Raw genomic sequence first — 104906 nt, forward strand, 5'->3', positions numbered from 1 at the left:
AAACCAGAGCGGCAAGGTTCTTTATTGCAAACTTATTGATACTGTCAGAGACATAAACACTAAATATATATAAGAACTCTGGTACTGATTAATATTGTTTTTGAGACATCCGACACTGAATTCACTTCAAGTACGTTATCGCTTTCCTTTTTGGTCATTAGCGAAATTCTGTGTTTGGAGGGGAAATTATTATTTTGGCGGGAACTACATCTGAAAGAGCTCAGCAGACATAACAGATTCCTGAGAGAGTGTGCAGCTGTCCTGAAATTGATAAATCCCTATGAAACAATTTTTTAGAGGTAGAATTAAACAAAGGTTTTATGATTTAATTTGCCTGTTATTTGTCCTGCCACACATAAAACAACATTTGAAACATTCGGCATGCCATGACTATTTTCCAAGTCCTCAAGTCATACAAAGTGACCAGACCTCGAGACTAAGAAATTAATAATAAGTACCAACCTAGAAAGTCCGGTTTTGTAGTGGCGGACCCAGAAATAACATAATTGGGGACCCCTGACTGCGGCGCCTATCTCTTAAGAGGGGGCCTGCTCCAGTCATGCTTCAATGAATCCCTTCAATGGCTTCATGCCTTATTGACAAAATTAATCCCCCATCATATATCTCACTTTGTGATCACCAAAATTTTGCAAAGGACAAAATTTATCCAACAAAAAGTGGGAGGGCCAATCAACCCCCCCCCCCCCCCCCCCCCCCTGGCTGTTTGAGGGGGGGTCGGAGGGGTCTTAATCCCAAAATTCAGAGGTCCTGATTTTAAAGAAATTTAAATCCCAACATCAGAAATTCGAAAAAAAGAATACCAAGATCCCAAAAAGATCAATCCAGAAATCCTGAGCTTATAACACCTGATCTGGCAGTCCTGACAAAGGTCTGATCCTCCCTCCAATTTGCATATATTTTTTGAGAGCTCATCAGATAAGTAATTTGAAAAAGGCAGATCAAGAGTTTATAGTAAAAAGCAAATGCAGGATTAAAAAAAATGGGATAAACTTAATTAAAAAAGGCAGGACAGAGATAACAACTATAAAAAAAGATATTTTCTTCCTACATGCATACATGTAGCTAATCTCCACCCCACTCCCTTCATAATATTTGCTCCCTTTGAAGCGGGTCTCATTGTGGTCTAAGTGTTAAGCGGGATTGCCAATTTTTTGTAAGCGTGACTACAAGTGAAAGTTAAATTATTGTGTCGTGAAAACAGGAAATGAAGTCTAGCAGGACACAGGATTATTCAATGTGAAGAGTCAAAAATTAATTTTATGGGTCAATAAATTCAAAATAAATAGCCATTCATTAAGTGTTTTAATAACAATTTGTCATTTTGAATGCAAGAATCAGGCAGATCTGTAAATACTTTCCTCATTAGGTAAATGAAAAAAAATGATAAGATCCTTACCCCTCACCTATATATACAAAAATTCAAAAGAGAATTGAAACAAATGATTACAGATTCCAGAGTTTCAATGAGTTGTAACTAAAAGTATGTAGCTGTTTATTTCAGTAGAGTAACTATAAAAATACACACACAATCAAATTTGTTATTGTTTTCTAATGAGCCATTAAATTACCATCTCTATTGATGTAATTTATATAAAAGATGTTCATAAGAAAAGCAGGTGTTTGACCTAAAGAAAAAAAAAAAGTTAAATTTATGATTTTTACAAATGTGCTGAAACCATTTTCAAAATTAATTTAAACTATGGCATTCCAGAGATGCTTATATTTTTGCAAAGTTTGGGAAAATTTAGACACAATTCAGATTTTTCTTGAACTTAATTTGGCATTTTTTGAAAGAAAATGATGAAGGATTACTATTTCCTGCCTTAAAAAAATAAAAAAATCCACAAAGTTTTAATACATAATGATAAATCTATAATGGCAAGCAGTGTGTGTTTAGTTCAAATTTCATTTCATTTGTGTTACATGACTTATAAGATCATATATATATTACATTTGTACTTGTGACAAAGTGATTTGTATAAATGTCATTGACTAGTGTCCAGCTGTACCCGAGATCCACTTATTAATCACATTGTCACAATTTATTTGTCAATTTTAACATCTTGAATGAACACTGTATATAAGATGTATATCAAGTGACTTTATTTGAGCTAATTGGCTCCTAGTGTGTCCTTGTATTTTTACATAAATGGCTATTTTCATGGCCCACCTTGGAGCATTATGCAGGGCTTTCCATTGAAATTTAAGTAGAAGGCTAAATTAAAATTATAGGCGGCTGTAACATACGTTCGGCAAAGCCGATCGCCCAACAAGCTGTAAGCTTACGGCAGGGGGTCTGGGGGCCGCTCAAGGCCCCCAGAAGCTTTGGCATAAATAGAGCAAAATCCTGCATTCTCGCAATCTCCTGGCACCTAATTTCATCTTTCAAATGACCATGTTTTATGTATGAAATTAAAGAAAGAAAAAAAAATCTCAAAAGAAATTTCATTTTTTTTTATGTTATAGTTTGTTTTTTTATTTTCATTTCCTTATGCTCAAAATTCATTTACTTTTAAAGGAGTTTTATTTATATAATAATCCGGTTTGTTAGAAATCTTGATCAATTTATTTTGCATAACTACATGCAATTTGTAAACAAATGAACCCCCCCCCTTTTTTTTCTCCAAAGACTGTTACGTGTATTTAAATCATACAATTATTTTTCAAGCATTGACAGAAAATTGATGTATCCTCTTATTTTCTCTTTTTTGGTAAACTGTTCAATAAGTCGGATACATAAATCATTTGATATGTTACTTATTTGAGGTCGTGTCGACAATGTTCTACTTTCATTTTTGACCTTGATTCTCTGAACACCATGTGGGCTTTGAAAAATGAACTTCAAAAGATCTACTACACTTTCTTTAATTTGACTGATATTATTCCATAACATAAGATTGTCATCCTATCTGATTGTCTTCACGTTTTAAAAGCCCCAAAAAAAGCGACCATCAGAACGTCTCTATTGTTATCGTTCAATGACCACCGGAACGTCTCTCTTGTTATCTTAGAAAAGAAACGATGCATTCTGACTTTTAAAAAATAGACAACCAATCAGTGACCTGAATTCATGTGAACTATATTTAGCCGAAGGTAAACACTGACTTTTCATCCCGCGACTTTGCGACAATACGTCTCGGCTGCCTGTAAACATGGTAAACATTTGAAAAAGATATTTTTTCTTTTTGAATTTTTTTTGTCAGTGAAGTAGCCGGCACTTGTGCATTCAAAGACCGTCTGTCTATTCATCAGTCTGTTCCACGTCAGGTTAAAGGTTATAGTCAAGGTAGTTTTTGATGAAGTTGAAGTTCAATCAACTTGAAATTAAGTAAACATGTTCCTTTAGACATGACATTTTTTAAATTTTAATGCCAATAACAGTGTTGACCTTAATTTCAGGGTCCACTGATCATAGATAATGGAAGTGGTCACCGTGGGTTGGGCATCTATGTACTATGAACTTATTCTTGCTATATAAATAGAAGCTCTTACAAGCAATTCAGAGGTGCTAATCATTTAAACAAAACAAAAAACTTTACGACAAAAGAGATGATTTCAGCTTTCCAATTGTGAACTTTCCATTTCTAAGTAGCAACATTCCAGCAGCACCTGCATACGGGGTATATATCTCCCAATTAATACGATATTCCCGTGCTTGCATTTCCTATCATGATTTTCTTGATAGAGGGTTGCTGCTCACAAGGAAGCTATTAAACCAAGAGTTCCAAATGGTGAAGTTGAAATCATCCCTTCGTAAATTTTACGGACGCCATCACGAGTTGGTTGACCGTTATGGAATAACCGTTTCACAAATGATATCGGATATGTTCCTTACGTCGTAACTACAATCCCCTTCCCTTTCATGAATGTGACCTACCGAATTAGACTATTTACCGGATTTGTAATCACATAAGCAACACGACGGGTGCCACATGTGGAGCAGGATCTGCTTACCCTTTCAGAGCACCTGAGATCACCCCTTGTTTTTGGTGGGGTTCGTGTTGTTTATTCTTTAGTTTTCTATGTTGTGTCATGTGTACTATTGTTTTTCTGTTTGTCTTTTTCATTTTTAGCCATGGCGTTGTCAGTTTGTTTTAGATTTATGAGTTTGACTGTCCCTTTGGTATCTTTCGTCCCTCTTTTAAAATAACATTGAAAGATAATTAGTATGGGTCTGAAGTCTGTGACCTGTCTTCCTCTGGACTGGAACCTTTGTGTTTCAAAAGTTTATGATCTCCTTTCCTTTGCCATTGGTCAACATTACAGTTTTGTTCAATTTATAAAAAAAGAAGATGTTGTATGATTGTCAATGGGACAAATTTCCACAAGAGACCAAATGTTAGAAATTAACAGCTGTAGGTCACTGTACAGCCTTCAACAATGAGCAAATCCCATTGTCCACAACAAGTGGACGTATAGCCATTAGACAAGTAGAATTAACATATATAGTTGTCCAGTTAGTTGTCCAGTTGGACAAGAGAAAATTTCATGCTGTAAAAGATGAGACTTACACATAAGGGAGCAGAAATCAATATCAATGATAAAACATGCTGACTGAAGGGAACTTTCAAAGGAGATAAATCCAGCCCCTTCATTAGAATATTTAAATGGTTTACTTTTATAAATTGTTATTTGGATGGAGAGTTGTCTCATTGGAACTCACACCATATCTTCCTGTATGAGGGTTTGGATGGGGTTAAATGATTAAAGAATAATGGCCTTAAAAAATTAAGATTAGAGAATAATGGGCAAAAAAAAAATGAAGATGAGAGAAATGCAGGGTCTATTTTTTGAAGATTAGGGGTGAAAATTTAATGTTTACAGAATAACAGACCCCCCCCCCCCCCCCCCCCCCATCCAGACCCTCCTATATCTATTTGATCGACCTATCATTCATCAAAAGTAAACTTGACAACCTGTTTTATAGAATAAAGATTAAAACTTCCTGTCTGACCATTATTGAAAAAATATAAAATGGTCTTAGACGATTAAAATTTATTTTGAAAATGGTTTAATTTGAGTCTTTGTAGAATGAATTCTAAGCTATCCCGTATAAACTCGATACCAAATATAATAAAAGTATAGTTAAGTACATTAAGTCAAAAGTAAATACAAAGATAGTATTACTGACATATATAAGGCCAGCATAAGGTCAAGTGTTGTACATTGACATTAAGATTTATGGTCAAGTTTTTAAATGACCACTGGTCTGAGAAATATTTGCGAATATTTTATCTGTCAAGAAATTTGAGTTTTATTTAGGTGGAAGGATGAATAAAGTATTTGGGCCTATTAGTCTTATTCAAACATAAAAAACAAAAATGATAGCGAGATATTTTTCAAGGAGATAAACTGTATTTGTCCAAATTTTAACTTTCAAATGAGGCAAAATTTGTTTGGTTATTCAGTAATGAAAATTTGTCTGTACTTAAATATTTAGGGAGCTATATTATTACATGTCTAGATGTTAGACGAAATGTTAATTAATGTATGTAATAACAATGATAATTGTAATGGTGTTATGGTTCTGATCCTGCCTGGAATTAAATATATATGATTTTTATAGAATGAAGATAATAACATCTGTCTAAACTTTTTTTTTAATGTTTCATTTTAGTTTATAAAATTGTTTTTCTGTTACAAATCATAATGTATTGTTTTATGTGTACATGTTATGCTGCCCATCAAGGGCCCTTGATTGGAATAATAAATATTCTTATTCAAACATAAAAATCTTGATTATGGGAGTGGTACTTGGTATGCATCATCCAGTATTTTTGTTGTTTTCATCAAATTTCACAACATGAAGAGTTCTGTTCATGGAAATAATGATTTATTTTATGATCAGTGTAGAGTTTTAACTTTAAATTTTGTTAAATTCTTATAATTTAACACTTACTATACAACTTACAAGAAAAACAACTAACAATCAACCAATCAATTATAGTATTTTGTCATAAATATGTAATTTATGTGAGTGTTTATTCTAAATAAATCTTTGTACAAATTGTATTAGTTTATAAGCATGATAAAGCAGTTTTCAGTCTTCCTTATTTTTCAGATGATTTCAAGTGGCCACAATTTCCTGCATGCCCTAAAGAAACATCAGCTAAGATTCTGAAAAGTTGCTGAAAAAGACAAGTTGATAGCTAGGTCATCATTTATCGGAGGGACAATAATTCTGTTGTTTAAAGGAAAGGTATTAAATTAAATTACACACAGGTGTTATATTATTATATCAACTACCTGTCTCCATGTGAAGTATTTACAAATTACATGTGTTTAGATACATTCAAGTTTAAATATTGAGCACAGGAAAACATCGTATTAATAGTGAATTTAAAACATTTTTTTTTAAATTGAGCTAGCATTTTAAAAAGTCTAATGCTATCAAGATTCTATAGTTTTCTGAATCAACCTGTTGTTTTAATTTACAGATGAAGACAGTTATACTTTTGATTCTTTTATTTTTGTTCATCCAAATTTTTTGGATTGAAGAAAATTTTATATTTCTTGGTGCTGCATACAAGCCTTCAAAATTGGTACTGTATGAATACATGTGTTTATAAATGACCCATTCGAAAGTTGAAAATTTACAATGATATCGTATATATTCTTTGTTCATTTAATTATACTACTCTGACTCAACGTTTTAAAAAACAAATCAAATCGCAATTTGAAAGTCTGCTCTTGTCACCTGTTCTATACCTGTAATTTCATTCCTATTTAATTATTAATGCATATTTTTTACAGCATGCCTAGCTACACAGATATTTTTACAGCATGCCTTAAAGATGTTAAGCCAATCATAATATGATATTATCCTTTGGTTTAATATACAAATTAAAGAGAGAAAACTTTACAGGTAAGATGCATGGAGTATTCTTTTGATTAATTGTTATTTGTTTGTAAATATTTGTTTTTATGTAATGAGGCGTAATCAAGCCGTGTAATTATTTATAAGCACCTGATTAATTGTTATAAAAAATGTACTTTGTCTGGGTTTGTGTATTCTTTTGCAAAGAGGAAGGGGGAGGGAAACATGTTATAAATAATGAATTTTGCCTGTGATTGACCACTTTTGCAGAGGCAGATTTTTTTTTGGGGGGGGGGGGGGGGGGGGAGAGGAAGGAGGGTAGGTTGTCATGCATAAGGCTACATTATGGTATGGCATTAACTTAACATGTCTCACTCAAAACATTGCCTTGTTTGGGTCCCCCTCCCCCTTTTTCAAAATCCTTGATCCACAAATGTATATTAGCCTCTTTTGGTTTTATAAACTCAGCTTTTCAAGTCACATTTGCAATACTGCCAATAGGCTTTAGATTTTCAAAAAAATGTCTGTGTCAATGTCACTGCAGAGAGAACTGCCTGATAAATGCCCATCTCGTAATATTAAAATAATTTGAAATCCAACTTGTTTCGGAAAAAATTATTATTTATTATCTGTTATATAGAGACTGTAAATTTTAAAGATGTCAAGAAGACATGTATGAAAAAGTCAATTTAAAAGATTAATCGTCTGACTGAAGAAGATTTCAAATAGGTGAATCTTTTTATTGTCAAATTACAAATTCATATCAGTCTATAAAAACAGGTGCAAATTACATGTTTTATAAGTGTATAAAGTCTATACAAATGATAGTGTGAAATTATAGACCTTTAACAGGTTTTTTATTCAAGTGCATTTAACTATAAAATAAAAGTGCACTATAAAATGCAGTCTCTATGTTGGGCCACATGGGGCCTGTAAGAATTTCGTTTACAGACCAATAGAATCTTGAACAATTTTTTTCTTAAAACAAATCAGCATCAAGTTTAACCTACAAAAAGTTATTGTGAAGACTTGGAATGAAGATAATATTTTTAACCTTAACATGCATGAAATATTTGCCACTGGACTTTAAGCAACCAACACTCAAATAATCATGTAATATTTTCCACTGGAATTGAAAATTATTATTGTGTTCATTGTAAATCAATTATCCTTTATTAAAAGTCCTAATTTTTCCCAATGAACTGTATGACATTTTTATTTTGGCCAAATCTAGTTAATTATAAAGAAACATAAATCTAATTGTATTTCTTGACAAGAGAGACAAGTTACTACCTTGTCAAACAAGCAGGTATTAAACGCCTGTCCCCTACAGACCTTTAACAATATATGATGAAGAGGATGGAAGCTTTTTTGTTCTGCTTTGTAAATCTGTCTTTAGTTCAAGGAGAATAGCCAGTGGTCAGTGTCTGAAGTGGTCAATTAAGTTGAAGGTTGTCTAGATTTTGTACAGTAAACACAGCTGTATAGATCTACTGTTAATTCTATTCTGTTAATTGGTTTACAGAGATGATGGCCAGTCTTTAGGGATGTCTTGCATTTATAAATTATTTTGTTTATCTTTCTATTTTGTCATATATATCTTGATTTAGTAAAACTAAACATTTTATAGAAAACAGAAGCAGAAGGAATATACCATCTTAAATACCGTGGATTCATTATTATTTGTTTGATACCAATTTTTATGAATTTCCTGAATACAGGGGAACCACAATTTCAAGTGTTCAACGAATTACAAATGTTTTTATATAGATTTATGCTGACTTGAGGAAACCCACGAAATTAAATATTAACAAAAATGCATTGCTTATGGAATCCAGGCCCGTAGCCAGGAATTTCCAAGGGGGGGGGGGGGGTTCGTTGGACTCATAAACTCGACTTTAACAGTCACAATTCGAACAGAACATTGACTTTAACAGTGCTTATTTGTTTTCAAGGGGGGGAGGGGCGGAGGGGGTGGGGGTTCGTCCCCCCTGGCTACGGGTATGGAATCAACCAAAATTGATACCCACAAAAATAAAAGAATTCACAGTATGAGTGTTTTGTTTTTAAACCTATGGTATGATCAATTGGATAAAGAACCACAGACTACATATACCCATATTTAAGTAATTGGTTTAGATTATAAAGCTTATTACATTTGTTTAACCATATAACCATATAAGCAGATAATGGTTAAGATTTTAGTAGCTTTGATGTAATAAACTGTAAACTAAATACTTCTTTTAGGAATGTTAGATGGGATATAGATTAAAAGTTTCTAGAAATAAAATCAGATATAAGAATTGAACTTGACACATAAGAAACAGGATAGGGACAAGTGAAACAGGAACCCTGAAATTTTCTAGAAATAAAATCAGTTATAAGAATTGAACTTGCTAGAACTAATAAAAAAGGAACAGGCTTTTGATTTTATCCCTTGTTTTTGATGGTAGGATTGTTAGATCTTAATTTCCTTGATAATGTTTAGTGAACTTTTTACCTTCCTCATTTTTGTCGAGCCTGCAACTTTTGTTGCAGAAAGCTCGACATAGGGATAGTGATCCGGCGGCGGCGGCGGCGGCGGCGGCAGCGGCGGCGGTGTTAGCTAACTTTTTAAAAGCTTTACATTTTAGAAGGTGGAAGACCTGGATGCTTCATACTTTGTATATAGATGCCTCATGTTACGAAGTTTCCTTCAGTCACATGTCCAATGTCCTTGACCTCATTTTCATGGTTCAGTGACCACTTGAAAAAAAAGTTCAGATTTTTTGTAATGTTGAATTCTCTCTTATTATAAGTAATAGGATAACTATATTTGTTATGTGCGTACCTTGCAAGGTCCTCATGTCTGTCAGACAGTTTTCACTTGACCTCAACCTCATTTCATGGATTAGTGAACAAGGTTAAGTTTTGGTGGTCAAGTCCATATCTCAGATACTATAAGCAATAGGGCTTGTATATTCAGTGTATGGAAGGACTGTAAGGTGTACATGTCCAACTGGCAGGTGTCATCTGACCTTGACCTCATTTTCATGGTTCAGTGGTTATAGTTAAATTTTTGTGTTTTGGTCTGTTTTTTTCATACTATATGCAATAGATCTACTGTATTTGTTGTATGGAATGATTGTAAGGTGTACATGTCTAGCGGGCAGATGTCATGTGACCTTGACCTCATTTTCATGGTTCAGTGGTTATAGTTAAATTTTTGTGTTTTGGTCTGTTTTTTTCATACTATATGCAATAGGTCTACTATATTTGTTGTATGGAATGATTGTAAGGTGTACATGTCTAGCGGGCAGATATCATGTGACCTTGACCTCATTTTCATGGTTCAGTGGTCAAAGTTAAGTTTTTGAGTTTTGGTCTATTTATCTAATACTATATGCCATAGGTCAACTATATTTGGTGTATGGAAATATTTTATGATCTTTATGTCAGTAGCGCAGGTTTCTTTTGACCATGACCTCATTTTCACGGTTCATTGCACAGTGTTAATTTTTTGTGTTTTGGTCTATTTTTCTTAAACTATAAGTAATAGGTCGACTATATATGTTGTATAGAAGCATTGTTAGCTGTACATGTCTGCCTGGCATGGTTCATCTGACCTTGACCTCATTTTCATGGTTCATTGGTCTTTGTTTAGTTATCTTGGTTAATGTTAAGTTTATGAGACAGTTGTAATAAAGCTTTATACTTAGGACTATCAACATAATATCAGAGACATATATAGCAAAATTTATGATTAGTATAGAAGGCGAGACATTTCAGCATGTGCACTCTTGTTCTCTTGTCCTAGCTGTTGTCTGATCTTTTACTTCTGGTAAGCTCTTCAAAGGTCAAGTGGTCCAAGAAGTTTAACTTCTGGGAAGCTCTTCAAAGGTCAAGTGGTCCAAGAAGTTTAACTTCTGGGAAGCACTTCAGTGGTCCAATTAGTTTGTCTACATCCAAGTAATTTGTCTTTTGTGTCACTAGTTGTCACAAAGAGACTGTGATTTAGACCCCCCTAAATCCAATGTGGCTGGTGCATTCTACTCCAATTTAAGTAAGCTTGTTAGATTAAACTTTGCAGATAGATAGAAATTTAAACCCTGTGTAATTAAAATATTTCACAGAATAAAAGAGGGAAAGATACCAAAGGGACATTCAAAAATGATATGTAATAATAAAAGAAATAGAAATATTAAAAAAATTGTAAATAATTGCAACGCTCCATCCAAGTCACAATATGTAAAAGGTATAAACAATTGTAGGTCAAAGTATGGCTAGAATGGTTTTCACAACACAAATATAACAAAAGATGGTCTTGCCGTGTTGTAGGAATAACAAACGAAAAGTTAGAAAAATCTCCCCATAACAACAACACCCCCCCCTTTTTCATAGTTAATTCCTGACAGTATGACTGTATCCAGCTGTTACCTGTAGTCTATAATAAATGTTGCATCTTGCATAATTAATTGTGTATTGGCTTTGTTCTTTGACAATGTTAATTAATTATAATGAATTATGAAGAAACATCAGAATAAACATGTTAAATGTCACTTTAACTCTATGTAATTCTTGGTAACTGTTAGCTGGATAATTTATCTCATATTGTTCACTGGAAATTCAGAATTTACTATGTGCACATAAATATGATTGCTATTTTTGAACATAGACTAAAGTAGGTCTGGAGATTAATTATTCTTATTTGAGGAAATTTTGCATAGAAATAATGCTATCAAAATTTTGAACTCAACTTTTTAATTTAGCAAAACCAAACCAGTTGCAATTTTGGCAAAGATGACTGAATTTACTGTATTCAAGTATAATACCTAAACAAATCTAGTTGCTTGAAAAAGGTGTGATTTTTTTCTTTTATCGTAGTGTAGATTGAGGATATTGGTCTTTAATGTGCATGAAATACATGCCACTGGACATTTGACAACAAAAATTACCAAATATCAAAAAGTGTAGTTTTCTATTAAGTTAATGCTAGCTAGAGGCTGTCATTATACATATATAGATGCTTTAAACTACCACATTTAAATCTTAACGTTGACCTTCCAGCTGCTGTCACGATCAAAACGGACCATTAAAAAAGGAGTATTTCATTGTTATATCCTGAAACTGCTTATTTACTTTGTCATGGAAATATTATTAATGTCATTTACATATATAAACTTTTGGTCCATCATCATTTGGGGGGGGTTAAATTTTCCGTTTATTTTTTACAATTTAGACAATACCCTCCTTGACTCCAATCTTAATTAACTAGGATTATCAGTTTTCTCATAGACAGTTAGTGGTTTCTTCAGCCACTCCCAACTTCCTTCACCAATAAAAAAAATGGTCGCCAAAAAAGTGGCGTTAAAACACCTACAATCAAATCAATCAATAATTTCATGGATATTGTTTTAATTAGAAAAAATGTATCCATGAAAATTTTGAAAATATAGAAAGAACTTTAGGTTAAAAGGTAAGAAGGCCTGACTTTAAAAAAAACATGGAAAAATAGCATGGTTAAACTGAGGGTTAAATTGCTGAATTGATAGTGCTTTTAATTAGAATTTCACTGCTTTATTTCATTCCTGTTGTGGAGTAAAATTACAATAAATTAAAAAAAGATTACTATTTTATAATGTTACTGCTCTACAAGGCTATCGCCAATACCGTAACAACATTGAATTAGAAAGTATTTTGTTCGACAAAGCATATTTCATCTCTATTGAAATCGGTGAGATACCTTTACTGATAAAAAGTTAAAATTAACATTTGATGTACATTTGGAGAGTGACTTTGAATACTTTGAATAAAATGCATGATTTAATTTATTATCCATGACTTATAAACTCAATTGGTTAATAAAATGGATGGATTCATGTGACGTCTGCCAAAAAATTTATCCTTCAAATTTTGTTTTTTAACTAAAGGTGACTTTTTACATGTCAAATCTTGGTTTGAATTAATTGATATTCAACAACAATTTTATCATTTTCTTGTTGTTTAAATTTATTAAGTGGGCTGAAATATTGAAATATCTTTCAAACAAGTTGTCAGCTCCTTTTATATAAATTTTGGATAATCAGAAAGGCGATAGAACATCTGTACAGAACATTTTCAGTTCTAAGCTAAAAAAAATCTTGGTAGAAAAAAAAGGCACCAAAAAAAAAAAATTCTTTGATAATAGATGAGTTATTTTTGTTGGAAATTGACTTTATTCACATGAATATCAATACATCTGGCCTTGCGATCATAAAACTTTTGAGCACGATTTTTGTGCTCAGACTCAAGAATTGACCAATCATTATACTGGATTTTGTGTTTCGAGCACTTATTTTGTGCTCGGAGTACTGAGAAAAGTTTTATGACCGAGACCCCTGTTCATTTAAAATATATATAAAAGAAAATAACAAACATATTATATATGTAAGTTCTTGGTTATTTTATTTTTAAATGAAAATATAAAAATTTAGATTTCAAAAGCTAATTTATTACTTGCTTCCATTTAGTCTGTTTAACTTTGGTATTTGATAAAATATAAAGTAAATTAGAGGCCGTTATCAATATTTAGTATGTATCTATTAAGATAATATTTTAATTATTGATAAGTTATATTTTTAGTGTCAAGGGATCAGCTAGCTTAATAATTGATCAAAAGAGTTTTGAAAATGTTAAGATTCATAATTTACTTAATTAAGGCCAAATAAAATAAGATGTGTGGTTCTAGTTACATCTAAAAAAAGTAAGGGTAGGTAGGTAGGGATTTTTTTTTATTTTATGTTTTATTTTTACATTCAGTCTATGGGAGCAACATTCTGACTTTAACAGTGCTTAATTAAAAAAGACAAAAAAATCTTTAGGGTACGCTATTTTTAAAAAGTTACGGGTAGGTAGGGTAACTGGAACCACACATATATTTTTATTTGGTCTAAGAGGACTATTAGGTTCTGGTTTATTGGTTTGCCAAATCAGGTTTTAGCTTTTATTAGTATAATATCTCCTATATCTGTGGAGCCGTTGATATGATGAATTCTGTTCAAATCTCTTGGCATTAAAGTATTTATTCTGGATAAACCATATATTTATATCAAAATTTGGTTTTGATACCGCCGTATGAGTTAACAAAGACCTGTATCTTTATGGGTGTAAGGTCATAGTCAAGGTCACAGCAGCTATTTATAGACTTTCTTATTAACCATCAGGGCATTGTCAGTTTATTTTTCGATTGATGATGTCTGTATGGTATCTTTTCCATCTCTATTAATTTGAGGAAGAATTTGGTTTCTGGATGTATCTTTTTAAATTGTATGTATAGCTCTTCGTAATTAGTATTCTTGCATACAGGCTTTCAATTTTATGCCCCTGCCGTAGCAGAAATGCCTATTAACACAAATGAATATTGGTGGCAGTCACTTTTATAGGGCACAAACTCAATCAAATTGATAAATGTTAGAATATGCTGCTGTTTTCTATATTACCACTTAAATTTTGTTATCACTGGTCAGAAAAACTATGCTGTTGGTCAAGTGACCATATCATACTTCAGCAGTTTGTTGATAGGGATCTGTAACCAAGAAATCCACAGTCTAATATCTAGGAGACTGATATGAGGATTCGGTCACAACTAAATGTTAAACCTAAATAACCATGCACCATAACCTAGCAGTAATACACAGAAGATGAATTCCACTTAGTATATAATTTATTTCCAAGACTGGAACTTGTCACCATCGCTGTGACTTCCAAACTTATGTCTTTCACAAAATAGTACAATATATATATATGAGAATTAAACAATAAGCTAAGATCAATTATTACATAATGTGTTGACAAATATAAACAAGTTATTATCCAGATAAAGAAAATATATAATTAAAACAACAATAAAGCAATAGTAATGATCTCTATCAAAACAAGCAAGCATTTAAATAAGCGAATATAAGTGTCTTCTGTACACATATTCAATATAGACAATTAATGTTCAACAGTACAATCTTCACATTTTTCACCATTGGTAGTCAAATAAAAGTTACTAGTTTTCAACGATATTGTTTATACATCATGATACATTTCCACCTGTTTTCTTCTTTTGTTTGATCGTCATAGTAATTTTCCAGATATTATTATAAAATTACATATCACATTGTCTTTTACTCTTCGTCAAATATTCATGTTAGGTTAATAAAATGTCACTTCAGGTCACAAATCTCTGCTAATATTAAAATGTCACTTCAGGTCACAAATCTCTGCTAATATTAAAATGTAGATAAATAAATAAAAATTCCCCAATTCAAATGAATTAATTATGATAAGAGATAAATTAGGGTTAATCGGTGTCATGTATGATTATAATATTGGTTGCACTTACATTGATGAAGTAAAGGACCAATGGTGGACCCATAAAATGCAGAAATGGTGGACACACAGATAAAGAATTGGTGGACCCATAGATGTATGGTGGACCCATAGATGTGACCTACCAATGGTGAACCCACAAAATGAAGAAATGGTGGACTCTAGAAGTGACCAAATCGTGCATTTAAACTTAATGAAAGACAATTTATTTGAAATTATAAAACTTATTAGCAGAGATTTGTGACCCGAAGTGACATTTTAATATTAGCAGAGATTTGTGACCTGAAGTGACATTTTAATATTAGCAGAGATTTGTGACCTGAAGTGACATTTTATTAACCTAACATGAATATTTGACGAAGAGTAAAAGACAATGTGATATGTAATTTTATAATAATATCTGGAAAATTACTATGACGATCAAACAAAAGAAGAAAACAGGTGGAAATGTATCATGATGTATAAACAATATCGTTGAAAACTAGTAACTTTTATTTGACTACCAATGGTGAAAAATGTGAAGATTGTACTGTTGAACATTAATTGTCTATATTGAATATGTGTACAGAAGACACTTATATTCGCTTATTTAAATGCTTGCTTGTTTTGATAGAGATCATTACTATTGCTTTATTGTTGTTTTAATTATATATTTTCTTTCCAGATTATTCACAGATTAATCATATAAAAATGTATATGTCTAAATATGTTTTATGTTCATTATATAAGAAGATGATATGATTTGAATAATTATGTGTTTAACTTGCAGATGATGACCGATATGGATAATATATTAATAATCTTATATTTCAGCTATATATTGCTATTGTTATGCCCCTTTATGCACCTAGAAATACTTCATGAAGTATGCAATGAGCTCATTGTAGTTAATTATGTAAGAGTTGGACTTGTCAATATTAGTGAACTTCAGAGAACTTCCCTGATATGGACAATCTAAACTTGACCATTCCCCAAACCAAGAACATGTATATATAGTTATATTTTATTTACAGGAATCAGTCGTGTAATTCTTGCTATATAATATATGTGTAAAATATTGTATTTTTTTATTATGCATTTAGTATTTTAATTGAAGATTGCAGGAGCAATCTTGGCGACGAAGGGAAGGGTATAACCAGTATATTTTAGGTACAAGAATGTTAAAATGTGGAATTCAAAGATTTGTATAATTTAGTATTAGTTAAGATATTTAGCACTAGCTTAAGAAATAATTTACTTGATAAATAGTTAATATAAATCTTCACAATTTTAGATAAGTGTAAAGCAAATTATTATGTAATCCTCTGAGGGCTAAATTGACAATAGAGAATTAAGGATTAAAGAAGTGTTATATATACAAAAAGGATTTCTTACTTTTTAAGATGATTTAGGTTATGTCACAAAGACTTGATATTTGGGAAATAGATAAACTAGTATTATTATGTAAATTAGCTATTTGAGTATTAATGTTATGTTAATTAAATAATGAAAAACAATATATATTAGTTGACCATGTAGTAGTAAGGGACAGTCATGTATTAGACTTGTATTCTGAGACTTGCTTTATAGTCACGTATTGGACACTTGTGTTATAGACTTGGATTTATATTAGACATACTGTTTTATTATGTCTCATGAACTTATGTGATTATTGTGATTATTGTGATTGATAAACTATCATACTGAATGCTGATTTAATAAACATTATATATTGAACTTTGAATCTGTGTTACGTTAACATGTATTCATATGAAAGCTACCAGCTAGTTCCCCCAACCTAGCAAGATGAATAACCAGGTCAGGAACGTGCAATGTACTGGCCTTGGTTATAGATCAACAGATGGTCAGCAACATATCAAATTGGTTTAATTATCCTATTAAAGATAAGTTATAACAGCAGAAATGGGTTTGTTTAAGGTGTACTGAATATTTTTGAAGTGATTTATAATACTGTTGTTGTATTATGATTTGCCAAAGCAAAAATTCATATATGAAAAATATATATTGTCATTAGTTTCCATGGTTATGTCAAAACCATTATATTTTTTTTATGAAATGGTTTTCCAAACAGTTTTTCAATACTTTCCAGTGCTTAGATTAAGAGATGGTTCAAATTACATGATACATTGTTGGGCCATAGCACATCCTCTGAGGATATCATAAAAAGGGTTAAAACGGTACCACCTGCAAATGTCAGCCTTCCAACATAGTGTCATAAAACTGTTATCTGATTTTATTTTATTTATTTTTTTGGGGGGGGGGGGAGGGTAAATCCTGAAAATAGGGGAATTCTAGACTACTTTTCATTGATTTTTCATATTGAAAATATCAAGTAATGTTATCAATATCATGTACATGGTTCTTAAGAGTTATATAATATCTCCTAAAGGTAGAGTTCACAGTGAAAAATGTAAAGATTCAAATAGACAAATGTATGCATGTGGAACATTGAATTTTTATTAAAGATTTCAATAAATTTGCAAATGATCCACGCCTTAAGTAAACATTTGAAATATGAATGATCACAAAATCCAATTCAAATTAATAAAAGGCTTAATTAAATAGTTTACATTGATATCTCCTCGTAATTTGAATGAAATCAAAATGTTGACTAATTCTTTTTGAGTTGCTGCTTTGAAAATATTGAAATAACATGCAAACAAGTATAGGCCTTCACGGTTTGAATTTAAATAAAGTTGAGTGGTGATTGAATGGAAATTAAATAGCATTTTGTTTGATACTTTGATTCATAACAGTATTGGTACTTTTACTTTGTACTAAACATTGTTAAATTATTAAGTTTTTGCTCAAACATGGTGGGTCTATTTTTTGTAGATTATGTAATTTTAAAACTTATTTTAAATTTTCTTTCCTCGCAATTATGATCATATAGATAACTTTTTCCATGTTGTTGTACCTTGTATAAGGCTGGAAACATTATCTATCTAGAACAGACCAAACCATCATCAATATTAAACGGATAGTAGCTACGATTTTCATTAAAATTACTTTTTTAATCTATATGCCGGATTTTGTACAAAAAGTAAAATAATTATGATTAGAACAATTACTGGTTACGTTCCATTAAGCGTTTAGAAGCTTTTTAACGTTTAACACCTACATTTATTTATTGTCTATAGATAATAATTCGATGTTAAGCCCAACCCTTATTCATATGACCTTTACTCTTCAGTTCCTAATGCGCAATCGCACATTGTGCCTCGAAGGGAAAATGGTCGAACAGGGGAATGTTATCGCGGAAATAGTATGTGAATTTACAGTTTCAGCGAGAAAAGAAATAAAAAAGAGGTGCAGACAAGTTATTGTAAATTAAAAATAAAAAACGTCGACGGGATCGGTCATTAAAATCACTCAAAACACCAGCGACGCAGGCAAAGTCAAACAGAAGTAGCTGATGGTTTGCGTAATGTTTACATTTCTTCAATTTTCCAGATCACATGAACAAAAATCTCAACGTGTTCATAATTGTTAAAAATATGTTTATATAAATAAATTTACGGGCAGTAATCTCCCACCTTAGAAGAAATTATAAATCAACTTCCTAAACCTTAGTATTATTTTTCAAGTGTATCCTTCATGGAGGCCCCAATTTAACACACAAACACGTGTATACATTATCGGCATGGTTAAGTCATACAAATGTAATAACAAGTGTATAATATCGCCATTGTTGGAGAATCTTGGGTTGGAATAATATGCCGGTATTGTTATATTTTTTATTTACATAATTTGATAAATGGCGTCAAATATGTACGTTTAATATAGAGTAATTATCAAATATGTAAGAAAACAAAAAGCACGTGTTCGTATCTATATATATCTTGGTTAGCTCACTCGCTGTGTCGGCAAAGTTCGGGAAGTAAACCCGATGCATAATTAATGAGATGAATAGGCACACAACATGATATGAATTATCAATTATTAACACTTCTGTAGTTTATGAAAACATTCTAGCGATCTTATTGCTTATATTTAGTACATATCTTTGATTTTAGCAGCTTTAAAACTTGTTCATATTTTTGTCAAAATCGTAGCTACTATCCCTTTAAAGAAGATATACATATATGCACTATTTCAGCTAAATTAAGGTACCCTGGCAGCTGCTAGAGCCAAGCAGAGGTCGATTTGAGGGAAGGGGAGGATGTCTTTTATTGGAAAATTTGGTTGATTATATAGAGAATCACTGACACATTACTAGAGCAGGCAACCTTTTGAGCAGTCAGTGGGCCCCACTTATGGAAATTTCTTAATCTGCCAATGTCTGCATTTCACAAAAAACTTAATATTAAAATTGATAATAAGTATTTTTGTGAAACGCAAGCCTGCATGCTAATCTTTCCTCTTGTATAAGGCCATAAAAAAGAATAGGTTTGTTTGCCCAAACGCTACCTACCCAGAAAAAAGCTGCCTACTCAAATTCTTTTACTGTCCTGATTTGAAGAAGTTTTTTTTAATCAAATAGGCATGAAGACTAATAAACATCTGATACTTCAATTTCTCTTTTTGAAAAAAAAGAAGAAAATGCATACCTACCTACCCACTGTCTCAACCTTTGGGTAGGGTTTGGGAAAACCAAAGTATTTTAATTGTGGCCTAATGATTAAAAGGATAGATCAAGGATTTATATGCAAATAAGACAATAACCCTAAATAAATGATAAATGAAGAAATGTCTTCATCAATGTACAAGGATCTATACAATGTCAAGCTCAGAGGCGGATTTAGAGGGGGGCCAGGGGGCCCGGGCCCCCCCTTTTTGGGAAAAAATTTGGTTGCTTATATAGGGAATCGTTGAAGCGTGACTGGAGCGGGCCCCCTCTTAGGTCAGTCAGTGGGCCCCCACTTATGAAAAATTCTGGATCCGCCACTGAAGCTCTAAATTGTTGCATTCAGATTGTGAATAAAGATATAAAGAATAATTTAGAGAAGAGAACCCACATTGAACCCTCCAATTTGATGAATTGTAAATTATATCATGAAGAACTGGTCATTTACTATGACAAATTGAAATATTTTAAGTCCATGAGCTAATATTTTATTTTGTTTTATTTGGTGCCTTTGATGTAAGGCCAACTAAAATTAATTAGTAGATTTTCATCCAAAGTTTTGAAAAAAATGGGGCGGGTGGGAGGATTTTATTTTTTAAATTTTATTCAATTTGAAACCTTCTTGTGGCGTGAACTTCATATATATGCAAGTGTTATAATTACAAAATTTAGCTTATACCATGTAAATGTTTAAACATGTATAAAGAATCGTACATAATTCTTGAATAAACATCTCTGATTTGCAACGTGGACTGTTCTACATGCAATTGCCACTTTAGAAACATATTTTCAGCAAACAGTAAAACCATGGAGAAATTCTCTATTCATTTGACTACCAACTCCAAATTTATTTTGCTCTCTAAGCGATGGTTTGTAGTCCCCATAAACTTATGCAAATGCAATGGTATGCAGCACAAGTATTATGAATGAAATGAACACTCGAACAAGTGTTGCCAGGAATAGTAAAGTTGGCGCTTTTAAGATTCTCAAGTTATGCAAGAAGTGACGCATATATAATTACATTATAAATGCTATTTTGTGTTTTTAAACAAAAACAATAGCCATAGGTAAATCTAAGGGTTTTCTAGTACACAATGTGTATGTTTGCCGACTTTTTTAACTCTTTTTTTTCTACCAATTTGTTCCACGATTCTTGCACTTTGGAAATCATTCACAGCCCAAATTTGCTTACACAAAGTCAATGTATTATTAAATAAATCCACAATTTTCTGATGAAAATTTGTGACATACCGCGATTTGCGTTGGACACAGCGTATTTAATACTCGTAACCCGAATATTTCATGTCCTTCTGGTAATCTTTCTATATTCTCCGTAGATGATACTGTCATCGTTGAGCAGCAGATTTTGTACTCGAAACAAGAAATATGAAAACCGAAATTTTATAAACAGGAAGTTCGAATGAAACGAAATTATTGACGGTTACCGGTAACGGAAATGAACAAAATCCGGAAATCGTAAATTTTGCAAAATAAAAAAAACCGGGGCGGGACGATTTCAGAGGGGCAGGCGGGGATGAAAATCTATAAATTAATTTTAATTGGCCTAAGAGTAAAATTAAACACACCACAAAAAAAAATTGAAATATGGTCTTTTAAAAGATATGTCAAGGCACCCCTTTCCATCAAGGCACCCCTTTCCATCCTAAAATTTTTGTCAATACAATCATATGAATTTTGAAATTATTCCACTTTGAAATTTGTATAGGAACATTCCAGGTCAAGTCAATATTTTACAACATGCCAACAAGAAATTGCCTTGACCCATGAATATTTAATTTGTTTTCATCTGGAGTTGGCCACTTACATTTGTAGAATGACCATAAATTTAAGTGCTGGCCAGTAAGACGATTATTAATGTTTATTTGTTAACAAATTGTAAAAGCATGTAAAATTTATGGCATGTTTTGATGTTTGTGTCATAGCTGTCAGAAATGTGAACAAGATGGACATTTAGGTGAACTTGATTAGCTATTTGAAATGGCAATGTGTAACATGTTTGAATTAGAAACTGACTTTAGGTTGTTTTTGTAGTAAAAAAGTAGATTTCAATGTAGTTTATCAAAGAATTATTCAAGGAGTGCATCTGATTATTAGATGTTTTCTTTACTTTTGAATTCAGAGACTTACAACCAATGGTGCAGTGCCAATCTTGCTTGTCTCCTGCTATATAATGCTTGCCCTCATTGTCTTCTTGTGGACTACAGCCATATAAACTTACTATTCAATTTCAGACCAGCTTGTTTGTGATCTAGTGCATTAAACTGCCGCAATATAGCCTTTTTGTGCTCATGCGGCGTAAAGCAACCAACAATCAATCAATCATTAAACCAGATTCCTTGCATAATCATGCACTTTGATTTTTAAGTCTTTTGTTAACAATTATATCTAAAATTTATACGAAAAAATAAAATATAGTGGTCAGGTGGTCTTAGCTTGTTGTCAAAGGCTGTACTGTACAGTGACCTATAGTTGTTAACTTCTATGTCAATTGGTCTCTGGAGGAGAATTGTCTCATTGGTAATCATACCACATCTTCTTATTCTATTATATTTATCTCTGTATGATAATTTTTATGCCCCATTTTTGGGCATTATGTTTTCTGGTCTGTTTGTCCGTTCGTCCGTCTGTCCCGCTTCAGGTTTTTGATCGAGGTAGTTTTTGATAAAGTTGAAGTCCAATCAACTTGAAACATAGTAAACATGTTCCCCATGATATGATCTTTCTAATTGTAATGTCAAATTAGAGATTTTATCCCATTTTCATGGTCCACTGAACTTAGAAAATGATAGTGGGGATGGGGCATCCGTGTGCTTGGGACACATTCTTGTTTTGGCTGTAACAGAATGTCCAATGCATTTTATGTCAGTTATCTTGTTAAATATATTGACCAAGACACAGACAAAGTGCCATGTAATTTGTTAAGGGTGTCAGAACAGATGCATAGTATATCTATAGAATAACTGATAAGCTAATTAACTGCACAAGTCTGCAGTCAAGATTTATCTTAGGATCCTAAACATAGCACTAAATCAATGTCCCTTTAATAAAATGCATCTGTTTTTCCGCTCCTTTTATTATTCTGATATTGTGCACTAAGCCTAGAAAATCTGGTTTCTTGCTAAGATAACAATTTGTGTTTTCAATATGTATTTATAAAAAAAAACACAGAAAAAGTGTTTCGTAATGTTTTTGTTTCACATGTTTTTATTTATCTGGAGTAAAAAATTATGTTTTTTTGTTATTTTATTTCCAACGTTTCTGTTCATTGAATTACATTTTTTTTAATGAGAAAGTTAAAGTTCACTTATAGAGTAAAGTAGTTTGTCTTGTTCTTTATTTTGCATTTACAATGTACCGGTATTGAAATGTCAAGACGTTTACTATAATATCATTGTTATCAAAAAGAAATTGTAAAACTAATAGTTTAATAAATCACAATACCTTTATTATAAGCCAATTTCCCATAATACCTGTTCATTGTAACCTACACAAATAGTATTTGTCAATCATTTAATTTAATATCAAATGATTAAAAATTTACAAGTCCGTATTTACAGCATGCCACAGATAGGAGACTGACTTGCATGTTTTTAAAAAATCGTAAAACTGCCTTACTGACCACATGTTATGTTAATTTGATATGTAATGATTTTAGAGATAAGAGTTCACAAAATTCAACTCTAGAGCCAGGTAGGAAATCTTTTTTCCCTCTAAGAATAGTTTATTTTAAAATTGTCTTTGAAAATCAAACTTCTCAATGATTTGCCAATGAATTGGTTCCGTGAAATTTAAGTTATCTTCAATAAATCATATTTGATGAAGATGGTATATGTATATTAAATGTAAATATGTCTTTTTGCTAGATTTTTTTTTTTTTGGGGGGGGGGGTGTGTCCTCAGGATGCTGTTTTATTGATACATACCCACATGTTTAGTTGTATAATTGTATAAATATCATGCAGTCTTTTCACCCCCCCCCCCCTAAACATGTACCTAAATGTCAACTCATCTGCCATCTAACTACATATGAACTGAAAAATCCACAACCAAATGTATTTAGTTTAGATTTCATATTATAATTTAAAGTTGTTAAAACATGCTGTGTAATACAATATTTTTGTGTAAAGATTTTTTTGTTAGATTAAATGCATGCTGTTCTAATGACATGGTGGTGATAGGTGCACTCTGTTTGTTTAGAGAATATTTCATTACTTCTTATGTTTAGAGGATATTTATTACTTTTTAAAGGTGTGTGCCTTCAAAAGTATAGGTATCTCTTTTATACATTTTGTTAAATCTCATCTCATATCAAATTCATACCTAAACTGACTGAATTTGAATTTAATGAAAATATAAAGTGACCTGAAAATGAACTTCCTTTAAAACGACTATGCATGAATTTATCAATATGATACATACAAATTTTGTTATATCATTTCAGCATAATTTTGCAATTTTACGAATCATGCAATATTTCAATTGCATTTAAATATTTATAAGAACTTCGTGTACAAGAATGTTTCTGATGTAAAAATACTTGCATTCAGTAGTGAAGATTTATGTATAACTTAACCATGTTAACTGAAAGAGATTTTGTTTAACTCTAAGATATTTTTGGCCAAAAATGATTTGTTTTCTGTGCATTATTTTGCTATAAAACTGTTATTTGAGAGACAATACATGCAATATTTGTACTTAGATATAAAAGAGGGATTTGATTTTATACGAAATCCCGGGCTTAAAAACACGACATCCCGAAATCCCAGGCTAAAAAAACATGAAATCCCGAGGTCCCGAAATTCGAAATAAGAATTCCTGGATCCCAAAAGGGTCAATCCCGAAATCCCGAGCCTAAAAACACCCGATCCCGGAGTCCTGATAAAGGTCCTATCCCCCCTCATAAAAGGTACAATTGCAAATAAGTCAAATTATCCACCTGAGAGACTAAATGACATAGAGGTACGTTATGATTGCAAATAAGATGACTATATACATGATATACCAGCAAATAAGTGAAAGTAGATGTATGGCCAAAAATAAAACCAACCAACCAATATATATATTTGTTTCTTGTCATCTGGCAGAAAAATATAGGGTTGGTAGTTTTATAACTAATTTGATTTACATTGACTTGATAAAGAAAAGTTCTGGACTTGCAAGGTGCATTTATAAACATCAACAAAAATGTCTTGACTACTGCAATTACTTTTATACCAAAAATGTCCCAACTTTTACAGTGCTTATTAATAATTCTATACTTTTTATGCCCCACCAACAATAGTAGAGGGGCATTATGTTTTCTGGACTCTGCGTCCATTCGTTTCGTTCGTCCATCTGTCCCGCTTCCGGTTAAAGTTTATGGTCAAGATAGTTTTTGATGAAGTTGATGTCCAATCAACTTGAAACTTAGTACACATGTCCCCTTTGATATGATCTTTCTAATTTCAATGCCAAATAAGATTTTTAACCCCAATTTCACAGTCCACTAAACATAGAAAATGATAGTGCGAGTGGGGCATCCGTGTACTATGGACACATTCTTGTTAATGATCCTTTAAAAACATGAAAACGTCAAAAAGAATATGATAGGGTAGCCGGTAGGCATGAACAAATATTATAATAAGTGAGGCTGCAATGCAAGAATGCAGAACTAGATCTGTTCATAGGTCTAAGCAACTATAAGTCGCTGCTCAGCCTTCAATAATGAGTGAAACCATACCACACTATTGTAAGTGATTAAAGGTTCCAAAATGTCTTGAAATGGGTAAAAATTTCAAGGAGAAAAACAAAGGCCTGATTTAAGTTAATGATCACTAAATGATTGATGTCAATTGGTTCATTGTATTTTCTTTATTCAAAGAGACATTTACAAATACTGCGAAGGGAGATAATCAGAGTTTAAGATCCTTAAAAGGTTATTTATTTGTTCAATATGCTTTGAAAGCAGTAAAATAGCCACCTCTAGTTGAAATTGAGAGGTAGAAACATTTTTATGTCCTTTAAAATAACATATCTTAAGTGTTACGATCACGGAATTTGAACACCTTTCAACGCCAAAATCTTGAAATCTGAATAGATTTTTAACTTTAATGTGAAATTAGTATAAAACTTTTCTACTGAAATCCAACAAAGAGCGTAGCTGTTAAAAAATTTTGAAACATATTGAATTTCAAAAACTTTTATGGGTGTGGGGTCTATAAAGTCAACTTAAATTACAAAAATAAGATTTGATGTTCAAGGTATTACATTGCAAAAGTGAGAGTGAACTTCCAGTGCACTATTTGAATAGTTGACAATTTGATGGTCTTTTTGAGACTAAATATGTGTTATCTTGTGGCCACAAACATCAAATGAGCAATAATTTATATTTGGTTACATGAGAAATATATATTTGAAGGTGTTCTAAGGGTAGTCGATTTTAATTAATAGCCAACACTTCAATGTCATTTTGGCACTTCAAACATGTAATTTTATGTAACCAACACAAGACTAATACTTCAAGATACTTTCATTGTGATTTACATCAGTGTTGAAGTTTACCTATGATAGGCTATTTGTGTAACTTGAACTGGTAATTATACGATTGAATTAATTAAACGAAATAATTACAGAGGATTACCTTTAATTTAGCAGGGTCTCTTATGTGTTTTGTAAGAAACAGAGATAATAAGATAGAATTATAAATCTTAACATAACGAGTGCTATTTATACCACCAGCGAAGTGTTGTCTTTTAAATGCAGATAATCACAGGCTTAAATTATAAAGGTAAACATGAGTTAGTGATCTGTGTATTTTATAGTCTTATATAATAAGGTAAGGTTTTCTTTCTTTTTGTAAAATTGTATGTTAAATTTATTTTGCTGGTATACAAATTTTTGTTTTTTTTTAAATGCAGATTGTCACATCATTTTTTTCAATATATGTAAAACAGTAAACAGGAGATAGGGTGATCAATGTATTTTAAAAGTTTTATATGATCAGGTTAGTCTAAATAATTATGATGTCTTGAAAGGCTGTTATATTTTTTTCTTTGACGACCCTTACATCTTACATACGCAGGAAGGCGTCAAAGCCAAAACTTGAAATAGCCTTCCAAGACGTCATAATTATTTGGACTAATGATCAGGTATGTTTTTCTCTCTTTCCTTTTTGTTTAATTGTTTTTTCTTGCTGAAAACTGAGGCAGTTGGTAGTTTAAAATTTAAAAATAATTCCACATTATAGCGTTAAGCTTATCGTTTTGTATGTAAATTTTTATTTCTTTTTTTTTAAGGGGGGCGAGGGGATTTATTTTGAATTTAAGGTGGTCCATGTGTACCATAGTTGTATTACATACTAATAGTAAGGGTTTTGTTATGTTTATAAACAGATTGCAGTGATCTTGAGTTTAGGTGGTCCACATGTATTTTAATTGTTTTTCTACCATGATAAATTAGCAAAGACATTAACCACTTATTGTTGTGGTAATTTTTCATATATGCATTCAATTAAAACAGAATGCAATAGCCATTGAACACTTAAATTTTCTCCCCTTTGGTTTTCCATTGCCAGGGAAATGTAATTTTTTGCAGTTTACTGAATTATGAACCATCAATGATATATATGCAAAAAATCAAGGAAATTTTTTTTGTGCCATCATGACAAATAATGGAGTATCATACTAAAATAAAGTATGATAGCAGGATTCAAACTCCAATTCGTGATTTGATGTACATAAATTTAAAATTTGTGCAAGTTTGAGAGATCATACTATAATAACGTTTAATTAAGTTTTGAGTTTTGTTTGATCACCAAGAAATTTGCATACAATTAACTGGATGCATTAGATTTGAAAAGAATACAAATGAATTATATGAATATAAATGTTTACAATTTAGATAATAAGACCAGGTATTTCCGTTTAAGATCGTTAGATATGTTTGTTCTGTTCATATATATGTATTTAATGACGCTTGTCAAAATCAAATGATTTATAAATGTTATTGTTGCCAATACTTAAAAATGTATTTCAAATTTGAAATTGATTAATTAAACTGTACATTGGTTATAAGGCCAAATAAAATAGTATGTGTGGTTCCAGTAATATGTCAAAATGGTTAGGGTAGGATGGATTCTATTTTTAATTTTATGGTGGGTTTTTTTCATCGTCTTATCGGGGAACAACTTTCTGACTGTAACAGTGCTTAATGGAAAATGACCAAAAAATCTTTAATGTATAGGCTATTATTAAGACTAAAAAGTAGGGTAGGTAGTTATAGTGTAACTGGAACCACACATATATTTTAATTTGTCCTAAACATGATAAGTGTATTTTAATTATCCAAATAGTTTATAGCTTTTGACTTGCAGGTCTTGATTTAATTTTAAATGGATGATATCTTCACAGAAAATAGATAAGAGTTGTGTTACATGGTATAAATTAATGTTTAATCGCATTAGTTGATTAAATTTTACAATTATTTAACTCTAAACAGTGAATGTATTATGGCTGTAATGAAAATTTGGGTGGTATTTTAAATACTTTTTGATTGGTTATTGACACCATACTAAAAGAGGGACAAAAGATACCTGAGAAGGACAGTCAAACTCATTAATCGAAAATAAACTGACAACGCCATGGATAAAAATGAAAAAAAGCAAACTGACAAACAATAGTACCCATGACACAACATAGAAAACTAAAGAATAAACAACACGAACCCTACCAAAAACTAGGGATGATCTCAGGTGCTCCGGAAGGGTAAGCAGATCCTGCTCCACATGTGGCACCCGTCGTGTTGCTTATGTGATTACAAGTCTGGTAAATAGTCTAATTTGGTAGGTCACACTCATGAAAGGGAAGAGGATTGTAGTCATGACATAAGGAACATATCTGATATCATTTGTGAAACAGTTATTCCATAACGGTCAACCAACTCGTGATGGCATCTGTAAAATTTACGAAGTGATGATTTCAACTTCACCATTTGGAACTCTTGGTTTAAAAGCTTCCTTGTGAGCAGCAGCCCTCTATCAAGAAAATCATGATAGGAAATGCAAGCAAGGGAATATCATATCAATTGGGAGATATATACACCGTATGCAGCTGCTGCAGCAATGTTGCTACTTAGAAATGGAAAGTTCACAATTGGAAAGCTGAAATCATCTCTTATGTCGTAAAGTTTTGTATTCAACCGACCCTCATGGTCAATTTCATTTGTAAGTCAAGATATGAGGCCGGCTTAACTGTATCTGTTGTATCTTTTATCTCTAGTTCGATGGGATAGATGCGTTCAACAAACCTTTGAATACTTTTGTTGAAATATTTTAATAAGTTCTTGCAGTAATATATCCTTGTTTTTAGGTGGCATAAAGCAAACACCAAACAATCCATCAATCAAAATTTTCTTTGCATGTAGGTGATAAATAAATCTAGACTTGATTCTAGAGGATTTGTTTTTGAATACATTTCATTTGATGGGCTACTTGTGAGGGCAGTATGGATGCAAGGGGGAGGGAGACTTGTATATAAGAAGAGACATTTTTTTGATAAAACCCTATTGTTATTTATTGTGTTACTTTTGATAATGTGGGATTGTTCTTTCATTTTGTTAGTGGTTGCATATATGCTTCATAGTAAAAAGAACAAAAAAACAGTATCCCACTAACCTGAATAATCAGTCGTTATATTCCGCTGATCTACGAAGGCTACATTAACGCATGAACGTCTTCCCCGATCAAGACCGTCAACCGGAAAATTCACACCACTTTGCAATATGGGAATTTTGATTTAAATTGGCAGCTAAAGAAGGATCGAGGAGTTCCGGATGTTAATTGATGATAAATGATGTAAACTGATGTTAATTGATGTTAATTATTATTATCGGATTTGTGTTAATTGAACACACGTGTTTGGTAAGACAATTTCAAGAGAGTTGTGAAGACTCATATCCTGATCGCCGCTGATTGGCTCTCTCTCACAGAGAGCAGGCGACGCGGCCAATGATCATAAGGAGTTCAAGCCCTCGTGTGGGAGAAAATCGGACACGGAAAGGGCTTGAATTATTCGAGTTAGTATCCCACAAATATTTATGAATCTAGAGAGTATTAAAAGAATGACAATGGATTAGTATAGAATTTCTAACATGCTGAAGCAGGCCTCCTGGTGGGAGGTTTTCTCTCTTATGTTGAAGACCACATTGGTGGCTTTCAGCTGTTTTCTGCTCTTTGGTCTGGTTGTTGTCTCTTTGACACATCCTGTATAACTCTAATGGAAAATACTCCCATGCAGACTGGTTTGAAAGGAGTTGTCCTCCCAACTTTAAAATCTTAGGCCTAAAATAAATATGTTTTAACTAAAAATAGCTTTAATAGAAACAATTAAAGACCGCTGCATGACACAAACAATTTAATGCTTTATTTTGATATGAAAATACATTTGACTCTGAACTTAATGTATTTTCATGCAGGTTAACTATGTACTCTTTTTTTGTTAACAGTACATTTTAAATCAATTAAATTAGTTGGGGAAAAAATATGCTGATAGAGTGGATATTATATCAACAATCAAAAGACTTTAGCTATAAATTTTTGTTACTTTAATTCAAAAGAATGAGATTTATCAATGTTTTAGTTATAAAAAAACTTATAATGAAGATTTTTAATGGTGATTTAGATAGACGGTTGTCTATGTTTTATTGACTTAATGGTTTGGTTTTTAGATTATTCCAAGTCTGATAGTAGATTAGACTAATTTTGACATTTGCTATCAGAAAGTTTTATGCTTGCTTAACTTTTCCTTTGACTGGTACATACTGAATGGTTAAATAAATATGAAGCTGTGAGCAGCATTTTCAAAATGATGCTACCTGGTTTAAAAAGGGGTCAAAGAATGAGGTCAGTCATTTTTTGATTTTTTTTTTGTCTTTATTATTTATACTAAAATATTATATACAAAAATATGTTAATTTTAATACACTTAATTTTACTGATAAACCTGTGATTATACTAACTCCAAATGATGTAAAAGCAGTTGTTTCTTTTATGTAAAGATCATTAGTCTGATTAGAGCTGAGGAAATGGAGGAGACATAATTGTTTTTATCATATCTATTATAATATTGTTGAGTTTTCATTGATATGTATTGCCACTGGACGTTAAGCAACCAACAATCAATCAATCAATCATTGATATGTTTGTTTTGTCTAAAAAATTGTATTTGCCATTACTAAAACAATTTTTGTTTGTTTTGCAAATAAAGAAGTTATAATTCAGTTGGTTATCAGAAAAGAAATTTGAAAAATTTATAATTTAATTGAAACTTTGTACATGAAAATAAATGAATTTTGTCAGTGTTCAGTGAGATTTAAACTTTTTAAACTTTCAAAGGGTCATAAGAGTTATCTCCTCATTATTAGAAAACTTTTTAACATTTATTGATTATTTTGCCAGTAGGAAATAGCTTTATCATTCATGAAATCCTCTTACATAAGTTAATAAGCAAAATGATTAATTTAAAAAATCTGCCAATAGAAGATAGTAATTATGCATACAAATAAATTTTGTATATATGTTGATAAGGCAATATATAAAACTTTGTTTTGATATGAAGTTAAAAAACTATAAATCTATAAAGCGATAAAGATTTCTTTAGGTCTACGTATTCATATCAAACATGCATTCCTGTAAAGTAAGGATTTCATTATTTGTTTCTTGATCCTTAATTATTACATTTTCATCATGTATATTTAATTTCCAATATTAGTTATAATTAAATTTTGTGCCAAAACCCTGAGCCAAAACCTGCTGTCTGATATTTTTTTAAAAAGATTTTGTATATTCGTTGTAGATAGACAAGTTTATAGTTTTATTACAGTCACATAAATATACTTTTAATTTATTTTACATAGCTTTTATCAGCTCTCATAAGTCTGTTTTGAGTGGCTTTTGTATTTTATAGTTAAAAATGTTTATTGTACATATCTTTAAACAAAAGTTGAGATGTAAATGAAATTTTGAATGTTGACAAATTGGTGTTGAACCCTTTTTATTGACTTGACAATTAGTAAATGACTCCCCTTTGAACCCCTCTTATAGACTAGAATATTAGAAAATGACTCCCCTTTGAACCCCTCTTATAGACTAGAATATTTGAAAATGACTCCCCTTTGAACCCCTCTTATAGACGAGAATATTAGAAAATGACCTTTTTGAACCCCTCTTATAGACTAGAATATTAGAAAGTCTGATTTTCTTTTAAACCACTCTTATTGTTAGAATATAAGAATAAAAATAAGAAGATATAGTATCATGGCAAGTGAGACAACTCTTGTCTTGACAGAATAATAGAAAGTAAAGACTCCCTTTTAACCCCTCTTTGAGGTAATAAATATGTACAAAGCATGTACATTTGTGAAGGTGATACAAACAGAAGTCTTGTCTCTAATGTTTTATTAATTTTGACATAGAAATGCTTCATCATTTACCTATTATACATCTGATACTTACGTGAAACCAAGGATTTGTATAGTAATATACAAATCCTTGGTGAAACTTACATAACAGTATTACAATATGTTACGTGACTGACCAAGTTACATCAGAAAAAGCATTTGTACGAAAAATGACAGGAACATGTGTAGTTTCCTGTTATCGTAGATAAATGTGCAATTTGTAAATTCATTAATAAGACGAGGCTCTTAAAATCCCATTCAAGTTATTACAAACAAATTGATGGGATCAAAAGATCAAACGCACCTTAACATTAAAGTACTTAGAACATTTTTACATTGATAAAACTTGTAATAGAATACAAGGTGTTCAAGACCTTTACTACCCATGAGGATCTCACAGTAAGGGAGCTACCATTTGATTTTTAGTGGAAGAAGACGTCAAGTCTTCTGAAGACTTAAGGGGCCGACCATTGGCTTTGAGTCTCCGTATGCCGCATTCATTTCGTGTATTACAATTTCAAAACAACTTAGATTCCTGACACCGATTTTTACACATGATTGGGCATCTGAATCATTTAATTTGTAAATTATGATTGTAAAACAATCACTATCGTAAATATGACCCTTTTATTTATGTAAATTATTAGATTTCATCTCATCCACATGAACGCAATTTGTTTACTTGTAACAGGATGTTTTAACTGTAGATATTTGTATTACGCATGCGTGAATTTGGTATCGGTACAACTCGCCCTGTTTACAAGTTCGCCCTTGAAGTTACGAATTTGCAATCCTGCAGACAAGAAGATTTTATTTTTATATAAATAAAAAGGATATATAAAGTGTTATCTTTATTCATGGGTTTCCTTTGTCATGTGAATTAGATGCCCTTCGTAACATACATGTGAACCTCCCGTTTAGGAGAAAAAACTCCCGTGTATGAAATTTTTCAGACGCCATATTTTTATGGGGGGGGGGGGGGGGGGGGGGGGGGGGGGGGCTAGGATGAAATTTGAAAAAAATAGGCAGGACAGGAGTTTTGAGTAAAAAAAAAAGGCAGGATGTGACACTTGCAAAAAAAAAGTCAGGATAAACTAAAAAAAGAAGGCAGGACCGATTAGAGTGAAAATAAAAAGGCAGGACAGAGATTACAGCTAAAAAAAAAAGCAGGACAAAATTTTTCATCCTAGCCCCCCCATAAAAATCAAATGGTAGCTCCCTAAGTGAATTTTGATGAAGACCCTTATTTTTCTTTGATTGACCTTCATAGATATTTCTTAATCATTTGAATGTTTTAATCAGTTGTTTATAAAGTTTAGGTGATTAAAACTTGATTAGAATCAGATTTTTTGTCAAGGAATAGATATTTTGCCAATTTTTATGATATAAAGTGCTTGATTTGTATGATAAAACTGTAAAATAATTTGGTGAAGATAACTTAGATGATCCTCTAATAATTGTTTATTTTTTTTCACTTTTGTGTATTTCATTTTATCTGTACTTTAAAAAAAAAAAAGATATGATACATTTTATGCTGTAAATCAGATATTTTTGTGATGAAGGAATCTACATTGAAATTTTTTATTTTGCATTTTAGCCGGAAAAAACGTACAGTGACCCTATATTTTTTATTATTGAAAATTGGATTGGACAGGTATATCTTATCACAAAAAGTTCAAATCTAACATTTTGAATTTTGATAGCATTATATTCCTTAAGTTGCAATATTGTCTTGCATTTTTGTCCATCGTTCGGAACTATCAGAATCATATATATATATATGCATGCAACTAAGGGATCCTGAATTTACAGTTATAGCTAAGAGGTGTCTATCAATAACTGCATTCCCTATGCCAAAAATAACCAAAAATTCCTCTAAAATATAAAGTGCATAATGCATAATTTCAGCTCTTATTGTCCCAATCAGTGGCAGATCCAGAAATTTTCATAAGATGGGGCGTGGGCAGCTCTAGTCATTGCTTCAGTGATTCCCTATATAGTTGAACAAGTTTTCCTCGCAAAAGTGAGAGGCCTTGGAAAATAAGATGTGGTATGATTGTCAAATGAATGAGACAACTCACCACCTGAGACCAAAGGACGAGAACAGAAAACACAATAGGGCACTGACCAACATGTCCACCTTAATCAAAATAGTACCTACAGTATTATTTTCTGGTTCCGTTATTGGCAGACCACCAAGTGTTAGACCATTGAACAGCTGGATAAGAATATTTATTATCTATTAAAACTTCAGAAGGTAGACAAAATGTTTGCAAAAAACAGGTGAAAATTACATGTTTAGCATGCATTTGCAATTAACAGGTGTGGCTTATTACCACAATTAATAAGCCGTTAGCTATAAAATGTTCACACTTTTGGATTTTTATGGTTACAGACAATCTGTTATGGCTATTAATATTCAAAAACTGGTGCAAATATATTTTTATTTTTATTTTCATTACAGAAGGATGTGTTTTATCTAAATGGTTTAAAACTAATTGTTAGCCATTACTAGTATTTATTTCTTTTTCTTGAGAGAATTTACTTTAATAGTTATATGCAAATCTTGCAATATTAAGGGGGTTCGCGGGTCTAAATCATTTATATAGGATTTCTCTATATTTTTCTATAAATGAACTTTATCTTATACTTAATAGAAAAATAAAATAAAAAAGTGGGGTCACCGTTCATTTGCGCTCACAATCTGCCTTCGAAAGAAGCATACATTTTTGTAAAGGTGTTTTTTTTTCTGTTGAAGTAATAGGAGAAATAAAGGTTATATCGAAATAAAAAAAAGAAATTTATTACAGAAATCGCTAAAATTTTACAATAATTTAGTTTAAGTACCGCTTATATGGAAATTATATTAAAAAAGATAGGTCACCGATGATTTGAAAAAGATATTTCAATTTTAGAGCCAAAAAATGGCATTTTTCCACCAAAGGGAGATAATTTGGAACTTTTTCAATGATGTATACATTTTGAATGTCATCTGGGGCCAACACGAATTGATTGTTTTGAATGATTTTTGTACCATCTGATAAAGTAACAACTACAAAAGGAAATAAATAAAATTTGTAATGAAAAACAAATGTTTGATTTTTTTTCTGAAATTTTTATACCCTCCAGCCTCCTTAATAGCACCTTTAAAAGCAGTGCTTTTCAGTGCTGATCAAGAAACTTTTGTAAGTGAGGGCCAACTGACTGCTACACCCCCCCCCCCCCCCTTCCCCAATCTAAATCTGCCTATGTCTGAGCAGCTTAAATTTAGAGTAAATGCCACTTTTGCACTTTTCCAGCATAATAAACTGCATTTTGTGAAAGGCTACCACCTTTTTTATACAACTGCACAAACTTTGAATTGTTATAATTCTCAAATATAGGCTGGCAGCGGCTTGAACCCTTAGAACCCCTATTTAAAAATTTTGGGTCCAAGGAGGGGAAGAGGTTGTGGGGGGTTGAAACCTCCTTTTCTTGCTGATCAATGCATTTGAATAGGGATATAAAGTTGGAACCATCCATTTTATCCAGGGTTGGGTCCCCCTTTTAAAAATGGCTGGATCCTGCATGGTGTTTTTGATACCTATTCGATCTCTGATAAATGTCAATGTCTTTAAAATTAGCCATCAATTATTTAGAATTAAGAGTTACAAGATGGCGCAAACGACACTCATAGTTTGGTCAATGAGTAATGGTTCCCTGCTTATTCTGTGGAATATTTATCATTTAGCAATTATCCAGACTATTACATCATCAGGGAAACACATTATAACTGTCTATTCTCTCTTGTATTTTACAGATTCCAGGCAGATGTTTGGCTCGCTGTATAGCTGTAAAAGTCAAAATTTAGTTGCATAATTAGTGTGAAAAAGACGAATGAATCAGACAAAAAAATTGAAGAAGTTTTGACAAATTAAATGAAAACACAGCATGAGATTTGATCTTCCAAATATTACGTAATCCTGATATCAGCTGGACTTTGTGATTACCCTAATTTGTGAAAGAAACAGGATTTAATTCTAAAAAGCGAACTTTGGAAGTTGGATATACATGAGATATGATTTTTGCAGTTAAATTATAGAAATAGATGATTTTCCCAGAACCAAGGATTTGTAAATTTTATAGTAAAAATCCTTGCCAGAACTGAGTTTCATTCATGCGATATTACATTCAGATTTTCAATTAACGATCTGATTAGGATATAAAAAGTGATATTTGTTTTTCTTGTGATTAAATAAATCAGGAAGCATGGCTATATATTACTACTCCTTGAAATTTAATTAATGACTTGAACATAAGTACTCACACTTAAGAAAGGGAAAGTTGTAAATTTCCTGTTCTATTTAAAGTATCAATATCCGATCGACCGTAAATCAATAAACAATGACATTTGTAAACAATTCACACTCCACTGAAAACTCTCCCATGCTGAAAGAAGAAATTTTACCTGTGAAAAATGGAGAATACTATATGATACATTGCTCTGACGAAGAAATGGACCCTAAAGTCAATCCATTAGAACTTGAGGAAGAAAAAAAACCCTCTGATGAGGAAAGTGAACTCTGTGGTTGGAGGTCCTGCCAGCCTCAAATTTGTCAGGTGTTTAGAAGGCCTGGGTGGATGTTATTTTGGCTATGCTGGGCTGGAGCAATACAGGTAAATTATCTTTTTTAAATAAATCTTTTAATCTTGTTTACAACATGAACATGATGAATGAAACTTGAGATAAAAATCAATTCACAAATTTCTACTATTTTGTATAAGTAGTATTGATTTATTGATAGTGCAATATGATTAGGGTTGTAATTGATATAACTAATTTGTTATTTGTTATGAATGACATTTTCTTACACATGATTGCTCCATACATTTGTAAACATGTGTTACTAGTATAATGAGGTGATATTTCTTTACCTAAATTATAATAATGCCCTGTCATTGTGTTGACATCTACTCAGCTGTTAAAATGACAATGTTTTGATGTTCATTTCATTTTTATTTTTGAAACATACTGATTTGCATAATTTTAGTTTATTATTCACCATAATTTCTATATTTGATATATATAATAAAAAAAAAATTGTAATAGTTTTTGAAAAGAATATTTTTTAAAGTATTGACAGTTGAACTTGAATAAAATTTGGTTGGACTAGTGACTCACACTTTCTTTATCGAAATTGCTTTGTATTTAAAACATGATTCTTCAATGTACAAATATAACTTGATTACATGAAATAAGAAATTCTGCTCAAATTAGTGCAAGGACCTATCAGGTGATTTAGAATCTAGATTTTTTTTTTAAAGACTATGCGTTTTGTCAAATAGATTTTAGATTGTTTTACATTGTCATTTTGAGGCCTTTTATAGCTGACTATGTGGTATGGGCTTTGCTCATTGTTGAAGGCAATACAGTGATCTATAGTTGTTTAAATTCTGTGTCATTTGGTCTCTTGTATGCTTGTGGAGAGTTGTCTCATTGGCATTTTTCATTTTGATTGTTTATGCCCCTGCCAAAATTAGTTTCCGTCCTCTTTAGTTTTCCTCATCCAAATGATATGAAACACATTTATACATATATATATATGTACCACAAAACTTAACACAAGTTCGAAATTTGGGTGGCGTCACTGCAACAGTTCTCGAAATATGTACCTTTATAACATTAAACGCAAGTGGGGACTTCATCTGTGACCCATGTATACATTCTCCATTTGTTTATTAATATTCCTGGCAAGAAAATATATGAATGATTTTTCATATGCATGATATGATTAATCTATCTAAAACCTTTTCCTGTATGGAACACTATTAGTTGTTGTTTATTTAACACGGAATTGTGAAAAAGATTTGTTGATCTGTCATGTCTGTTATGACCTTGTAAATAATTGCTGTTTATTTACTACTGCATGCTTATTTTTGAAAAATTTAGAAACAAATACTAATTTGACATTGACAAAGTATCCAGTCAATTTAAAGGTTAATTTGCACTAGGTGTATTATTTGTATATAAAAAAAAGAAGATGTGGTATGATTGCCAATGAGACAACTATCCACAAAAGACCAAAATGACACAGACATTAACAACTATAGGTCACCGTACGGCCTTCAACAATGAGCAAAGCCCATACTGCATAGTCAGCTATAAAAGGCCCCGATAAGACAATGTAAAACAATTCAAATGAGAAATTTGTGCTTATTTTGTTTCGTCACTCATTGCAGAAGAAAAAATATGCAACAAACATGGTGCATCTTACCTGTACATTTTTTTTTTAAATAAAAAGATGAAAAAAATTATTATTATTCAATATTGAAATAATTAAACGACCCTTAAAGGACAGTTTAGGTGAACTAAGATAGATGTGTCATCCACCAAAGTCACCAGCCAATTAATAGATTTTTTTCAAATGCAGACACATTAGAAGTGGGACTGAATTTAAAAAATCATCAAAATGAGTCGAGTGGAAATTCAATTATCTGCATGATTTATGAAAAAGGAAAAAAAAAATGAAATTTTCTCCTTTAAAAAATGGTATAAATATAGTCAAGAGTTACAGATGACTTTTGTAATTTTTCTTTACAGACATTTTGTTATATAGGTTTCATTCTTTTCAATGGCTTTGCTTTGCAATACTGCTCATATACAACAATACTTCCACTTGTAATGCATCTAGTATAAAATTCTCTGCATGCCAGACTTCTAATAACTTGTAAATTTAGTTAACACCTTATAACTCTTATACCTGAATTTACATTAAAGTTTATTTTGAAAAGTGTTATACATGATCTTGATGATTGGATAAATGGGTAAAGTTATTAACAGTTTATCTTGGGAGTTTATATTGATTAATTATTTAACAAGTTTTGTAAGTGGAAAAGACATAAAATTCGAAATAAATCACTCATTAAGTAAGCAAAATTTCTACAGTAAGGTTATGGATAAACAGTTTATTTTTAGTTTTTGAAAGCATCACAATTTTTTAGTAATAAAAGTTGAGTTTATTGTCTTATTATCAAAGCACAACTGCAAATAAGATTTTGTTAGGTGTAATTAGCCCTCTAAAAGACCAATAACTTTACTCATTTTATAGGGGCACTAGCTACGAGATATATAAAAAATCTAAAGTTTGATTTTTTTCTGTTCTATCAATAATGAAAGTGAAATAGTGAAATAACAATTCGCTTTTTGCAGCCAAAAAGGTTCAATTTTGTCAAATTATGCTAAGAAACATTGATAATTAGTTTTTCACTTGCAAGTGAAAGAGTCAACCTCTTTAAATCCGTATTCATGTGAACTTCAATTTAACCCCTAGCTAGAGATTGACAACGCATGCATTGTACGTGTACTGGTAATTTAAAGAAAAAGAATGTCAACAATGAAAGTGAAACTACGGTAAATCATTTGATAATACTAACTCGATGCACATAAAATCATTCTTTTACGGTTAAAAACAATGAGAAACATCTCTTTGTAATCTATAAAACAAAATCAAACAGACCTATAAAAATCCAATTGCACTTAAATGTTAAATTTATTCATATCTTTATGTTCACATCGCTTATATGGTCATCTGAGGTCAAATCGATAGTTAATTAGATGGCGTCTGGACTAAAATACACACGAAACAAACCTATATATTATCTACCCCATGCTCTGTAAACTGTTTATTTTAGACTTTTGATAGTTTGGATAACTGTTTTACATTGTTATAAATCAAATATGAGAATTTGAGTCAAATCGGTGACCATGAATTTGACAGCTAGACTGCCCCTTTAAACAGTTACCGATTTTGATTAGACATGATGGAATTTGGTGTGAGGGAATAATTTTTCGCTAATTTTAATCTGAAGGACTTAGATGCAAGACTGAATGTGTCAAGAACCTCATCATTGGTTTTCTTTTAGTTATTGTAATGGTTTTTCTTACTTTGAGAATTTGGTGCTCAGATTACAGATCTTTTGTAGACAGTGAGGTTTAGAGTTTGCCTTATACATTTCAAGTTTCTATAGAAACCCATCTACAGTCAGAAGACAAAAATAAGTTCTTACACATAAAAAGTTATATTATTTAATCTAAAATTGATAGTTTTCCAAAAAAGATTATCAATTGACTACAGGACTGATTTATATAAAATGAAAACCATAAAGATGCAGAAAAATATGAAGTTTTATTATTCATTTGGCAATAACTTTCGTAAGGACCATTTTTATTTTCTGATGAATTGTTAAATACTTTTTAGTGGCGGATGTAGCCATTTTAAAAAGGGGGGGGGGGGGGGGGGGGGGTCCCAACCCAGAGTAAAGGGGGTTCTAGCTATATGCTCAGATTAAAATGCATTGATCGGCCAAAAAAGGGGGGGGTTCCAACTCCTGGAACCCCCCCTGGATCTGCCAATACTTTTGTACTTCAGATTTGCTGTCTCATTGACATATACATATATTATATCATGTATTTTGATACTGTCCTTGGAAATTTATGTTCATATAAATATTGGTTAATAGTTTAGTGAAAATCTCTTCAAACAATGTGATAGAAACATACTGTAAATCATAGTGCAACCAGGAAGTTAGACTTTATTCAAAAGACTGGCAGCAGTAAATTGTTTGTCAAGTAGGTTGTTAATGTGTGTTTTGATTTTGAAATTTGTCAATATTCAATTCATGTGAAAATTTCATGTACAGTGAGTTAGTTACCTGTAGGCATAGTCAGGGAACCCAAGGGATCCCACAGCCTTACTGTATGTTTATGTATTGCACTCGTATTGCATTTTCTATATTTTTACTCTAGGTTACCCTCTGGGCTGAGCTCTTCCTTTTTGAAAAGACCTAGATCTGCCACTGTAATACCTTCAAATTTTAAGTATTTGCCCCCCCCCCCCCCCCCCCCCCCCTTTTGCCCTGAGTAAAGTGATGCACAAAATATATTACCAAATTTATTGGAGAAGAACAAAAAACTCAGACTTACATTATGTACATGTTGTAGGTCAATAATTCATTTATGTAAAAAAAAAAAATTTGATCAGACACCAGCAGAGTTTCTCATATTGATCAAAACCAATGGCCCGGCCATCGATATATTTGGTCAATATGCTTATTTTCAAATTACAAAAATGTATATTAATTTTATGAAGCACATCTAATATATTTTGTAATCCAAAGCGTAAGATATTAGATTAACATATAAAGTAGAAAATTAAACTCAATATAATTGAAAATGTTCTTCCTACTGTTAATTATAAATAAATGAAAATTTTTGGGGTTCTTGAAAATAAAAAAAAAAAGGGGTTATGATAATATGTTTGTTACCCAGCCTCAATCAGTCCTTTCATAAAAGACATAGTCAGTATGTGGTAAATTTGTTTTTTCTTGTACTAACAAAATCCAGAAAATCCTATCTTTTTAGTTCAAGTCTGATAGATTTAAACTATAAATTCAAAAGCAAGACAATAAACAAATTCAATTTTAATTTCCTTACAATATTAATGATGACAATACTGCAGGATTCATTAATTTTCATGGGAAACAGTCTGCACTGTTAGCCACTAGACTGATGCCCCAGACTAGTAAAATTTTATTAGAACTAGTCGGTATTTGACAAACTTGTTTAGAAAGGTCATTAAATAAATATGTTGGAATATTAGTATCTTCTCTAGTAGTAGGAAAAGAGTCTGGTGCAGACTGGGGATACCAGGGGCGGATCCAGACATTTTGAAAAGGGGGGGGTTCCAAACTCAGGACAAAGGGGGGTTCCAACTATATATATGTCCCCATTCAAATGCATTGATTGGCCAGAAAAAAGAGGGGTTCCAACCCCTGGAACCGCCCTCCCCCCTGGATCCGCCAATAGATACCAAGTTCCTGGATTTTATGAGTATATACAGTTAAAACAAGAATTCTATGTTCAACTTAAATTGGGAAAAAGCAGCAATCAAACACCCACGAAAAATTAATGAATAACCAAATGACCTATCTATAGACTATAGAGATGTTAATTATTAGACATTCCAGAACAATGCTGTGTCTAATTTGTTTGTGTTTATAATGTGCTATTTTCAACACCATCTGGTTATTAAGTGTTATTGTGGAATTATCATTTCTCAGATTCTTGTTTATCTTGATTACAATACTAGTTTACCCAGATTATTAAATTGGGGTCAGAATATAAAAGGGAGATAATCCATGATATAATTTTTTTTCAACTTAAGTGAGTTTTGAGAACTAAAGAATGGTTTGAAGATTTTACATTTTTTTTTTAAATCTAGAACAGATGTGGGAACAATACCTCATTAACTAGAATACATTTTTAATTTGATTTTTAAATGAGGTTATGTCCCTTGAATAAGAGAGAAACCCCAAAATACATACCAGATATTAAATTTAAAGAGCTATTCATCTGTCTGAAGATGGATATAAATAGATGTGGTATGAGTGGCAATTAGACAACTCTCCATCCAAATCACAATTTTGAAAGTAAACCATTATAGGTACAGCCTTCAACACAGAGCAAGCTATAAAGGGCCCCAAAAAATGACTAGTGTAAATCGATTCAAACAGGAAACCCAACGATCTAATCTATATAAAAAAATAAAAAATGAGAAACAAGGGTACATGTACATATCTGTGTGTGTTTAAAATGTTTAATGTATCATACATTGGATGTTTTTATCAAATTACAGACACAGAGCACAATCCTTCCACTGTTATGCACATTTTTTTCGACATACAACAATCTTTTACAAATTTTTCTAATATTTTTTGCAGCAAATTTTTTTCTCCAAATACTCATTTCTACCTAATTATTTGTAAAGTTAACAACCAAACAGCTGTGATTTCTATCTTTCTTAATGTCTGCCGTGAGATAAGGATGATAAGCAGTGATGATTTTAATATCTAAGATTGCATGAAGACTATACTATGACAAGTGGTGGTTTTGATCCTTTTAGAGATTACTGGGGCAATTAAAAAAATGTTTGTGAACCTGGCGCGTGTGAACTCAATTTGTACTCCTGCAAGGCTAGGATTGTTTATCTTTCTATAGTGCATCTTTTATGAAATTCAAAATCTGTATTCTGTTGATGCAAAAAAAAAACATGTATGGTTTGATTCTTGTGCTTTTGTTGGGCTCTGAAAAGTCAATGTAGGATCGTCCATGAAAATGCTTGAAACATTTGCCACTGGATGTCATCCAGCAACCAACATTCAAGGATAGGAACCATTAACTGGAACTTATCATAATATAAGTTAACTTTAATTTTCACACAGTGGAAAATATAAGAGTAAAATTCAAAGGCAGATTTTTAAAAGGACTTTGAATAAGAGGGGATCAAGCAGTCAAAAATCATATGTAAGAACTAAAACAGGACATAAGTTCGGGGGAGGGGATCTATCTCTTGATCACCTATCAAATTGATATACCCAAGATCAATTCATAATCTCAATCATGTCAGCTTTTTAAGAATAAAATAGTAAGAATGATAAAAAAAGAAATTCATTCAGATACATTTGTTTGACAATGCTTTAATTTGCAGAAACAGTGGAAATAAAAAAAAGGTATCTATTAAAGACTAAGCCAAAATGTTTGGTATGTAGTGTCAAGTAACTAAGGTCTATAACAAAGGAATATAAGTAATAAATGTTGATTTCTTCTTAGATGGTACAGTAGATAAATCACATTTCAATGAAATCTTACATCTTAACCTATGTTGCTTGTCTGTTGTGATTACGTTAATTCATGACGATTTGTTAGTCTTACATCATATTCTGTATATTTTGAGAATTTAGAGTGACAACGGGATGGTCTTCTTTGTCTTGTCAGGATTAGTTAATATTTTTGCTATCTGTATTAACTTACTGCACAGATAATTGTATTGGCATTTGAATAAATTGTGGTAGGAAAAGTGCAAAAAAGGAATAGTAAGGCAAGGGGCATAAAACTATCATAGAGAGTGGACAGAATAATCAGATATTGCAAAATTTCAAATATTTTGCCTGAAGTTTATCAGATGGGGGGAACCAAGAGCCATGTCAATCCATATCAAAAGTGGATGGGGAACCCATTGCATATTTAAAGCAAAAGTGTTACAAAATATTAAGAAATATAGGAGTTATTCAGGGTTTCAGAATTTAATGTATTCTAGGTAATATTTTCAACAGTGTACACCAAAATGTTGTGATTGGCAAATAGTGTTCTAAAACAAAAAAGTTATTCTTGCCAGGAAAAAAGCTTGAGGTTACAAAATTTTAACAGAAAAATGAACATCCTTGTTCTAAATATTTATTTTGAGTTCTATGACAGTTTGCACAACAGATGACGGAAGTCTTGTATACTATCTACGTAAATACACATCACATCTGTTATGCGATGTCACTAATTATTAGGATAATCCTCTCTTACAAAATTCCTGAAGATGACATTGTATTAACTCTACATCATATTCTTGTTTATTTCTGGAACATGTAATATATTATGACATACTTTTGTCAGTTTGTAGTAAATTGTTGCATTGTTATCTGCGATGAGATAGTTTCTTTACCATGTTTACATAGTACCAGAGACATATAATATGTCTCTGATAGTACCTACCCATGTGGTAGACTATCAGTACCTGAAGTGTGATCCACAAAGTACTATGGATGCTTCTGTATTTCTATGATTTAAATGAGTCTTGACACATTTCATTTGTAAATTTCCATTCCATATCATTATGTATTTTGCTAAAAGTAAGGTGTAAAACTTCAGTCTTAATGCTCAGTGAACTCTAGCCACTCCAGCTCAAGTTTGTAAGACTTTTTACTACAAGCCTTTGGACTCTATACAAAAATTTCAAGACTTTGGCTTCAAAATTTTATCTTGAAAGACTGAAACTTCCAGTCAAAGTTGACAAGCTTATTTAAACTGTTCTGTTTATGGTTTACAAATGGATTACCGATATACTATTGGTCTTCAGTGTTCCTGCGTGCATATGATTATTATTAAAAATATATGTTTTTAACTTTTTAATATTTTTTTGTTCTCAGATAAGTCGCACATGGATTATAAAAGTTTGTAATACCCAAGTCTCATTTAGAGAGATATATGAGCTGTGTTGGATAGAAATTGATCTTTATTCGATTGTATATCAATACATCTAACTTAATATTTCGGAATAATTTAATTTTGGATGTAACGCGTCTTTTGATTGGCTGACGTTATTTTGTTATGAGCCCATAGACATAATTTAGTCATGTGACCGGGTCACCCTGATGTCATCAACGTTTTTCATGGTTTTTATACGAGCGCAAAATTTGAAAAAAATTTCGTCGTATATTGCTATCACGTTGGCGTCGTCGTCTGCGTCGTCCGAATACTTTTAGTTTTCGCACTCTAACTTTAGTAAAAGTGAATGGAAATCTATGAAATTTTAACACAAGGTTTATGACCACAAAAGGAAGGTTGGTATTGATTTTGGGAGTTTTGGTCCCAACATTTTAGGAATTAGGGGCCAAAAAGGGCCCAAATAAGCATTTTCTTGGTTTTCGCACTATAACTTTAGTTTAAGTTAATAGAAATCTATGAAATTTTGACACAAGGTTTATGACCACAAAAGAAGGGTTGGGATTGATTTTGGGAGTTTTGGTTTCAACAGTTTAGGAATTAGGGGCCAAAAAAGGGCCCAAATAAGCATTATTCTTGGTTTTCGCACAATAACTTTAGTTTAAGTAAATAGAAATCAATGAAATTTTAACACAATGTTAATGACTACAAAAGGAAGGTTGGTTTAGATTTTGGGAGTTTAGGTCCCAACAGTTTAGGAATTAGGGGCCAAAAAGGGACCCAAATAAGCATTTTTCTTGGTTTTCGCACCATAACGTTAGTATAAGTAAATAGTTATCTATGAAATTTAAACACAAGGTTTATGACCATAAAATGAAGGTTGGTATTGATTTTGGGAGTTTTGGTCCCAACAGAATAAGGGGCCCAAAGGGTCCAAAATTAAACTTTGTTTGATTTCATCAAAATTGAATAATTGGGGTTCTTTGATATGCCAAATCTAACTGTCATGACTGTGTATGTAGATTCTTAACTTTTGGTCCCGTTTTCAAATTGGTCTACATTAAGGTCCAAAAAAACTTAGTTTGATTTTGACAAAAAATGAATCAGTTAGGTTCTTTGATATGCTGAATCTAAAAATGTACTTAGATTCTTGATTATTGGCCCAGTTTTCAAGTTGGTCCAAATCGGGGTCCAAAATTAAACTTTGTTTGATTTCATCAAAAATTGAATAAATGGGGTTCTTTGATATACCAAATCTAACTGTGTATGTAGATTCTTCATTTTTGGTCCTGTTTTCAAATTGGTCTACACTAAAGTCCAAAGGGTCCAAAATTAAACTTAGTCTGATTTTAACAAAAATTGAAATCTTGGGGTTCTTTGATATGCTGAATCCAAAAATGTACTTAGATTTTTTATTATGGGCCCAGTTTTCAAGTTGGTCCAAATCAGGATCTAAAATTATTATATTAAGTATTGTGCAATAGCAAGTCTTTTCAATTGCACAGTATTGCACAATGGCAAGAAATATCTAATTGCACAATATTGTGAAATAGCAAATTTTTTTTTTATTAGAGTTATCTTTCTTTGCCCAGAATAGTAAGCAAGAAATATCTAATTGCAAAATATTGTGCAATAGCAAGATTTTTTTTTAATTGGAGTTTTCTTTCTTTGTCCAGAATCAACTTAAATCTTTGTTATATACAATATACAATGTATATTCACTTTTTACTACCAACTGATAAATTAAAATAATCTTTACCATTCAGTGATAACAAGCAGTTTTTTTACATCTTAATATTTTATGATGTATTTAAATGAGTAGTTATTGTTGCAAACTCCATTAGAAATTTTAATTGAGATTAGTTTTGGAATAAGGGAAAGGGGGATGTGATTAAAAAAATTGGGTTCAATTTTTCTCATTTGAAATTTCATAAATAAAAAAGAAAATTTCTTCAAACATTTTTTTGAGAGGATTAATATTCAACAGCATAGTGAATTGCTCTAAGAGAAAACAAAAATTTTAAGTTCATTAGAACACATTCATTCTGTGTCAGAAACCTATGCTGTGTCAACTATTTAATCACAATCCAAATTTAGAGCTGAATCCAGCTTGAATGTTGTGTCCATACTTGCCCCAACCGTTCAGGGTTCAACCTCTGCGGTCGTATAAAGCTACGCCCTGCGGAGCATCTGGTTACGGTTTATAATGGAATTTAGAATTAAATTATAAGAAATGACTATAATACGCGCGTTATTCAGTGTGCACCAAATTTTTTATGTTATTTCTTCATAGACAGAAATAATATTACAGTCATTCCTTAATTGTATACAAAGTGGGTAAATGTTTAAAAATTAAGTTTCTCTATTAAGACCCCTACAAAACAGACCAAATATTCATCTTTTACCATGTTCTAAATGCAATCAAAGTCTTATGCACTTACATGTATAACTGCACTTGCAGAAGGTTGATTTCAATCCAAACGCAGCTCATATATTGTTTCTTGTCAGATGAAGGCCATAGATTTGTTAATTCAAAAAAATAGACTAAACATGTTATAGAAACAGACAATTATTTACTAATGGGTCAGAAACTGACATGAAATTGATCAAGGAACTGCTTTTAATTATTTTGCACTTGGAATGATGGATTGCATGTTAAATGTTAACTTGTAAAAACATTTGCTGCAATTTGTTTATGTTAAACTATCTGATTAGTTTGAAACTGTTTTATAGAGTAAAATGCAAGAAGCTTTAAAAATTTTGATTTAAGAGTATGAAAATCTTTGATGATCAATGCTTTTCAATTGGTACATAGTTGGAACCCCTTTCACCCCCCACACACACCTCCACCTCCTTTTTTATACGACCGCAAAAATTTTAATTTTTTGGTCGTATATTGCTATCACATTGGCGTCGTCGTCGTCGTCCGAATACTTTTAGTTTTCACACTCTAACTTTAGTAAAAGTGAATAGAAATCAATGAAATTTTAACACAAGGTTTATGACCACAAAAGGAAGGTTGGGATTGATTTTGGGAGTTTTGGTCCCAACATTTTAGGAATTAGGGGCCAAAAAGGGCCCAAATAAGCATTTTCTTGGTTTTCGCACTATAGCTTTAGTTTAAGTGAATAGAAATCTATGAAATTTTGACACAAGGTTTATGACCACAAAAGGAAGGTTGGGATTGATTTTGGGAGTTTTGGTTCCAACAGTTTAGGAATTAAGGGCCAAAAAAGGGCCCAAATAAGCATTATTCTTTGTTTTCGCACAATAACTTTAGTATAAGTAAATAGAAATCAATGAAATTTTAACACAAGGTTTATGACCATAAAAGGAAGGTTGGGTTTGATTTTGGGATTTTGGTCCTAACAGTTTAGGAATAAGGGGCCCAAAGGGTCTAAAATTGAACTTTGTGTGATTTCATCAAAAATTGAATAATTGGGGTTCTTTGATATGCCAAATCTAACTATGTATGTAGATTCTTAATTTTTGGTCCCGGTTTCAAATTGGTCTACATTAAGGTCCAAAGGGTCCAAAATTAAACTTAGTTTGATTTTAACAAAAATTAAATCTTTGGGGTTCTTTGATATGCTGAATTTAAAAATGTACTTAGATTTTTAATTATTGGCCTAGTTTTCAAGTTGGTCCAAATGGGGGTCCAAAATTAAACTTTGTTTGATTTCATCAAAAATTGAATAAATGGGTTCTTTGATATGCCAAATCTAACTGTGTATGTAGATTCTTAATTTTTGGTCCAGTTTTCAAATTGGTCTACATTAAGGTCCAAAGGGTCCAAAATTAAACTAAGTTTGATTTTAACCAAAATTAAATTCTTGGGCTTATTTGATATGCTTTATCTAAATATGTACTTTGATTTTTGATTATGGGCCCAGTTTTCAAGTTGGTCCAAATCAGGATTCCATATCAAGTATTGTGCAATAGCAAGACATTTTCAATTGCACAGTATTGCACAATAGCAAGAAATATCTAATTGCACAATATTGTGCAATAGCAATTAATTTTCAATTGGAGTTATCTTTCTTTGTATTGAATAGTAGTTGATAATATATGTTGGAAATTTGCCAGACATGACTATGATGTCATTTTCTATTTTTATTTGCCAATAACTTTATGTAAATAACTTCATTGGAAATTTGCCAATATAAAATGTTGCTGATGAAGCTTTTTTTCCTTATCTTATCTAAAATGTTTTTAGATAATGTATGTTGGACATTTGCCAGACATGACTATGATGTCATTTTCTATTTTTATTTGCCAATAACTTTATGTAAATAACTTCATTGGAAATTTGCCAATATAAAATGTTGCTGATGAAGTTTTTTTTATTGTTTTATACAATAAACAATGTATATTCACTTTTACTACCACCCAATCTTTACCATTCAGTGATAACAAACACTTTATTTTACATTTTAATATTTTATGATGTATTTAAAAGAGTAGTTATTGTTGCAAACTCCATTAGAAATTTGAATTGATATCAGTTTTGGAAAAAGGGAAGCGGGGATATGGAAAAAAAGGGGGGGGAGGGGTTAAATTTTTCTCATTTCAGATTTCATAAATAAAAAGAAAATGTCTTCAAACATTTTTTTGAGAGGATTAATATTCAACAGCATAGTGAATTGCTCAAAGGCAAAAAAAAAACTTTTAAGTTCATTAGACCACATTCATTCTGTGTCAGAAACCTATGCTGTCCCAAGAGAAAATAAATCTGGAATTCCACTGGAATCCCGGCTGGAATTTTGATGGGATTCCAAGTGGGATCCCACCTAATTCCACCGGGATAAAATTTCGGGAATCCCGCCAAAAGTCCGGGATTCCCGAAATTTTATCCCGGTGGAATTAGGTGGGATCCCACTGGGATAAAATTTCGGGATTCCCGCTAAATAAGCGGGATAAATTTCGGGATTCCCGTAAAAGAAGCGGGATCCCGATGTAAATCCCAGTGGAAATATACTGGGATTCCCGGAAAAAAAAGCGGGATCCCAAAAATAAATACCAGCAGGATATACATGCACCAATTTAAATTGCACTGCCACTGGGAATCCTGGGTTATTTATGCAAAAGGATACATGTCATGTTTTCCTTTCTGTTAATCAATTTGCTGTCTCTGTACTTCCAACTAGAATTGCTGAGTAAATTATGGTAACTGGAATATCTGCATGCAATCTGTTTCGTTGGAAGCTCCATTTAAAAAGATCAGTATATCCCCTAAAGTATCAAAAAAATCCACAAAGAATCATTTGTTCAATATGTTTTGAAGCAACAAATTCAATAGAAATATAATGGCATGTTTAATGTTTATAGAATACAGTAGATTGGAAGCTAGTCCAAATAATTATGAAGTCTTGGAAGGTTATTTTAATTTTTTGGCAAATTAATTACCTTCCCCCTTTTTTATCCCCTGACGATAAATAACTATAGCGACTTATTATTTTCACCAAATAAACATACACACAACTGAATTAAATTTTGACATACCTTCTATTTATGCCTGTTATGTGACAAGTTAACAAGTTTATTCATTGTATATGTTAAAAATAAATATATTTTCAGTTTATGCTTTCAGACTTTCTGATGTTGATTTGCTCAGATAAAAACCATACAAATCATAGTTCCTCAATAAATTATTTTTATAATCATTATATGCACATATACACATGTTAAATTAAATTATTAATGCACTTATCTGAAAACATCTTCATCTTCGTCCTGTCCATAATTCAGCGTAAACAAATTTTGATGACGTTTTTACCAGTACACAAACGTCGACGTGACAATCTCGCCCCAAATTATGTCGGCCAAGTTGATCTGTCTCCGTAACGGTATTATAAATAAATTAAGGGTATCGCATAAAAGTATTAATTACTGGCCAGTTTTTACTAAATATAAGAAAATTATACTTTATTAATCGGCACATGGTGCATGCGGATAAGATAGTGGCCGCATTATTTAGGACAGTAGTCAGTATTTTGTAGGGTCGAACTGTCCCGCGGCAGTACAGTTGAAAACAAAGCACGTGGTTATGATTTTTTACAGTTTACATAAGTTGAGAAATCAAAGTTTTACGATGTCGATCATTATCTTATCATTGATGCCGGACGACAACTAATAGAAACGCACTTATGGGAACTTGGGGAACAACAGAAACGCTCAAGCTTTTCTGGCAAAACACTCGTTGACATTTCTCGGACGCCCTGCCATTTTTATCGCGAAAATCTCGGCATTTTTCTGACTTATTAATATCTGTCAAACTGAATATTAAGTGACACTTAAATGTGATTGGCTTCAACTGACAGCTTTGGTGTCATACGCATTGTTAATTAACACCAATAACCTGTACTTGATGTTATCAGAGACATATAAAAATAAAATTGAAAATGGAAGTGGGGAATGTGTCAAAGAGACAACAACCCGACCACAGAAACACTTACATATTTTCAACAACATAATATATGGTTCATACAATTTCCCGTTTTAACTAGACTGGGATTCCAGCTTCAGACAGTCATCCCGATTGGGATCCCGGCTTTAAACAGTTCCGATTGGGATCCCAGCTTCAGACAGTTACCCCGATTGGGATCCCAGTGTCCGATATTTATCCCGTTTCATCTTGACTGGAATCCCGGCTTCAGACAGTTATCCCGAATGGGATCCCAGTTTCAGATATTTATCCCGAATGGGATCCCGCCTCCAGATGCTTATCCCGGGTTATCCCGACAATTTCACCGGGATTGCATTGGGATCCCGATGGATCCCGTTTTCGTTTTCTCTTGGGGTGTCAACTATTTAATTTTAGATTTAAAAAGTTTGAAGAAGAAATCTTTAATTGATTTGTAAAATCTTGACATTTGTTTTGTGTAAAAAAAAACCATGTAATGTCAAAAATTTGATCACAATCCAAATTCAGAGCTGTATCACGCTTGAATGTTTTGTCCATACTTGCCCCAACTGTTCAGGGTTCGACCTCTGCGGTCGTATAAAGCTGCGCCCTGCGGAGCACCAGGTTTTTAAATGGCTGGATCTGCCCCTTGGTCAGCAGGACTAATGCTGCTTAAGATGTGAGGATATTTCGTAGTTTTTTCACTTGGAATATATGTGAAAACAAACCCAACTCTGCTTTAACTTTTTAATCAAATTCTCATCTTTTTTAACACCTAAACTGCAAGTTTTCAAGTGCTTAGGAACAACTGATTTATGAGAATGAAAGAAAAAAATGTGTATGAAGAGTTAAGATAGCAATTATTGCAGTCATAAATCTATGAATGACATTTAAAAAACTTACATCACATGCACATAGAAATGTTTAATTTCTCAAAGTTAAAATTTTCCAACTTTCATGAACAAATATAAAATGAAATTTAAAAAAAATTATATAAAGAATTTGATGTACAGTTAAAAACAGACCAAATTTTTTAAAAAGAATATTTTAAAGGAGGAAAAGATGTGTAATCTCTGAAAATCTAAACTATTAATTAGAGCACCAAAAAATGTTTATTTATACCATGCCTGCATGACTTGACCTGTATTTTCAAAATATTGACATGTATGTCTGATATCAGTTTTAATGAGGCTGTTTTGTATAGTAAATAAACACACATATTCAACCAGGGTTATTTATCCAACATTCACATGTTTTTCATCTTTTATCTTTTCTTTTCATCTTCAGATGTTAAAATAAAGATACCTCATGGCTGTATTTTTGGTGAAGATTTCAATCTTGAAAATCTATATATCTTCTTTGAAAAAACTAGAAAGATGTGTTTTAGGGTCATAGATCAAGATTTTTTTTTCATATTAAAGGTTTTTTATTGAAATTATAATTTATCTTATATCAACAGAGAAATGGGTCAATTAAGTCTGCTTGAGATTTATCTTGTGCTGACTTTAATATTTCAGTATGTAAGTGTGTTAAAATATTGCTTGCTGTTATTTCAGGTGTATTGCTCTTAAACATAAATATCACCCTGTATCACGCACATATAGTAGAGATCTACAAATAAAGTGTTTGTACCTATCTTGTATTGTTTCACATTTATTTAGCAAAAATAGTTTTTTTCACATTCTTATCAGGAATTCATTTAAAATTACTTTATAAAAAAAATGGTATATTTTTTTTGGGGGGGGGGGGGGAGTGGAGGGATAAGTCTAGTATAAAAAGATTGGCGATTCCTTTCATTTTTAATCCCAGATTTTAACATGCACAGTGAGAAACACTAGTATTTTTCATTACCTACAATGTTTATGTTTTGCTTAGCAATAAGTTGTTGATAGAACATGATTATCAGCTTGCACTGTAGTTAAAAGTTTATGGAGTTACTGCTTATATAAATATTGACTTATCCTAATTTCATCATTATAATTAATTAACCATAACTAGAGCACTTGGTGTTTAGGGCAGGCTGTAAAGTGTGGATATGTCTTGTCTAAAGTATGGGTAACTTTGTTTGTCGATTATTGTGTTGCCTGCGATGGACAGAGAGACATGATGTGTTCTTATTTGGCTGTGGCAGCGAAAAGAATTTGTATAAAGCTTTATATATTTTAAAATATAGAAGATATTTTTGCATCAATTTGCTAAAAACTGATGAAACAAGTCATAACTGATTATGACTATACCAGAAATAAACAAGAATATGATGTAGAGATAATACAATGTCATCTGCAGGAATTTTGTAAGAGAGGATTAAACTAATAATTAGTGACATCTCATAACAGATCATGAGATGTGATGTGTATTTACATACTTCCGTCATCTGTTGTGCAGGCTGTCAAAGAACTTAAAATAAATATATTTATCATATATATAGCTGCCTTATGTAATAGAGTTTCTGTGTGTCATGATTGTCAGTTGTCCTTGACCTTCTTTTCATGGTTCAGCAACTGCTTAGATTGTTTTTCATTCCCCCCCCCCCCCCCAACAAGGATAATTATATTTGGTTACTATTTTGGTATATTGGATTGTTGCAGGATACAATAAACTATCCTTTAGAGTTCACCTGACCTTGACCTCAATTCATTGATCAATGCACAAGGTTAATGTCACAGAAATTATACACAGTAGGTCAACTATATCTGGTGTATGGAATAATTGTAAGGTGTACATGACCATGATGGCAGGTGTTTTCTGGTGCTGTGACCTAATTTTCATGGTTCATTGGTCATGTTTAGTTGTACCGTATGTGCCAAACATATACCTCTCCCATTTGCTTATAGAGTTCATAATGAATTACAGGATATATATACATTTATTTGAATCAGATTTTCAGCATTTGTCTTGATTTCAATTGATTCATCTTCAAATAAAAAGAAGAATTAGATTTGATGCACCTGATACTAGTGTGAGTTCTTTGATAACTGTAGCATTTCTAGATCTAAATTTTATCTCTGTTCTTCATTAGAGGCGATTATCATATGATATATCTGTAAAAGACTTCAACATAGAGGGAGCAAAGGTAATGTGGAATTCTAATTGTCGTAATGTAAGAATCATTGCTGAAACTAATTATTTTAATTCTATGCCCATTCCTTCTTGTTAGAATTTGCACGTCTGGCTTGAAGCCCATGCATTAAGCTGTTGATTGAGGGTGGTCTTTGGAGATTTAAGGCTCTTGTTTTGTAGGAACCTTTGTGAATGTGTACTGTTGTATTATACTGTATAAAGAAGGCAGGATAGCAAGGAGGTACATGTACTAAAAAAGTCACAGAAAAATAGAAAACACATAGTAAATACAAAAACTACTTATATGACTAAAATTTTGGTGGCAGGGTTGGAAATGTTGTAATGTCAGAAAAAAGCATTTGTCGTGCAGGGGGACAATAATTCTTATAAAACTAAAATCTTGGTGGCAGGGTTGGAAATGTTGTAATGTTAAAAAAAGCTGGGGGTCCATACAACAAGTCAATAACAATAAATAGACCGATAACTTAAGATTATAGAACCAGGCAACATCAACCCCACAAAAACGAATAGAACTCTGGTACTGAGACAGACATTAATTCCTGTTCCACTTATTAACATCAGACTGATAACATTTGGATTTTCTTACCCTAGACTTCATTATATTCATAAACCATTAGTAGAGGTTAACCTAGATCATTCTATTTCCTTTAATTTGAAACTTCTGTTTATAAACTCTTAAGTAGTCGCAGTAGGGCATTATCAATAATGGATTATGTAACATTCGTTATATATAATAATCTGATATACATTTGTTATGTAATAGTCTCAAAGTAATTGAATTTAAATTTGTTGCATATTTATAATTTGTAGAGGATTTGAATCAACTATGTTGAAAAGGGGGAGGGATCAAGAAGACTCACTCTTAACACTGGTTTTATGGCAAATAGTAGAAGATTAGTTAATTCAGCAGAACCCAAAAAGCCCTCTTTATTCAAAACATTGATTGACTGTTAATTTGTGTTTGTGGAGATTTATTATTGTCTCATTGTCAATGATATCCCATCTTATTTTTTATAAATATTTGTATATTGTCACTGCATGGGAATGCTATAAGCATATACTCATTCAGCTGCTTTTGGGGTCTCTGAGAAGCAAGCTTGCCTTGAGTACATGAGTTTATGTAAGTAGATCAATTCCTCATCTTCGTAGTGTGACAAGATTGCTGGAAATATATATATTTTCCTTAAGTGAAGAAATCATCACTTTAGAATTGATTCATTTGTGTGAAAGTTTTAAGATAAAATCTTACTTGTCATATTAGTATTCATATCAGGCCATCTAAGGTCACCATACCTGACACTTGGAAGTTTTGTACCATGATAATTTAAAATTTAGGTGAACCCATGTCCTTCATGAAATAAACAGTACAGTACATAGGGGTACACCACTCCTGTTTTATATCAATAATTGAAGTAAGTTATATGGTTTTAGGCTAGTGCTTTTCTCAGCAAATGAATTTTAATATATTGTATTTTATAGTCATTATTTTCATATACCAAGTGCCCAATATTGACTTGCAACTAAAAAAAACCATAGTCAAAGTGCACAGACTACATGAAATATGTCCGACAAATCTGGTGAATAATGGATCGGTCTGGTAAATTTTTGTTGAATTCCGGTCCGAATGTCCGTTGTTTTTTTTCATGGATTTTTCTAACATTCTAGCAAAATTGCCATACTATCTCAAATTTATTTTCATCTTTATTATTCATCACAGTGATGTTTATTTTGTTCAACCGCTAGCTTTATGCCGAAAATCGCCAACCAGTAATGTGTAAATCCGGATAAAAACATATCTGACTGTCAAAAACAACAATGGCTGCCATCATTGGCACAACCGGAAATGTAAATAAAACCGGATCAGATTCTGGGAACGGATAAGGATAATTCCGGGCTTGCCGATTAAATACAATAAATGAATAAAAATCCAAGCAGATCACAAAATTTAGCTATGAAATATAAACACTAGAATTGAAAACCAAAAGATATATGAAAAAGAAAGAAGAAACAGGAAATAATATTTTATACAGAAACTCTAAATTATGTTTAGTTCACAAACATTGTCAAAATCCAATAAAATGGGACATTACTCTTCACTGAAATGCTTTCAAGCAATTGTGCACAACTTTCATCATTTTTTTTGGTGCATTTTGGGGAGGAGTACTGTAGGGCACAACAAAGTCATATGTTTGTTGTTTTTTGTCGGATAATATACAATTAGATGTAAAAAAAAAAAATTGGTCTGGTAAAGCTAGGATGCTTACCAGACCGAATGTCCTGTAAAAATAAAATTCATTCGTGTAGTCTGAGTGCACATGCCATAGATGCTTAATTTAACTTGGGTTATCTGCCTTTAACAAAACTTTGGTGGCAGGGATGGAAATGCTGTAATGCAACAAAAATGCTAGTTGTTCGAGAGGGTTGATAGAACAAGACAAACAAGAATGTTTTGTCATTCTTTATACTAAATTATAGTCATGCTAAAGAATCATCTTTCATAGTGGGAAGTTTTTAGTCGATTGTTATGAAATAAACTTAAGAATTGTTATTTAATAAACTTAAGAATCATCTCTCCTAGTTCAGAAGTTTTTTATCCGATTTGTTATGCAATATACAAAGAATTGTTTTTCGTTGTGGGGAAGTTTTTAGTCGATTGTTATGTAATACTAGTGATATAACACAGACTTTATGTATGCCCCTTGGTAATTGAAAAGGCTAAAGATATCATACATATGCATTTATTTTGTATCAATATTTAAAATTGTTTTTATCTTCATTCATGTGCAATCAGTAAATTTATGACTTTTGTAGTATGAATTCAAAAAACTAGGCTTAAAGATTACGCAGAACTGATAAAATAGTAATAGTTGTTTGGTAATTGTAAAATCCTTCTACAATATATGGTTGGAAAATTGATGAAAAATTCTGAGTTATATGGCTTATGAGGGAGGACTTGTGGCTCTTTTCAGAAAAAATCTTATGAGTAAAATTTCTCGTACCTCGCGATCATACACATTTCAGCATTTCTTACTATCAATATTAATCTTAATGAAATATAATTGAGAATGGCAATTGGGAATGGCAATTGGGAATGTCAAAGAGACAACAACCCCACCAAAGAGCTGATAAAGCATAAGAATTTTGTGAAAAAGTATCAATATGGTCATTATACAGAACAATTGTCTCCAATTATATTTAGTGACATATGTATTCATGTTCTATCTGTAACTGGATTAACAATAAATGCATCATTTTTCACAAAAGTATAAGTCAGACAAAAGTTGTAAAACAAATTACTTGATTTTGAAATTAATTTATTTACCACCAAAAAAAAAACCAGTTTAAATTGATGAAAACTGCTGCCAGAAGTCAGAAATTGAATTCTGAAAGTGTTAATTTAAATTCCTCAATGTTAAATTATTCTACAAAAAACTGAATGAATTGATGAAAGTTGTCGTAGTTTAACAGCCTGAAGTCAAGAGTGGAATTACAAACTGTTAATTTAAATTCTTCAATGTTTGAAAAAATGATGAAAATTTACAACAACAAAAAAAGTTAGCATTGATGAAAACTCCTGCCAGAAGTCAGAAATTAAATTCTGAAAGTTTTATGGATATTTTTTAAATTACTAGGCAAAACACTGATAATTGATGAAAGTTACTGTAGTTTAACAGCCAGAAGTCAAGAGTGGAATTACAAACTGTTATTAATTTAAATTCTTCATTGCATTGCTTTAAAAAATTTACAACCAAAAAAAAAACCAAAAAAAATTGTGAAGTACATCAGATATCTGATAAGGATAAGAAACTGACGAACTGAGTGATGAAAACAACGTCTTCAGATTTACATAATTTACGTTAGTGTCAATCATGTCAATTGTATATGATATATTACGCATACTATTGCAGAAACAGAATTTATTACAATCAGAATCGTAAATGATATATTATGCATACTATTGCAGAAGAAATCCATACTAATTCCATTGAGAATTAGTTGAAGAGATATTTTCCTATGCTGTGTATGCTACTTGTCTGAATTTTGTTGCTTCTGTATTATTATACCTCAATACACGGTGGGGGATATAGCAATCACCTTGTCTGTCTGTAACTGTTCGTACATGAAGCTGATTTGGCTTGTGTGCTGTTAAGCAGACAAATATGAGAATTAGTCAAGAACTTAATAATGTTAAGTTGCACCATGTAAACAATATTTTTTAAGTCTGCTGGAACTGTCAAAATCTTTTTTTCCGTGGTGGTCCTTCAAGAAAATCTGCTGGTCCTCACTATTTTTTCTTCGTCGCTAAAATACTAAAATTATACTAAAAGTGGTAGTCAAAACTTTCAGAACACCTCGTTTCAATATTTTGTTCTGAAAAACTTGGATCGGCGGGGCAGTCACTTCTTTAAACCTCATATCTCATATGTCGTTATTCAAGCATGGCATATTTTGGTCAATGCAACTGTTGGGTCATACATTGCACAACTGTATTTCATAGCAGTGTTCATGAAAATAATCTCAAAAAATGTAAGAACTTTGTGTGTCTTGGCAACAGTAATTTGAAGTTATGCTTGAAATGCAACTCCAAAATAAAGTAGTATCAAATAGGTTTGGAACTATATTGTGTTCAGTTTGTCTGTCTGTGCGTCCAATCATCTGTCTGTCCGTCTGTCTGTCTGTCCATCAGTCGTTTGTTCACAAATATTATTGTAGCTCTTCTCCCGTACTATACTAATGCTTCATATTTGATCAGCAGTTTGTCATTGATTAGTTTTAATCTGAGAGTGCTGATAACCCTTTCACCACCTGACTAGGGTTTTAAAAATATAACAACAAAAGAATATTGTTTTATTGTCGAGCCTGCAACTTTTGTTGCAGAAATCTCGACATAGGGATAGTGATCCGGCGGCGGCTACGGCGGCGGCGTTAGCTAACTTCTTAAAAGGTTTATATTTTAGAAGGTGAAAGACCTGGATGCTTCATACTTTGTATATAGATGCCTCATGTTACGAAGTTTCCGTCAGTCACATGTCCAATGTCCTTGACCTCATTTTCATGGTTCAGTGACCACTTGAAAAAAAAGTTCAGAATTTTTGTAATGTTGAATTCTCTCTTATTATAAGTAATAGGATAACTATATTTGGTATGTGCGTACCTTGCAAGGTCCTCATGCCCGTCAGACAGTTTTCACTTGACCTCGACCTCATTTCATGGATCAGTGAACAAGGTTAAGTTTTGGTGGTCAAGTCCATATCTCAGATACTATAAGCAATAGGGCTAGTATATTTGGTGTATGGAAGGACTGGAAGGTGTACATGTCCAACTGGCAGGTGTCATCTGACCTTGACCTCATTTTCATGGTTCAGTGGTTATAGTTAAGTTTTTGTGTTTTGGTCTGTTTTTCTCATACTTTATGCAATAGGTCTACTATATTTGTTGTATGGAATGATTGTAAGGTGTACATGTCTAGCGGGCAGATGTCATCTGACCTTGACCTCATTTTCATGGTTCAGTGGTCAAAGTTAAGTTTTTAAGTTTTGGTCTTTTTATGTAATTTTATATGCCAAAGGTCAGCTATATTTGGTGTATGGAAATATATTATGATCTATATGTCAGTCCCGCAGATTTATTTGACCATGACCTCAATTGCACGGTTCATTGCACAGTGTTAAGTTTTTGTGTTTTGGTCTATTTTTCTTAAACTATAATAAGTAATAGGTCAACTATATTTGTTGTATGGAAGCTTTGTTAGCTGTACATGTCTGCCTGGCATGGTTCATCTGACCTTGACCTCATTTTCATGGTTCATTGGTCTTTGTTTAGCTACTTGGTTAATGTTAAGTTTATGTGACAGTTGTAATAAAGCTTTATACTTAGGACTATCAACATAATATCAATGATTAGTAAAGAAGGCGAGACATTTCAGTGTGTGCACTCTTGTTAAGATATGAAAAGCTAAGCTATAAATCATTTCAAATTCTTTTTTTTTTCTCATTGATAATTAACTCCTACTCTCTTTTACTCTCTCTTTCTCCTTTTTGAAATGATACCATGAATTACATGTACTTCAATAAGAAGTTTGGTATCCTTTAATAGCACTAAAGCATGTGCAACCTCTTTTTCATATAATTGCATAATTTGACTTCACACATTAAGTTTGCGATACTCTTTCATCACAGTATCTGAGCCTCAGGATATGTAATCTTAAAACAAGTGTAGATCAATTCTTCAAATGGATTCAAATGAAACTTAATGTGAAAACTCTTTAACGAGGGGTGTAAAAAGGGGGGGGGGGGGATTTGAAAGGAAGAATGTGAAATAAAATTGCCATTTCTTAATGAACGAACAATTAAAAATGTCTTGCATGTTGATCTTTTTACTGATTTCATGAAACACGGTGAATAACAAGCCTTTTTCACAGCTGTATGTGAAATAAAAATGACGAAAATATCCCTTTTTCACCCTCTTGAACAGTATGATTTGCTAAAATTACTTTAAATGTATTATTAATTTGTATATTTGAGATGCATGCCACGATACCATTTATTTAACCAAGTTTAATTGATAAATGAAGAACGAAAGATTATTTTTTTCACTCTTTCTCAACTATTTTAATCTGATGTACTTTAAATTTGTGTGTTCAAACTACATAACATGCGGGGATCTTAGTTATATTTAAGTATGTCTTTTGATTTGTATATCTTAGTACAATCTTTAAATTTAAAAAATTTTGGACGGCTACCAATTTTATTTCAAAGTTGGATAGTTTTAAATTAAAATTTGATTAGGTACCTACAGCTGATTGTTGATCTTATAAAATGGTGAAAATGGCTAATATAAGTGTTATAAAAACTGTTTGCCAAATTGAAAGACAAGATCCAAGCCAAAAGAAACACGGGAATGACAAGCAAAAAGTTTCATTTCTTGAAGATTAAAAAAAACTCTTTTAAACAGATGGTTTTACAAACGATACACTCAGTTTAAATTGTGACACTGCCTCATTGTAAAAGTATAAGTCGCGTTATTGAAGTTTAATTTGTGACACTGCCTCATTGTAAAAGTATAAGTCGCGTTATTGAAGTTTAATTTGTGACACTTCCTCATTGTAAAAGTATAAGTCGCGTTATTGAAGTTTAATTTGTGACACTGCCTCATTGTAAAAGTATAAGTCGCATTATTGAAGTTTAATTTGTGACACTGCCTCATTGTAAAAGTATAAGTCGCGTTATTGAAGTTTAATTTGTGACACTGCCTCATTGTAAAAGTACAAGTCACGTTATTGAAGTTTAATTTGTGACACTGCCTCATTGTAAAGTATAAGTCACGTTATTGAAGTTTAATTTGTGACACTGCCTCATTGTAAAAGTATAAGTCGCGTTATTGAAGTTTAATTTGTGACACTGCCTCATTGTAAAAGTATAAGTCACGTTATTGACGGCTGTTTGGTTACCTAATTTTGATGATTTTCTCGAGTCTTCATATTTTCATTGACTTCTTTCTTGTGTAATCCTCTAGGTCTAATCCTTACACTTTGACGATCTCAGTCACAAGTTGTCATGGCTTATTGAACAAAGATTTTAAAAAATCTACTGTTAAGAATTAATTCTTGCATTGTACCTTTTTGTGCTGTTGAATTACTGTCTATTTGTCAAATATTTCCAGTGTAAGGCTTTCATTAGTATCTTAAGGGGTGATAAATGACTGACCTGTGTTCAGAGAGAGCCATATTTCTTGCATGTAAAAGATTTTGAAACAAAGCAGGCTAATGCTGCAACAAGGCAGCGCTCGCACCCGCAAAGTGGAAAGGGAATAAAATAAGTTGCAATAACTTGTTTCCCAATCCACTATGAATAAATATGTTTAAACTATTATTTTCATCTTTTTTGCTGTAATTTAAAAAGAAATAAAATAAAAAAAATAGAGGACCTCAAAATAAGACAATTGGATCAATGGATGATTGTAACAACATATTTCAGACAATTGGACTGACATTGTAACAACATATTTCACACATTTCAAATTTTTATCAGTAATGATTTATACTGACAGTTTTCATGTGCTCTGAAAAATTGCTTGCTGGGATAAAAAAAAAACTCAATAAGAAGGAGAGCCATCTAAAAACACATGTATTAATATAACATTTATTTCTTTTTTCAGGGAATGGTTGTGAATGGATTCGTAAATGTTGTGATATCCACCGTGGAACGTCGTTACGACATGAGCAGTACAGAGTCGGGGATTATAGCGAGTAGTTATGACATTGCCTCTGTCCTTTGCTTAATACCTGTTAGTTATTTTGGAGGACTTGGTTGTAAGCCTAGATATCTTGGAATAGGCGTATTTATCATGGCAATTGGATCATTTGTTTTTTCAATACCAAAGTTTACCGCTGCTGAATATGAGATTATTTCAAGTGGAGACTTGTGTCATTTATCTAATAATAGCTCAACGGAGTGTGACAATAAAATAGATAGTTTATCGAGTTATAAATGGGTGTTTTATTTAGGACAATTTTTACATGGCGCAGGTGCTGCCCCCTTGTATACATTAGGAGTTACCTACCTTGATGAGAACTTACCACTCAGATCATCATCAATGTATATAGGTAAGATAAATTGTAAAAAAAAAACATGGCATTATATTTGGGTTATTTTAGTCCTCACTATTGCTCGTGCATAAAAAATCACGAATATAATGCCATGTTGAAACTACAATAAAGTATATCTTGTATCAATTACTTTTTAAGTATATTATGCCATTTTATGTATGTTTAAACATAAACAATGTTACATCAATATTATTAAAATTGCTCACGGAATAAAACTTAGAATGTTACATTTATACACATTAAGGTTAAAATAGAAGAAGAAAAAATCGGTACTTGAAGGAGATTTAAAAAAAAAAAAAACCAGCTTGTATAGAGATATAACATCTCCATCAATATTCTAGTTTAATTTCTAGTATGCTTAAATTAATTTAAGATGTTTATTTTAATAATATTGTAAGCAGTTTTGGATGTCAACATGGTCAATCGGGGAAAAAACTTAATCAAAGGTGAATAACATGATCTCTGTGATGAGACAGTAAAAAAAACATTATAACAACCACAAAAAAATCTCATCAAGCAGAGAATAGTTATCTCCCATTTTACAGTTTTGAAAAAGTACAAAAATGAAGAGTTATCTCCCATTTAACAGTTTTGAAATAGTATAAATATGAAGAGTTATCTCCCATGTTTAAGTTTTGAAAAGTTACAAAATGCAACAATTTTTTTATGAACACGATTTTAGTTAAGAAGATTCCATTGTATTGATTTATTCATTTGATGTTATATATACATCCCTACAGCACAAAACTGCTATATTTACGATAGGATTCCATTTAAACTTGAGCAATATTTGAGCTGTGTCGGAAAAAAATATACCTTAATATGCAAAGGAATATCAATACATCTGTTGATATGGTTAACCTAGTTGGGGTTGATAAAATCTCTACGGAAAGTCCTAACAATTTTGAAATTTGAGGTGTTATAGCAACCGTACAACACAGACCAAAATTCATATTATATTTTGTATTTCATTGTTTTGAAATCCATCAATGTCTTATATGTGTACATGCACTTTCAAAAGCTTGGTTTCTATCCAACACAACTCATTGGATATATTTATTTAGATGGTTTTTACAGAGTTACCTCCCTGTAGTGTCACATACCACCTTTAACATGGTTAATATTTGATATATTTATTTAGATGATTTTTACAGAGTTACCTCCCTGTAGTGTCACATACCACCTTTAACATGGTTAATATTTGATATATTTATTTAGATGATTTTTACAGAGTTACCTCCCTGTAATGTCACATACCACCTTTAACAAGGTTAATATTTGATATATTTATTCTTATGATTTTTACAGAGTTACCTCCCTGTAGTGTCACATACCACCTTTAACATGGTTAATATTTGATATATTTATTTAGATGATTTTTACAGAGTTACCTCCCTGTAATGTCACATACCACCTTTAACAAGGTTAATATTTGATATATTTATTTAGATGATTTTTACAGAGTTACCTCCCTGTAATGTCACATACCACCTTTAACAAGGTTAATATTTGATATATTTATTCTTATGATTTTTACAGAGTTACCTCCCTGTAGTGTCACATACCCCCTTTAACATGGTTAATATTTGATATATTTATTTAGATGATTTTTACAGAGTTACCTCCCTGTAATGTCACATACCACCTTTAACAAGGTTAATATTTGATATATTTATTTAGATGATTTTACAGAGTTACCTCCCTGTAGTGTCACGTACCACCTTTAACATGGTTAATATTTGATATATTTATTTAGATGATTTTTACAGAGTTACCTCCCTGTAGTGTCACATACCACCTTTAACATGGTTAATATTTGATATATTTATTTAGATGATTTTTACAGAGTTACCTCCCTGTAGTGTCACGTACCACCTTTAACATGGTTAATATTTGATATATTTATTCTTATGATTTTTACAGAGTTACCTCCCTGTAATGTCACATACCACCTTTAACATGGTTAATATTTGATATATTTATTTAGATGATTTTACAGAGTTACCTCCCTGTAGTGTCACGTACCACCTTTAACATGGTTAATATTTGATATATTTATTTAGATGATTTTTACAGGGTTACCTCCCTGTAGTGTCACATACCACCTTTAACATGGTTAATATTTGATATATTTATTTAGATGATTTTTACAGAGTTACCTCCCTGTAGTGTCACATACCCCCTTTAACATGGTTAATATTTGATATATTTATTCAGATGATTTTTACAGAGTTACCTCCCTGTAATGTCACATACCCCCTTTAACATGGTTAATATTTGATATATTTATTAAGATGATTTTTACAGAGTTACCTCCCTGTAATGTCACATACCACCTTTAACATGGTTAATATTTGATATATTTATTCAGATGATTTTTACAGAGTTACCTCCCTGTAGTGTCACATACCCCCTTTAACATGGTTAATATTTGATATATTTATTTAGATGATTTTTACAGAGTTACCTCCCTGTAATGTCACATACCACCTTTAACATGGTTAATATTTGATATATTTATTTAGATGATTTTTACAGAGTTACCTCCCTGTAATGTCACATACCACCTTTAACATGGTTAATATTTGATATATTTATTTAGATGATTTTTACAGAGTTACCTCCCTGTAGTGTCGCATACCACCTTTAACATGGTTAATATTTGATATATTTATTTAGATGATTTTTACAGAGTTACCTCCCTGTAGTGTCACATACCACCTTTAACATGGTTAATATTTGATATATTTATTTAGATGATTTTTACAGAGTTACCTACCTGTAATGTCACATACCACCTTTAACATGGTTAATATTTGATGTATTTATTTAGATGATTTTTAGAGAGTTACCTCCTTGTAATGTCACATACCACCTTTAGGCCAATTAAAATTAATTGATAGATTTTCATCCCCGCCCGCCCCTCTGAAATCGTCCCGCCCCGATTTTTTTTATTTTATAAAATTTACGATTTCCGGATTTTGTTCGTTTCCTTTACCGATAACCGTTAAAATTTCGTTTTATTTATGACTTCCTGTCAAGTTTCGGTTTTGTACCTCTAGTTAATCTAACCAAAATGAGTGTCGACATATTCTGCTGCACTATGATGACAACATCATCTTCCAAGAGTAAAAACTGATAACGATAATGACGTGAAATATTCGTGTTACGAGAAAAACGCTGTGTCCTAGACCACAAATCGCGGTATGTCACAAATTTTTGTGGTTTGAAAACTGGGTTTTTATGCAATGATTTTGTGTCAGGAAGTTTAAATGTGAAAAATATCTTACGCTCAAAACTTGTGGAACCCATTGATACAGAAAACATGACTGAATTAAATATATTGAAACACAAACACGAACTTGTATATTAAGTTTAAAAAGTCGACTAAAATACGCTTTTATTTACACAAGCCCTTAGATTTCTAAGAATTTACCCATGATAGTCTTTTCTTGTTGATTAACAGAAAATGTCCCAATACCCCAAAACGGTCATTAAACACTTCTTTTTTTTATCAAGTTTTACATGAAAATAATATTTTCATCTTGCATAAATGCATAAGTACCAACCCTATTACTTTCAACACTGTTTAAGTTTTCATTTTATTCTGTACTCATAATAATTGTGTTGCATTTGCTTCATTTTATGGGGACTAAAAACCATAGTTTAGGAACCCAAATACATTTGGTGTAGAAAGTCCAACTGAAGAGAGCATTTCTACATGTTTTTGTTGTTTAGTTTCTAAAGCCGCAATTAGAGACATTTATTTTGGGATTTGAAAAATAATGTAAGATTCCTCATACCTGTGTATACATGATATAAGCTTATTATTACACTTGAATATATGAAGAACTCGTCACAAAATGGTTTCATATGAAATAAAATTTAAAAAATAAAATCCTCCCACCTGCCCCATTTTTTTCAAAAATTTGGATGAAAATCTAGTAATTAATTTTATTTGGCCTTAACATGGTTAATATTTAATATATTTATTTAGATGATTTTTACAGAGTTACCCCCCTGTAATGTCACATACCACCTTTAACATGGTTAATATTTGATATATTTATTTAGATGATTTTTAGAGAGTTACCTCCCTGTAATGTCACATACCACCTTTAACATGAGTAATATTTGATATATTTCTACTTGTAGGTATATTTTATGCTTTTGCTATAGTAGGACCAGCTATAGGTTATTTAGCAGGAGGAGCATTCCTTAATATATATGTAGATTTTGATTCAGTTAATACTACCAGGTATGTTTGATTCAGTTAATACTACCAGGTATGTTTGATTCAGTTAATACTACCAGGTTATGTTTGATTCAGTTAATACTACAAGGTATGTTTTGACATTTGATATAATATATATGATAGCAGGTACATGTATGGGGGTCTCATTGGGGGTTCCGATCCCAGATCCCGCTTACACTATGTACGTAAGCAATCCCCTTTTTTTTGTCATTTCCCGGGTCCCGCTAGACCTCATTTCCCGTTTTCACGAAACAATAATTTGACTTTCACATGTCCTGCTTACAAAAAATCGGCAATCCTGCGTCACGCTTAGACCCCAATGAGACCCACATGTATGAATGTTCATATATATTCACAGCTGTGTTAAAAAAATATACAGAAAAAAGTAAGGAGTTGTGTCCCATTAACAATGATTAAAGAACCATTAATATTCTTGTACATAGTTCTTCAACTATTCTTAACAACTAAAAAATTTATCAACTTCGAGGTTACTGGATTGCCTCCTTTCTTAATATGCTCCTATTAAAGTAACTGAACATTTAAACTTGTGGTTTTTCTGTGATTACCCTCTCAACCCACAAAATTGGTATCTTAGGGATAGTATTTTTTTTTAAATTACAGACTTTTTTTTAGAGAATGAAAAATTTCCCAAATTTAGAATGTCAACAAGTTCATGTAAAGCTGCTACCAGAGACAGATTTAGGAAGGGGATGGAGGGCTTATGGAACTACATAAATGCATTTATACTGGTTATGTTGCCTTTTCGGGACCACTCTTTTTAAAATGTTAGATCAACAACCTTCTGTAAAAGAGTTCTGGAAATCTGTTTTCCCTGGTGGTCCTTAAAAAAAATATGAAGGTCCTCACCATCATTTTTATTGCAAATTACCTAAATTGTGTTGGTCCTTTCTAAAAATGTGGTGGTCAAATCCCTAGGACCAAGAATTATCGAAAACTCTTCTGTTATACATGTGTAAGACGTGTAAAAACCACATGTGAAGATCATGCAATTTACTCATACTTCATATTTGGCATGATTTATGCACGACTTTTGCATGTAATGTCCTTCATGCATATATCATGCCTGGCACTTTTGCCTGTGTACAATAGGTTTGGTGCTTGATTTAATTGTGATTTTTCCAGCATACCAAATTCCATCAGTCCAAGATTGGTTGTACCAAGGTAGGTTTGTTGTATTTTTAACTAACTTGTGATGTTTTCAAGCTTATCAAATTCTACCAGTCTGAGATGGTTAAAGTGTGATTGGTTTTTTATGTGCTTAATAAAAATGTTATGTATTTAAGCTTATAAATAAATTCTACCAGTCTGAGATGGTTAAAGTGTGATTGGTTTGTTATGTGCTTAATAAAAATGTAATGTATTTAAGCTTATAAATAAATTCTACCAGTCTGAGATGGTTAAAGTGTGATTGGTTTGTTATGTGCTTAATAAAAATGTTATGTATTTAAGCTTATAAATAAATTCTACCAGTCTGAGATGGTTAAAGTGTGATTGGTTTGTTATGTGCTTAATAAAAATGTTATGTATTTAAGCTTATAAATAAATTCTACCAGTCTGAGATGGTTAAAGTGTGATTGGTTTGTTATGTGCTTAATAAAAATGTTATGTATTTAAGCTTATAAATAAATTCTACCAGTCTGAGATGGTTAAAGTGTGATTGGTTTGTTATGTGCTTAATAAAAATGTTATGTATTTAAGCTTATAAATAAATTCTACCAGTCTGAGATGGTTAAAGTGTGATTGGTTTGTTATGTGCTTAATAAAAATGTTATGTATTTAAGCTTATAAATAAATTCTACCAGTCTGAGATGGTTAAAGTGTGATTGGTTTGTTATGTGCTTAATAAAAATGTTATGTATTTAAGCTTATAAATAAATTCTACCAGTCTGAGATGGCTTTAAACATGTGTTTGTTTTGTGCTTAACTAAATTATGATATTTTAAAGCTTGTCTATCAATACATTCTACCAGTCCAAGATGGATTGAAGCCTGTTGGGTTTGTTTTCTGGGGTAGGAGCATGTTAGTTTTGTTTTGTTTAAAAATTATCAATGTTTTTACAGCTTATTTATAAATTTTCTCAGTCCATGATGTATTTGAGCGTTGTGGATTTGTTATACCGCATTTATGGGCTCAGTCTGTGCGTCCGTTTGTTCTTCTGTCTGTCATGCTTCAGGTTAAAGTTTTTGGTCAAGGTAGTTTTTGATGAAGTTGAAATCCAATCAACTTGAAACTTAGTACACATGTTCCCTTTGATATGATCTTTCTAATTTGAATACCAAATACTGTAAACCAACTTATTTTTCGCGAGTAGAAAAATAACGCGGTTATAAATCGTGAAAATGTAATACTTGGATCTTTCCTTATTAAACTACATCATATAAATTTAAATAATAAAATATTAAAAATTAAATAACCGCGAAGAAGACTTCAAAGGATAAAACACGAAATAAAGTATCCGAGAAAATAAGTTGGTTTACAGTAAGAGTTTTGACCCCTATTTCACGGTCCACTGAACATAGTGCAAGTGGGGCATCCATGTACTATGGACACATCCTTGTTTTATGCTTTAAAATTGTTGATGCTGTTACAGCTTATTTATAAATTCTCTCAGTTCTGAAATAGGATGGAGTATGGTGGGTTTGTTTTGTACTTTGCTAAAGTGTTCTGTTTTTTTATTTTTTGCAGCTTATCAATAAATTCTCTGTCCAAGATGGTTTGGAGTGTGGTGGGTTTGGTATGCACTTTGCTAATGTGTTCTGTTTTTATTTTTTTTTCAGCTTACCAATAAATTCTCTGAGTCCGAGATGGGTAGGAGCATGGTGGGTTGGTTTTTTGCTGAGTGGAATTTTAGCTTTAATGATCTCAATACCAATCTGTGGATTTCCTACATCTTTACCAGGTATTTATTGTAATCTTGTGAATAAAATGGGTTACAGGGTATATATCAATGAATGAGGTTGCAGCCAAACGACTGAAATAAGGCCAAAATTAGAATTTATATTGTTGGATGTTGCCTACCTACCGATTTTTTTTTATAAAAAAGAAGATGTGGTATAATTGCCAATGAGACAACTCTCCACAACAACTCTCCACAGGAAACCAAATGACACAGAAATTAACAACTATAGGTCCCCCTTCAGCTTTCAACAATGAGCAAAGCCCAAAATGCATAGTCAGCTATTAAAGGTCCTGAATCACAAATGTAAAACAATTCAAACAAGAAAACTAACGTTTACTTGTAATTTATTTAATCATGAAAAAAAGTATGATTTTTTGTTTTAAAATGTTTTCTTGCTCTCGTGACATTTTCTTGCAAATCTAAAACATGTTTTACTCATGTTGTTGGCCAAAAAAATAAAATCCATACCAACCTACCCAGGTCTACAAGGTATTGGTAGTCAACATCAAACAAATAATTGTTGCCAAATGAATAAGACAATAACAGGGTAGGTAATATACAACATCTTAAGCTTTAAATTATGCATTTGAAAATATCAAAATTGTGAATTATTTTAACAACGCCATCCATCTATGTGCACAAATTGGCTGATGGAATAGTTTCCAGACTAGTGTTGTCAGATCCTTGAAAGTGTGGACACTGATTTCGTATTTTGACCAGATTGGGATAATTTCAATATAACCTTACATGAGTGTTGGTCTGATCATACAAAATGACAAAGGGCCCAGTGAGTTTTTCTCATCACTCGGCATCCGGCGTCCATAAACTTTTACAAAAATCTTCTCTAAAACTACTGGGTCAAATTTAACCTCAATCATCATTAGGGTATCTAATAAAAATATGTCCGATGACCCAGCCAACCAACCAAGATGGCCGCCTTGGCTGAAAATAGAACATAGGGGTAAAATGTACATTTTGGCTTATATCTCTGAAACCAAAGCATTTAGAGCAAATCTGACTGGGTTTAAATGTTTATCAGGTCAAAATCTATCTGCCCTGAAATTTTCAGATGAATAGGACTACCCATTGTTAGGTTGCTGCCACTGAATTAGTAATTTTAAGGATTTTTTTACCGTATTTGGTTATTATCTTGAGTATTATTATAGATAGAGATAAACTGTAATCAGCAATAATGTACAGCAAAGTAAGACCTACAAATAAGTCAACATGACCAAAATGGTCAATTGACCCATTAAGGAGTTATTGCCCTTTATCATGTTTATAATAAATTTTTAACAATTTTCATAAATTTTGTAAACTTTTACAAAATAATTTCCACTGAAACTACTGGGCCAAGTTCATTATAGATAGAGATAATTGTAAGCATCAAGAATGTTCAGTAAAGTAAGATGTACAAACACATCACCATCACCAAAACACAATTTTGTCATGAATCCATCTGTGTAATTTGTTTAACATGCACATAGATCAAGGTGAGCGACACAGGCTCTTAAGAGCCTCTAGTTTAGGGTAATATATACTGTAAATTCAGAAATTATTGCAATTTTGTCATTTATTTGTAAGTTTTAAATGCAATTTCAAATTTTGCGATATTTAGAAAAATCCTGTTTAATTTATGTAAAAAATTTCAAAATGCAAGTTTAGATGATTGCAATAATAAAAACATCGCAATAATTTCTGAATTTACAGCAATGTTGCTCTTGATAATTTGTTATCTTGTGTTTTATTTAGGTTCAGAAAAGTACAAAGCAGAGAAAGAAAAGGAAGTATATAGCAGTAATACCAAAAAAGTTACCACAACAGAAACAGTCCCTGGTACTAAAGGGAAGTTACTCCATGTCTGGTCTGCAGTGAAAGTCCTGCTCACAAATCCAACATTTATGTGTCTAAATTTAGCAGCTGCCGCAGAAGGTTTGTGTTTCAGCAGAAGATCACTCTGTATTATTTTGTACCAGTTTTGTAGTTTTTATACCTTTAGCAGTTGTATTTTTTTAAATCATAATATAGAAAACTTTAGCAAAAAGAAAACTATGTTAATTCATCAATTATGAATAAATTGAGAATGAAGGGGGTAAGGTTAATGATTTAAGGTGTCGTAGATTAAACAAACACAAAAATATAGCATTTAAACATAATTTGAAACCAAAATGACAAATGTATAACAATTTAAATGAGAAATGTATCGGCCTAATTCATGTACAAAATAATGAACAAAAACCAAGTATGTAACACAGCAACAAATGACAACCACTGAATTACAGGCACATACATAATGTGGTTGGGTTAAACTAGTTTGAAGGTGCCAACTCTCCCCTAACCTTGACAATGGTGTAACAGTACAACATAAGAGCAAAGTATAAAAAATCAGTTGAAAAAGGCTTAACTCATCAGATGGATACAAATAGAAAAAGAGTAGACATGGACAGTAGTCAAGATTTCATTAGAATCAGCATCCATTAGTAGAAGATCAGTCATATTATGTCCTAAATGTGAATCATTGTCCATTTGAGTTGACTTTACAATCATTTACAATATTGCAATTACTTTTTCTATTTTAGGTAATATTTTGGCAGGTTTTGCTACATTTACATTGGCAATAATATATTTTTCTTTTTCAGGTAATATTTTGGCAGGTTTTGCCACATTTGCACCAAAGTTTATAGAATACCAATTTGCTTTACAATCCTCTACAGCAGCTATGTATATAGGTAAGTTTTTTCATAAAAATTATCTTATCACTACTAGCGAGGCATAAGTGTTATTCTTGTCCATACTTATACTCAAGCTTATTACCACAAAACACAGCTCAAGTTCATATTTGGATGGTGTCCATTTCATCTTTCTAGAGTTATTCCCCTTTATTCTCAACATATTTTTATCAGCAAAATTAGTTTTAATACAACTGCAAAAAAAAATTTGGGATCGAATAATGGTATGTTGTCGTCGTCTGCCTCGTCTGAAGACACATTTGGTTTCCGGACAATAACTTTAGTTTACATGAATGGATCTCTGAAATTTTATAATAAGATTCATTACCACAAAAGAAAGGTTGGGATTGATTTTGGGGATGATGGTCCCACAGGTTTAGGAATTAGGGGCTCAAAAGGTCCCCAAAACAAGCATTTTTCTACTTTCAGGATAATTTGTGTATGAGTATTTCAATTGTTCTGAAATTGTATCACAATGTTAATTACCGCAAGTGAAAGGTTTGGAAGCATGTTGGGGGTCTATAGTGTCAACAGTTAAGAATAAGGGCCCAAAAGGGGCCAAAAACAAGCATTTTTGTAGTTTCTGGACAATAACTGGTGTGTAAATGTATGTTTATGAAATGGTACCACAAAGTTCCTTATCTCAAAAGGAAGGCTTGGATTGAGTTTGGGGGTTATTGTCCTGTTGATGCAGTAAAAAGGGGCCATAAAAGGGCCAAAAGCAAGCATTTTTCTACTTGCCAGACAATAACTTATTGTAGTTTACAGTCAAAAACTTGTGTTAAACGTATAAATTTTTCTGAAATTATACCACAAGCTTTAATCGTTTAGCAATTAGGGGCAAAAAAGGGGGAAAAACAAGGGTTTTTCTGGTTAAAGGACAATTTAGACAATTTTAAAGCAGTGTAAGGAAGGCCAATTTAGATTTAAAGGAAACTGTTATTTATATATGTTTGATTACCTCCGTAAGACTGTTTGAAAATTATGTATTAAGAAATGTAGATTGTCTTTAGGTGATAAGCTGTAAAAAAAAATTAGAAGTTACTATTCATTAACATTAATTTAAACCATGACTGTATGTCGTTTTATATTTTAATATTTTTATGATGTATTTAAATGAGTAGTTATTGTTCAAAACTCCATTAGAAATTTGAATTGAGATTATTTTTTGAAATAACAGATTGTTTGAGGTGAAAAAATTGGGGGGAGTGGAAATAAGAATTTGTGGGGAAGGTAAAATTTCTTTCAATATTTTTTTTTTTTTTGAGGTGATTGATATTCAACAGCATAGGAAATACAAGTTCATTAGACCACATTCATTCTGTGACAGAAACCTATGCTGTGTCAACTATTTAATCACAATCCAAATACAGAGCTGTATCAAGCTTGAATGTTGTGTCCATACTTGCCCCAACTGTTCAGGGTTCGATCTCTGCGGTCGTATAAAGCTGCACCCTGCGGAGCATCTGGTTAGCGAATGCGATAGTCTTGTGATGGGGATGAACATGATCTCTGATTGGGTGGAACATAAAACCTGAATTTGAATTTGCTGTTACTCAGATTAAGTATGAAAACACTGACCCCCACGAAATTGCACAAGTCAATGGCGCTGAAAGGGGAGTTAAACACCAGTCAATCAAATTGTTACGTATGCAGCATTTAGGAGTAAGACCAAACAATTGGCTGACTGGAAGTAAGAACTACGTAATCAAGTACAACGGAATGATTTCATAGTGATCTGATTGAGCTTGCATGTAGAAAATCTGACTAATAGCATGTATCTAAAGAACTTAGAATTGGATAACAAAAATGGCATTTACATGTTAACTATATTTATTGAAATAAAGTCATGTGGATTTTATGAATTTCTAGACATCTTTTTATTGTGGATACTTTGTTGCAGCTATTTTTTTTTGTAATTTTTGGTGATTTATTCATATTTATTAAGTGAAAAACTAAATTTGACATAGTTGTATAAAAATAAAGAGATGTGGTATGATTGCCAACAAGACAACTATCCACTGAAGTTTAAATGATGTGGATTTAAGCAATTATAGGCAACTGTACACGTATGGCCTTCAATAATGAGAAAGAAAAAAAATGTTTAGTCAGCTATAAAAGGACCTAACATGTAAAATATGAAACAATTTGAGAAAACTAATAACCTGATTTATAAGAAAACAATTTAAGAAAAACAACTATAACCGATAAGAACAAACAACAACTACTGAACTACAGTGTCCTGACAATTTCATTTGTTTCATTTTATAATTTATCATTTATCACTCATGACATAAGTTTTTTAGTGCTAAGATAAATGTTAATTATTTATTTTCAGGTTATGTTGCTGTACCTTGTGGTGGTGGAGGGACGTTTTTAGGAGGATATCTTGTTAAACGATTTAACCTTGGAATTAAAGGAATTATAGGACTGTGCCTTGGTGTGACTTTACCATGTTTTGCTTGTGTATTGATCTTTTTAATTAATTGTGAAAATGTGCCATTTGCTGGAGTGAATATACCCTACCCAAAAGCACTTAATGGGTGAGTAAATTTAACCTATTTTATGGGTTTTCTTAATATTTCTTTGCAAATCACCAAATTTCAGTATATGTACAATACCGGGCAAATATACCCTATTTATGGGCATTATGTTTTCTGGTCTGTGCATCCATTCGTTCATCCATATGTTTGTTCGCCATCCCGCTTGAGGTTACAGTTTTTGGTCGAGGTAGTTTTTGATGAAGTTGAAGTCCAATCAACTTGAAACTTAGTGCACATGTTCCCTATGATATGATCTTTCTAATTTTAATGCAAAATTGAGATTTTACCCCATTTTCACAGTCCACTGAAAATGATAATGCAGATGGGGCATCCGTGTACTAGGGACACATTCTTGTTTGAATCATAGTTTTTCTACTGACATTTACTTCTGGATAATTAGTACCCAAGGAATAAATATAGATTACTTTCAAGTTGGTGCATTTTTCCATTTATTATTTAAGTTTAAGTCACAGATTGAGTTGATTATTCAATAACATCATTTACACTGATTGACATTAGCTCAATTCATTCGTAGAAACTCAACTTGAAATTGGTTTCTACTCTCAGAGGTCACTCTCATTTCATTGGTCAAGTCAGTTTTCATTTGTCCAATCTTAAAATTCAGAATTCAAATATGTATAATCATGTAAGAAATATTTTTTTAATAAGTTTTTTCATTTCAGGTCAACCAAGATGGAGTTTTTAGGAATTTTCATGACAGATTCTTGTAGCGACAATTGCCATTGTTCCACAGAGGATTTTAATCCTGTATGTGGAGATAATAATGTGATTTACTACTCACCCTGCTATGCAGGTTGTCAGAATCTGATACCTGACTCTAACCCTCAGGTAAGGAGATAACAATGTGGTATACTACTCCCCGTAATATGCAGGTTGTCAGAACTTGAGACCCGACTCCAATCCTCAGGTCTGGAGATAATAATGTGGTTTACTACTCACCCTGCTATGCAGGTTGTCAGAACTTGAGACCCGACTCCAATCCTCAGGTAAGGAGATAACAATGTGGTATACTACTCCCTGTGATATGCAGGTTGTCAGAACTTGATACCCGACTCCAACCCTCAGGTAAGGAGATAACAATGTGGTATACTACTCACCCTGCTATGCAGGTTGTCAGAACTTGATACCCGACTCCAACCCTCAGGTAAGGAGATAACAATGTGGTATACTACTCCCCGTGATACGCAGGTTGTCAGAATCTGATACCTGACTCCAATCCTCAGGTAATCACAAGTGTTTCCATCATATCCCTCTCAATATTGTAGAAACTAGACATCATTAAGATGGGAGCCATCTTTGTGGGCCCGCTGTGATTAATGTGTGGTAAATTTTTTTTTACCAATTCATGACAGAAAATCACTACATGCCATACCTACCAACTTTTCAAAACGCCCATGGGGGTTTTATGTGCAAGAGAGATCTTATAAAAAATTTGGTATACCGATTCATGACAGAAAATCATTACATGCACATGAAAATAACGGCAAGAAATTGCTTTTATTGCTGTTTTTAATCTCAAAAGAAACACTGCAAAATTCTCACCTCACAGCTCATTTTTTGAAACGCTTGTTAGATGCGCACCATAGACGGATTTAGCATGGTCAGGCTGTTGATCATTTATAATTTCATCACAAAACCATATGTCAAATGACCATTAACAGGAATAATCTTTATAATTATTAATCATTATGTGTATTAACAGTATTTTGAAAGGATTGTAGAATTTTAAGTGGCCAAATAATGACCTCCATTCTTGTGTATTAAAATCATGTTTGTATTGATTGGTTCTTATTAAAACTTTAAGGCCTAATTTGAATTTGCGACAGTAAAATGTAAGATTGACATTCGCAAGAATCCTGTATTGATGATACCATAAAGATATATATTTTTTGTTGCAGCAATACGCAAATTGCAGCTGTATATCTACAGAACCATCTGGTATGCATGCGACAATGGGCAAATGTGGAGCTTCCTGCACTTACTTGCCTATATTTTTGCCTGTCTTTGCCATTGTGATGTTGCTTACTTTTGTTGCTAGTATGCCAGCATTGACTGCTACACTAAGGTAAGGCCAAAAAAATAAATATGTCTGTTTAACATTACATACTTGAAAAAAAAAATGGTTTCCTCTTGTCCTGGTCCGAGTTGATTATGGGCTGAGTTTACCTGTAATTTTAATGATTGGATTATTTCACTTTGTTATTGGTTTGGAAAAATGGTGGCAAAGTGTTTATTTCCTCACACAAGTTGGTAATTTCCTTAAAACAGCTGTTATATTCACGATTGTGAACTTTGGGATGTATCAGGCAGTTGATTTATATTATTAGCAACACTAACTTCACTTTTGACATGAGTTCAGTTTATTTTTCGATTTACGACAGAAATAAAATGACTTAGGGTCAGCGCTCAAAAGTAGTGTAGGTCGGTTACCGTAAACAGACATATTTTTTTTTTTGGCCTAAGTTTATAAATCACAAATGATAGATATAGGAAGATGTGATATGGTTGCCAATGATACAACTCTCCATCGTTATCATTTGTTATCTGGTGTATAGTTTTGTCTCGAAGGCATTCATGCAGTATTTCTTATTTTATCTAGAGTAACTGCTCTTTTTATTTGTATTTAAAGATTTGTTTTTCTTTGTGGATACCATCTGACACTGTTCATAGTACTATTTTTGTAAGGATAAATACTTTATTCTCTAAAACCTAGTAACAAAGGTACAGAGAAAAAAACATATTGATTAACATGGATATAGGAAGATGAACGTAATATGAGTGGCAACTCTCCATCCAGGTCACTAATTACAAAAGTAAACCATTTACAGGTCAAGGTAGTCTTTAACACGAAGCCTTGGCTCACATGGAACAGCAAACTATACAGGGCTCAAAAATTTACTAGTGTTAAACCATTCAAGCAGAAAAAAAAGTGTTCTAATCTATATGAAAAAACAAGAAATGAGAAACACTTATGAACCACATCACAACTACTGAACATCTGATTCCTGACTTAGGACAGGTGCTAACAATTGCAGCAGGTTTAAAAGTTTTAATGGTACCAAACCTTCACCTTTATCTGAAACAGTTACATTAGTGCAATGTACAATGTTTAAGGAAAGTTTGCATATTTGTTTTCAGATGTGTACCTCAAAAGGAGAGATCATTTGCATTAGGAATACAGTGGATCATAGCAAGATGTCTCGGTAAGATATAATGGAACCAATGCAGTATTACAGCACTAAACTACTTTGGATTCATTATTATTCGTTGGATACCAATTTCCTGAGTTTAGTTACAAAATTTACTTCTGGATACTACCTTTTGATCATAAACAACCTTCTGTTCATGTTTGGTAGAAATCCAGGATAGTTTAAGAAAGTTATTAAAATTTCAAAAACTTTAACCATTGAGTAAATATTTGTGGATGCTGCTGACGATGGAATATAGGATGGCTATGTCTTGCTTTTTAGACAAAAGTTGAAGGCTAGACAAAAAGTTCCCTCATTTCAAAATTAATTAAAATCCCTAAATTTTATCTGATTTCGCCATGGTTTTCAACAAAGAAAGATCACTTGTGTTTACAATGTTTTTCAAAAGGAAACATAAAAGAAGTAGCTGTCTGAAGCATGAATCCCAGTAAACCGGGACTTGTTGGCGAAAGGGTTAAGGAAGATGAATGGATAAAGAAAAATAGTTTGTAAACACTGACTATCAATTAAATTATTTTATTTTATTTATTTTTCAGGTTCTATTCCTGGACCTATTTTGTTCGGAAAATTGATAGACATAACATGTAAATTGTGGCAGGACAGTTGTGGCGAAGACGGTTCCTGTTTTATCTACGACAATCGCTCGATGAGTCACAACATGCTAGCAGTGGCCTTATCTGGCAAATTTTTATCGTCTTTATTTTTCTTTCTAGCAATGAAGTTTTATAAGACATGTGATGAAAATTCAAATAGCACAACGATAGACAAAACAAAACCAAATGGTTCTACCAATCATAATAGTAACAAGAATTCAGGGGACAAAAGATTGAAAGATGATCCACAAGGGGACAAAAGTATCGAAACGTCATTGAATAAACATGGCAATGGTGATATCAAACAAAATGGCAATGGATTGAATCAAAATGGGCAAAATGAATCAACTGATTTTTAAGGGAGGAGTGTGAAGATGTAAATTTGATGGGTTTTTTTCTCAGATAAAAATCAACTGGTTCTACATGATGATGTTTATTTTAACAAAATTAGAATTGTTTTGGTTTAATTTCATTTGAAAAAATCAAAATTCAAAGATTTTTTTTGAAGATATAAAGATTGAATTTGTATTGGGAAATAAAAGTACCGGTAGTCAACAAGAACTTTGATTGAGAAGCAGACAATATTATTTTAATTTTTTTAATTTATTTTTTTTGGGGGGAAGGTAGAGGGATAAAGGTAGTTTAAATAATTTATAAGGGGGATTTGATAGGTAATATAGGAAAGGTGTACTGACATAAGTAGTCTCTAAACACATTAGCTGGTTAACTCAACCGCCAGTTAAATCTGAACTGCTGGTTAACTCAACCGCCGGTTACCATATCTATATAAATAGGGTGCAAACATTAATCCACCATTCTGCCTCTGATGAAGGTCCTTTTTGGACCGAAACCGGTCAGGCTATAAAACATCACCAGGCGCTGTTAATTATGTGTATTGGTATATATACTATATTTTTATGGGGATGTGATAGGTAGTTGACAAGCTTTTTGTAATATCATACAAGAAAGAACCATGTTGTAAACTCAGGTTTGTTGTAGGGGATCAAATACAAGGGAGACAATTCAATGTATTCAAATTATTTTTTTAAGAAACAGTTTCAAATCCTGATTTTATTTTCATTATTATAAAAGCTGTGCAGGGAAACAATCAACATAATAGATGTATAGTAAAAATAATATTCATTTAAATATTATGTACACTTCAAGCCATACATACAGATTATAAGCTTCTCTAACCATTTTTGATTTTTGTTTAAGTAAGTAAGAATTTAGTGCTGTTTTTACTTGGCCACAACGGTTTTCAAAACAATAACTTTGAAAACCAATAGATATGCACTCTAAACAGATTATTGACCAATATAACACAATTGTAAACTTGTAACCATACCTCAACTGGGTATGTAGAATTGCTTGATTTTGTTACAAAAAAAGATGCTAGAAAAATGTTGAAATGTCTGAGAAGCTAATTATTTATTGAAGCCAAAAACAAATTATTTTGTTTCCTGCTCAAACTACATACATGAACATTTTTCCCACAATGCATTATACATAACGGACATTTGTACTTAAGCACCATTGAAGTCCAGTCATTTTAATGATTGTCTGATATTGTCCAGAACCAACCCTACATTAGTCTCCAATAAATATTTTTAACAAGATTTTTACCTACCCATTTTTGGGGAAGAAAAACCATATATATTTTATTTTGGCCTTATGGACTTAAAATGAATTGTTTTTATATACATGTATTTGTCAGTTTGTAAATATTAAAGTTTGATGTTATTTAAGGCTAAACATACTTACGAATTTTTACTTTTTATAATATATGGATTAATATATTTAATATTTTAAAATCAGAAATATTCTATATAATTTATTTATACATATCATACTAAAGGCAGCCAGTCCAATAATATGTATAAATCTATTGGACATTAACTTGATCTATGCACTATTCATATGCTCCTAAATATTTAACTGTAAATTCAGAACTAATTGTGTACATTTATTACTCAGAACCAATTGTGTACATTTATTACTCAGATTTGTAATTTTTTTAAATTGATTGATTGTTGTTTGCTTTACGCCACATTAGCACAAAAATGCTATATTGCGATGAGAGCTAAATATTTTTACAATTTTGAAATTGGACACATGTGTGCAGGGGCGGATCCAGCCATTTTAAATGGGGGGTCCCATCCCAGGACAAATGGGGGGGTTCCAACTATATGTCCCCATTCAAATGCATTGATCGTCCAAAAAAAGGGGGGGTTCCAACCCCCGGAACCCTCCCCCTGGAATCGCCACTGTGTGTGATAAGTTAATGTGATTTCAAACAATTGCATTCAGATATCATAATGCAAATTATTAATATTTTGATACTCACCCGACCGCATTATTCACAATACTTTTTGATTTTATGATATTGAAAAATTTAATTGATTCAACATGGTATATGTTTTTATATATATATATATGTTTTTATTTATTAGATTGGAACATAAGTCAGTTGCGGAGATAATGAAATAGTTTCCAATAATGATTTTGAATATTCTATACAGCATGGTTAAATAAACAATTGTGGATGTTTATGTCTAGTCTACAATAGTAGAGGATCATTATTATCAAGTGATTTTTTTGTAATGTACAGTACATAGAAATATGATATTGCAAGCCGAACATGATGTTTAAATGATATATTTTTTTTAATTGTTGTTTGTTATCAAGATTTAAATTTAAGAAAGTTAATCACTATAGTTATAAAACTGCTGTTTTTGTGTAAGTCAAGGATTAGAATTGAATTGATTTTTTATTTGCAAAATTTGTGTTTTATATATAATATTTTTAAGGCATAATATAAACCTAAAGACAACCAACCATTTTGGTAATGTATCAAAGAGAGATTTATTTTATCTATTTAAATAATTTGTTAATTTTACAAACGTTGAAATAAAATAATTTATTTTGATGACTAAACATTTTTTTATCAGTAACATCATCTGCGTTATCAAGTTTTTCATTTGTCATAACTTGGGACGATTCTGTACCTCCATCTAATGGAGAGTCACCTGACGTTTGCCAATTAGCCCTTTCATAATCTAAAGGACTATGGGTAATTTCATTGTTCGTACCCCAAAATGAAAAGAATGTCACGTCATTGGTTGAATTTCCATTGTTTAGGACATTTTTAACCAATCACGACCTTTTGGTGTACTTTTGAAAATATTACCCATAATGCATTAGATTCTGAAACGGCAAATTGGCGGTTATATTATTAAGATTTCATTTGCATCAATCTTGTATGCTTACTAATACTATTCAATAAAATTAGCAGAAGTTGTCTCCCTTAGAAAACTTAGTTTAGGGAGGTTTCTGTCTAATATTTCAATTTTCTGGCCATATATTCATTAGCATTATCAGTTTCATTAATTCACTGAGGATGAATTTCATCATTGATTGCATTGTCATAGGCAGCTATTAGATGTGATTTTTTTAAATGAATTAAATTTATTGAATTGTCAAATTTAATTTTGTATGTGCTTTATGTTTGTCACTCTCTAAATTTTTCTTTAAAGGTCTTCTCATTAAATGAAATATAAACCAAAGTGTTTCTTCAATAAATTTTTGAGATTTTCCTTTAGGATGATTAACCACCAAAATTAACAAGGGTTAGAATAGCCAACATGACAAGCTTTATCTTCTTTGAAATTTAAGAAAGGTTTGTACAACCTTTTTCAGTTATTGCCCCTGAATATGTCTTGAAATGGTTTTTTTTTATCTTGTGTACAACCATTTATTTATATGAAAATAAATGGGCATTTTAGCCAAAAAAATTGCAATGGCCATTTTTAAGAGGTCATTGCTGTCATACTATAATTTGATTTGATTGTAAGGTGCATTTATCTATCTGACAAGGTCATACAGCCTTGACCTCATTTTTACGCTCCAGCATGTTATGGATATGATTGTAAGGATTTGTTGTTGAAAGTAATCTAGACAGCAATTTGGGTCGTAAAATCTTCATTAAAAAAAAACCTGGTTTCAATGATTATATAGGAGGGTAGGAATGCCCTTACCGTCAGCCCTTAAACTGTCATTTTTGGCTACTGTTCAATTCAAATTGGTTAAAAGATTACTGTCATTCGTCAAAATATCCCTATGATTTGTCAAATGTCTCAAATAATTATCGTTTCCATCATTTTTGAAAAAAGTTTAACATCATTCGTCAAAATAAGTCAAATTTTTAAGAAAGTGTAGATTTAATCATCATGCACCAAAAATTACCGTTAACGTCATTTGGCAACAGATTTTTTTACCATTATTCATCAAGAAAGAACCCCCAGTATGACCTTCATATAGATTGCCACCGGCAGAATTTCATAATCTGTTAAAAGTTATCATTTAATTTTCCTTCTTCTAGTTCCCATATTAGATTGCCAATGACAGAATTTCAGAATCTTTTAAAGTTATCATTTACTTTTCCATCTTCAAGTGACCATGTTTGTTTGTACATGCATTTGCTTATGTTTTTATATTTTGTGTTTGTCATGGAGTTGAAAACTCTACACAGTTGTAACTTGTGGTAACTAGAATTAAGCAAATACTTGGAGATCATAGATCTAATATTTACTGCAAGGTGTTTTTGTAAGATTTGTAAAAAGTCTGCAGTCCTTTTTCAGGGGCAGATCCAACCATTAATAAAAGGGGGATTTCAACTGTATGTCCCAAATTAGATGCATTGAATGTCAAAAAAGGGGGTGCTTTTTAGTTTATTTTACTTGTCTGTTATTATTGAAACCTATTCAAATTGAAGAATTTCAGAGACGATATCAAAAGTGTTTTTATTACACCAGTTAATGTTTCATTTAATTTTGTGAATTTACATTTTTTTTTTTGTTGTTAAATTATATATGTTTCCAGCTTAGAGTTAGACCTGGGTTTCAGTTTGGACAGTTTTCAGATGAAAAAAATGCTAGCTCTGGTTACCACAAGTCAAAATTATATGCCAAAATTGTCATTGTAAAGTGTTGTGCGAAAGGTGCAATCATATTGTTTATATTTATTCATGCAGAGATTTTGTCAAATACTCTATATTTATCAAAGATTTGTTGTTATAGTTTAATTAATATTAAATTTATAGTATTTTGCTAATTATGTGTTTGTTTTATAAAAAAATATACGTTATGAAAAAAAGATTTTTCCAGAGAATTTGTGATAATATTATAATCAGTTGGTATACATTCTGTTCAAGAAAAGTTTGTATTCCTCGGATATACTGTAAATTTTGTCTTGCCTAATTTAGTCAAAAATACAGATATACTGTTTCCAGTATAGGAATCTGCATCAACAATGTATTAGTTTGTGACAAGTTTAGTTTTGCAGAAATTACCAGTGGTTGGTCAAAGATATTTGGAATACAGTAGTATTAGCATTGGCACATCTCATTTCGATGGAGATTACTGTAAACCAACTTATTTTCGTGGATACTTCATTTCGCGTTTGACCCTTTCTAGTCCACTTCGCAGCGATTTAATTTCGCAATTTTCAAATTTATATGATGTAGTGTAAGAGGTAAAGATTCAAGTTGGAACATTTTCGGAATGATTTATATTCGCATTAATTTTCTACTCTCTAAAGTCGCGAAAATAAATCGCTCGCAAAATTAAGTTGGTTTACAGTATTTGGTCTGTCTTCATCAGTTATTGTCGATTTATTTAGAAACTTTGCTCAACGTTTGTTAACATGTATTTATTTGTGATAAGATCAGTTTATGGAGAACCACTGGTGGTAGGTCAATGATATTTGGAATGCAGTTGTGTTAGCATTGGCACATCTCATTACCATGGAGATTATTTGGCCTGCCCCCCCCCCCCCCCCCCCCCCCTCAGTTATGCGGTCTATTGACTCTGAAACTTAGGCTTAGTTTTCATTTATTAGTTTGTGATTAAGCCCAACCACATCAGTTTATGGTGTATTAACTTTGAAAATTTTGCTTATTTTACATGTATTAGTCTTTAACAAGATCAGTTTACATTGGCAGAAAATTTTGGTTGATTATATAGGGAATCAATGAAGCATGACTGAAGCACACACCCCCCCCCCTAGTTAGTTTACATATTTTAGTCTGTAATTTGGTGTTTATGAGGAACCACAGGTAGTAGGGTCAAAGATAATTAGTATGCAGGTGTATTAACATTGGTACTGTACATCACATTACCATGAGATTGTAAGGCAGGTGTATTAACATTGGTACCGTACATCACATTACCATGAGATTGTAAGGCAGGTGTATTAACATTGGTACTGTACATCACATTACCATGAGATTGTAAGGCAGGTGTATTAACATTGGTACCGTACATCACATTACCATGAGATTGTAAGGCAGGTGTATTAACATTGGTACTGTACATCACATTACCATGAGATTGTAAGGCAGGTGTATTAACATTTGTACTGTACATCACATTACCATGAGATTGTAAGGCAGGTGTATTAACATTGGTACTGTACATCATATTACCACGAGATTGTAAGGCAGGTGTATTAACATTGGTACTGTACATCATATTACCACGAGATTGTAAGGCAGGTGTATTAACATTGGTACTGTACATCACATTGCCATGAGATTGTTTGGCCCAGTACTTTCAGCCATGGTCCATTGAATTTGAATATTTAGCATGTTTGGTATTGCTATTTTAATTTCAAAATTTGTATTTAACCTTGAAATTAAAAAAGAAGGCGAGACATCTCTGTGTTTACTATACCCCCACTTTAAAGAAGGGGGAATACTGTTTTTATACCCCCTTATACCCCACTTTAATGTCCCATGAACATTTGTTAGAACACATGCATCATTTTACGCATGATAGCCAAGTAGAAATTTTCGTCACATTTTTCTCAGGAACAACAATACAAGGATTTCTGAAGGTTGGTTTTAGAGTTTACATATTATGTCAGCTATCCCGTGTAATGTGTTTTTAGATTCATCACTTGGCAACTTCCTGTTTACCGAACATTTACATAATTTTACACTATTTTAACATTATCCACGTGCAGCGGGGTTTATCATCAGTGATCAGAAGCTCGCAGTTATACTTGTTGTTTATAATTAAAACAAAGACAATTAAAGCAAATGGTGCAGGTTAACCACTAGCACATTACGGGTTTATAAGGACTCTTATATTTTTGACAGAAAGCATTTCCTGACACATAGTCGTTTGCAGTTCAACTACTGTATCACAATCCTGTCAACACTGAGGTTGTGATTTCGAACCCAAAACATTGCAGCTTCCTACAACAATCAAACTAACCGCCTTCGAAGTGTTGCTTTAAACATAAATCAATCAATCATTTCCTGATACTTATATACATGTGACCCGGTGAGACGATAGCCTTCAATAACCCAAATGGTATCTAAGACAGGTAAACTTTGTTCTCCAAACATTAGCTTGGGAACCTTTTTAGCCTTTACAGTGGGCAAGTGTCCTTTGTTCTACAAATATAACCTAGGTAACCTTTGTAGCCTTTATAGTGGGAAAGTGACCTTTGTTCTCCAAACGTTAGCTTGGTAACCTTTGTAGCACTTATAGTGAGCAAGTGACCTTTGTTCTCCAAATGTTAACTTGGTAACTTGTGCACCCCTTACAGTAGGAAAATGACCTTTGTTCTCCAACCCCATTAGCTAGGTAACCTTTAGTCCTTACAGTAGGCAAGTGACCTTTGTTCTCCAACCCCATTAGCTAGGTAACCTTTATAGCCCTTACAGTAGGCAAGTGACCGTTGTTCTCCAACCATTAGCTAGGTAACCTTTGTAGCCTTTGCAATGGGCAAGTGACCTTTGTTCTCCAAACATTAGCTAGGTAACCTTTGTAGCTCTTACAGTGGGTAAGTGACCTTTGTTCTCTAAACATTAGCTAGGTTATCTTTGTAGCCCTTACAGTGGGCAAGTGACGTTTGTTTTCCAAACATTAGCTAGGTAACCTTTGTAGCCCTTACAGTGGGTAAGTGACCTTTGTTCTCCAATCATTAGCTAGGTTTTTTATCCGTGATTGTCGCAGTAAGGCTCTAGCCAACAAAATATCATATAACTTTTTTAAAACAGCTTATTTATAATTATCACCTTATCAATTGTAATTCATGTTAACACAGAAGTGTAGGCTATAGTGGGCTGGTGATAAACTCCGGGACTAAATCTTCAATAGTAGTAGCATCCACCAACTTGGCAAGTGAATGTAATTAAACTCGTTACCAGGCTTGTAATTTTGTTTCGTCTGCAAAAGCCCATAGCACACCCAGGTAAAAAAAAGCATTTATGAGCCCCTTGAAAGTTGTGGATTTTAGCCCTACAGTCATCATTCACTACTACTTTTAGATATTTTGTCACAAAATCATTCGGTAATATCCGTTGACTCGTCCTGTGGTAAATTTCATGCGTTTTAAACTAGTATTGGGGGTTGAAAGGAATGTAAGGTTGAAAAGGACTATAATAGTGTAGGAAAGTACACAACAACACTAACCATGTATTGAGCATTACACATCGTGATCTAAGATTAATTGATTACCACTTTCAACATTATTGTGCTAGTTTTAGGAGGCCAATGTTTTAATGACAGAGGGAGCCAGAGTTCCCGAAGAGAACCTACGACACTTCGGAGATAGAAACAAGAATGCACACCCTGAAATGTCTCGCCTTCATTACTAATCATTGATATTATGTTGATAGTCCTAAATATAGAGCTTTATTACAACTGTCACACAAAGTTAATATAAACCAAGAAAACTAAACATTGACCAATGAACCATGAAAATGATGTCAAGGTCAGATGAACCATGCCAGGCAGACATGTACAGCTAACAATTCTTCCATACAATAAATATAGTTGACCTATATTGCTTATAGTTTAAGAAAAACAGACAAAAACTAAACACTAAGCAATGAACCGTGAAAATAAGGTCAAGGTCAAATAAAACCTGCAAGACTGACAAATAGATCATAAAATATTTCCATACACCAAATATAAAATTGAGAAAGGAAATGGGGAATGTGTCAAAGCGACAACAACCCGACCATAGAGCAGACAACAGCTGAAGGCCACCAATGGGTCTTCAATGTAGCGAGAAACTCCCGCACCCGTAGGCGTCCTTCAGCTGACCCCTTAAAAATATGTATACTAGTACAGTGATAATGAACGTCATACTAAACTCCGAATTATACACAAGAAACTAAAATTAAATATTATACAAAAATAGCAAAGGCCAGAGGCTCCTTACTTGGGACAGCGCAAAATTGCGGCGGGATTAAACATGTTTATGAGATCTCAACTCTCCCCCTATACCTCTAGCCAATGTAGAAAAGTAAACACATAACAATAAGCACATTAAAATGCAGTTCAAGAAAAGTCCGAGTCCGTTGTCAGAAGATGTAACAAAAGAAAATAAATAAAGTATTAGAAAAAAGACCAAACATCAAAAACTCAACTTTGACCACTGAACAATGAAAATAAGGTCAAGGTCAGATGACACTTGCCAGCTAGACATGTACACCCTAAAATCATTCCACACAAAATATAGTAGACCTATTGCATACAGTATAAGAAAAACAAACAAAAACAAAAACTTCACAATAACCACTGAACCATGAAAATGAGGCCAATGTCAGATGACACCTGCCAGTTGGACATGTACACCTTACAGTCCTTCAATACACCAAATAAACTTAACCTATTGCTTATAGCATCTGAGATATGGACGACCAACAAAACTTAACCTTGTTCACTGATCCATAAAATGAGGTCGAGGTCAAGTTAAAACTGTCTGACGGGCATGGTGACCTTGCAAGTTTAATACGCACCTACCAAATATAGTTATCCTATTAATTATAATAAGAGAGAATTTAACATTACAAAAAATCTTTACTTTTTTTTAAGTAGTCACTGAACCATGAAATGGGGTCAAGGACATCGGACATGTGAATGACGGAAACTTCGTAACATGAGGCATATATATACAAGTATAAAGCATCCACGTCTTCCACCTTAAAATATAAAGCTTTTGAGAAGCTAACTAACGGCGCCGCCGCCGCCGGATCACTAATCCTATGTCGAGCTTTCTGCGACAAAAATTGCAGGCTCGACAAAACGATATATATTGGAAATATGCTTTAATAAGATCGCAGAATGGGCTCAATATGTTTGTTAACGATAACAATCTGTCCTATTCAGTTCGGTGATTCGGTTAAGAAGATTCAATCTAGGACATAATTGCCGATTCGAAGATGGTTAGTCCTGTAATTGGTGTTTGTTGTGTTTAACATCCAGTATCTAAACTTTGATGCATAGTTTAATACTGATTCCAAGAAAATAGGTATGATGGATATAGAAATGCAATGTATTTACATTGTAACCAGCTATATAGGTAAGGACGAAGAAACGGGCCACTCATATATAATATCTCCGGGTCACAGTGGCACCCAAAATAACTTTATGCTTTAATTGTCAATAACTTAGTTTACAATGTTACTTAGTGTGAATATGTATTCATGATGCTTTTTTTTAGTTTAAATGTACTTTAATCATTCTAATCATTTTCTGTGCTTTATTTTGCTCAAATTTTTGGGTCCCATGATTGGTTGATAAAATTATCTTATCTTATCTTATACAGTTGGTAAAACTGAATTGTATTTTCGAACAGTATTAAGATTTACTAATTTGGTTGCAAGTCGGCATCCACCACTTTTCTTTTTTTTTTTAAGAAAACGTACCAGATGTCATAATTATTGGGACTAGTCTAAAAGTCTGACCATGGCTTTTAAATTTTTAAGAAATACAAGTCAGTGAATTATCGATACACTTTAGATCGAGTCTCAGAGTGCTGACAGTCAATGATATACTGGTACTGAGATTCACGGCTTTGTGTGTGTACTGAGATTTACGGCTTTGTATGTGCACTGAGATTTACGGCTTTGTGTGTGTATTGAGATTTACGGCTTTGTGTGTACTGAGATTTACGGCTTTGTATGTGTACTGAGATTTACGGCTATGTATGTGTACTGAGATTTACGGCTTTGTGTGTGTACTGAGATTTACGGCTTTGTATGTGTACTGAGATTTACGGCTTTGTGTGTGTACTGAGATTTTCGGCTTTGTGTGTGTTTTGAGATTTACGGCTTTGTGTGTGTATTGAGATTTACGGCTTTGTGTGTGTATTGAGATTTATGGCTTTGTATGTGTACTGAGATTTACGGCTTTGTGTGTGTACTGAGATTTACGGCTTTGATTGTGTACTGAGATTTACGGCTTTGTGTGTACTGAGATTTACGGCTTTGTATGTGTACTGAGATTTACGGCTTTGTGTGTGTACTGAGATTTATAGCGTTGTCTGTGTACTGAGATTTACGGCTTTGTGTGTGTACTGAGATTTACGGCTTTGTGTGCGTACTGAGATTCACAGCTTAGTGTGTGTACTGAGATTCACAGCTTAGTGTGTGTACTGAGATTTACGGCTTCGTGTGTTTACTGAGAATTACGGTTTTGGTTGTATACTGAGATTCACAGCTTCGTGTGTGTGAACTGAGATTCACAGCTTCGTGTGTGTACTGAGGATTACGGCTTTGTGTGTGAACTGAGATTCACAGCTTCATGTGTGTAATGAGATTTTCGGCTTAGTGTGTGAACTAAAACGTACTCATGAAGATCTAGTGCCATATATTCATTATTATATTACACTCGACTGCGGCTCCCGTATTTATTCGATGCAAACGTGGTCCATATACATGTATGTATTATCCATGATAAAAACAACAACATCGAAACACAGCAAATGTATATATATATAGCACTACTTCATTTACATTTAATTTGCTATTGCATGTACATTAAAAGTTTGGTTAGCTTGCTTGCTTTATTTGAATATTGTACAATTGTAATTGGGATAATGTCCAATAAAATTTAAATATAATAAACATAGGTTAAATATGCCTATATATCATATTTAAAGATGTCAATGTAAATTACAAAGCTTGAAATAACGTTTATACAAACAGAGCAAGCAAGGCTTCTAAAGTTTTACTCTACAAGCATAAGGAAATTAGCTGTAATGTTTGCAAAAGGCTTAAACATCATGCAGACTGACGGTCGTGGATATTGGCACGAAACACACAGTTATGTTCGACTGACACGTTTTGCTGGGGTCAGTTCTTCTATGATCACGCTTATTTAAGAGTCTCCCAGTTTTAGGATGACAGATTTTCAAATATCTTTTTTAAGAGCAAAGACTAGTCGACTCGACTGATTAGTTACGATGAAATAATAAATATCAACTATGTAATTAAATTCTAATCAAATTGGTTTGTATTATTAATTTCTACAGCAAATATATCTGCGTTAATGAACTTGTAAATAAGATCTTTCTATAGATTTGTTCAGAATTGTGTAAATACGTGTTTCTATTTATTCATTCATTTATTATTACGATTCATTGAAAATACGACTACTTCTTAAATCTGAATAATACAAGGGAAGTTACTCCGTTTGTTTAATAAGACCGTTAACAGTGATAGAGCAATAATTAAACAATTCTTTATATTTTCGGACCCTATAATTCACTATACTTTATTAACTGTTTGGCTGATTTTATTTTTTTGCACATTATTTTGCATATTTTTCCGATAAGTCTCAATTCTGTAAACCCCCGTCCATTAGTTTTGTTTATTCTTTATATATAATTTGCGGTTTACTGTGGACTTTTTGCACATTATTCTCAATTCTGTAAACGGTGGCGTAGCCAGGGTTAAATAGATGTGGATGCGAAACTGTCGCCGAGCGGAGCGAGGCGAAATTTTTTGGGCCCATTTTATGCAGAAAATTATATTTTTCGGAAATATTTGATGAAAGAGTTTCACACCGAATCTTATATTTGTCATCTCATAAACGGACCCATTACAGCGGCACTTATTTATTTATGGAACTTCGAAATATAGGAAGCGGAATTTGATCCAACCCATGGGTTGTTTGATTACTTGTCTTAGCGCGTTATACAGGGGTCGTGGAAATATCGGGCGTCCGTCCTGTCTTGTTAACGCTGTAATGTGTGTACAATTCTTGCAAGATTTGTGTGAAAATTATATCAGAAATGTCTTTGACACTAACTAAAATAAGTCCTGATTAAATATTTTTAACCAATTATGCCCCGTGGAAACATAAAATGATAATGAAAATCCTATTCCGTTTGCTAGATGAAGCTTTTATTTCTCTTGAGCATGTTGAGATATTAAAATAAATGTAAAAAAAAAGTGCTTTTTTAGTTATTGCCCTTGTATCTTGGATATATACAATATGTGCAATGCGGGACATTGAAACTCTGTTATTCTATTGAAAATAAAATTAAATATTTGAACCTTAATAGAAATGGGTATTTATCACACTCCATTACAGTAAATACTAGTAGAGTTTTTATATCGTCGTCTTTCATGTCACAGGAAACGATATCGGGATATGATCGTTTAGTTGTTTACTAGTAATCTTGCTTTGTCATCGCTTTGCTTGGCTCAATTTGAGACCAAACAAGTCTGCAGGTCTGTGTATCATCACAATCTGCGCTTGCCACAGCTGACTGCGCGCTACGACGTAAAATTTTACGAAAAAGTCGAAAGCACTTTTCTGCAATTTATCCATCTTGTTTACATAAACTAAACGATCCTAAAGGGAAAACCACGCATACTGCTTCGGAAATGATTGGACGCTGTTCTCATATCCTCACCCTTGTTACATTCGGATACCTCCGTGTGTATCTGCTGTGACAAATGCAATCCTATAATATTTTTTTAATTTTTTTTTGTCAAAATGATGTGGATGCTTGAGCATCTAAACATACATGCAAGCTACGCCACAATTTAATTTTTGGACCCATTTTATGCAGAAAATTATATTTTTCGGATGATTTTCCCTGTATGCATGTGTACTACCCTAGAATCAGACACTGGCTAAATTTTTGTTTAATTTCAAAATACCCACCAATATATATATTTCGAAAAAGATTTTTATTGTTTTCTCGAAACTACCTTCATTTAATTCAGAAATATTTGATGAAAGAGTTTCACACCGAATCTTATATTTGACATCTCATAAACGGACCCATTACAGCGGCACTTATTTATTTATGGAACTTCGAAATATAGGAAGCGGAATTTGATCCAACCCATGGGTTGTTTGATTACTTGTTTTAGCGCGTTATACAGGGGTCATGCAAATATCGGGCGTCCGTCCTGTCTTGTTAACGCTGTAATGTGTGTACAATTCTTGCAAGATTTGTGTGAAAATTATATCAGAAATGTCTTTGACACTAACTAAAATAAGTCCTGATTAAATATTTTTAACCAATTATGCCACGTGGAAACATAAAATGATAATGAAAATCCTATTCCGTTTGCTAGATGAAGCTTTTATTTCTCTTGAGCATGTTGAGATATTAAAATAAACGTAAAAAAAAAGTGCTTTTTTAGTTATTGCCCTTGTATCTTGGATATATACAATATGTGCAATGCGGGACATTGAAACTCTGTTATTCTATTGAAAATAAAATTAAATATTTGAACGTTAATAGAAATGGGTATTTATCACACTCCATTACAGTAAATACTAGTAGAGTTTTTATATCGTCGTCTTTCATGTCACAGGAAACGATATCGGGATATGATTGTTTAGTTGTTTACTATAGTAATCTTGCTTTGTCATCGCTTTGCTTGGCTCAATTTGAGACCAAACAAGTCTGCAGGTCTGTGTATCATCACAATCTGCGCTTGCCACACCTGACTGCGCGCTACGACGTAAAATTTTACGAAAAAGTCGAAAGCACTTTTCTGCAATTTATCCATCTTGTTTACATAAACTAAACGATCCTAAAGGGAAAACCACGCATACTGCTTCGGAAATGATTGGACGCTGTTCTCATATTCTCACCCTTGTTACATTCGGATACCTCCGTGTGTATCTGCTGTGAACACATGCAATCATATAATATTTTTTTAATTTTTTTTTTGTCAAAATGATGTGGATGCTTGAGCATCTGAGCATACATACAAGATACGCCACAATTTAACCCCACCCTTGTACATCGTGTCAATCTGTTATATATTTAGATATATATTATATGTTTATGTGTAATTCAGTTTATATGTTTTACGGAACTGTACAAGTGATGTCCGGAAACGCCTTTTTGTTTTACTCTCTCTCTTATTAAAATGTCGTTAACGTAAGATGTGTTTTTGTTCATGAGCTAGTCGCAACCCCAACACTAGTATTAATAAGACGAGGCGATATCGTTACATGGTGGAGTGACCCTAAAAAGATTATTAGGAGACTTTTAACAATTTTATGAGAATATTTGCCGTTTTTAAAAGACATTTTAATTATTTTTGAAAATGTGACTCCCGTTGATAATACATGTAGACCCCATACACGAGGACGACACACGTGGTTGATTCGTCAATATGGATTATAAATTAAGAGAGCTTTTTGACCAGTGACTTATACCAACAAATATTAGTCATTTTTTACAACAAAATTTCCACACAAACATAGACATTTATTTTTTATTCATCTTTTCGTCATGTATACATAAATGCTTCTTCCCCGTGTCAGAAAACATCATGGACGTCCGTAGGTGTATTCAAATATCTATTGTCTTGTATAGACGGAATTACTTGGAATAATTGGAGATTGCAAAAATAAAAGATTTATTATAGTATATGCATTGCCTGTATTTATTCTCGTTTTTTTGTAGAATGTGAGATTTATCTCATTTCTGCTCGTTTACTTACAGCTGAGCGTACAGTATGTGAGATTTTTCTCATTACTGACTTTTCCGTGTGATATATATAAAACATTGTATTTTTATTGGGTAAATGTCGGAATCTGACAACGAGTCTGTATTTACAGACGATTTTCTATTATATAACCAAATAACAGACGACATAGAACCCGATATTGGCTATTTATTGCAACCACCGGCTTCTCCACTACAGTTAAATACTTCGTTTAGTCTGCCAAATGTAGAGACACCAATTACCCCTGCCTGGACACAATTTGATAAATTTAAAACCTCAGATTTTACCAATTCTAGTACGCCAAATACCGTAGTTTCTTCAACACTTGACGACGAAGTTCAACCTCCCATATCAAATTTCAAACATAATTCTTTTCACAAAATGGAAAAGTTAGCAAATTGCCGTAAATTTGGGGGATACCCACATGAAAATGCATTCCAGTTTTTGAGTGAGTTTGAGTCTTATGCCGTGTTACATCATATATTACCGGAAGAGGATGCTAGAAAAATTGCCGCTTTTCATTTACACCTTTGTGGCCCAGCTCTTACTTGGTTCAATACTCTTCCAGCCGACAATAAGCAATACTGGCAAACTTTTGAACAGGTTTACAAGAAGCAATATATTGATGTTGATTTTCGAAGTCCAACTATACTTCTTGAAGGTGAAATATTTGAAACATTAAAGCTTTCAAAAGGGCAATCAATTGACGATTTTTACGCTCAACTCCTTGAAAAAGCAACAATTTTGCACAAAAGTGATCACGAAATACTGATTAAATTTATAAAGGGTTTGCCTGATCAACTCGCCTTTTTTGTTCGGGCAGGTCACCATAGTAATAGCGCAAATTGCCTAGCAGCTGCCAAAATGGGCGAAGCTTACGGTTATCGAAAGGACGAAGCACCACTTGTAGCTGCTGTTACTAAATCTGCCAATAACACACCCGCTGCGGTGAAAGATTTAAACAATTTCAAAACCGATGTAGTTAGTGAATTACAAGGACAAATAAACAGTCTAACCCAAGCCGTGTCAAAACTTGCCACAAACTTTTCACAGCAACTAGATAATTCTCGTGATGTAAAAGAAAACGATCGGTTTTCTCGTCCACGAAATCGAGATCGTCAAGTATATCAATATGACCGTGGACTGTGCCGTAAATGTCAAGCGCCAGGACACTTTGCACGTGCCTGCAATTGGAATGAACAGGGTAATATAGATTCCTCATTTATTTGTAATATTTGTGGCCAAACGGGCCATAAGAGTCCACAGTGTGTAAACTATTCGGGAAACCGGAGGAACCCGGGGTTCACAGGGCAGGACCCCCGGGGCGGCATCTAGATAAAATTTCTGTACACGCGTCTGCCCATGTTAACATTTCTGATAAATCGGTAAATTATTCAGAATCAACTGAAGGTACAAGTGACGACGATTCAACATTTGTTAGTAAATTTTTGTATATGCCTGTGCGAATTGCAAATCTGGACATTTCAGCATTGATTGATACAGGTAGTTCAATAAATGTCATGTCTTCGCAACTTTTTAACTCAATACCAGATTCAATGAAGTCCGAGTTCAGTGCTACGAGTGACAAAATTACTTTAGCGAATAACCAAACAGTGCAAATTTATGGAACTGCTAAGGTTAAGATTACTGTGCCTCAAGGAAAGCACTGGATTCATGTATATATTTTAGTGCAAACATCGCATCCTTTAATTTTAGGAACGAATTATTTATATTCCAAGAATATCGTTCTTGACTTTAGTGATTGTCGCCTAAGATCTAAACATTCCAAGGTTTTAACTCAAAGTCCCGCTTCTATACCTCCGAATTCAGAAGTCCTTATTTGGGGACACGTAAATGGAAAAGTGCAATATGGAATGCAAGGTATATGTATTTCTAAAATATCTAAAGACCGAGGAGTCATAATATCAAAAGCTGTAGTGACAGTAAATCGAGAGAAACAAGTCCCGATTAAAATTTTGAATTTTACTAATGAAACTGTACATTTGAATAAAGGACAGATTTTAGCGGAGCTTGAACCATTTTCTAAGGATCATGTATGTATGCCTTTGAGTGAAAATAATGACACTCATTTTGTTCAAAATATTCAATTGTCGACCGAACCGGTGATTAAAGATACTGAGATCGACTCTAAATTTATTTCTTATTTTAATATTCCCGAATACTTAACTGAAGTACAGAAATCGACATTGATTGAATTTTTACATTCTAATAAAGAATTATTTGTAACCGAGGAAAACCCTGACTTAGGCTTTACTAATGTTGTTCAACACCAAATATGTTTGAAGCCCGACTTTAAACCGAAACACCAACGTTCATATCGTTTAACTCCTGAAAAGAAGGATATTCTAAGACATCATTTAGATGAACTTTTGAGACAAGGTGTAATTGCACCGGTAGACGAAACAGAAGATGTCCCTATTACAAGTCCGGTTGTACTTGTGTCGAAAAGAACGTACCAAAAAGGCAAAGCAAATGCTTCATCGAAAGAGACTAGTTTGTCAAAATTTCGTTTCTGTTGTGACTTTAGGTATTTAAATTCCATGACTCAACACTTTTCTTATTCAATTCCTGATTTACAAGATCTCACTGAATCGTTTTCTACAAAAACACCGAATTTTCTAACTTCAATAGACTTATCATCTGGATTTTTTCAGTTACCGATTTCAAAAGACAGTCAACGTTACACAGCCTTTAATACCTGTTTTGGTACTTTTAAATTTTTAAGATTACCGATGGGACTGAGCTCATCTCCAGCATCTTTTCAACTGTTGATGGATAAAGTACTTAAAGGATTAACTTTTAAATCATGTTTGTGCTATCTTGATGATATCCTTATTGCATCCGAAACATTCGATCAGCATATTGAAGATTTACGGAACGTTTTTCAAAGACTTTCGAATGCTGGTTTAAAGCTGGGACCCAAAAAGTGTACCTTTGCTCAGAACTCTTGTATATATTTAGGTCACAAAATTTCAAATAAAGGAATTGAGCCGCCACCGGACCGTGTTCAGGCCATCGTTGATTATCCTATACCAAAAAATGTGAAAGAGTTACGCCGCCTTGTTGGTTTATTTAATTGGTTTCGGAAATACATCAAAAATTTCAGTGCTGAAATGGAACCTCTGACGAGACTTTTAAAGAAATATGAATGTTTTATCTGGACCGATGAACAACAACGTGCATTTCAGAATGTTAAATCACTCCTGCTAGATTCTCCTATTCTAGCCTTTCCAAACTTCAATTTACCATTTAGACTTGCTGTAGACTCTTGTTGTAAGGGGATTGGTTACGTGCTATATCAGAAAATGAGCGAAACTGATGAAATTCGTGTTATACGATTCGGATCTAAAGCACTTAGTAAATGGCAGAAATCATATGGCCCAACAAAGCTAGAATTACTTGGCATGGTTACCGCCGTTTTAGAATGTTCACCATACCTACGTACACAGCCGTTTGTTATAGAATGCGACCACCAAGCGTTGAAACCGCTATTTAGCAACCAACTGAAAGGCGCCATTTATGAGCGATGGATTGCTATTTTGCAGCAATATAATTTTGAAATTCAATACAAACCTGCGAGGGAAATGCAGGTTCCGGATGCTTTGTCACGATGCACGCAAGAGACTAATAACGCCTTTGAAAGTCCAGACGAGCAAGATCCGTACTTCCCATATGAACCGGAAAATACAGGTCAAATAATTGTTCCAGGGGGTATTCAATTGACCACTTTATTACATGACTCGGATACTAGCGACAGTAAAAATTTACAATTGAACAATATTTGTCTGCCTGCGCCAGTTCCGATGTACACCGTCGATAATAGTGTTCCACGCAAAAATGTATTGTTACAGGCACAAAATGAATATGATGCCGACACTGAAGACATTGATCAACAGTTTGCACGTGTAGCAAAGAAACGTAAACCGCGAAAAACGATACAACTTTACCCACGAAAGAAATATAACGTAGTGAAAAAATCAGAACCTTTGAATAAACTGACCGATTGTGACTCAAAGCATACTCAAATATCGATTTCTGATCAGTTGAACCAGTTTGAAAAAGTTTATCAACAAATCACTCAGTCGACTAATTTACCAAAATCGGATCAAATATTTGATCAAAGTACTGATAGTGCTACTTCTCAATGTGATGCAACATTTTTCAATCAAAGCACTGAAAGTTCTCAAAATGAAGAGCCAGACAAAATATTTAATCAAAGCACTGCAAGTGATAATGTACAGGATTCGGACAAAATATTTGAGCAAACTACTGACGTTAATGAAACGCAGGTTACTTATATAAGTGAAAATGAAATCACGAACAATTATACCAACAAACGAGACTCTGATACTGGTATTGATAGTGATCCAAATGTAAATATTTTGAAATCGATTGACATTTTTAGGGAAAAAGGATTTAGTATAGAGTCGATACATGAATTGCAGCGCAATGACACAAACTGCAGACCTTTAATTCAGTATCTTGAAAGAAACGAACTACCAAAGCTGCAGAAAGAAGCCCGCCGACTTCTTTTATTAATACCAAATTTTCACTTGATCAATGGAATATTATTTCATACACGAAATAGGAAATCAGTGCGTGCAAAAACAATGAATAATTTTCAGCTAGTTGTCCCGGAAATTTCATTGAAAACAATAATTGCATTACATCATGATTCGACATTAGGTGGACATTGTGGTATACAAAATACTCTTGATTTAATCCAAGAACAGTACTATTTTCCGAATTTGAGTGAAAAAGTAACTGATTATATTCGTTCATGTCATGAATGTCAAAGCAGGAAAAATACCACTCTAAAAACAAAAGCGTCCATTACGTCATTTCCTACGCCGTGTGCACCATTTGAAGTTTGGGAAATGGACCTTCAATATGGACCCGTTCCTGTCTCTCGAAGTGGCAATTCTTACATTTTTACTGCAATTGACTTATTTAGTAAATACATGTTTGCAGAGCCGATACCTAACACTGATCCGTTAACAGTCGGAAATTCTCTTTTTAGATTAGTCACGCAATTTGGAGTTTGTCGAACTATCGTTAGTGATCAAGGATCGGAATTTATTGGTAAATGTTTCCGAGAAGTTTGTCGTTTATTGGATATTATTCAGGAATATACCCCTAGCTTCGCTCATCATTGTTTGGGAGCATGTGAGAGACCTCACAGAACTTTATCGGAAAGACTAACACCGTTTATTGTAAAAGGAAAACCATGGGAGGACGTATTACCGGGAATAGTATTTTCGATGAACAATACGCCAAACCAAAGTGTTGGATTTTCGCCTTTTGAAATAGTGTTTGGAAAAAGACCCCAATTTCCGTTGTCTCTACATATTAAGGACACCGACTTTTCGTCTGTACCTAAAGATTGCCATACGTATCTGAAACAGCAATGTGAAAAATTAAACATTATACGTACTGAAGTCGAGAAAAATGCTATCAATTCAAAAGTTAAAATGATGGACCGAGTAAATAAGGACAAAATATCAAATATTTCATTTAATGAAAACGACTATGTTTATTTGTTGAAAGAGCCAACCGGGTCAGGACAAAAATTTAAGAATAAATTTGCCGGTCCATATGTGATTTCTGCAGTAAATAGCCCTCATATGTACACCCTGAAGGACCCACACACGAACAAAATTCTATCAAAGTCAGTGCATATCAACAGACTGAAATCTGCGTATGTGAGAAAACCAAATCCGTCAAAATATTTTATGGACCCTGTTCATACGAAACTAGACGATGTTGAAGTCCAAGATTATACACCTATGGATGAGGATAATACGCCTGTTAAGGACAACCAGAACACCAATTATGACAATTTATCTGAAAATACTTCCGATTCTGATAATACAAGCAAATCAGACAATATTTTGATTGTTGAAAATAGTACAGCCATGTCTCGCCCAAAGCGCACTAAGAAATTACCCGCTAGGTTCAAAGATAATAATTTCATTCATTTTAGTGAGGTTGACGTATCTAGCGAATCAACGTCTGCAAGTCAGTTAAAAGTGAAAAGATTTCTAGCGCACAAAATTATGAATGGAAAAAGAGCGTATCTTGCTCATATAGTTGGTGAACCAGCCCAACACGCTATGTGGCTTCAAGAACATCAGCTTGGACCGAAAGCAAAGGCCAAATTAAAATCTCGACCTCCGCCAAAAATTTAAACATTTTTATTGTCATATCATCATCTTTATTTAATTAGCGTCCACCATTTATATACTCGTTAGATTTATCTCATGAGTACATGCGCGATACAACTATATATATATATCTTCACAAGTAGACTATTTGTCTGTGATAGTTTTCTCATGACTACATGCGCAATACAACTGTATATATTCACAAGTTGCTATTTGTCTGTGAGATTGATCTCATGACAATTTAATGAAGTAGCTATGTACAACGTAACATTTATCGAAATTTGGAACATCGACTCATGATATTAATAATTTGTCAAGGATCTGTGTTTGACGTCTGTATTTTATTCTTTCTCAAACTTACTTGTGAGATTTATCTCATAGTAAGATATCCGTTATACTGAATATCCGTAAACATGGTAAATGAAGACCAAGAGGCAAAAGAAAAGAGAATTGTGAACATTTATTGTGTGTTCCCTATTATATTTTGTATTATTATGCATTGATGTTTTATTATATCATTCCGGCATCACTTACATATATGATTATTGCAATATTTTGTATTGATTATTGATAACATGAATAATTTTGTTTGATAAACATGTTTTTTTTTGTAATGAAGCTTTTATTAGAATTTAAAGGCAGTTAGCCTAAATTACTTTTGAAAGGCAAATTCATTGACTTTAGAACATGTAGTTAAAAGAAGGATTTTTTTTGGTGGTTTTTTTTTTCATTTTGAATATAGGATTTTGCGTATCGTATAAAACTTTTGTTTGTTATTTCGAAAGTTGCAAGGATTAGTTAAAGACTTAATCGTATTGTCAAAACTTTATAAAGAAAACTACACTTTATTTTAAGAAATGAACATTGTTTTTTCTGTAGTGCGGATTGTTAGTGAAATAAGTTTAATACCCCCAAAACATGGAAATTGGAATAGTAAGGCATAGATAACCAAATGAGATTGTATGAATACCTGTCAGTGACTTTTATATGTTAATCACGAATAACCTGAGTAGTATTCATTGCTGTGAATAGTATGGTTCACGAGAAATTCAGAGTGCATGAGAGTTTTATGATCTGGTCTTATATTGTATTTTTGTGTGAGACTCTTTGAAAGTGTGCATATTTTATCACGTTGAGCATTTATCTACAAAATAAGAGTAAGGTCTCTGGTGATTTCATAGTATTTTATATCATATGATATTAACTGTCACGTTTATGACGAACAAGATATTTTCTATACATGTAGTACTCTGCAATTTGTTACAGGATGCTTATTCCACAAAATTATCCATACCAGTTACTTGTTTGTTTTTATATATTGAAAGTTGAGAGAATTTTGAATATTATGAAAGTTAGAAAGATATATTGGTATTATTGATCATGTATTTTATTCGATTATGGTATGAATTCCACATATGCAAAAATTCATTGGGAATTTTCTTTCTGCCGGGGGATGTTATATATTTAGATATATATTATATGTTTATGTGTAATTCAGTTTATATGTTTTACGGAACTGTACAAGTGATGTCCGGAAACGCCTTTTTGTTTTACTCTCTCTCTTATTAAAATGTCGTTAACGTAAGATGTGTTTTTGTTCATGAGCTAGTCGCAACCCCAACACTAGTATTAATAAGACGAGGCGATATCGTTACAAATCACTGGATATCGACTTTTTTTTCCGGGGGGGGGGGGGGGGGGGGGGGGGGCTGATTTTGTACATAGACTTGTACATAGACAGAACACTTGAAACAGAGACGATCCTAAAATATATAGTTACAGTACTAGCAAAGAGTTAAAGACACTTTAACTAGTTGGGAAACATTATTTTTTAGCCTTGTTGCAACTTTAAGATAAGCAGCAAAAAATAATCGGAATGTATCACGATTCAGAATGTATTCTATCACAGTTCTAAATGTAATGTACCACTATTTATCTCTGATAAAACAAAACAAAACCGGAGGAATATGAAAGGGTAAATATCTACCTTGTGTATGTAGTTTTTCGAACTTTTTCAAATTTTACATCAAATTCTTTTCCTCTTCAAAACATTTCTGACTTGTTTGTCTGGCATCAAATGGCTACTATAGTATTTAAAAGTCTTCGATTAAGTATCACAAAACATCGAACCAATGAAAACCTAGAGAATAAGACACACCATCTACACAATAAAACTACTCACAAAATTTATTTGACCACAGCCTTGTTGATCAATTAACTTTTAGTCAATTCATGAAATGCCTACAGCCAAATCATGTGACAAAGAACGATTCTAAATAAGAAGTACGTGAAATATGACTGAGCCTCTTTCACAACATATATGTCATATATATATACTACTAAAATAACGAGGTCCAATTTGTTAACCGGCATGACTTAAAATGGACGAAATCAAAGCAACGGGTAAATCATTACGGCACAGAAATAAGTACATTCTTATATAACATAAAAATCGTCATGAACATGCATGAAATATTTGCCACTGGACATTAAGCAACGAACAATCAGTCAATATATATAACATAAAACTATGAAAGCGTAGTACATGTACTAGGAAAATTATTGTAACAGTACACTAAGTAGTCTTAATGCATAATATAGCAAGACATTGAGCGTATTCTCCGGGTATCGTTACACGAGATTGGGTCTTAGGTGTGGTCTGATTGCATTCCACTGAATACACTATTTTAACAATACATAAGAAACATTCTTATAGCTTAGCACTAAGTCCATTCTTATAGCATAGCACTAGGTACATTATTATAGATATTCTGGAGGTGGCGTGAATCAGATGGGGATACTAAAAAATTTCAAAGATCTTTAAGAGTACATATAATATTATCTGAAATGCCTTCGTCTTGCAATATTATTAACATATTTGACTTGTTTACACTTTACACAAGTATTCCCCAACAGACAAAGGCAACCTGAAAGATTTAGTATTGCTTTGTTTCATTTAAAAGAATGGCCAACGTAAAAACAAGTAGTTTGTCCTAGGGAGGAATAAATCCTACTTTGTAAAGAATCACTCGGATTTAAACAAACTCACATTATCAAGATGTTTGATTCCTTGATTGACAACATAATTGCTACGTTTGGTGAACTAAACATTTTTTTAACAACAAACGGCATTCCCATTGTAACCAACTGTGTCCCTCTTCTTGAAGACTTGCTTCTTTATTCGTATGAGGCTGCTGTCATACAGGAAATTCTTAGTTAGAAAAATAATAAGTAAGCAGTATCCTTTAACTTTACTTTCTGTTATAAGATGATGTTCTCTCACTAAGTAATTCGAAATTTAGTTACTATGTTGAACTCATCTATCCCATCGAACTTGAGATTAAGGATACT

General features: G+C 32.5%; 1 protein-coding gene across 4 annotated transcripts; it reads left to right on the forward strand.

Annotated features, from left to right (window-relative positions):
• The first annotated feature begins 6082 nt into the window (after positions 1–6082).
• LOC139498997 (solute carrier organic anion transporter family member 4A1-like) lies at positions 6083–81034 on the forward strand. Of its 4 annotated transcripts, XM_071287637.1 has the most exons (15): positions 6083–6220; positions 6775–6886; positions 35991–36847; positions 62863–63310; positions 67469–67571; positions 70367–70488; positions 72241–72420; positions 73128–73217; positions 75556–75760; positions 76444–76609; positions 77680–77846; positions 78920–78984; positions 79527–80254; positions 80516–80794; positions 80949–81034. In XM_071287637.1, the coding sequence occupies exons 3-13, from the start codon at positions 36575–36577 to the stop codon at positions 79940–79942; spliced, it is 2235 nt and encodes a 744-aa protein (XP_071143738.1). In that variant the 5' UTR covers positions 6083–6220; positions 6775–6886; positions 35991–36574; the 3' UTR covers positions 79943–80254; positions 80516–80794; positions 80949–81034. The 4 variants fall into 4 exon arrangements, with proteins under 4 accessions (XP_071143738.1, XP_071143736.1, XP_071143739.1 ...); XM_071287635.1 differs by having other exon boundaries at positions 80516–81034; XM_071287638.1 differs by lacking the exons at positions 6083–6220; positions 6775–6886 and adding an exon at positions 32387–32590.
• The last annotated feature ends 23872 nt before the right edge of the window (positions 81035–104906 follow it).

The sequence above is a fragment of the Mytilus edulis genome, chromosome 12 (assembly GCF_963676685.1).
Source record: "Mytilus edulis chromosome 12, xbMytEdul2.2, whole genome shotgun sequence".
In the NCBI taxonomy this organism is placed as follows: Eukaryota; Metazoa; Mollusca; class Bivalvia; order Mytilida; family Mytilidae; genus Mytilus; species Mytilus edulis.

Excerpts from the sequence above, each read along its gene's own strand:
- LOC139498997 (XM_071287635.1), top strand. The coding sequence starts at position 36,575 with ATGACATTTGTAAACAATTCACACTCCACTGAAAACTCTCCCATGCTG. Across the intron at positions 36,848-62,862 it reads GCTGGGCTGGAGCAATACAG|GGAATGGTTGTGAATGGATT; the intron begins GTAAATTATCTT and ends TTCTTTTTTCAG. Across the intron at positions 63,311-67,468 it reads ATCATCATCAATGTATATAG|GTATATTTTATGCTTTTGCT; the intron begins GTAAGATAAATT and ends TTCTACTTGTAG.